The sequence below is a fragment of the Molothrus aeneus genome, chromosome Z, assembly GCF_037042795.1.
Source record: "Molothrus aeneus isolate 106 chromosome Z, BPBGC_Maene_1.0, whole genome shotgun sequence".
Taxonomy (NCBI): Eukaryota; Metazoa; Chordata; class Aves; order Passeriformes; family Icteridae; genus Molothrus; species Molothrus aeneus.
Genome location: NC_089680.1, coordinates 19,296,415 through 19,440,593, shown reverse-complemented (window position 1 = coordinate 19,440,593; position 144,179 = coordinate 19,296,415). Strand labels below are relative to the sequence as shown.

The 144,179-nt window shown below is 38.3% G+C and overlaps 1 protein-coding gene across 2 annotated transcripts; it reads right to left on the bottom strand.

Annotated features, from left to right (window-relative positions):
• Positions 1 to 39,656: 39,656 nt before the first annotated feature.
• Positions 39,657 to 112,610, bottom strand: TLE1 (TLE family member 1, transcriptional corepressor). Of its 2 annotated transcripts, none has more exons than XM_066568824.1 (20): positions 112,476 to 112,610; positions 111,783 to 111,883; positions 110,172 to 110,235; positions 110,033 to 110,077; positions 91,789 to 91,851; positions 90,880 to 90,984; positions 71,802 to 72,006; positions 71,039 to 71,055; positions 63,005 to 63,121; positions 60,343 to 60,396; positions 58,579 to 58,731; positions 57,586 to 57,730; positions 56,699 to 56,889; positions 55,200 to 55,276; positions 47,187 to 47,436; positions 45,588 to 45,835; positions 43,726 to 43,873; positions 43,177 to 43,327; positions 42,679 to 42,755; positions 39,657 to 42,495 (listed from the first exon to the last, which is right to left on the bottom strand). In XM_066568824.1, exons 1-20 carry the CDS (start codon positions 112,497 to 112,499, stop codon positions 42,388 to 42,390), a joined length of 2,343 nt encoding a protein of 780 aa, XP_066424921.1. In that variant the 5' UTR covers positions 112,500 to 112,610; the 3' UTR covers positions 39,657 to 42,387. The 2 variants fall into 2 exon arrangements, with proteins under 2 accessions (XP_066424921.1, XP_066424922.1); XM_066568825.1 differs by having other exon boundaries at positions 90,910 to 90,984.
• Positions 112,611 to 144,179: the final 31,569 nt, after the last annotated feature.

Below are 144,179 nucleotides of genomic sequence, written 5' to 3'. Positions count from 1 at the left end.
GATACTTGTGTACCTCTATCCAAAAAGACACACAACACTGCACTTGCTCTTGCCTACTTTTGCCATAACATATATTCAGGCATCTATCAGAGTTCTTCTTAGTAGACCGATACAAGGCTACCATCTTTAAAAAATACAGTAAAGAAGACTTAAAACAACAAGACATTCATCATAAGACAACAAATCCTCTTACTAAGAGGTTGGAGAATTACAGAGAAATCTACAGAGACAAGATCCTGGAAATGAGCAAAAAGAGTCTTTACAGTAAAAATTAGATTGGAAAATGCTTATATGAGGAGGGAATGTTGTTACAAGAATCTGACTTGAAAGCAGCTTGCCTGTTGATGTAGTCAATAAGTATGATAGGAATGACAGAGAAAACAAACACAATCAGTCTAGATTTAAGTGTTTAATAGTAACTTCTGTACAAAAAACAGGCTCCAGCTTGGCCTCAGTTGGAGACAAGGAAAAGAAAATAAATTTTCCATATCTAGAGGGGTTTGAGCTTAATGGAATTAATTTTTGGCATGGGAAGAAGTAATATCTATCCTAAAAATCAGCCACCTTTTCCACTAAATTTTCTATCTAACACAACTCAAACTCTCAGTGCCTTCCTGAACTATAATTAAATCCATGCACTAATTTCTTCCTGTGAGAAAACCATCTTCTTTCTAATGTTTACATGCAAGCTTAGTGTCTCCTGTTGTTCTAACCCTCCAGATCATTCCTGTGCTATATTCCATCTCCCATGCCCTATGTCTGCTGCCTTGCTGAAAGATTTGCCAAGTTTAGTGCACTGTCAGGAAGTTATAGCCTCTCTCACATCTCCCACACACCAAATTCTTACTTTCTGCTCCTTCTTTCTACTGTTCCATCCACAGCCTTGTCAAAAGCCTATGCATTTTGGTTGGGGTTGTGGTGTTTTAGTTTTGACTGTTTTGGTCTTTTGAGAAAAAACTCCAATGTAATTATCAGTTATGCTGCATTTTGTATGCATGAAAATGAGATCTAGAGTGGTCTGGAACCTAACAGTTTGACTGATGAGGCTGTTCCTGTGAAGTCATGCTGATTTACAAACAGAAATCAGAATGTGAAGTCATGCTGATTTACAAACAGAAATCAAAATCAGACCTTACTCTGCAGACAGGCATTGAAAAAACTAAAGTAGGTGGATTTTTGTCAGTATTGACAGTTTTCCTTAAGCATTTGTTTTTTGTTATTCCATGTCCTTGACTCCTGCCTAGCAACACATTAGAGTACAAGTCCATTCCCTGAATACCAGCATTGTACCATAGCTTATCTTTCCTTTGGACTCAGGTCAGATTAAGAGCCAGGTCCACATGATCCAGTCTTCTAAGGTCAAATATCACATCACACAAACAAAAAAATAATTAGAAAAAATTATTGAGATACAGAAGTTATCCTCTCTGTCAAAAACCTTTTTCTCTTCACTGTTTCTCTTACTGTTGTCTGGACCAAAAAGCTAAGAAACTTACGCAATTTGAGAACAAATTTTACATGTAAGCACTCATATTTCCTTTCTGTGTTTTGGTGGTTTTAAAATTATTTTGCGGTTTTTTTTGGTGGTTTGTTCCTTTTTACAATATCTCTGTTTTGTAGAAAAAGCTTACAGTCCAAGTTTATACTCCAGGACACCAAAAGTACTCATTTTCACCTTCCTTATATACATAAAGCTTTCCTATATATGTAAACTAGCATTTAGACTGGGCGTGTTGACAAGCTTCAAAAATCAAGGGAAAAATATTTGCCCATTTTCAACTTAACTAAGAAGAGCATCTCTTTCCTTGCAAGACCTCATTCTGGTGAACATCAGGGACAGACAATGCAGCGTGAACATCCAGAGACAAGTTTCCTCAACAATTACATTTTCTTCCCTTGTACACAATCCCAGTGTTATTAAATGTTTGCAGACCATTCACTGCAGGAGGCAAGGGCACAGCCAATTCAGACTGAAGCCTGGAACAGGGATAAACACTGAAATTCTGGAACTCACCTAACAGCCCAGGGTCTGGAGCCAGGGCCAGAATACAAGCCAAGGCTGAAGCCAAAGACAGGAACCAAACAAGCTGCCAAGAGGCAGGACCTAGAGCCAGGATATGATCCAAGGGTTGTGAGCCAGAGCCAAGATATAGGTCAAAGGTCAGGAACAGATGCCAGGGACTTGGATCAACAACAGGCTTCAACCATTCAACAGCTGAAGAGAAAATACAGACACCACTTTAATGCCCAGCAACTAACTACATGGGATGGCCACACATGTGACTGTGCTGCTGAAAAGCATCAGTCTCACCCAACAATTTCTACCAGACTCCAGCTAGCACTGAGCTCAGGCCAAAGCCAGTAGTCCAGACTTAAATAAATTGCAAATGATTACATCACAGTTAAGTGATGGGTGCAAACTATTTTCTGAAAGTGGCATCATAGTTTACTTGCCCCCACAGTCCTGAATCAGCTTGATAACATAGTCCATTGCACATATCACATGCATGTAGTGCTGTATCCTTGTGTCTTTGGCAGGGTAAGTGAGAGCATCCACTACTGACAGGAAATGGGATCCCTAGATGACTGGAGACTGGAGCACAGAAAAGTTACAGGTACACAACTACTTTTGAGGATAGTTTTATCAAAAAACTTGCTGCTATAAAAACAGATATTCCAAAAAAGCCAGATGGCAATCTGGTCCCTTTTTCAATAATCAGACTGTCATTCTCGCTCAGACAAAATTTAGGAAAAAAGACAATGTGCAAATACATCCTTGTGTGCAGACATAGACAAATAGCCACAGCATCATAATTAATTCACTTTCTCCTATAAAGTCTGAAAAGTCTTAAATGAGAATTAGAAATTTTAGAAATCAAAGTAGGGGAACAGCGTGAACCACCTTATCACAATCTTTGGCTAACTGGAGGAAAAGAAAAACAGTAATTGCATGCAAGCTGTAGATGTAACAAGAGTGGCTTATCTTACCAGTCAGAAAATAAGCCCAAGTGGTGAAGGAATGAACTAAGACAGATAATCAGAGCCCATTGAACTGATATTTCCAAAGCTTATTCTATTACAATGAGAAGCATTGATAAAATAGTGTTGTCTAATTTGCCCTGATTAAATACCTGACATTTCCCCAGACTTCATCCTCTCTGTATCAGGTTTGAAATTAGTTTTAATGAGATACATATATTCCTTTAAATTAGCCTTCAATTTTTATTTTTCTAGACGCAAAATTTTAGGCTTTGTAGCAAGAAACAAGTTATATACTATCAGCATACAAAATCATCAGGAGCCATGGTCTTCACACACTTCCATGTTTCCATTAAACATCCTGCTGACCCAGGTGAGGTAAGTGACTGCTTATGAAAGCAGATGGTGATGTTTTTCACTCCATTTTCTTTACAAATAGTTTTTAAATACATGAAAAGGTGAAATAAGTTTGTTTTAGAGATTATAGTATTTTCTACAGTAGCTCCTTAGGCAGGAGGGTAAGAGATAGGGTTGTGCAAAATATTATTCTTAAATAGGTAGGATAAGGGAAAAAAAAAGTAGAATTATTCATGTTTTGAAATATGTTAGAAAATAAAATTGATCGGGCATATAAATGAAATAATGGCTGTTTCTCTTGTCTGCTAAAAAAACCCCAAAACATACTTCTCAGACTTGAGAACATTTAAATCTTTAGGCTTTCATGTGGCTGCACTCACTAGAAAATCAGTGCATACTCTAAGACAAGTTTCCTCAGTGAAAGAAGCTGTAAGATTATTGCAGAGAGGTTTCCAGCTAAAATGTGGGGGCTGAGGGGCAGAAGGGAAAGACATATCCCTTCTTTAATTTTTTTTCTTTTTTTGTGAGACTATGCTGATGAGATGATTTAATTCTTCTCACCAAAGAAGCAATACTGCTCAGATACCATTACTGAAGCCCCTTTCTTTCTTGTCCTTGGAGGTCTATATCTTTCTACTTAAATACTGAATAATATCTACTCTCAGTAGTGGGAATACTAAAAATGATCAAGCATTTGTTGCACGGGTGTCAAGCATCTCCTGAACAGCTCTGTTAAAACTTTTTTGCAGACTAAAGAAATATCTACGTGTTGATAGGAACGAGTCCTGTGGAGTGCTAATACACTTTAGAACAGCTAGAAAGGATTTACTTAGGCCACCCATAAAGCAAAAAAGGGTAAAAGTAGCTTTTATCTTGTCATTTAGCCTGAGGTCTAAAAATACTTCGTGACAAGGTTATGACACATGTCCTACAAGCAGAAGCTCACTTCTCTACAGGGGAAGTACCTGGCTGTTATTAAAGCTGGATGGATTGTTAACAACACAGGTGCCCCTGTAATTTCACAGCTGCCTGGAGGATTCATCGGGTATCTCTTCATTTAAACATCAGCAAGTGCCTGGAGGCAAAACAATATGGGATGAAAAGAGCTCTCCCAGTAAAGTAATTTCTTACTTGTAAATCCTACTAATTTATGACCCTGTGTTAATTCCTTGAGCTCTTTGAAGAACTATTACATAAATCTTTTTAACTGCATTATCATCTCTTGCACACAAATCATAATTTATTCTAAGGACTTCAAAGGTCATCAGTTATCCTGACTGCAGCTCCAGACTGACACAGCAATCCATTAAAAACAGAGACTTTTACCAACAAAGTTTTTCACTTTAAATAGCCAGATGACTGAAACTGTTAAGAGGTCACTTTCAGACAAATAGTCATCATATTTTTATCATCTTTAAAAACCCCTGGTAAATTCTGCAGTCTATTAAGACACCAACCATCTTCCCCATGGCCTCTATTATTCAAGATTTATTCAACACCCTCATTATGATATGTAAATGTAGATTTGACCCTGATGAGTTCCATCATCAGTATTATCCCAAACAAACTCTTAGACTGGAGCACACATCAAAGAATAAGCTCCTGCTTTGTAAATATATTCAGAAGAAAGGCACCCTTTTTAATGTATTTCAAGCAACATTTCTTTGGAGTTCAAAAAAATCTTCCTGCTTCATATCTGTTTATACCCCTGGTTTGAATATGCTGTCTATATCAAAAGGGCAAAACGTCTGTAAAAATATTTTGAGTGTTTATCATAAAAAGTCCAAAACACACCTCCAGAGGAACTGGAAAAATGTAACAATAAAAAAACCCCCAACAACAACAACCACCAACCAGAAAAACCCCAAAATGAAAAAAATAAACCACCCAAAAAACCAACAACAAAAAACCACCAAACAAAACCAATAAAACCTAAACAACAAAAAACCGCCCAACAAATTAAAAAGGCTTGAAAGCAAATCAAACAAAGAGGGATTTACCAAATGGAAAAGGCAGCTGTAATGGCTGAACTATTTTTATCAGTATTCTAACAAATAACACCTCCTGTGCTTTAAATATTTAATGTGAAATCCATGGATTTATACAGCTTACAAAATGCCAGAGGCTTATTATCTTTACAGATTGCATGACAGGAATATTCATATAATTTGATTCCACTTTTTAAGACAACAGGAATTCCTCCAGGTGCTAATAGTAGATAACTTGTGTGCTGCTTCAATAATCTACTAATTATAGAATCCCTCAGGTAGAACAATGTCATTAATCTGATTAAATTATTTATATTTCTGGAAAGCAAAATCTTATTAGGTCCTTGGCATTTGACTGTGTATATTATGCAGCTGTGTTTGCAGTTTATGGTGTGGAGGAAAAAGATCTATATTTTACCTAACCATCAATGTAGCTGGAAAAGGACCAGAGTCTTTTATATCCTAACTTACACTGCTGTTCTTAAATTCCAGAGCATACCCTTCACTGCATAGGTTGTCCATTTAGAGCACTATAACACTTCTGATAATGAAGGTTTGTTGTAGGCATTTATTAGGCACCTTGTCTTCTCAAGAGCAAAATAACAACAGACATGGATGGATTCTCATCCACCCACTACATGGTAAGCATGCTAACACTAGTGAAATTATCAGACACTCTAATGTAAGATCAGCATCAACCAACTGTCAGAATTAAAGTGAGGATTTTAGTTTTCTACTAAATATAGCAGGACCAACAAAAGCAACATATGTTTGCAGAAAGCACAATCTGAACTCACTTCAGTAGCTTTGATTTTAAAACAAGAAGGAGCGTAGGGGATTGAGAGCTGGTATTAACTTGTTACTTAGCACATAATAATGACACTGAAACTAGATTAATTTTGAGTTAGGGAAAACAGAAATTTTGATTAGATCTTGCAGCAGATAAGATACTTTCTGCAGCAAGCATCATCACATCACATGGGATAGATAATGTGTTTTTTTATAGAGAAGAAAAAATTTCCACTGTCATCTCTGTACACCATTGTGCAATATATCTGACTTCTATTCTGCCACATGCCTCCATTTGAAACTTAGCTTCCTAGATTTGCATGACAATTAGGCAAGTGTAACCAACATAAATATATTCCCATAGTAAAGCAATAAAAACAACAGTAGCTTTTTATAATTTAAATATTAATATATTTAGAGTTTTTTTAAGGATGTGGTTTGTTGTTGCACCTGTTTTAGCTGCTATATGAGACAACTTACATGTACAATAATTTACTGAATAATATAAAGCTGTCTCAGTAGGTCATTATTCTGCTACCATTTATTTACAGTCAACATAAATTCACATCCATTTACAGCTACAGACAGGCTTAAATGTTAGCCGTATCCCTTCAAGCAAAAGATTGCTGTGCTGCTTTTATGAAAAATCAACTCATGATCATTTGTCTTCTTGCCCTTCTAAACTTCTAGAATATTTAAGTAAAAAATAAACTGTATAGAAGAAGTTGAGAACACCAGTGTCCCATTTGGTGCCTATTAAAATAGATGATCTAACAGTTCCTTCTTGCTTTAAAAATATATGAACTTTTACATTTCAGATTTTGCCAAGAATTCTAGTTTTGATATTGGAAATAACTTATACAGTACATACTGTATGTAGGCAGCCACTCTTAATATTATAAAACATTATTATAAAACATTGCAAATCCTAACATTACCAAATAAAGTAGAGGGTTTTATTCCGTCATATGAATTACCAAGGATTCCTGCCAGTGCATTACTGTCCATCTATCAAATTTTTGAAAAGGGATTAGAAGAAGCATCTTCACATATTCAGCTGACTCTTCTAGCAAAAAATAGTTTCAGTTTGTGAGTCATCTCACTCTCTGGCAATGATTACCCAAAAAAAAGTGAGATAACATATTTCACCTCTGTACCACGCAAATCTGGTCCTATAAAATGTAGGATGTTCATCACAGCAAAAGTGAGAAAGAGTCCTCTTCACCCTTCTATAGCAGCTCCTGCAATGTGTCATAGCAAAAAGTACCTTTGCATAAAACACAGTCTTTCTCTCAGTCCAAATTCACTCCTAGTTGATCTGGCACAGTGTAACTGAGATTAAATAACCATCAACCATTTGTACCATAAGAAAGTTCAGTGCTCTTTTTATCAACAAGTTTCTGACGTGCCTCTTTAGAACAGATTTTCCCAGGGGAAGGCAGTTTGTGTGGCACAGATCTGAATGACAGCATGCTCCTGTTGATTATCACCATGTTGGTAGCCTTCCTTAAAATCTCTTAAGCGACATAAATGCCCGTTTTTCAGACACGTCCACTTGAGTGATTGCCAGAGGAAATATACAAGCCATCCTGAAAATTGCAAAAGTGATGAGTCTTCCATCTGTCTTAAATCACAGGGGTATTGAGCATGTTCCCACAATCAGTTCACTGCTCAGTTGGACAACATTCTCAAGGTCTGATGCTTTCTTATGCTTAAGAAAGTCCTCTGCAAAGAATGAGATACGTAGATACAAGCACATTCTTTTTGTGACCATCCTCACCATTCCTCAGGCCAAGCATGTCTGATTCATGTTTGCTAGACAGACCATGCATCTGTTAAATAGCCAGGTTTATAGAGAAGAGAAAAAGCATGCAATATCTCACCTTCAAGTTTAAAGACCTCACTTTCTCCTCCTCTAACAGCTATTGTGGGATCACAAGGCATTGTCTGGCATACATAATGTTTCTGCAAAATCTACTACTACATGGAGTGATAAAAATCCAAATGGGTGGAAAAACAAGATTATTCAATGCTGAATGAGCAGTAAAGACCTGTTAAAAGCTCCCTGCTGAAGGATTTGAGTCTGCTCTAGCAGATACTCAGATATTTTTCTAGGTCCACTAGCCATCAAATCCCAAAGCAATGACTTTTTTTCCACCTCTAAGACATTATATCACACATCAGAAGACAAATCTAGATTCAGAAGGCACTAAAACCAGCATTGGTTCCTATATCTGTTAGTGGGAAGGAGAAGATTATAAGAAATTACAGAATCACCTGTAGATAAAGCTGCTGCATTATTCACAGTTCTCAGTGCAAAAAAGGTTTCTGGCTTAAGCTATCATGCCTCCTTATCTAATGTGAATGGCTCTCTTTCAGTCTTTTGTAGGAAAGATAATGAACTTCACCAGGAAGATAAGTACAAGAACCCTGTTATTTCAAAAAAATTCTAAGACTCCACTTACAAAATTAAATTTGCTTTTGCCCTACATGAAGGACTGTTTCTGCTTATCCTCAAAAAAAAAGAAAATTAATAATAGAAATTTTAAAATATTTAATTCATACATAATATTCTTTTTCTTTCACTACAATTTAAATAGGTCTTAAGTTCTCATGCATGTGTACTCCATTACTGAATTTTAAACTGCAAAAAGCAGAACAACAGTTCTTCTCATCTGAATGCAAACTGAAGTACTAACAGACCTCCTAGAGCACAAAAAACCTGAAGGAATGCAAGACAGAATAGCACAAGACAGGACTAACACATAATCTATTTTAACCTGAAGAAACTTCTCTGGCTCCAGTACACTACAATGGCTTAAACAGCTGAGAGGTCTCCTGGGATGAGAGATGGGAAAGAGGGACTGGATAGAGCAAGGCATACAATGCCATGTCAAAACTGGATTTCAGATGTTAACCTTTAGTGAGAGATCTTTGATCTTCTGACTGTCCATGATGTTGCTTCAGTGGTGGTGACTACAAAAGTGAGCACTCAAAACATCTGCCAGGCCAGAAATACCTACAGTATTAAACGTCTACTCACAATGGGTATTACAGTTGCATTGTTTGTAGGAGGATAAAGGTTACTATTTTGCTTTTTTTCTATATCGGTATATACTTGACTATGGTTTCATGGTTGCCATTATTTTTTAGCGGATTAAATAATTGTGTGTGTAAATAGAGGATATATAGAGTTGTGAATTTTTTAAAATAACTATTCTTGCAACATCAGCAACATGTACAAAATTCTTTTTCTTCCTATTCATTCAAAATTACAACCTCAGGTACAAAATCACTCACATTTTAGTCACTAAAAAAAAATCTAAAATCTGATTCTCAGAGTTTAAATATGCTCATGCAGGTCTGGTGCCTCCAGCACACCTGATGTCCTTTATAGGATTCAACAACAAATATCAGCAAGTGTGAATGAATGCATTAGATGTCTGACTGTCCTTTTTGCCTCCATCATTCTTAAGGTTTCTTTTCCACCCAGTTAAACAATGATATCAGCATCACTCAGATTCACTCTTGGCTTTGTGCAGGTTTTTTAATCCATAATTAATATTGTTCTTCTGTCTACTTCATTCTCCTGATTAAACTGGTACGAAACTCAGTAAAACAACAAGTATTGGTAGCCCTAACTAAAGAAACCTGTCATCTCAGATACCTATAGCCCATTGCTTAAGAATCCACCAGATTATAAATTCAATTACCGTTTTCAATAAAAATCATTCTATCACAGAACTACAGAATTCATGTAATTCAGAGACAATGCATTACAATATAAATTGTAAGTGTACTTGTTTATGGTGGGTAAGATAGGGACACTTAATTTAGTTCTAAAAACTCATCTCAAATGCATATTTTTATTACCTGATTTAGTCTTCACATGCTAGCTGAATGCAATGTTTATTAGGTTTTGGGAAAAGAGGGGCTAGACAGCTATATCTGCCAAAGGAAAAAGAAAATTCTGTAGCACTAGGAATGCGGACTATGTATATTCTTATTACTTTTTCTGTGTCTAGCTTTCATGGTTGTATGATCAACTATTTATAAATATTGTCTTTTCTCACAATGCCTTCAGCAACATGTATACACCATTTCAATGTTACAATTAATTCTTGGTGCTTCAGATGATTGAGCAATACTCTAAGCCCCAACCCTTCTTGTGTTGCTCAGAAATATCCACCAGTACATGTATACAACATAGAATTATTCAGGTTAGAAAAACCTTTAAGATTGTCATGTTCAACTATTATGCCAGCACTACCAAGTTCACCACTAAACCAGGTTCCTAAGCACCATGTCTATTAGTCTTTTAAATACCTCCAGGGGTGGTGACTCAGCTACCTAGCTGGGCAGCCTGTTCCATTGCTTGACAATCCTTTCTGTGAAGGAATTTTTCCTGGTATCCAATTTAAAACTTCCCTGGGGCAACTTGGGTCCATTATCTCTCATCTAGTTGCTTCCTACTTGAGAGCAGAGACTGCCCCCACCTCACTACACTCTCCTTTCAGGTAGTTTTAGACAGTGATAAGATCTCATGTCAGTCTCCTTTTCTCCAGACTCAACAATCCCAGCTCCCTCAGCCACTCCTCACAGGATTTGTGCTCCAGACCCTTCACCAGCTCAGTTGTTCTGCTCAGAATACACTTAATCACCTCAATGTCTTCCTTGTCATGAGAGGCTCCAAACTGGATTCAAGTGCTGGGTACAGAGTGACAATCACTTCCCTAGTCCTGCTAGCCACATAATTTTTAATACAGACTAGGATGCTGCTGACCTTTTTGGCCACCTGGGCAGACACTGAATCATGTACAAATCTGTCAACAAGCATCCCCAGGTCCTTTCCCCCTAGGCAGTTTTTCGATCACTCTGCCCAAAATCAGTAGGGCTGCCTGGGGCTATTGTGATTCAAGTGCAGGACCCGGACACTTGCCTTGCTGAATCTCATACTGTTGCTCTCAGTCTCAGTCCATATCCCTTTGAAGGGCCTTCCTATACTGCAGCAGATCAACACTCCCACCCAACTTCAATGTCATCTGCAAGCTGACTGAAGGAGCACTCATCCACGTTGTTGATAAAGATGTTAAACAGAACTGGCCCCAACACTGAGGTCTCAGAAACCCCACTGGTAACTGGCCACCCAGAGGATGCAGCACCATTCACCAACCCTCTCTGGGCCAGGGAGTTTTTCACTCAGTGAAGAGTGCACTGGTCTAAGCCATGAGCAGCCAGTTTCTCCAGGACAGTGCTGTGGGAAACTGTGTCGATGACTTAAATGCAGTCCATGTAGACACAACCATATGAACATGGCTCAGTGAGTCCTTTCACTAGCTCCCTTAGTAACCTCAGGTAGATCTATTCTGGCCCCATAAATTTAGGAGTGTGGGTAAGCAGGTTGCTGAGCATTTCCTCCTGGATGTGGGGCCTTCATTTTACTCCCTATCCCTGTCCTCCAGCTTGGGGGTACTCTAACTGGGCAAAGAAAGCATTGCAAGCCTTAGCCTTTTTTCCATCTTTAGTTGTTGGCATGGTATTGGCATGGTCTTCCTACATGGCATCCTGTAAAAGCTGATCACCCTGTGCTACAACCAAACATGAAGGCTACACCTCACCACATGAGTTAATTTCTAGTACTTCAATTGAAGTGAAGAAGCATAAATAAGGATAGTAAACAAAGTTTAGATAAGAAGTGACGTTTAATTCTCTGACATTACTGTCCCCAATGGTGCATTATTACCACTTAAAATAATTAAGTGTAATTAATTCTAATTCTAATTGTGCTCAGAATTTGCATATTAGGGACAGGCCTAAATCTTCTCTAAAACAATGTAACATGCCATATATCTTTACATTGGTATTCATCACATTAACGTACATTATTCTTCAGGAATATCTGCACTGTTTGGGATAACTTCTGAATGAAGATTGTATGGTAAGTCTAGTTCAGAAGTTTCCTGATAAATTTTTTTCTCGATAAACCACCACAAGACCTAAAAGTTTTCTTGCCACTTATTAAAACTGATGGCCATTTCTGAACGCTTCTCAATATCCAGCCAAAGGATTAGTGAATGGAGCTCCCAACCTTAAGACTCCCCTTAATTCTCATTGAATGTTCTGACGAAAAACTTCCTTCCTGGAATGGAAAAATATGACCCTCTTCCCTCCGAATTACTAAAGCTTTGAAATTACAGGGTTTTCAGGCAAAGAGATAGGAAAAGGAATATCAGTTCTTTACTAGTGTGTGTGTACAAGTGTGTGTCTGTATAACCGGGCAAGCAAACAGCGGCACTGCTGGCACAACCAGCGAGAGCAGAAATCCCAGGGAAGTCTCTTCCCGCTCTCGGAGCGCTTTGGTGTGGTTCCGGTGGTGGCCGGCAGGGGGCGCTGCTGGCTCCCGGCGGGCCGGGCAGGTGCGGTGATTCCCCCGCGCCTGCAGGGGGCGCTGTGCGCGGCCCGGCCAAGGCTCCCTCACGCCGTCATGGCAGCTCAGGTGAGGGGAGATGGCTTCTCTTGTGAAACTCATGGGGAGCCGCCAGTCTCAGTGCCATTCTGGGTCATGACCTGGACTGTAGCAGAAACCTAGGAGCAATGGGCTGGAACAGCAGAGGCGAACAGATCCAAGGGCAGCAAATCAAAGTGTAGCAACAACCCCAGCTCAGTGGCAGGAACAACAGCGGCGTAGACCCTGGGAGGCAGGGGTGGAACTAAAGTGTAGCAAAAACCTCAGTGCAGCAGGAGGAAACCGTGGGGGCCAGATGTGGGGGGAAGTCTAGCCAAGGGTAGCAAGGGAAGGACAGGCACCTGCTCCCCATACCACAAATGGCCACTCTCCCATCTGAATGCGGAGAAGAGAAAGGACTGAGCCCAGCCCCTGACCCCCAGACAAGTCTTGGTTAGACCCTGGCACCTCATGATATCACTTCCCAAGAGAAACCCCCCAGGCAGAGAGCTACTCCCCAGCTAAGAGACTGCTGCAACCATACCCCTTCCCCCCTCCTCCCCCAGGACCATCTCAGTAGAATTTGAAGATGCCCAGCCATGTTTTTGTCTCTTAATACTCTCTGTTCATCATCTCCAGGGCAACAAATAGGAAAAATTCCCTGAGAGAAAGAAAAAAAAAGAAAAAGCTTAACCCTCAACACAAAGATATTTACTTTTCCTTTCTGCAGGAAAGTTTAGCATTTCTACTTCTTGTTTCAGAAATTTAGAATTTTCACTTTTGGACCAGATTTATCACCTTATGTCTGAAAGTAGACAAATCATTATCATAAGAAAATGAACACCACAGAAGAGTATTTTCTGTGCACTTCACCTTCCTGTAGTCTCCCGTGGGCCCATTTGGTGTCCTTACCATTAGAATTTTAAGATAGTGTTAGACCACACCCGTCTAAAGGTGCCTGAATGGTGAAGGCAGCTAAGATGTGAGTAGGCACCTGATGCAAAGGACAACTAGGACCTGTTGACCTGTCACCCTGAGTGCAAATGCAGAGGCAGGTTTTGCCCAGGCAAGTTGGCTCAAGCAAGGCCAGCAGCAGCACCAGCTGCAGCTCAGGCAGCCAGCACTGAGTCTGCCAGCAGCGCCATCATGACCAGGGGAGACTTGAAGATTTGCACAGCTCAGATCTCAGAAGAAGGAAATATCTAGCTCATCTGGCTGTACTACTGATTCCCCCTTGGCAAAAAGAGAGCACCCTTCCTCAAGGCTTTCCACAGCTGCTTACAAAAATTCAATTAAATCAGTACACTAACCTTGAGAAGGAGTGTTTTTGGCAGCATGGGGTCCTCATGCATGGGGTCACCATGGCAGAGACACCCAGTTACACACTCTGGTCCCAGTTTATTTTCTGCAAAAGAAAAGCATTATGCTGCTCCACTGTTGCTTGTCCATTGTGCATCCAAGAGGGGACAAGACTGGCAGCTGGCACTAAGCTGATATACATCCAGTGGTGGACATGAGTGGGGAGATGAGAAGATTCAGGGCTAACTAGATTCAGTCATAAGATAATTTTGGTGTTTATGATCATATGTCTGTGATGGGCATTACTCAGAGGTCAAAGATATGCCAAAAGGAGAGAGATCAAGATTATTGCAAAGCCCCAAACAATAAAAATAAATCCGTGTTTGAGGAGGGAGATGCACACATTTCATCCTTGCCTAAGCATGACTCATCAGTACTCCTCACTCCATGCAGCCTGAGGAGCTACCCCAGAACTTCCCTCCCTCTCCCTCATTTATAAACCATGTTGGCAATGGATTTACAGCTATATCACTTTCCCTGCACACAGACAGGCATATTATGCATAGAAATTCAAGGACTACTGTTTAATAACTTTTTGTCAGCAAATAGGGATGCAATTGGATTAGCTTTCACTGCCTGACCTTACAGCCACACTACCCACCACTTAGAAACATTGCTTCACTTTCATCATAACATTGATGCAACAAGGAATTATTATAACCATTTTATAGAGACACAGAGTGATTAAGCTGTTTGCTCACAGTCAGCAGCAGATTCCACAGCCAAAGTCATAAAACTTAAAATCCCACAACTTGAAAAGTACAGAGTCACTCGTCATCTGTCTCCTTGATTACTCTAATGGTACATGAGAGAGTTTCCATGGACGGTCATGTCCCACTGCTTTCTGAACTCAGTGACCATTTCCCAGATTTGCAAATAATGGAATAAGAGAAGGAAGACATTATAGAACAGGTTTATCTTTAAGCTTAAAAACAACATGCAGATTAATTGCACAATAAAACCTCAGGAGATTATGCAAACAAGTACCACATCATATACATTAAAGCAGAAAGGAAAACAGCCTAGTACAAAGAAAAAATACTTCAAAACTACAACTATGGTCAAAGAACTACAAATACATTTATTTAGAAGTTTCTACTGGAAATCTTAATGAGAGATTTTGGTCACACTGGATAGAGCCTCCTAGGGGGAGTCTTCATGCTCCTTTAGCCTTTAAAAGCAGCTGTATTACCATTGCTTCAAATTCCCCCACCTTTCACTCCTGCCCTTCACAGTACATGTAGTTCTATAAGACATTTCCCAGATCAGAAGAACGAGATGGCAACTCACTGTCTAATTTCCCTCTTAAAAGAGCTAATTTAAGTACTAAGACGTCTAGCTTCCAAACAGAATCTTAGCCCTGAAGAAGGTATTTCCTAAAGACAACAGGGTAAAAATTAAGCCAGAAAATTTCTTTTCCAGATATACAGCACCTAACTTGAAGACTTCTGCTGTTATACCACATCAAAGGAAAAACAGTTCCTCCTGTTCAGTTTACAATTAGAAACTATGTGAAACGAGAAGGAGCTACACATGAATTACACAATTTCAAAGTAAGTGTAAGGTAAGAAAAAGAGTTTCAACGCTCTTTTCCTGCCTTATACTGCATACAGATTTTTTAAATCCAAATAATTTTCCTTTTATTTTTAAGGGGCTAAACTTCTGCTTTGTTTCAATGTAACAAGTGCTTTGGAATATTATTAAAAGTTTGCACCATTTTTAATTGTTACATAGCTACCTGATAGAAAAATAGTCTTTTGACCATTTATAAATTCTTCCCACCCCTCTACTCTACTCTGGTGAGATCCCACCTGAAGTGCTACATCAGCTCTGGGGTCCCCAGCAAAGGAATGACATTGGAATGAGTCCAGAGGAGGACACCAAGATGATTGGAGGGATGGAGCATCTCTCCTATGAGGAAAGGTTGAGACAATTGAGATTGTTCATCCTGGAGAAAAGAAGACTTTACTGTGAATTAGTTGTGGCCTTCCAGTGCCAAGGAAGCTGGACAGGGACTTTTTGCAAGAGTATGTAGTGAGCAGATAAGGATAAGGAGGAATGGCTCCACACTGAAAGTAAATAGGTTTAGATCAGATATTAGGAAAAAAAAAATTACTGTAAGGGTGTTGAGGCAGTGGAACAGATTTCCCAAAGAAGCTATGGATGTCTCACCCCTGGAAATATTTGAAGCCAGGCTGGATGGAGCTTTGAACAATGTGGTCTGGTGGAAGGTGTCTGTACCCATAACAGGAGGGGTTGGAACTAGATGATCTTTGAGGTCTCTTCCAAACTAAGGTATTCTATGATAAAAATAAGTGAATTATACTGGTAGATCTGTCATTTTTACATACTTACTATTGCACTTGGTTTGTATAATAAGGAGATATTTTATTTAAACATTGGGTTACAGTGAATAGTGTTGGGTGTACTTTAATGCAGAGAGTTTAGCCTGGCTGATCTCTAGTGATTCATGAAGATAAGCTCATTATAACTTCAATAAAGAAACCATATCTCACACAAAGGAACAAAAAACAAAGGAAGATGTAGTGGAGTGTCAGGGAAAATGCTGTAAGTATGCAGAATAACTGCATTCTATGCTTCAGAGGAAAAAAAAATCGAAGAAAAAATACTTTTCTCTATTAAAAAACCCACCATTTTTAGGATATTTTCAGGGATTAAGAGCTGGAGGGGAAAAAAAGAGAAAAAGATAGATAGAAAGAAAAGGGATAGAGATACATCATCTATTTCAAGGCTAAGTGAAATTTTTAGCTAATAGGATAAAGATTAATTATATCTCTCCCTGCTTCTTTGTAGTTATTCTCTACACAGACAGCTTTTAATTGTTTGTGATCTAGAACCCAGAAACCTTTTTCTGTGTCTAAATATCTACAGAGAACAGCAGTTTCTGGAAATATATTTCACAACAGAATAACCTAATAAGAACAGTGGAAAAGATACCATAATTATTGTCCTTTTAGTGAAGCTTCTTATATTGCTCTTGCTGGGAGATGAAAAGTATCAGTGTATGAGATATATGATGGGAAAGGAATCCCTCTTCCACTGTTCCAAATGAGCCCCACATAGTAAAACATACACATCCCCATTATAAGCTTCATTCTTTTGCCGTATGAAGGAGCTTTCTCTGTACTCTTTCTAGCAGTTATGCACAAACCATGTTTTAACCTCCAAACCCAACATAATTTAGCTGAGATCCTGCCTTGTGGTTTGCAGACTGCTCACACACCTCTTGTCTTTTTTTTTGGCACCATCCTGTCCTTGCTCTGCAGCTGCACGATATTACCACAAGCCCAAGAACCTTTTACTGTCGTACAAGGGCCTTTCACCTTCTTGGAGTCACTAGCACTAGCAAGGTGCTTGTTTGTTCAGTGATTCCTCAGGACGTGGTTGATATCTTGCAGTTTCTTCTAATTTGACATCAGGCTTTTCATTATTTTAACACCTTCCACATGGAAATCCCATAGATAAAAGTCATTTGAAGATAATGTAGTTTCACTTTTTCTGTCTCTCTCATTTTTAAATGAAGATTTCCAAATCCCTGCAATTGTTATTGCTTTCTCTGTATACTGATGGGGCTACCTTTCAGCACTCTTGTGTACAGAACTTCCCACTCAAACCAAAAAAGGACATAATTCTAATAACATGTCATCTGAAGAACAGTTATATCTTCCTCCCCCAGAATGGCTTCCTCCTCACATCAGGATCTTTTGTGCCCATGACACAGACTTGTCAGAAAAATCTCATTAAGAGGGACACTCACAAATGAAGTTGTGCTAATGCATAGGTCTTGGTGCTTGGGTATTACCTTTTTTCTTTTCCCATGGGGCAATCCATCTATTCTTACCCCACAGTTTCCTTCTCTTTGTCTGGAGAATAAGAAGTGTTTGCAGATTTCAAACATATGCATAACATTTTTGCCCTAACCTCTTTTAAAACAAGCATTCATCTTTTAATCTTGAATCATTAATGTAACATTTTAATTTTTCAGGTAAAAGCAGCCTGAGATGCTCAGGTAAAAGCAGACTGAGATGTTGTAACCATAGACCTCAGATGTCCTTAGGAAATTCAAAGTGCTTTACTAAGCTGTTCTCAGTTTCAGGATTGTGGGTGTCTGGAATTAGCACTTGTCACATTTATCTTATGTTAGAGTTGTTACAAATGCATCACCATGACATTTTAACAAGCTGCCACTATAGATTAGCACTGCCTAGCTTTTACATGGCATTTTAGATGTGAATCTCAAGCACAATACAGAAGATGGTAAGCAATGTTTCTGTCATTAAGCAGACAAATAAGAGTGGGAGACAGTGTGGTTAAAAAGCCTCCAAGAGGCTGCTCAGGAAAGCCATTCCTGACAATTTACACGGGGTCAGTAACATCCTGAGCCAGAATGATCTCTCCCTGCCTGCCAGAAAAACTTCAGAAACAACTTGGAGATATGGGTTCAAAGCGTAAGGTTTCCATGCCATGCTATGGATCTTGAACCCTTGATGCTGCAAAAGAGTAAGGACAAGGCACAAAGCAAGACTTGCACGACTTCACTTCCACAGGCTGGCCTTCTCCTAAAATGTATTCTCTGTTGCTTTTTCACCAGGAGTGCTTTATCTGTTCTAGCACGCTCCAGTGCCATATTTTCAGACTCTATTCAAACCAGATTCTACTGCTGAAACCACTTGAAACCTTCCCAATTTATACGTGAAAAGCAGAGAAAGACACTAATCAAAACATGCTTCCATATGAAAATGTCAGCAACCATCTAAAACTGCAATGTATTTCTTTAGCAGATGATTAAAAACAAGCTGGCTCTTAGCCAGCTACTCTACTCTACTGTGCTGTACTGTATCTTCCTTCACTAAAGAACATTAAAGCTTTTTTTACTAATCTCTAACATTAATAAAAAGCAAGTTAAGCAGCAGACAGAAAAAAGAAAAAACACATTGAAGCACCCTTTTGATAGAATAAAACAAAGGTAGTTTATGCCAGTTTAGAAACCAGGTGGCAAAAATAGCAAACTCCTAGTTTTTAAAAGGCAAAAGTTTCTAAAATATTTATTTTAAAACATCCATGAGAGAAGTCTTTGGCTTGAATAAACAAAATTCCAACTACACGGTTCAAGAAAGAGAAATCTGTGAAGCAGAGCTCGATATCCAATACTGAATTTCTTGGTTACTTGCAGAAGGGAGCAGATGCGTAAGATGCATAGAGGACCATGCTTAAGCGCCTCTGAACCTCTTTATGTCTGACATGTTTTAAGACTACTCAGAAGACTCAGTCCTCTCAGAGAGGACTGCAGCACTAACACTGTTTACACCTGTGTGTGCCTCAGCACCACATACTCTGTCTCAGTGACAACTAAACATTTGCCAGTGTTGGCAAAGGGATCGGTGTGACACACCATAAGTTTTCTGCTGTTTATCCTCTCTTTGTGGATCTTTTTCAACACTTTGAAGAGCGGATTCATGCTACTTCAGCTATATTATATGGTTTAAAAGCAACCAGAATGAGAATAAATTGTAATTTGTGTACCTTGAGTGCAGCACTCAAAACAGAATGAAAAGCACTTTGAGACCTACTTTTGAATTGTTGGACTTGCATGGCAACTTCAAGCTTCAAAAGAGGACTTAGGTTTCCCATTTGATATTATCCAAAGTATTATGAAGAAAGGGGCAAGATGGAGATAAACTTTCAAGGGACAAAAGCAAAGTTTTAAAAATATATTTTATAATCATATTACATGGGGCTCTAATTTGAAGATATCATGTCCATATTTTTCTCGTACATAAATCTGCCCAGTTAACCCATGTTTTCTTGGGATGCATTACTTGTATTCAGAGTGGTTGTATTTCCTCCAGAATTCCCACAATGAAACCTGGTCAGGAATGTTAAGCACTAGGAGAAAGAGGAACCTGAGGACAAAGAAGACTGCAGCATCTAACAACAGAAGGAATTATATTTTCAACAACAAAAATAGATTTTCTATGGAAAAGATAACATGATTCTTGAAAAGAAATCAAATTTTCAATTAGCCTTCATTACAAACAGCAACCCCCCTTTTGATTGGTAGAAGGGCTGCAGATATTTTAACTGAATTTCTGTAGTTAGTCATTACAACAACAAATAAATAATCTCATTAGATAGTGATATAGAAATAATACACACTTCTAAAGGAATTACTTCTCAAATGAGCTGATTAATATTTTTCTTGTACTACAATTTTGAATTTGCTGGCCTCACAAATACTTCACACTGAGAGAAAATGATGAATTTTAATGTCCAAGCAATTCTGTCACAACCTTGATATTTAGTGTATATACACACAAGGGCATGGATGAAATGGAGTCATTCACTAAATCACACTTATATTTGTAGACAGTGTATTATATTAACCAGTAGTTGTAAAAATAGTGAAGATACCTATTCATATTTCTAACTGTGCATTGGTAAGTTTATTCATTTGTTCCTGGGTGAAGGGCTTTTTTGTTTTGATTTAATAATGTAATTTATTTTTTTCAAAATGAAGAAACTGGCAATAATGCTATAGTTTTTGGTTAAGAAAGGAACTCTGTATTGTTTAGAGGAAGAGCTGAAAATAAACTAAAGATAAAAACAAGAATGTGATATTTGAAACCTTTAATGGTAGTTAAGGGGGTACTCAAACCATCCCACTAAACTTTATTTTTTTTTTAAGGGAATGGAAAAAACAACAAAAGTATTCACAAGGACAGTGTAGGATTATTTATTTCAGCAAACATGGGCATTCACAGCCATCTTATTCCCTGAGCCATATTTGGAAAACACTGTATTCTAGAAGCAGTTTCTAAAGCCTCCTGCATCTCAGCAACACAGAAGAGGGTAAGGAAATTTCAGTCAGTATTATGACCTATATAAAAGAAACACAGTAAGTAAAATTACTAAAATGATATCCCAGGGATTACTATACTGAATAGATGTTAGATTTTTTTGTCTTAGAGGATGATGGTTAAGAAAAAGTGGATTCAAGCTCACAAGGTAGCATTCATGCTACTCTCTGTTACAAGCTCCATTTTTGTTTCTGTGCCTTAAATCTTGTTCTATAGATATGCTCAATTTCTCATTCCTACTTTCTTCTTTGTAATGTCTAAGCTGCTTTCTTCCTTCTCAATTTTTTTTACCTATCAGGTTCTTCAGATCTTATTAGAAATCATCAGAAAGAAATTATTTTTCTGCTGAACTGAAAGTTGGAAACATTGTTCCATAGAGAAATGACAAATTTACTCTTCAACACAAAATTTAAAAAATTAAATTAAAACATAATTATATGCATTTTGGTTGACACAATTAGCTTTTTTCCTCTGCTTTCTTTAAAAAAAAAATTAGTGCATGCTTTCCATTGAAGTCTAGCTTTCAAAAAATTCAGAAATTTTCTACCAATCCTAAAAATTCTCAATGCACAAGAGACTAAAAAGTTTCAATGCACAAAAGACTAAAAAAAGAGGATAACACAAATCCCACCAAAAAACCTACATGAATCAAAAACTTGCCTTCATGACAACATAACCATCTACAAGAGCAAAGTGGCCAACATCACTCTCCTTCAGTTTCTCCCCACTGCCTGCATAAAGAAACCTAGTCCTCTGCCTAGTGTCTTTCTTCTTCTCTGGCTCTCTTCCCATAGTCTTTCTTGTCCAATGCCAGTTCTAGTTCAACCTGTTTAACCAAAGCTTGGGGCAGGCTGCAGGGAGTCACATCAGGGGTTCACTGCCTCCAGAAACGTAGATAGAATAAGGTAACCCTCTTTCATCTTCAAAATTATTTTCAATACTGTAACTTTAAGATGGAAGTGAGGATGGCTGGCAACAATAGGGTGGGTGACCCTTTATTCATATTTTCTCCCTTTTTAAGCCCTTACCCAACCTTGGGAAAGGATGCATATGGGTAAGGAAGCATTGTGGCATTTGCGACACGCCTATGCTCTCTGTGTAGGCAGTGGCTCAAAACCAACACAATCACCAAAGGTAGAAGACATTGTATTTTGGTTTCCTGGCCTCTGGGAAAGGGTGCTCGGCAGGACTCCGGTAATTTCCACGTCACCTACTCCTTGGTCATTTTCAGGCAAGGAGTAGGGGACATGGAAATGTCCCATTTTCCTGTTTGCAGAAGAGCACTTTCTAGATCTGGGAACTCCCTCCTGTTCCTTCATCTCCCACTGTAGCAGTAGTTACATATTGAGTATATTAAAAACAATTTTCAGATTAGGAAGAGTTAATCAAAGTATTTACACAGTCCACACTCCTGTTGATGTGGCACCCTCCTAACTGGCTTTCACATATTACTAAATACAACCCATCAGGTCATTTCTTCATTTGTTGTACCAATGAAATTTTAACATGCATTCTCATTATCTAAAAAGCTTATGTATTTCTGGTGTTGCTTAGCCTTGGTTTTGTCAAATGCACCTAAAATAACATACACAATCCCTATCACATCCTTGTTCCCTAATTATCACACATTTAATTCACAATAACAGTTCTTGCCTTTTGCCTTATGTTATCTTCAAAGAGCAGTAGAGTTGCAATTAGCAAAATCTTGTGAAAGCAGAGCCATAGCCATTCAGCTTTGGAAAAACAGTGCTAAAGTTGTACTGATGTGATTCAGCTTCCATTCTGGAAGCTGACAGCTGTGTAAGATGCCTTTCAGCACAAGGATTTCCCCTCCTCACTTGTACTGGGTAACCTGGAGATGTAATTTATGATGAATTCACACACAAAATGGTCAGTGGTTCAGTACAAATCAAACATAAGCAGACACATTTCTAAACCCATCCATCATACTGCTTACACAATCTGTTGATCCATTGAACAAATATATGTTGAAAGATTAGGCGGGAGTTGACTGCCATTCAGTAAAATAAATGTGGACTGGACTAATTTTCTGCCTGACTTGACACTTAAGGATTTGTATTGAAGGGGAGGGGGAGGGAATTCCAGCCACCTAGATTTTTGGAATGAGATTACCCTTCCAAGAACCTCACACAGAGGTCCCTACCAGCCCTCTTTCACATACCAAATCATCTGGTTTTTTTTGATTAAAATTGCTAGGCAAGCAATGAAGTGGTACTAAAGGAGCACTAATTCTGGCTATTCAGGTTTTTTTCCTTGGCAGAAGAGAAAAAAAGCAGAAGGATGAAGTTGTATGGTGTACAGCTGTAAGTTAAAAGCGCTAGCTGTGCTGTCATGGTCTTGTGGTCATGGTTCTGTTGTTTCACAATAGAATTGCAGAAAACTGAAGATCATTAACTGAGGAAAAGCACTCATGCTGCCTAGGGCCATCCCCTACCATGCACTAAACCTAGTACTTACTCAGCTTCTTTTTGGTGACAGTTCCTCTAAAAGAAGCAGCTTTCCTAGAGGAGGACTCATTGGGTTTTGTCAGAAAAATCCATCACCAAAAGACATACTGATTTTTGGAAATTGTGTCCAAAAACTGCATTTAAATCATGATTTGTTGAGATTAGAAGTAGTGCCTAGAGGGAAATAAGCTTGTTTTATGATTCAGGTATCCCAGGAAATACTGGCATCCCCAGCAAAAACGGCTACTGAAAGTTTAGGTGGGTGACCTGACAAGAGCTCCAACAGGCATAAACCACCTCAGGTAATTCATCATCACAAAGCATTATCTTTTTGAAAAACAAACAAACAAACAAATGGAAATCCAACAAAAGAAGGAAGTTTCTCATGTGTTTTTATACCACTCTGAAATGCAATTATGAATATTTCCACTAGGTCTTCAAGAGACCCCTGAAGAAATATTGAAAATAAAATAGATATAGCTGTTTTGTCAGGCAGACCAGGCTTTTAGAAACATGGCACAGAAAAATGTTATAAAATTCCAGATTCACTGCAATGACAGCATTTCTACAAGCTTAAATGACTGTATATTTTCAAAAGCTTACCCCAAAACCCCTCCATCTTTCCATTGTGAGCCCTAAGTTTGAATCCCACATGCTTCTGGGAATATGTCTTACTGTAATGATTCCAGTAACTTGTACTAGGTGTCTGTCTTGCGGTCTTAAGTCTCCTTGTAGCATCTCAGAATCTTCTATCTCATGATACCTGAAATGCATTTGTAAAGATTTTGGAACGGGTGACAATTTTCTAAGCATCTTGATTCCACCTCTAACTCTTTCTGCATTCTCGCACAAGACAAAATTTGCCAGGCTGGATATGAATATCATTGCACAACGCCTTGTTGTGCAGTACTGTCTTGGACCAACACTGAATGTGTTGTTCCCTTGAATGTTTTGCTACTTCACAAATAAAAACACCTTGCAAGCATCAGTGCTTGTTTCTCTTGTGTTATAAAAAAGCTACCCCTTCCATTTATTTCTTTTGTTTTCCAGTAAAAAACCTCAAAACCTTACAGTGCTTAACATGGTCTACCACTCCACTTTTCTGCCAGTTTGTTTAGTTTACTCTAAAGCAGACCCTATAGTCTTTAGCACAAGATGCCTTTTTGGTTTGCTTGTTTCAATGAGTGGAACCTAATGAAATGCTGATTTCAACTGGACAATACTTCAATACTGAAAGCAGCATTTCAGCAAAATAAGTAAGCCCCTTGTTCCAGGTACAGCAAACACTGTCCAAACATTACTATGGTTGATTGCATCTCACTGGCTCATGTGCAAGCAGTGGTCTCTGAATATTAAAGTTCAAGTTCACTGCAGGGATGGAAGCATCTTAGAAAACAGAAGAGGCTTCACTTGAAAATTACCTAATACATATGATGAAAACCCCAGGCATACTCATTCATTGGTGCTAGTAGTTTGGTATTTTCTTGGGGTCTTTTATTCAGATGGAATTTTTTCCCTCCACTAGTAACAGGTATTAGAGTGTCTTTAAAGATTTAATTCTACCAGAATCAATTCACATAAAAACATTTTATTTAGTTTCTCAGAATTACTTCAGCTTTAGCCTTCTTTAATTAAACAAGATTAAATAGGATTAAATTTAAATTGAATTATTAAATAAGAGCCTCTGTCCCAAATTTTGGGTATTTCTGGGAAATCTTTGAAATAAGTTAAGAAGAAAATCCAAAATAACAAAAAATTATAGGAAGAAGAGTCTGGAAGCATGGGTAAAGACATCTATCTTATTTAGGACCAATGATTCTTATTCCATAAACTGATCCAGACATAGGTAGGAACAAGGCAGAAGAATTGGCTGAATACATTACAATTACCACTCCACAGTATTCAAACATCTACATTAATTCCAGACAAAACACAATGTATTAGCTATCTCTAGATACCCTAAGTCAATAATTCAGTGTTGTACCCTGGTGTACTTAAAAAAAAAAAAATAGAAAAGGGAAAGAAAAACTAGATGAGAAAAAGTGGGGGGGGGGGGGAAGAGGGGGAAAGAAAAAGATTAGTTGAATAGTTTAAATCCTTCAAAAATAAAATAATTGGGCACTTGAGATTAGTTTGGCAGACCAAGGCTTTTTAACCTAGCTGCTAAAATTATACTAGAAAAGAAAGCTACAATATGGTTCTAATGAATTCACTGGAGACAGTTTGCATTTTAAAGAAAACATAAACTTGACCATCTGGATTAAGTTATGGCAGATTGCTGAGTATTTTTCTTCCTCCAGTCCTACGTATATGACTAGCAACATCATATTTGGCACAGCAGTAATCTGTGATAGGCTCCATGGCTCTTTTGAAAGCCTGCTGGTACCTGCTCCAAAATTATGTAATTGAATAGGAATCATCATGACAAATGACAAATAAGGAAAACCTCATTTGATAGCTTCTTTTCCTTCAGACAGCCACTATTATTGCTCTTCCTTTTCAGCAAGTACTATCTACAGACACCCAAGTCAATGTATGAGGCCATTAGTGTCTAAAATGAGTATTTTGCACACACATGAGCACACACACACAAGATTAGCACCTGCCCATAAGATATATGTTATTTATGAGCTCCTAGGAGAGTGCAAAATGTGCCTAGTTCAGAATAACTTCTTTGAATTTATCACTCTTTCTCCATTCTCCTCAAGAGAGATGGATGTTCCACTTTTTCTCCCTACTCACCTGAAAGGAGGAACACACAAGCTATACTTGTTATATTAGGGTTAGCAAACAACAATGCAGAAACCAACAATTAAAGTACACAGACAGCTCATATGAAATCCTGAACTAGGAGAAAGTGTTCAACAGCTACTGAAGCAGCCCAGTTCTCCATTTAGCACAATATACTTGCCCTTCACAAAGCACAACAAAATTATATACAACTGATACCCAGGTCATGCTCATCTCTAAAAACTTTTAAACTTTCTTCCCTGGAGATGAATTTGCTGGCTGCTAAAACCAAGAATTTTACAACCCTTTTCTTAAACAAAGATTGAAGTTTCAAACACACTTAAATTAAAATTTGCAAGGATAACAAAATGAAATCCTGTTTGAAAGACAGGAAGTTGAGCCTTGGAGTTTTTCTCAAAGAGAAAACTCCCATAGCGTATTAAAATACCTGACCCTGCAAAAGGTAAGCAGTGGCAAGAAGGATGTATTTACTATGTCTTGAGAACACAGAACAGGTCGCCCCTGATTTCTGTTTGCACTGCAGTGTACCTTGAATCTCCTGGAGCAATTTTTTCACCTGTGTCTGCAAGCTACATTATTCACTGTGTTTCATCTTGTAGGGCACATTTTGCATTAGCACCAATATCCTCACACAGTTTTTGTTCTGTGCTTATTACACTGGGAAAACAGTATTTCTGCATCACAGGAACTTTAACTTACACTTGACAACTAGCAAACACAATCTGTACAGCTCAATGCCATTGTAGAGTACATAGTGTCTAAGTGGACAAGAACACAATGGATTTTAGAAAAGCTGAAGCTACAAATAGCTGAATAAGGAACAGAAAAGATCTCTTAGTATCTCCTCTGGTCCATCATACTGTGTCCTGAATACATGTGCATATCTGAGCACCAACAGGAGTGCTGAGTACTCCCAGCCCATCTCCATTAAGCATGCCCAGAGGAAGATCACCATGAAAAGACTGCTGTCCTTTTGAATCCACAGTTTGCATTAGTATCACTAGCCAAGCTCATTCCAGTGTTCCAAGTTAATTTTAATGTTCCTGTGACTGCTCAAGTTATACAAAGATCTTTTGTGACAAATTGAGCACAATAAGAGCTTTCTAGTGCTTTTGCAGTTCACCTGCAAAAGAATAAGTCTTTCTCCATAAAGTCAATGCCGCATGAAAGTGCTGCATTTGAAGTTAAGGTAGAGTCATCTCAGATGCTTCATGGGAGGGAGTGATTTAGAAACAGAAGAGTTTTAACAGTTCTCAAGGATGGAAACCACAATGGCATTTTTAAGATAAAAATTCCTTCTTCATATAACGAAAGGGGAAAAAAACACGACATAATTTTACAGCCCACTCAAGATTGAATCACAACCATGGAGGAGTTAAAAATTACCATTTTTTCCCCTACTCAAGAGAAAGAATGGTCCACAAATCATTTTTCCCATCAAGCTATTTCTGCCGGACAGGATAAGGCACATCTCTTTGATCTGCACAGGAAATGGAAAAGAGGCAGCAGTCCTTACTCCCAATAGCATTTTGAAAAAATCCCAAAAAAACCCCAAGCAAAAAATCCTCCCCAAAAAGCAGAGAAGCCATAATGTGAATATGTAGGCACTGAAACACGTTGTCCAGAAAACATTTGGTATCTCTATTCTCAGAATTAAGCAAAATCCAACTGGACAAGTCTTAAGCATCTCAGCTTTGAAAAGGAGCTGGCAGAAGGTGAGAAGTGTTTAAGACAGACATCAGCATAAGAATTATCTTTCCTCCTTGGTTTTATTCAAGTAATGAATAGATACTAGGGAGCAAGAACAATATATGGAGATAGGGGCCTACACTAAGTAAATGAAGTTGTTTTATGGGACAAAAACAAGAGAATTGGCTGAAAATTAACTACATTTTAGCAAAGACTGGCATTGATGTATAATATAGGAGACCTACAGTGGCTGTGAAACGTGTCATCCTCCCCTTGGTGGAGCAAGTAGGTCTAGGGAGAAAGGCTTTTTTTCGAGTCAGTTGTTTGGTTTGGCTGTGGTGGTTTTGTTGTGGTTTTTTCCCAACAAATTTCCTGCTGGATGCCTGAATTGTTAGTTATGAGACAACCTCCCTCCACCCACAGCAGGAAATAAACCACATATTGATTGCGCAAAATGACATTCATTGCAAAGCGAGCAGAAATGACAAGAAAGCTCCTTCTGCCTGTACAAGCAGATACTACCCACTGTTGCCTCCCAAGTTGCCAACATCCAGCAGACTGAGATTTAAAACCATTTTTAACTAGTTTCATCTAAAGAGGTTAGTCCTAATTTACCCATTCATGCAGAATAGTCCAGCAGCCCAACCCAACACACTCACCACATGTATTCCTCAGAACTGGATATTTTGCTTATGTGCAACTCCAAGGCAAACAAACACCGAGGAGAAAAAAAGAGTAGAAGAGTTACAGATGTTAGAGAGATCCTTCAAATCTCCAATTAGAGACACTGGAAAAAGGAAACACTTCCTTTTAAAAGCTCAAAACTGAAGCAGAAAATAAATCAATGAAAGTAAGATCAAATTAAAGCTGTTCTTCTAGAAGGGAAAAGTTGATTGCTGTGGAATACTCAGAGAATTGCTCAGAGCTGAAGCTGCTCTTATTGTTTAATTTCTGTTTTCTTTCATTTTGCTTTTGTAATATGAATTTCTTCACAATGGTGTAGCAGCAAACTACCTCCCAAGGAGCTGGACAGACAGTCAAATAGCTGGCAATGTTTTCCTTTTGATTTAATGTCTTGCTCAAGGCATATTTTCAGACTTTGGATGAAAGCATGGGAAATTGCTATTATAAGTCTTTGACCTCTAAAAGCAGTGTAGTGGGGAAGACACTGCTATAGTACATATTGTGAAACATTCCAAAGCAACATGGCAGAACAGTATTCTGTCAGTACACATGAGCATAACAACTCACATAAATATAAAACCCACTTTCAAGGATTTCTATGGTAGCAGATCTAGAAAAGCTACAATAATTTTGAACAATACCTGTGGTTTTCTGTATTATTTGCCAGATTTCAAAAAGTTAAAGAGTAAAGAATTTTCAGTAAGATTACCAAAGGATTTTTTTTTTTTTTATTCTTGGAGGTAAATGGCATACAATGTTCAGCACCTAGTGACATGGGCCTGTATTACATCAAAACAGGAGCTTGTAATGTCATACTATAGTTATGTCATGCTAAAAAAGGCAGAGCCTTCATCTGGGCAAATACCTGATCTGTTTCTCACTGTATATATCCAGGTTTTACAGTCTCCAGCTTGACTGATCAAGAGTTAATAATCAACATACTTGTGCTGGGTGTTTTCAGTATTTTTTGGATATTGTGCTCCTGAACAGGAAGGTGAAATTCCTTACAAGTAAGATGCTTTCCTGGTAACAGAGAGGACCTCTGAGGGTACTTACCTACAGCTTGTTTTAATTAGAACAATTGCAAGCAAGCTGTCTCAACCAAGAATGCTGAAATCTCTGCCAAAAGCACACTATACTTTAACCTGGTTGGTAGCCATTACCTGGTTGGATAAGACCATTCCTCAGGAACTTATCAAACACACAGATAAACATTTGCTTGGTTATTTGCTCTTCCACTGCCTTCTTTCCTGAGGGTACTAAGAAAACCAATAGTGTGTTCCAGCTTTCCCGTACTTGGTTAAATGCAAACATAATAATCCACCTGAATATCTTTAATCAAGTAAAAAGTCTTGGCTTACCTTCTTGATGTTGCATCTTCATTGCTGCTCAAGTGTGCTATTTCTAATGTATCTCCATTTCTTCTGTTAATGGAAGTCTTCCCTGCTGGCAGAAAAACAATGTTTTTTTCCAATCCAGTCCACAGTTACCTTCTTTTCCAGTAAAGAAGGCCCAGATAAAGGCCTTTGCCCTGGCTGGAGAAATGCAGCAGAGCCAGGGTGTGCAATTCCTTCCCCTCAGGTACTTCAAATCTACTGCACAGCAGCTTGCTGCAGGGAGGTGAGGGAGATGAGAAGTTCACTATTAAATTAGTGGACATGCCCCAGGTGGAAGTTGCCATGACCAACCAAAGACGGTGTCACCGCACAAACCCCTTCACTCCTGGGTTTTTTCTTCACTTGTCCCTGGATCATCTTGGACAAGCCCAGACCCCCCAAAATACTTGATGATGGGACTGTAAATTATTTATTTAGATATTTTGGGGCTTATCGTCATCCAAGAGATTTATGCACAATCTTTTTATCCCAATTTCCCACTGCTGACAGTCTCCTCCCTTTTTTCTCCCAGCAGCCCTTCTCCCAGCAGTCCTCAACAATTGGTTCCTCTCCAGCGCCTCCCAATTTCTCAGCTTCTTGCCCAGCATTTCAGCCCCAGCCCTATCTCTAACAGCACTGGGGCTGCCTGAGCAAAACTGAGGCCAAAATACAGATACCACTCTGCATACACACTGTTGTTTACATTTCTCTGTGACCAACTTTATGAGGGGTCCACCAGAACATGGCACCTCTGCTCCTCCAAAACTTTGCTAGCTCTATCTTGGAGGCCACTGGTATCTCCCAGCTTATGGTCCAGTTGATTCAAAAGGGGGGCTTTGCTCTTCATCTTCATTCCCTCCACCCTATTTCAACTACCCCCACACCATCCCAGCATGAAAAGCCTTTAGAAGGGCTGTAGTTATGCTATATGCTTTCTTAGTGCCTTTTTATAGCAGAAAATTTAATCTTTGACAGAATATAAAATAAAAATGTTGGGAGAGTTCAAAGAAATAAAAGCTTTTTTGCTAAATGGACCAAGCAATTTTGGATTTTTTTTCACAGTGTCAGATTCTTCAGAGAAAATGGTGGGGACTTGGTTTACTCTCAGCTAGAGTATCAGAAAAGTATGGTGCAGGAGAAAGGATACTATCACAGAGTTCAGGAATATTCAGATACAATTTTTTCATAAAAATTAAACACCCAATAAATGCCATTGATAAAGAACTTGAAAAAAAATCTGAATTGTTTCAATGAATAACCATGAATATGATGTCTTGGTACAATGAAAAGTTGCAAAACAAACAGGTAAAAATTTCTGCTGAGGCTAGAAAAAAATGACACTAGCAAAAAAAAAAAAAATGTTCACCAGCATACAGCAGTAAATTAGGACCATTCCATGGTTCTGCACTTGGAATATTGGAAATTTGAACAGAGATGGTTAAGAAAAAGCTACATTTCCATACTGTGGCAAGTGAGAAGCATTACGTAGGAAGGCATTATTTAAAAAGTAAAATCAGACTAATTAAAGGACTTGGATTTTGTTTTTCAGATGTGTTATTGGTTGTAATAATGCATTCTGAAAAACACGGTCTGACAAAAGTTGGACTGATCAGAACTTAGACTGGCAACAAACTCTCTTTGAACTAAGTTTAGTGTGCTGTCTTTTGCTGGAGCTCATCAACTGTTACAGGATAAAGGGTGCTATTTATGGTTTGCACATCTTTTCCAGTCATTAAGTGTTGGCCAAGAACTGGTTTGTCAGGAGCTGGTTTTTCCCCTCTGCCAGTCCTCTTTTATACCAACCAAGTGTCCAGAGCAGCTTTTGGTGCACTCCAAATTCCTCACAGCCCAGTCTAATTTTGGTTCTTTCCATAGGAAAGTAAGAGCTTGCAGCTTTGAATTTATGGAAAGAAAGCTTCTGCCTTTCATACAGAATGATTAGTTCTCTTTGCTCTGTGTAGAATAGCACGCTTGGCCTCAGAGTATGCATGCAGGTAACAGTGTGCATAGTGCAGCCAGAAGAAATGAAATCCTGAATACTGTATCACCCAATTTATTTTGTCTGCTTGTTACAAGAAAAGGCAAATTCAGTGATTAGCCAGGAAAGATTTTCTGTGTCCTTGAAATGTTCTTTGCTCATCCAATATATGTATTGAACTATACAAAAAACCCAGTTTGTTACTAAATGGCAAGGTTTATTTTGAGAATGCAATTAATATGTAATACCTTGGAAGATGAACAGCTATTGTAAATACAGAATAAAGGCTCAAGCACCACAGCTCTTCTGTTTCTGTATTTGTGTTTTACAAGAAAAGACACACAGCACTAAACTGCATAACTTACTTCCATAAAAGGTGCTATAACTAATTTAGAAAATCAATGCCTCAACGAATTAGCATTTCAGACTGACATATGTGTGCATTCATGATCATAAGAATTCAAAGCAGCAGTCCAGAGAGCCCCATGACATGAAGTTCTCTTGATCCCCTTCAGCTGTGCTTTGAACTATGTGCAATACCTTTTTTACCCTGCTGCCTCTGCCTCAGCTCCATAAGGCAGGCCACTAATTTTCTCTAATCAGCAGTGTGAGTGTTTGTAAGCCCTGCTAGCTCATTTACAACAGTGGACACTAATACAACAGGAAATGAACCCACTGGTTTCACTTAGATCCCTGGGCAGCTGCCAGTTACCAAGAGATCTCGTCTGAGTTTGAAAACAGCAATGCTCTTGATTGCAAAATGATTTTTTCCCTGCTGCTGCTGCCCTCCTCATATTCGCTTCTGATCAATACACCATTCTGATTTACAACCACATCTTCCTCAGGAGGCTTTGAATCAACTAAGTACAATTGCAAGCTCAAAGAAAATACTGACATTTATTTTTATGTTGCAAAAAAACCTAACTGTACATACCCCCTCTCTCAGAATTCACAGAAAAGTTGAGTCTTTTATTGAAAGGCCCTATAAAACTGAGGTAAAGTACAAAATTAGAAAGGTAGCTGTAGTAGAAATGACAGAGGATGAAACTCATTGTATATTACACCATAAAGAACACATGGGAATTGGTTTAAACATAACAGAAGTGAGCTTCCTAGCAGCAAGGAATTTAATGCTAAAATCTGTGATAAGTAATGTGTATTCCATGGCTTTTTACAGTTCACAGTTACAGGACAAATCAGTTCCTTTTCATTGTAACTGCTCCAAAATCAAATGTATATTATGTATATACAAATAGAATTAAATAGCCAAAAAATTGTTCCTAGTCTGACCAAGACTCACCTGAGCAGAGATACCTATTAATATTTTTGCAATTAGCTTCATAAATTACCTTTTAGCTTTGTCACTAAACCTTTGAATTTGATATGTACTAACATAATTTAAATACATAATGGGTTTTTTCCCATCTGTACAATGAAATTTGTGTATAAGGCTGCAAAATGTCCTCTTCCACCTTCCAATGGGAATGAGAGGCAGCAGAACCTGCTGCTCATACTTAAGCTTCCTGGAACAGGCTGACTACAAGCATAGCTAGGATAATAATTCCTTCCCTCCTTCAACCACACATAATACAGTCTTTATTCAGCAAAGTCGTTTCACACCATGCCAAAGGTCAGCTTTTGCTGTATTAATAGCTGTTCTGGGAGGATCAGTGTTGTGCTATCCTACATTTTTTCCCAGGTCTGGAGATGCAATTTCCTACAATCTGCAGGCAATTTCCCACCAATTTTCTTGGGGAGCTAATAGGCTGTGACAGGAGATGGAGCTAGCTAGCAGCAGGCGGCTTCACAAAAGACAAATTGCATCTCTGCCACCTAACTGGGCAATCTAGAAAGACAGAGTTTATAGCTTTGTAGTGTTATTGGGCCCCATGCTAACAGTAAATTGTTCAAGCTGCTATCTGAATTTCATATTCTTTTCCTTCTGAGTTGTTACCACCACATATCACTTTGTAGCACTTTTTCTACAAATGACAGTTAGACACAGATCATGTGTGATTACTATTTTAACTGCCTTTTAACTAGACAGGCCCTGCTAAACAATATCCACATCAGAAACAGAGAAATAAACAGGCTCTCTATCAAATAGTGATATTTTGATTATTTTTATATTTGTTAAGGTTCAAAGCAGACACCTATGGGAAGGGATTAATTTTTAAGCTAAATTCAAAGGAAACAGATGAAGCAAACTATGGCAACATTAAAACTGAGCACACCTACAGTGGTAAGAAAGTCCCACTGATATATATAGTACAAAATGAAAGCAATAAAAAACCCCCAAATATAACTGGCAATTTCTCCCTCTACTCTAGCAGGTTTTGAAACCTAAGAAGTTAACCTGAACATTCAAATCAGTTCAAAACCATCCATACATTTACCGTCCAGATTTAAATTTAAGTAAGACTAGTAAAGCTCTAAGAATGTATTGTCATATCCACTTTGATAGAAATGAAACGGATTTAAAACTGCTCACCTCACCTAAGATTACAAGAAAATTTAATAACTAAAGAAAATGATTCAAAGGCACATTGCACTAGCAACTATTGCAAGTGGTATCTGTTACTGTACTTCCCCTTACTGTTATAGCTAACCCAGGGGATAAATACTGTAAACACATTCTGTTACAGAACCCTGTATATCTGTATGTTTTCTTCAAAATATAGAAGAATACATTTCTGAAGGCATGGACGTTATTAAAAACAATTAACAATAGCAATGAAATTATTATAATTAGCAAAATTTGCAAGGTTAATATTTTTCCCCTTCCCCCCTGCCCAAGAATAAATTAGGTAGAGTAAAAACAATCCGATCTAAATTATTGCTGTCCACTGGGAGACAAAATTAGTACTGAGATGTATAAAATTTTACTATAATTCAACCCTAAGGATTTTTTTTAATTACTTAAGTAATGAAAAAATGTAAAATTACAGTGAACAAAGTGTTGAAATATTCTAACATGCATTTTGAAACTCTCACATTTAAACCACTTGTCATTAATATCCCCATTTCATATTTGTGGTTTTTAATAAGTTACAGCTAGATAAGATACTGAAGAACCAGGAAGAATTATAAATAGAATACCAGGTCAATAACTTGTACTCAACAAAGAAGAGTATCTACATAAACAAATTAAAAAAGCAATGAAAACCATTCAAAATCCAGAAGTATTTCCTTTAACAGATTCACTGATAAAAATACAGGAGTATCAGGACTTGAAAATCTTGAATTTGACAAATGAAAATCAATGATTTATCTATACAAGTCTATAAATTTCTTGAAGTACACATTCAAAAATTCAATTATATCATATATTTGTGAATATTCACTCAACTGCTGTCAGAAATACACATCTCACATATGTAACAATCAGAAAGACAAAGAAAAATTAGAAGCATTATGTATGTATAACTCATTAAAACATCTCTAGAGATCTAATGTGTATCCAGGAGGAAACACAAAGGAGCACAGTAGTAAACTGATTTCTGTATGAAAAAGGAAACTTATTCCAGTAAGTAAACTTAATGTGGCCACAAAAGTTGAATCACTCCAAAGTTTTGTTGCATGCATGGCATGCTAAGCAAAAACCAGGCTGACATTAAGAACATTTACATACTTAACAGCAGTGTTTGGCTGATTCATCAACAAATAGAAAATACTTTGAATTTTCAAAACCATTAGATTGTATATTTATTTGAAATCCAATTTTAAAAAAATCATTTCCAACTGCAGAAAAACCCCAATAGCTGATTATGTTTTAAGAATAAAGGGCATCTTCACTGGTTTGCAAAACTTTTTGCTACAGCAAACCACAAAATAAGAGTTATTAGCTTATCATAATTGCAGACAGGTTTTAAAGTAAGGGGGTAATCCACTGTGGATCGCTGAAGGAAGTGTGACAAAGACTCTGAAATGAGCAGATGGATTTTATTTTAAACAAATTAGGCTCACTACCAGGAAAGTAACAAGGATTTCTCAGTTTCCAACTGCTGTGGGTTAACTTTCATTTATGACCCCTTCATTCTGCTTGTTAACTTTTTTAAACTGCCATTAAAATCAGTGCTCAAAGGAAAAACAGCATTTATTGTTTGCAGTTACAGGCTATCATCTCCATTTTCTATGTTAATGACAGAGTATACAAAAGGGATAATGATAACAGTATGTTTGATTGCTTAGTCTCCAGACTATGTGTTATTTTACCTCAAACTCATTTTTGGCAGAAAACGGGTTTTGAAACAGGGTTTGAGAGATACCTTTATGCTGTGAATATAGCAAAGGCAATCCTTGCCAAGCTGAACACAATAGAAATGTTGAGTTCCTTGCAGCATCTCTTCTATAAATCAACATAACCTTAAAAATATGGGCAAAATCACATGTGAAATTATAGGACAGGAAAAATCTCATAATTTTATGTTTTACCTCAGAAGCCATCACAGAATTTTTTCTATGAAGAGTCAACTATGCCAAACCAGGAATTCATAAACAATGAAAGTATGATTATAGAATAATGCAGCTATCCTATATCTGAGTACTTCCTTTAGTAAGGGAAATCATTACAGCAGACACTGCCCAATATAATTATGCAGCTATCCACTAAAATATTCAATCAGATTTTCCTGTATACTGTATATCATTAACAGGCAACTAAATTCTTACTAATGCATAGTAGAGCATAGAGCCAGAAAGAACATGGACTGTTGTTCAGCTTCCCAGAGGGAACTGTGAGACCCAGATCTAATAAATATGGGGGGGGGGGCAAACCCCAAACCCCACAAAAAACCCTGCTCAGATTTGAAAATGATAACTAACATTTGTCACCACAACAGACATTTTTTGGTATTCAGTTTTCTGAGCAGCACTTTTAGCCTCAAGGAAATAGAAATCCAGCTCTCCCAAGAATTAATGTACCACAGAAGCAGTAAGTTCTTGCATCTTCAACAACATTCTGCCCTCTGAAGACTATTATTCATTCTTCTGATTTCCCTTCATGTTTTCTTGTTATATTCAATTCATACTTTTTAAAGTAATGTCAGAAGAAAAAAAAAAAAATCAATCAACAGAAAATAGTGAAAACCACAAACCAAACCAAAAAACCCCCAAGCCCACCCATGTGCTTATATATGTTCAAAACACACTTTTTACTGATTTAGAAAATGTTTCAGTGAGTGTTTGAGCTCTCCTATATAGCTAAGCAGAAATCCTGGGTAAATTTCTCAGAAATGTCAGTAAGATAGACCCATAGGACAGATTTTTCAAGCACCCAGTTCTCACATGTCTGATTTCCCTAGCAAAATCTACCACACAGCACTAAGCACTTAAGTTGCAGTGGGACATTTGGGAGCATGTTGCTGAAAATGGGATTATCAAGTGCTTGGAAGCGGATCTTGAGCTACAGAAATAAAAGGTAATGGTAAATTTTGAGAACTGGCTGGGAGTTAATTCCCTTTTCCTCTCAGGATGAGATGACTAGCTGTTTATGGATATCAAAAAAATGTCCACTTCCAGTTCAAACACACAACTGAAGGGTCCTTGAATAACTGCAGAAATATTTGAACAACTTTACAGAGAAACAGATGTCAGTGAACTCTCTGACTGAAATCTCATTCTAGGTGAATTGCGTAGATTGCATGTTAGATTACACCTAAAATTATGTGCTTCTATGTTCTCATTTCCCCTTGTCCTGCAGTGTGACTAGGTGTCCAAGGTGACTAATGGCGTCCTCGTTTGTGTCAGCAATAGTGTGGCTAGCAGGACTAGGGCTGGGATTTTCCCTGTCCCTGGAAGGGCTTCACCTCAAATCCCATGTTCTGTTTTAGGCCACTCACGACAATGACATTGAGGTGTGTTCAGAGAAGGGCAAAGAAACTGGTGAAGGCTCTGGAGCACAAGTCTTTTAAGGAGTGGCCTAGGGAGCTGGGATTGTTTAGACTGGAGAAAAGGCTCAGGAGAGGCTTCATCACTCTACAGCTCTCTGAAATGAAGTTGTAGCAAGTTGGGTGTCACTTGGTCTCTTCTCTCAGCCATAGGACAAGAGGACAGCTTCAAGCTGAGCCAGGGGAGGTTCAGGTTGGACTTCAGGAAGAATTTTCTCATGGATGAAGTTGTCAAGCATTGGAGCAGGCTGCCCAGGGAGGTGGTAGAGTCATCCATCCCACAGGTATTCAAGAAATGACTGGATGCAGCACACAATGCTATGGTTTAGTTTACACATAATGTTCAGTCAGAGGTTGGACTAGATCATCTTGGAGGGCTTTTTTAACTGAAGTGGTTCTGTCCATGAATTTCTGTGCCATAACTCACCTGCATTCTGGTGTTTGTCAGGTTTAACTCTGAGTTACTTCACCTTCCCCATTATGTAATGATGTCTGTCTGGCCAGATAGAATGAATTGGCTGGACTCTTACATGAACCTACATTCTCAAATTCTTTCTGTGTGCTTGTGGTAAGAGAAAACCAAAATCCTTCAAAGAGACAGCAGAGTTGGAGTCAGTCCAGATTATCCAGTGAAGTGATTTAAGGAGTAAACACTTTATCAGTAGTGTGAAATCAGAAGTCTGTACTCCTCCTTAGCCAAAAAACTTCAAAATCCACCTTTCTTAATTAATAGAATGGTGGAATTTCCCCATCAACTCAAAATTGCACCAATATAATAGAAAATATGAAAGACTATTTTAACTAGACTACATAATCCCATGGGATCCTAAGTGGGCCAGCCATTCCACAAAATTACAAACAAACAAAAAACTTTATCAGGAATTAAACACCAAACAAAAAATCAGTTTGTCAATCTGAGTTAAAGCTACTTGAGTAACTTAGAAGCTTCTGAAATTCTACTTGTATCACCAATGCAAAAATGTGACCCAAAAATTATGGTCAATCATTCATACATAGATTCTACATTGATGTTTACATTAAAAAAATTACACTTGTTTTAACAGTCTGTGAAAATGATGCTCATTTAGTGGTCTCTCTTTCCTTTAAAAGAACAAAGGCCTTTGAAATGCCAAATGAGTTAGAAGGAACTAATGTAGATGAAAATTCTCTCTCAAGACACCAGTAGCATGTAGGCTAACATGGGGAACTACCATTGCTTGGATTTATAATCAAAAAGAAAATCTGACACACTGACAAATACATTGTGTGGAATGATATCATGACTTTCTGCGCAATTGATTTATGAAGGGTTATACCAAGTGTACATATACAAAATATACATATTAAAGCTGACAAAGGATTTTGTTCAGTTGAATTGGTATTACCACAAATCCCCTCTTCATCAGTTATTGTTTGCACTGACATCCAAAATGTCTTTTGTAAGGACTCCCTGCTTCTATCCAGAACTGGCATTTGCCAGAGTGCCATTGAGACATCTCTGAATACTGAAGGCCACCCAGCACACAAAGACTGTCCCAAAAGGGACAGTTCCTTCCCAAAGGAATCTTTTAGGACTGTATTTAGGTTGACCCCCCACAAAAAAAAGGAATTACCTATACAATAGTTACTGGTGCACTTCTCTTCCCCACATGGTTTCCCCAGTGCCTTTTCTGTTACTGCTGATCTTGGTTAGACTGTTTCTTCATTCAAGGAGCAATTATTTCCACCCACTACTTTATACAGGGCTACAAGAACTTACAGAAGTTTTAAGCTTCACAAGTTTTACATCTTTTAGGTGATTGCGTAGACAGATATGCTAGAAGTTCAGCAAATATATCTTTTCATTAAAAATTACATCTGCAAGTAGAATATGCTTTACTCTCTGACAAATGAAAAGGCTCACAATTTTATAAACATTAAGTGAAATCTGAAACAACAAATGGAGAGAACTATTCATCCACAAGTATGGATGATGCATCCAGAAGCTTTCAGATGTATCCACTAATTTTCAGACCCAAGGCTTATGATGGGGGAAAAAAAGGAATTAATTTCTTAATTACAATCAAGAAATACATGTTACAAATATGATTAAATTCATGTACATAAATTTCTGATTCCATAACTGCTCTGACACACTGTACATTCTAGAAGCCAAGAAAACAAGGTATTTTATGATTCTCCTGACACTATGATTTTGAACCTCCTGATTGACAAGTGTGATGTTGCCAGCAAGCGCTATGCCACAACATATAGCAGACCAATTACACTTGTGGGGTCTTTTTTAATTGATATAGATGCATAAGAATACTTGCATTCTTGGCTCCTCTGATGTTGACTTCAGAGAACAGCAAAAGGATACCTATAAAGTAAAAGCTAAGGTGACAGCAGTCTGGCAAAAATCCAAAAGATCCTAATTAAAGCAATTTGCCAGTGCTGCTAAAGTTAATGATCACTGCCAGAACCAGATGTTCAGAGAAATTTCAATATGAAAAGTGTAAAAATCAAGTAATCTTGTAAATACTCTTGTTTTAAAACTTTTCCTTTTAATATGGCATAGCACTTCCCAGTATTTCAGCGTAGCAAATACAGTTAATTCTCTGAAAAGCCTGATGATTCTGCTTTTTGCCCCACCATGTCTGAAAGCAACATGACCAGCATCTAAACTTGTCTATCATTTTCATACAGATACAAATTAACAACTAAGCAATCAACAAAGAAATATATGGATACATATCAATACAATGCTAATTTTAAATTTCTAGGAGACAGGATTATCCTGAATGGGTAATATTTTACATTCTGGATGGAATGTTAATATGTTAAGGCTATTACAGTTTTAGATGCTATAATTTGGTTTCAATAGAATGGTCATGTAGATCAAAAGGAAAACCTGTGTCTCTTCAGACTAGAAACTTAGATAAAATTTGCCCCCAGATGAAAAATTCTTTTTCCAATCAACGCATCTGTCAGTCAAGCTTGTTTCTTCCTAGCTACATGTCTTTGAAAGAGCAGGGACATAGGCCATCGTCAAATGCTAGCAAAATGAGAAAGCAGCTCTTCTTCTGTCTGCTGGTTTGTGTAATCTAAATTAATTGTTTAAAGACATCCTTCTGTTCACTGTACTCTCCATTAGCAACAGAAATTATAAACAAATTACAGAATGTAGGAAATATATGGCTCCCACCAGTGCAACAGCAAAGTTTGTTGTCTAGCACGCAGTGGTAGAACACATTAGACTGAAAAAATAATAGTTAAATAAAGTGAACACATTCCCTCCTCATCCATTGCTCTTGAGTACACCAAGAAAACTTGAAGATGCATAGCTTTGGTAACTGGCTGCTTATCATGGCTCTTCACAGATGTCACACAGTGATGCAACAATGGAAAGGACTCACAGATTGCTCAGCATGAATACATAGAGCCTACAGGCCTGCATAACATGGGACACTCAGGAAAATTAATTCTAATTAATTTGTAGAGTGAATTAGTTAAAAATCAAAATATTCCTTTGTCAATATTCACACAAGAAATTAAGAAGCGATTTTAACTTAGTTCAGATTAATTCACTTCACTTGCAACCCTGCAAGTATTTAACATCTTTAAGCAATCCCCTGTAAACTCACACTTTTGGTAATTTAGTTAAATTTACCTGAGTATCTAAGTATAGACAAAACTTTAAAAAGGAAATGGTCATTAACTACCACTTCTCTGTAACACATGAAGGATGCAACTTCTCTAATCACAGACATCCTCATATAACAAATAGAGGCTCTGATGTACTTAGTTGAAATGTAGTCTCACATGAATTCTGTTCAGCTGGGGGGGGGGGAAAAAAGGACAGGGAAGTCACTCCTCTTCAAGAGAAATGACCAAATGTATTATGATCAGGCACATATTACATGTATCTGCCAAAGAACATATATATGGGACATCAGAATAAACTTAAACTGCACAGCTTTATGAAATGTTCAATTTTTATATTTACACTATAATTAGTACAAAACTGCCTTTAAGTTTTCTTTAGAACAAGACAATATCTACTGGACTTGATATCCTAGTATGTCAAATCAACTACTTTGAAGTATGATAAAGGAGTCTAAGAACAGTTATAAAGAATAAGACACCATTTTCAAACTATACATAGTGTTTGCTCTTGCTTCTAAAAAGGTACTTATATCCCCAAAAGGTTTTTAATTTTAAATAAGCAGGGCAAGCAGGGAGGGGGCAAGGGGGAAGACTGGTTGTTGGTACTAAAGCCTTTACTGTAGTAAACTAAATATATTTACAATTTATACAAATGTTTGACCTTCAACAAAAATACAAAAACATATCACAAGATGCAAAACCAGGAAACAAGTTCATCTGAGACACTGCTGCTCTACCCAGGACAGAATGCAACTTGAACTGCAAGGAACAGAAAGGTATTTATCCCCCATATTCAGGCAATGAGAAAAAATTGCATGAGGTCACAAAAAGAAAAAAATAAAAGGCTCCAACGTTCTTCAGTAGACTTGGCTTTTAAAAATTATGTCAAAAACCTAGGCTACATTTGTCCATCTTGCCTCTGTGTTCCATCTGGTCCACGTAGTCAATACTTAGTTGCTGGACGTTGCCTTCTATTTTGAAAAATCGGAGTAGTTTCATGGCAAGTTCTGGAACCTCAACACTTTTGTTCCTTTCAAAAATTCAAAACCTTTCTACTTCTACAAACAATTTTGGCCCAGTTCAACCTCTAAAAGAATATCCCCATCATATTTTTCAGTAGATAACTTCATAGACTGTAGCTTTTTTGTCTCCAGAGCCAGTGACTATATACTTATCATCCACAGAGATGTCACAGCTAAGCACTGATGAAGATTCTTTGGACTAGAAGAAAAATAGAAATATATCACATCATTAAAAAAAAGTCTGTGTACCCTTATTCCATCATCTCATTTTAGGTAGATCACATATGTGAAGATAATTGAATCCATTCCTAGAACTCTGCATGTTTTTTTGTTTGTTTTTTTTTTTTTTTTTTTTTTTTATTAAAAGCAACATCATCCTCACCTGGAAGATACTGGCTCCATATGGAGTTCTCCATGCATTAAGAAGGTTATCTTTCCCAGTACTCACAAACCATTTACCTAAAATATAAACCAGAAGGATTACAGAAACATGAAAGAGCCATGGACAAATTTTAGGTTTTCAATTCACATCAATGAAATCTGTTAACTAATTGCCCTTATAAAAGCTCTTACTACAAATCAACGCAGTACTTTCAGTTACAATCAGTGTGGATGCTCAGCACGTTTGCAGTGTGTTACATACTAGGAAATCCCTAAACTTCACAACAGAAATAGCTTTTTACACATGAATCAATCCTCACAGCAGCCTCTAGACAAACAGATGGCTGTTTGTAGATAAGTGCATTTGAATTCATAGAGCAGAGCTATTTATGCATTACTTAAGAAACTGAGATGTAATAGCTAATGACTATGAAATAACTAATCAGCAAAACATGAATTAAGTGCTCTGACCTCCAGTTCTATGTTCAGGGCAACTTACCACAGTAAGCAAACTTGAGTGACAATACACAGCTCTCATGAAGGTGCAGTTGATACTTGTCTGGTTTATTTACATGTAGCACTTCGACATTGCTGCTCTCCATTCCCACAGCTAGCCATTCACCAGTAGGACAATAACCAAGGGAAAATATCTGAAAATTATATCATATTTACACCTTTTAATTATTTTCCTAGGGATAATTTTTTCTGCAGTTAAAATTATGTGGGAAAGGGGGGTGGGGAAGAGAGAGTGAGAGAGATAAGGTTAAATTTACATAGTTCAATATCAAAACTGCAGTTCAGAATTCAAGTAACTAAATAACCCGTTTTTACATATTAACTTAGAAAAATAGGAAAAGAGTAGTGTCAGTCTATCATTTTCTTCTGTAATCTAAGCACATAAAAAAGCTTCAAAATATTGTGTTGAGTGCAGCCAAAAAGGAAGCGAGGGAGCAATCTGCTAGTTCTACTGGGCTCAGTCTTACCTTTGATCCTATGGGTTTCCTTCCCACCCCACATATTGCCACAAGCTGTAGGAAAATCCAGTTACCTGTGATGTGAAGTCGTGCTGTTGTAGCTGTCTCCCTTCTCGCAAGTCCCAGGATCTGACAGTGTTATCCAAACCCCCTGTCCAGAGCTTGGTACCATCATTAGAAATGTCAATACAGCTGGCTCCATCTGTGTGGCCCTGGAATTGCCTGATAAAACAAACCAGATTGAATAATGATTTCCTGCCAGAGCTCAAGGTAAACACTGTTGTGGTGTTAGTTTTGGACTCTGTACATATGTTATCTGTTCTGTGTCTGATGATGAGCAAGAAACAGCCTCTCACTGAGCATTAAATACCAGTATTAAAAAAAACATTTTCCATGTGCTAGAGAAATGATCTGCATCATAACTAGCTGAATAAAGTAAAATATTTCCTATCAGGTTTTGAAAAAAGAAAACACAACAACAAAACCCCCAAAAAGCCCATACCCACTTGTAAGAATATTAAAGTCCAGTAACTACAGTTAAAAACCATTTAGGATAACTCAGATAAAATTGAAGCAGTCAGACAATTAAACCTCCAATTTCAGAAAACAGCTTCTGTATTTTTCTTTGGCTGCAAGTCAAGAAGATAAATAACAAGTAGATATACTAATAGAAAGGGATCCAGATACAGATTCAGATAGTTAAACACAAGCATTGCTGAGTCACAAAGTTGCATTCTCTGTGGCAGGAGATTAAAAAAATCTAAATGGAGCAGTTTTATAACCTTCTCATTAGCAAATCTCAGCTTTCAGCAACCAGAAGGTCATCTCAACTTTTTCTTAATCCTTTGGCAAAAGCATTCTGAAGCTCCTGCATTTTTCATCAGCAATTAGCTTTAGCAAAGTCCTGTGCCTCAGTGTGAAAGGTGGAGGGCGGGTGGGGAAAAGACAACTAGCTTGTGAAGGAAGGGTATGAATCACCAAGAGCTGCCACAGAAAGGTCACACGGCATGTTTTGTTTAGTAGCTCTGGTCTCAAAATTCCATGTGCTATCAACCAGCAAGATCAGCGTGCAAGTGGTGGGAACACATACAGCAAACATTTAAAAAGCAAGACATTCACAGATGTGTATAGATGTTGCACAGTGCAACGTTACAGGCACTAAGCATGCACATGATAAAGTGAAAACTTTATGTAACTAAAATTGTATTCATTGACCTAAAGTTCAACAGAAAGTAAAATTTACATGCACATTAACATGACTCTCTGTATGTAATTTTCAGCTAATTATGGATATACAGGAAGTTTAACTGAAACACAGCGGACTAAGCATATTCTTTAGTTTTTGTGTTCAGAGCTTTCAAGGTATCATGGCCTTTGCAAATTAGACTCACTCTTCTCAAAATATTGTAAGCCATCACTACTTTGATAAGCCTAAACTAAATTTATCTTATAATAAGCCCCTCTGCTTTCCTAAAGAACTGAGAGGATCCACCCTTTCAACCACTTTCGTAAGATTAATTTTACTACTTATCCTTGCTAAATAGGAATTGAAAATACTCTTTTTCTACTTAACATGGCTTAAGACAAAGGAAAAGAGCAAACCTCAAACCTTCCCTAGAAGGCATGTTCAGTCCATACCAGTAACAAACCAGCAAGAACGCTGCTTGTAGAAACCTGCAGACCAATCCCAAATAATAGAGACCTGCAGGAGCTTTTACATTGACTACAGCAGGTTATGGACAAACCCTAAAAGATATCTTCCGAGACTAGGCTGAAACTACCAAAACTAGTTTCTGCCTGACTTGGGTGTAAACCACTCCCCTGAATAAGAGACACTATTTACTTTGCTGTTATAAACTCTATTCAGGGAGATAAATACTTATGTAGCTGTCCAAAGAGTAACTTCTATTAAAATTTTCTGTAAACAACAACTCACCTGACCAATGTCTGGTTATGCAGATCCCACACTGCAATGTTCCCATCACTGCAGCAGGAAAAGCACACCTTGGAGTCAGGGCTGATAGCCAGAGCATAGCAGGCAGGTGCTGAGGATGTCAGCTCTGCTTTTATACGAGGAGTTGGAGCTGCCAGGTCCCATATGGATAATGTGCTGGCTTCCCCGCCAACGATGAGGGTGCATCCATCGGGCAGCAATTTACAGGAGCGGATGTAGTTATCTCTGTTCTGTACAACACAAATCACCTCAGTTATGTGCCTGCCAGTAATGACCACTAATATAATTCTGACTGCATCAAAGTTTCAAGCAGTGTGGTACTTTTTCCATTACCAAAGCACTGAAGAGGAGCCAGCAGATCTTAAAAGGTTGGAAACACCTACTTCTCATCACTAATTAGAAACTGCAGCTGCAGAAATTAAAACTGCAGACTCCTGTTGCCACAGTCTACTCTCTTTCAAACGTGACAAATGGCAAGTTTTCTATCTCATTACGCAAAAATAGAGCCAAAGTAAGCTTGCTTTTCTGCAAATGTACTCCATCAGTGAAGGTACCAACAATAGAAATATTAAAGCAAATGACCTTTCATCTGGCATTTAACAGCCCTATATGAAAATGTCGTTTAGTCTCATGCGCTTCAGGTTTTTGAATTTTTCTTTCAAATACTATTTTTCATTCACAGTATTAAAGTTGAAAGATTAAGGATTCCTGTATTGGTCCTGTATTTATGTTGGTCCTTTGTTGTTCAACATTATTCTTATTGTACATATCATGATGTTATTGTTAATTTGAGAGGTACTGTGGGGGACTTAGTGACAGAAGACCTTTCTACCTTTCCTTATTACAGCCTTGCTTGACTGGCAACAGTTTTTTTACAAAATTGATGATAAAGATCTGTAACTCAAGACAGAAAAAAACACTGCAAGAATTAGTTAACAGAATTCCTACTATGATATATTGTTTTAATTTGCAGCAAAGGAGCAGGAAGTAGGGAAGTGAAAATGTTGACTTAATCAGTCATTACTGCTTCCCGACTTAAATGAAGGCTCTTCATCCAGACAGATATACATGCCACAGAACAGAATACCTATTCAACTTCACTATTACTACTCAGCAATTACAAAATGATAGCAGTAAAGAAAGGATAAAAGGTAAAAAACCCCACCACATTTAATTAGATCTACACTGAAGCTAGAATTTTCATTCACAATACATATTGCTGTGCTTGACAACATTGTCTTCTCAGTTAACACTGCACAGACCTCTATGCTGCTTCTAGTGAGAAGCATCTCTTATTGATCCATTACTTTTTTTGAGTTACCTTTTCAGCTACCTATACTATTGCACCCAGTCCTTTTTGTACCCTGCACATGTGAAAATAACCATGCTATATATATATAACTAGTGGATCATGAACAAAAATCATAGCAAAACTTTAAGTGACCTTTGGTACTGTGTCACATTATTCCAGTATGTAGCTGCTGTCATCTTACAGAAATGAGGTTTTCGCTCCTTGCGTGCGCTTTTTTTTTGAGTCTCTGAGGAGAAGCTACCCTTGTGCATAAATTCCTGTTCACCTACCAGGCAGTCCAGCTGAGAGACAGGGCTCTTGTTGCCAGGCTGACTGATGTCCCAAACCTTGACACACCCCTTCCCACCCGTGTACACGTGTCTCGTGGGGTTGCTGATGGTAACTGCACACACAACTTCCCCGTGGTTCAGGGTGTTGATCTGACGGGCATGGCGAGGGATTCCTGGACCAATGAGGGCATCAGGAGGGAAAGGAACTGGCTGCATCTGACCATCTGCAGTAACGTGAAAGGAGTAGGCTCTTTTGGGGAAGGGAAAGAGAGAAGACAAAACAATTTTAAAAATCAGCCATTACAGAACTACAATGCAAGAAAAACACAGTATTTTTAATTTTAGTTCTTTGCCAATCATCTCGCAAAAATCAGAGCTACAGTGCCAAGTAATGCAGGCAGGTGAAACCTCAGATGGAGACAAAGATTCACAATAGAAATTTTCAGCTTGACTCAGCTGAAATATTTGTGTAATGGGAAAGCAGGGTAAATTCCACCCTTAACTCTACAGACCAAGGTCATGGTTGCTATCCCTCAGCCACTTGGATAATCTAAAGACCTTTCAGCCCCTGGTTTCTAGCTAGCAGTTGCAAGTCTCATCACCACAAATACTACAGCAGCAGGCAGCAGTACCAGGCAGTACTCATCCTTCCATGAGGCTTGCACCTGTTGCCTTGTGGTACCACAAGACCAAGTTTTGCTTGATTCCTGCACCTCATTTGTAACATCACCACTGCCTGTGCTCATATACCCCTCTTTCCAGCTGGTAAGTAGTGCTTTAGAAAATAGAAACACTGAAAATAGAAACACAGAGTGGTTGCACACAGATTTCATCAGAAAGCTGGTATCATCTTCTCATAATTATGTTTTCTTGAATACGTACATTGAAAAACCTGAAAGGCTCAGTTTTCCAGATACTTTTGGCACTTCAGAAATACCTTTTATTTGTAGTCATTGCATGATTTCCAGTTTGTGAGGGTTGAGGACGTGACATTCTAGCACTGAATAAAAACACTCCTCAGGGAAAGTACATGAAATTATTTTTTCATGGTCACTGAAACGTAAGTCAGCTCTGCTCAAGGGCAAGGACACAAATCCCAAGTAATAAAGGTTTCAGGTGCGGGGGGGGTTTCTTTGTTTGCTTATTTTAACTACTAATGAAAATGCTACTGTAAAAGTCTGGCTTTTGCTGTACTAGTTAGTTCCTTTTCTGTTACTTTGGTTGTAAGTGCATCTATAATGCATGCTTTTGATGCTGTTGTTACATCAACAACATCCTTCAAGAGGCCGAAGTGGATAAAAAACACTGAGAGATGAGTACTTTTTTTTTTGTTTTTCCACTAATAAGATGCCATCTCCCTACTGAAACATTTATTTTTCTAATATATTCTTTTGTTTAGAACTTCCTTTTATTTTCCAAATCTTCTTTCTTCCTCGGAAATCTTCAATCACTGTAATTCAACTATTAATACTCCATCCATCTTCCAAGAACCCAACAATAGATATTTCTATTAAATATTCTCTCTTGAATAATAAGCTAGTATTTTCAAGGTATTTTATTACATGTTCCCAAGTATCACATAGTTTGAAATGAAGGATCAAGGAAGAGGCCTGGTTCTGGAACAGACATCACAAAGCAACTGAATCTGCTCTGCTCCTGGGCATAAGATATTCCTTTGAAAAACCATGAGGAGAGATGAAGGAACTCCATAGCTCTTTCATACAGAAACTAAGACTGGAAACAGTCAATCTATGCAATATCCCAGTCCTTTCTTAAGTGAAGGGCAAAAAATGGTTAACAGTAACAGCTCTTTAACAGAGGAGAAATGAATAGTACATATGTATGCAATTCCTGTATTCATTCATGTTTCATGGTTGGGCATATAAGCAGAAAGCTTACTAAGAGAGTACACAGAAATAGAGAATGGGCAAGTGCAAAAGATGACATCTTTTTTTGGCACAGAAATGACAGGAATGGGAAATGTAAGGTAAGACAGGAAGTGCAATGTTCACTCCCTTACATGTACACAAAGCGTACAGTATATCGAATGCATTTTGTCCCATAGGAACCTTTTTGTCTTTTTCTATGAAGAATTACAGTAATTATAAAGGCTTAACTGGAGACCCATTCCTTTCTGCAAAGAAGAAGAGAGACAAGATTGCAGGTAGGTCCTACAATAGGTCCTACAAATCCCTCCTTTGAATCCCAAAGTAGGTATTCACTAAACAGATCAGACACGGGACAGGAGAGAAAGCAGAACAGGAGTGGCAACAAGGCTGCTTGAGGCTGAACTGTGCAGGTTCATCTACAGAATCCAACAAAAGAGTCACAGCATTAAAACACTGAAAAGCTTTACCCTATCCTGGGCTCCAGATCAAAGTCAGTTGCAGAGTATTTGTTAGCAGTAAGAGTACACAGAACCATATAACTTTGAAGTTTCAGCCCACCCTTGCTTTTATCATGGACTGAAGCAAAACAATTAAGCACGTATTAGGCAATTTTTTCCAGCATGTCCAAGATTAATAATCTACTTGTCCATGACTTTTTTTTTTTTTTAATTTGAAGGTTACAGCTTAAATGTTCTGTTCAATTCAAAATACCTAAATAGTGTTTTGAAATGCTTAGGTGCACACACAGAGCTCCTCAGTTCTTGCTGAGATGGTGTGTGAGGAAGACAATAGAAACATTTTTCAAGTACTTCCTGTTTACTGTAGAACTGTAGTGATTCTTATGCTTTGAAACATCAGAGGCCTACCTACTGTATTTTTTAATCATGTAGAATTTTACCACTATGTCTATTTTTAAAGAGGGGCTATACTAATCATAGAAGCAGTCCCTCTTTTTTAGCATTTGCTTAGTTTGATGGCCTAACAACCAGACCATTCCTTACAAGCCAAGACAGCTTTTTCTACTGTGCAACTTATCTGCAATCCACTGTAGAAAGAAATGGCTACACTTTGCCAAATCCCTCTGCCAAGACAAGCACAAAAAACAGTAAATGTTCCTGTTTTCTTTGAAATACGTCGCATGTAATGCTGACATCACCACTGCCAGCATACTTATGGTATGGTAGTCTAGTGACTCATCTCTGCTAGGTATTATGGTATAACTTTTGTTACACAATACCTTTTAACCTTGAAAAGGCTTGCATGGTTTGCCAGACTGACACTCCAGACACTCCTGGACAAGGAAAAGTGTCTGTCTCCAGAAGAACACAGGACTGGAGACAGCAGGAGTGCAAATGATTATTTGCAGCTCAAACACTGCAGTCTTTGGCTTCCTCTTCATCATGAAAGAGATCCTGCTACTTCTGGGGAGGACTGTACTTACAGGTCCACACCTACCGAAGAGTCAATTTTTAGTGTGCGAGACATATTCACAGGCCTCAATTCCCAAAAATTACAAGAATTTTCATTATCTAACCTCATAGGAGTCAGCAACTAGCAAAATCTGGCAAATTCTTGAGTTCCCTAAATCTCAGGACTTAACGGGCATGACTCAACCACCCAATTTCTTTTAGAACTGACCATGTAAGCCAGAAACTGCTGTTTAGTCTCAAGACTAGCACAGTTTTCTGTCTCACTCAGAGCATTCTGTCTGTATGAAAGATGGCTATCCTATCATTTATTCCATGATTATCCCTCTTTGGTCAAAGGAGAGTCCTTCCTTGTGCTGGGCTAACAACAAACAAAGAAAATTATCTTCTAAAAATGCAATTAAAATATGCAATATAAAAATAAACTAAGTACATATCAACTAATACATATTAACAGAATATTACGACAAGAACAATTATAGGACAAACATCTGTGCCTTTTGCTTCGAAGAGTTCTGAGAAATAGTATACTTATATTATTTCTGAATAATGGAAATAGTCTTCTGAATTACTGCATCCAGGGACTTCTCTCACGTGTGGCAAAGCAGTACTGAGAACCCTCAGAATTCCTATGCACAGCAACATGGTTAAGTGATACTAATACAAACCAGTTTCTCAGTTTAACTTTCAAATTTCCAAATAAGTATACAGCAAGTAAGTATCATCTGACATACTGAGGAGAGTTCAGGATAATTAATTCACTACCCAAGAATATAGGAAATTAACTAAACCACCTGCCGGCTACTCTAAGTATTCAGATTGATGTACAAATGCACACAATTCCTGCCTACTAAAGTAAGGTCTTAAAAAAAAAGCCTCAAAAACTTCCACTTCATCCGTTCAATTCAAGCAGACTTCTTTTACTAGCAGAACAGTACCCCCCACAGCAAAACACAAAAGCAAAAAGTTCCTTCCATTCACAACTGCATTTTGCTTTCAGCTTTTCTTTGTACTCCAGCTCATTTTTAATTGTAGTTATTACAAAAAAACATGAATATCTGAGTGTGTTGTTTCATCATATAGAACAAAATGCCAAGAAACAAGGATAGACATGTTTGTACAGAAATGACTGAATTTTCATCTTCAAACGTCACCAAATGATTCTATTTAGAGATAAATGGCAGGGATGCACACAGCCCTTAATCTCCTATAATACAGTAAAATTAGCCGTCCTTTACAATATCCGTCATGGTACATTCACGGTAAAAGTATGAAGATCTGAAGAACAGAACAGAACTGAAATCATGCAATTCCAAAAGAGTATAGTATACCTCTCCACAAACACAGTGAAAAGTCAACTTATAAGTAGAAGGAGGAAGATTTAACATTTACCATGTAAAGTTTTCCTTTGCTACTAAAATTAGAAACATATATTTTCAGCTGCTTTCACTGCCCGGGAAAACATGCTGAGAAATACATTTGTTCTCAATACTAACATTAATTCAGAATTTTATACACCAAGAAAGCAGTACTGTGGACATAAATCTGACCACGAATCTTGAAACTCTGTATTTAGTCCAAAATCCAGCTATTAGAAGGCATGGTTCACATAGACCAGAAATCCATAAGAATGTTATTTCAGCAGCTATAGAATACTAAAAGCCTAGTATTTGTTAGAAAGACTATGCAAAGCAAAAAAAAAAAAAAAAAAAAAAAAAAAAAAAAAAAAAAAAAAAAATTAGAACAACACACCAAAAACTTACAGTCCAGGGCAAATTTAAAAGCATCAAAACAAAAGCATTCAGGACTTGGACACCACACGTTCATGTCCAAGTGGGTTTTTAACAGGCTACACATTTTTCTAACAAGAAGGTCATTAACAGACCTCAGAATATACAAGACTTAAAAAAACCTGGGTGCTATCAGAAGTGTCTGTCCTTTAGAAAGAAGGGAACACAATTTTCTCTTGGGTGAAAAAACAGTATAATCATCACCATTGATAAAAAATGTGCAGCCTAAAGCATACACATGAGTGGGGATTCAATAGTTCAATTCAAAAATTCTCTGTAGCACTTGCAACAAGACTCACTATAACTTCATATCTAATTAAAAAAATCCAATGTGTCAGCATATTGGCAATCAAGAAAAAGGCTGACTTTGAAAATAAACAAAGCATACTCCACCAGTTTGCATGATTATATCTGCTCTCTACAGAAACTACAGGAGAAAAACCTGAAGTAGGTGAGATACTTGCAAATGCTGCAGGTAGCAGACAGCATCTAGGCAATCAAGACTAGAACATGAGATTGTTTTATAACTGTCAATGGAAAGACAATTCCACAAGTTTATAGAAATTTTAGACTTGCTTCACTAAGATAAGCAAAGAAGTAATTTTAGAAGAAATGTACAAGTAACATGACCACAAAAACCCCCAAACATTGCAGAACACATTAAATGAAGTTGTGACTAGGGAGTATGTATCGAAGTAGGCAATATATGAAGCAGTGTGAATAAAGTGGTAAAAACATTAAAAAAACCCAAGCAACCCCCACAGTTTCCCCCCACTCCTGATTAATTCAGCTAAATTACCAGCATACAAAGTAGAGCAGTATACATAGTGTTTTGAAATGGAAGTGCAATGTTCACTCCCTTACATGTACACAAAGCACACAGTATATCAAATGTATTTTGTCCCATGGGAACCTTTTTGTCTTTTTCTATGAAGAATTACAGTAATGATAAAGGCTTAACTAGAAACATTGCAGAACATATTAAATGAAGTGGTGACTAGGGAGTATGTATCAAAGTAGGCAATATATGAAGCAGTGTGAATAAAGTGGTAAAAACATTAATGTTTTTAACATGCTGTCCTTGAACAGTGTAACAAGTAGAACTCAGCCACAGAAAACTTCTGTGAACAAAATTTCTGAACAAAAATAGGTTTCACTAGATTACAATATAAAATATTGCAAGGCAATGAAATATGTTATTGAAAGCTTATGAACACACTTGTTTAGAAGTAAAAACATAGAGCCACTCAATTATGTGATTTTCAAAAGCATTTAAGTATGCCAAATTGTATGACAGTCAGCAAGACTATGTCTGAGTTTTAAATACAAAGCCTGATCCTTACTGCATTAAATTTAAATACACCACATTTGATACACAACACCAACTCATTGAGCCCTCACTTCACTAATCTTGTCAACACACCACCAACTCTAAGTACAACCAAGATTTAACAGGTTTCTCACACTGTCAACAGATAGCTAAGCCTGTTCCCAGAAGCATGGTGGATAACCACAAAAACACATTCAGGATGGCTTTCCAAACTAAGTCTGCTGCTTCCCTATTGTTATAGGAAAAAATCAGAAGAAAACATACTTTTGTTTTGGCCTGTTATCTGGTATTCTGTCAAGGATGTTTGCAAGACTGACATTAGAAGGTATCGCTAGTCCAAAATCAAAGCAAACAGAAATGCGTAAGTATATAATTTTTACCACAGCCTGTCTGACAACTTAGCATCCTAAAAGTAATAGTTTCTAAATGTTTCCTGAAACTGCAAAAGGAAAAATTAAATATAGATTGGTAAATAGACATTATGAAACATGAACATCCTGCACAGAAAGTCCAATGTGTTAAATAAGTTTCAAAATTTTGTAAGTAGCTAGGTAGAGAAAAACTACTCTAATTGCAAGCTCCTGTTGAATGAGAAGTCAGGACTGACTGCCAAGTGTGAACAAAGAACAGGTTCTAAAAGAGTGCTGAAAAAACTGTTAGGAGTTCTCTCTGCCTCATTCTCTCCAGAAAAACAGCTGAGTCAAATTTGCTCTTTTAGTACCTACATAGACTACTTGTTCAGAAATATGTAAACATTAATTGTGTATTTTCAGAGGTCATACATGCTCATGAGTCTACTGCACTGGTTAAGTTCAGGGCCAATGGTCTAGCAAAGCCAAATTACTGAAACATTTCATGTATGCTGCTGAACTTATTTTATTGAGACACTAATAAGTCACAGCATCACAGAACCATTTAATTTAATAACTGCTTCACCAATAACCAAAACTTTTAAATAAAAATACTTATTGTGGAACCTCTTCTACATCTATGCACCACCTGCTCCACAACTGCTTCATCATCCTTTTGCTCTCCAGCTGCACTCACACAAAAGTTCTAAATAGCTTGCTCCATTATGCAAAGTGTGTGTAATCTGTTGCTAAAGTAACTGCTCCAGATACCTCCTGTCATCAGTTGCAGACTCCCATGCCTGATAAAACAAGTGCCAGACAAGGAGTCTGCAAGTTTGCAATACACATTTATCCTGATGTAGTGCAAATTTTAGTTTCAACATATTTTTATCTAACACATTTTACCACTATTTACCGTTTAGTTTGTCATCCCCTTAACTTCCCCCAGAAAGAATGAAATTAAAAAAACCTTAACATATACCTTCAACAACTTGGAAATAAGTATATACATACCTGTTTTGGGTATAAATAAGTATATACATACCTGTTTTGGGGTATGACAACTACCATTTGAGAACTTTTATGCTGCAGGTTTTACCTAGAGAAGTCTAAAACATCCTCTTAAAAACAACCAGACACCATCCCCTTTGAAAACCCTGTTCACTGACAAATATAACATTCCCTCTAAATATTGCAGAAGTTACCAAAATGTTAAAAGTTACTTACGGTTTTCCCCCAGGAATCCCTGCTAGATTTGGAGGGATTCCAGGTACTCTCATGTGAGGAGGAGGATCAAACCCAACCTGACAACAAAAAGTGAATTAATCTTACACTTGGAATTTCTCATCCATTTCTCAGCAAGCCTCTTTTCTCCACTCCCAAGATACTATGCATTTAACCAAAAGGTGGCTTTTACCCACAGTATCAGATAACTGCATGACCCTCAACTGGGGGGCAAAACCCTGACCTTTTCCCTGAGCATTCTTTTGATAGAAGCACTCATACGAAAGCAGAAAATAATTTATCATGCATTCACACACTGAGCGTTACCCAGCAGTCCGGGTTAGCAGGGAGAGTCCTGTGCCTGGAATCAGAGTCCATGTCAGCAACAAGCTATGCCAGTGCTTTTCACTCCTGAGAGAGCCAGCACGTACTCAGGCTGGCACAGTGTGGTGCTGGAAAGTAGCTCTGGGCCCCAGCTACAATCTCAATGCCTCCACAGCATTCTGTGTGGGCACAGCAGCTGAGAGATCTCTCAGACACATTGTGGGGTGCAAACAAGATGATCCACAGCTTAAAAAAAACAACATTCTCTTTATATACTGCAATTTCACTGAATTTTTATATCTTGACTATGTTTATCAAATAATTCAAGCAGAAAAAGTTGACCAAAAAGACTTAGTTTTTCTTCTGAACATTATACTCAAATAAACATTGTTATTGCTTTAAAATGAGGGTGTAAACTATTTAGAATTTGTACATTTTCACACAAAAGCCCTGTTTACCAGTTTGAAAAAAATGGTCATAGAAACAGTAATGAGAAGTTGACAAGCGTAAATCCAACTTTGCAAATTTATAAGTAGTTAAGTTTAGGCAACTTTCTGCATAGACAAAGCTCATGTTTACAGAGTCAGGACCCTAGGTTATTCTGTGTGACAGCCACTATAACTAGCTACCAGGTTCCATTTACTTACTACACCCACAACTGCAACTATTCTAAACACACCTGATCTCAGAGCTCCAAAATAGGTACTGACCAATTTCTCAGGTTGATTTCCACAAAAAACCCCAAAAAACAGGTACAGAGACCCAGATAAAAAAAACTTTTACATGCTTCAAGATTAATGTGTTATGTCTATATGGAATACAAATGTGGTTCAGCAACCAAAAAGCAGATGTTCCCAGCTACAGTGAAATACTTTGTGTGTACCAAAACTCCTTTTCCATTTACAGCAGCACAAAATAATTTTTTGGTCTTTATTCATCAGTTAAAGCCCTGATGAAGGTGAAGGACAAAGAAAACATACATTAATACACTGAAATTCTTTGTTTTCAAGGTGCAAATTTGTTTCTTCAGCCACACAGCAAAGTGAAGCATGCAGTGAAGCTGTCAAGCCTCTGGCACTGTTATGAGTTGGGAATTCTGCAGTGCTAAATGAAGCATGCATCTTTTCTTAGTGAACCACAACTCACAGGACTGAGATTGCATGCAACGTATGGCCTACCATAGGAGATCTTCCATAGGCAACCACGGCAGCTGCAGCAGCAGCAGCACTCATCTGGGGTGACATATTGTGCAGACTGGCATAGGCTGCCCCTGGACTGGTTAACTCTCCATTCATGCCAGCGTGAGGTACCATTCCAAATGGAGCAGGGTATGGTCCTGGTACTGCCAATGGTGTCCGCAAACCTGCAGCTACAGAATCATGAAATTAAGTGGGTTTATTTATGTATTCCTGCATACCGGAAAGAAGCCCCTTTTTTTCTCCCCTAAAATACTTTACCTTCCTCCCTCACATGCTGTCAAGAAACATTGCCATAATTTGTCAGTACCACCAGCTCTTTTCAGTGTAAATAAGATCTACTGAAGTCTGAACTTGCTGATTACTTCCAGCAATCTCTTCTAGCATTACCTATTTCCATTTCTGTAATATTCCCCTGTTTACATTAATCTCTTCTTTGCCAAATTAAGCAGTAAAGCTGACAGACATGGTTTACACAGCTCATGTCTGAAGCAACTGTGTGTACCAGCCTGAATAACAAAAGTAAACTTCCCCCGGCATTTGTCAAGCTGTGCACTGCAGCAAATATTAGTAGATTCAGACAAAGACTGTAGAAGAGATTGCATGCAGAATAAGTACCAGAAACTTCTGAGAAGTCTTTTTATATTACATTCAGTCTCTGGATTATTTGCAAAAAAAGATAAAGACAAAAGTAAACAAAGAAGACTAAGAGACAGAAAGATATTCAAACTCCTGATAATCCAAACATCTGCTTCTCATCAAGCCCTCTCTTGATATCAAGAACAAAGCAATATATTTAGTTAGCAGTCACATGTGTAAAAAAAAGATTAATTCTGGAACCATAAAAAACCATGAGGTAATGCATTTACCAGCTTGGTTAACCAGAGGGTCCATTGTTGGAGGTTTGCCAAGGCCTGGACGGAGTCCTGGAGTTGCACTAGTGCCTGGGGCTGGCACATCACCTCGAGGAGTTGGTGTGCTGGATTTCAGAACAGGCGTGCTGGCTTTTTCATGCTGGTATCATTAAACAAATTAAATGAGTATTATTTTTAATCCAAGCCATATTATACAATTTATCACAACAGCAGCTGGGATGCTGGGCACCTACTACCTAGTCCCTCAGCCAATTTTCATAAATCCACACAATGCTGACAACATTAACTCGTGAGAGAGAAAAGTTGACCTTTTTGATTGCTGCCAAAATTAAAATAAGAAACGTAGAAAGTTATTTTCCCTCTTCTACTGAGATATAAAAAGGAATGCCTGAGCTAATTTTTTTCTTCAGGAAAATACAGTATGCATTACCAAACCACTTTAGTTTGAAATCATTAATATCTCAATTATTATTTGACACAGAAAATCTAACTGCAAAAACCAAAATACCACCATAGTTGAGAGTATAAAAAAAAAAAAAACAAACATGACACAGAAAATCAGATCAAATTATTAGGGATACTACAAGAAAAAGTCTCCAAGGAATAACAGCCTATTTAGAAGAGTTTAACAAAAAAGTCTGAAGAATTCTTAGTGATTTTTACATGCCATGGTGGTTTTACGTGCCATGTAAAACCATAAGTTATTGCTTTCAAAAAAACCACCAAATCAATTCTTAAGCAACTCTTGCTTCTTGTAATAAATTTGCAACTCATTTGACAGAAATGTAGGAAATAGAAGAAATCAAAACAAGGCAGAAAACACTGCTGAGGAAGAAAGCTCAATAATACTTTAAAGATCGGGAAAAACAGAAGGCAATTGCAGCCTTAAATGTTTAATGAGGGGTAATTTGTGCCACAAGTAGTTGCAGAAAAGTGGAGAGTCAGATTTTACAAGAAAGACTAGCTGTACCACTGACTGCTACCTACCAGACCCATTTCCTTGGATTTGAGGGAAGTGGAACTTCCTGAAGAAGCTGTAGATGCTGGGCTGCTGGAGGCATCCTTCTTCAGTAGGCGGGCTTTATCGATACCGTTTTCACGTGGTGAATGAGTGGGACTTGCCCTTGGGGAAGAAGGATCCTAGAAACAATGGGAAGGGAAGAACAGCACAGTACTGTGTCATAAACTGGTACACAAACACCACTAAGGAGTCTATGGGAGAAAAAAACCAAAAAAACTCCACCAAACTAGAAGAATTTAAACAGTAAGTGCAAATGACAAGACATTTTGTTATCTTTGTAGAAAAAAAACTGAAATCCCTTCATCAACCTAGAGAAGTACATGAAGTCATATTATAAGCAATCTGTTTTTATTGTATGCTACATGTAATCATAAATTGTTTTCAAGCACAGAGCTTGCAAAGCGTACCTATGAACAAACTAAAGCAAGTGCAGCAAATGTGGTAAGAGTAAGGAAGACCAACATAAACTGCAGTAACTTGACACAGGTTTTATCATGTAGTTCTCCATGCTCTGCTAGTTGCAATAAACATTTCAAAAATCTCTTAGAGGTGATAAAGACCTTGCTTATCTCTACCTTCAGAAGAAGAGGCAGACTCATGCCTTCACAGATTTTCACAGAGTATTTTGAGTTGGAAGAGACCCACAAGGATCATTGAGTCCAGCTCTTAAGTGGAATGGCTCATACAAGGATCTTTATATGCCATAATAGCTGCCACATTTTTGCTAAACACCATCTGTAATTGCCTTGCCACTTACATCAACAGAAAATCTGAAATCACCTCTCAGGTGATTATTTTTCTCTGTTCCAGAGGCACTCTCTGCATTTACTTAAACTTGAAATAGCCAGCCCCATGAGTTACAATGCTATCAGAGCTCTGCAGGTTCTCCACGCTCCTCTGGCTCATAAGAATAGCACCAGGGAGAAATCACACCTCACAAAAGGGCAATAAGTCTACTGACTGATTATTAAGCAGTTTCATTGTAAGCCAACCTTCTGAAAGGATTACTAAAATCACTAGTTGGACACCCCTTTTTCTACTTGGCTGACATTGTTTGGGCACCTTGGGCTACTGAGGGCACTTCTCTCCCTACCAGTTTCTCTCCGTTTCATAGACCTGAAGAACCTCACTACCATATTCAGGCTTCCTAAATCTGTGTGTTATATGAAATAAAAGATGAAGAAAAGGGAGCACCCAGCCCTTTACCTTGATGCCATTACCAAATCTCAGCCCTGGATTAAAAAAAAGCGTCTATAATCTTGTAAAAACGTCTACAATCTTGTAAAATAACTTCATTCTAGAAAAATGGCATTTCTGGAAAATGTCTTTAACATAGGAGATTAAAATACAAGCAATTTTTAAGGTAATCTTTTAAATAACAACCCTACTATGAAATACAACATTAGATAATGTCTTCCTTTTTCATTCAAAGACAGGAGTTTGAAAACCTCAGCCTTCCACATGCAGCTCACCACAACCCTCTACACTACAGGGCAGCTGTGAAGTGTCAGATTGTTAACTGCAGAGAGAATAGACCTGGACAAAGCAGCAGAAGAAAAAACTGAGAAGGCAACCAGATAAATCTCAGAGGAAGACATAGTACTAATAAAAAGGAGAAGTTGTGAATATTTCAACATATCCACAGAGGATTATTTTTCTTTTAACAACTAAATGTACTTTTCCTTTCAGCTTTGGGCAAACATCAAAACTACAAAAATGAAAAAAGTTACCTCATTGGATACATCTACAACCAAGTTATCGTCACTCTTGTCCCCATCACTGTCCTATTAAAAATAAATAAATATAGTGTTCATTTCAATTAGTACAATAAGAGTCCAGACAGAAACATTATGTATCTACTCAGACATTTTTTGTTTTTCCTAAACAAAAAACAAACAGCCTTTCATTAAGTTATTAGCAGTAGGGACAATAATTAAAAAAGAAACACAACACCTTATTTCTGCTATAATAGTAAAACCCAAGTAAGGTAGAACTAGTTGAAGAATGGGGATCTCATCATCAGTCAGCAAGATGGTCCAAAACTCCTCCTTTAATACCACCATAAAGAGTGTTATTACTTCTCCTAAAAGAGAAAGGTACTCTGTTCATACTCTAAACTTGTGTTAATTTAGAGAAAGTACTGTTTGTGCATGCCTGGAAAAACACAAAAAAAAACCAGATCTCAGGAAAATAGAGCTTTTTGCCATGTTTGATGAATCATCTTCCTTAAAGTGATAGTACCATTTTCCCCCTTTTTTCAGAAAGGCAAGTTTTGAAATCAAACGTTCTGGGAAGAAAAAACTTCAGAAATTCAAAGGAATTTCAACATTTCTGCCCAAGAAAAGCAAAATACTTGGATGTTCCTAAAAAGATATGTTCTACTGCAGCTTGTCAAACTGCATTTTGACTGTTTCACTTAGACTGATGTTCACCTGAGCTGGTCTACTAATGATTGCTGTTACTGTAGTGCTTCCTGGTCCCTCTCTCCAACAGAGGCCAGGATGCCCCAGTAGACACATTCAGATACCGAGATCTAGTGATTTCCACAGCACCCTAGAGTGTTTCAGTCAGAAGGCAAGTCTTGACTCAAAATCAAACAAAGAAATGAAGCGAATGTCAAAACTTCAAATTTTTGTGGGAAGAAGTTTGACATTTCCAATAAAAGTACTTGTAGTTAAAAAGCTTCTACCCAAACAAACCAGACATACAAGATTGCTCAACTGTCCTCCATCTCTTGCTTTCAAAGTGTCTGAGCTTTCACACATAAAACTAAATACTTTCTCTCACTTCAGGCCACAATGCTTTAAAAAAACAAAACCAAGCCACCCAAAACCAACCAACCAACCAAAAGAAACACCCACAAAAACTGAACTGAAAAATGCTTCCTAATCAACAAGTAGTTTCAACACTTCCCTTCTGTTAACAGCTGAATCTTGCTCCAAGAAATAACATATGAGGGATATTAGGGATCCAAAAGCTACAGGTCCTATAACTCATTTATGTCCCTTTTGACAAAAGCAGTATTTCCTTGTCACTACAAGAGATTAATCTAAAATGAGCTCAAAATCAGCAGATCTGTATTTGCTTAATTGGTGGACCTTCAAAAAACACGTATCTTCAAGATTAGAATAAATCTGGAACTTTCCAATATCCTTGGATATTTTTTAACTTGATGCTGCCTTTAGCTGTAAAAATCCATTTCAAACGAACAGAGGGCAGAAACATTTAAAATGTGGATTAAAAACTGCTTCTACTGTGCAATAGCACCCTTCACATATCTTTATGGTAGAAACACAAGAAAAACAAGTAAGTTAAGCTTTTCCTTCCTTTTTATATCAAGCATAGCTTAAGAATGCTTAGTCTCCAAATATTAAAAATGAAAAATGCCAATAGAGTATCAAACCCTTAAAGTTGAGGGAGTAAGATGGGGAAGTTTGCCAAACCCTTCTGTAATCAAAACATTGTTATTAGAAAGGAAATACAACTTGTAAAGCCATTAGCAGCACTAAAATATCTAATAGCTGCTCAAAGACATTATCCAAGTGGAGAGAAATTAAAATTGCCCTACCAAATACTGAGAAAATAAAATGGCACCTAATTTTCTCTTGGATTTCAGTAACCAAGAACTAATTAGTGATCTGAATCACATAAACCAGACAATTTGCCACATTATTGCTGTATCAAAGTGCAGTATGTTCTAATAGATTTGAATTTTGCATTTCAGTACTCTCTCACACCAGTCCTAGTTTCTTAGGCCTGTTTAAGTACCATTCTGTGTTTTGGCTGAGAATTTAGACTTCAAGTCAAAAGCCTATGTGAACCTTCTGATGTTCACTCACATTGTTGCACTGAAGTGTCTCTTTAAAACCAAGCAACAAGCAAGCTAGTTAAAAATGCAGAACACAAAACTCTGAACTTTCAACATTTCCATTTGCTTTCTGCTGAAATTGCCTTATCAGCCAGAAGTAAAATTCAGTAAGTTGGTACAACTTGACAGCACATGCAATTTGTAATGGTAATTATAACTCAGCATGGTAATAACTACTTATCATTAAAATTTACCAACTCCTCTCAATAACAAAATTCTCCATTTCTTACAAACCTGAAGTTTCTAGTGGAGTCCAGAAAGAATGTCACTCAAACTCTGAAAAATGCCCCAGAGCATAGTGAATCCCAAACAGCTACTCCTATTGAGGACTATTACTTCACAATATCCTAAACTACTGAGTCACTACTCTTCCCAAGATTTGAATCTGTGCCTCTCTGGCACATATATTCATGTACTATTTCATCTATAGGAAAGTTGCCTTGGTCTTCACAGCTCTTTTTCTCCTCATACAAGCACAGTATGTGCAAGTAAATTAATCATTTCCTTGACACAGATTTGCTTACATAGTGGCTGGAATCCTTATCATCCACCTTTCTCTTTTTGATGTCATTGGCATATTCAGGGCCATTCCTGCGTTTATCTGTGCTTCGTAGACTGTCAGGGACCAACAGAGAATTACTCTGTAAAGACAAAAAACAAGGTCAATCAACAATTCCTTTTAGGATTCCTCCTTATATTCCTAAAAATTCAAATTGATGTGATAGAAGTTTTAGAAACATAGTACCCACTTAAGTCTTTTAATTCAATTTAATTCAAAACAGAGTCCTCCAGGCAAACATATACAGCTCCACACATTCTAAGAAGCTTGGCTTGTCATTGTTCAACTTATCAAAAGTTTAGTTCACTTGTCAGTCACCATCTATTTAACTAATTAATTCAACTGAATTTATTGTTTAGGAGAAGAAGAAGGCTTGCGGTTTATTCATGAGCAAGTAACAACAATTTTATTATATTTTTAATGTTCAGATTACATCTAATAAAAGAGATTTACTACACAAGATCAGTCACTTTTAGAACATCATAAATAGATGAGGCTTTGATACCTACAGCTGCAGGTATGGACAGATAAACAGCAGCTTGCCTTTAATGCCTGAAATAACAACTATGCGCTGAATACGGTTATGCAGTAATCAATTGTTAGCTGGAGTTAACTCCAGTTTGATTCCTTCAACAAATGGATTGCAAACAAAGATCAAATATTTTTACTTCCAGCATAACATTCACTACTAGTGTGAAATTAAGGCTAAAGTGTTGCTTAATCAGACTTGATCTGAAAAACTGAGGCCAACACAGGCACACAAAAGACAAAAGCAAAGACTAATCTTTTCCTCAAACTACATAGACTGCTTTCATTCATGCTAAGTTATGCTAAGTACAAACTGTTGACCCAAAGAGCATTTTAGACATTTTTTAGTCACATGACAATTTGATATGCCTGTGATTCCCGATTCCCATCTCCATCTCAGTTCCAGCTAAAGCATTAAAATGTGTTACAATGAGTTCTTTTAAGTGCAGGATTAGCATATGCAAGAGGGCAATTTGTTCACTGATGTGTTAATGCTGTGAACAATACTGAATGGGTTGAGAAAAAAATCTCCTTTCACAAAGACCTGGTAAGCCTAGATCCTAAAAGCCAAGTACACGCTTAGATAAATAAATATAGGCTCACATAAATATATAAGTAAACAGGCGTTTACATCCATACACGTATCTCTCTCAAGAGAGAAGTCTAATACCAACATGAACTTCGGTGTAAGCCCTCAAAGGACATATTTAGATCTACCCAAGAGACAGAGATATTTACTTTAATATATCATCAACTTATACAAATAGCCAGTGAACTGTGCACTGAATAGCTTCCCCTCTAAAACTTGAAGACATCAAGATAGTTTTGCTCAGACACAAATGTTTAGCCCCAAGAAGAAGGACAAGGAAACAGGGTACATAAGGCAATCTGAATCCTCTTTTTCCTAATTCAGAAGCTGCACTTTAAAGCCAACTCTAAGCTCTTTTATTCATGACTATTCAAGCTAAACAAATGCCAAAGGGCTTACATAAAGCATATAGGAGGGTCTATTGAAATTCAGTATAAAGAAGCTCAAAATAATGTCTTTACCGAAATGTTTTGTGGCTAAAAGGTGGTCTTGTTGGATCATTGAACTAATTGCCTTGACAAATACATTCGGAATTTAACCCCTTATCTCCTCCCAGATGCACACAAACTCAGGGATTCACTAGTCTGAAAACCATTAAAACTAATTTTCAACATTTTAATGTTAAATCCATCATGCTTGTGGCAGTAGAAACATCTCAAGAAGCAGCAGAAACACCTTAAGAAGTAAAAACACCTTAAGAAGTTAAAATTTGACCAGAGGTATTTTCCTCTTAAGGAAGAAAGTCTTTTGGTTAAGAGATACTTTCCTTAATAAAAATAACAAAAATACCTATTTTTCTACTGAAGAATTTAGATTAAAACAATTAAAGCAAATGCAGTAAAGAGAAAAAAGTCAGCTCCTCACTTTAATTTTAAAAAAAATGTGTGAATAGCAGAAAGGTGGCAAAGAGGCAACACTTGGAAAAAATTTAGCAAACCTGCCATTTGGAGTTACAGCTTGCAAAATGTGATAACCCATACAGATAACTACTATAGCTGATTTTTTTTTCTTTTTTAATTTAGACTACCTAGACAATGCTGACAGTATTTTATACTGTTTGTCTTGTAGAAATTCAAAATTGTGAAATATAACATAGGAAATCCCAGTTCCCACTGGGTCCTAAACACCAAACAAAGATTATTAGATTTGTTTTTTCTCCAAAAGACTGGTTTCTCACACTAACATACAATTATATCACAAGCTTATTCTGCAAAACATATCCCCTATGATCATAGTTACACCACTTTTCTATAACTTACCACATTAATTTAAACCACAGTTCTCTGTGATCAGAGCATCCATGATAGGAAGCTGTTGTAGAGCAGCTCATTTCCCAACAGCTACATCAGAAATTGCAAATAAGATTGTGCCCTTTTTATGGCAAAATTTATGAGTAAACTCAAAAATTAAAAATTCCTGCTTTTTTTCCCATAGAAGTTCAAGAAAGTTCTAACAACTTTGACTAAAACCAGGTAAAGAAAAAACAGCTTGCTACTGTAAACTACCACTATAATTCAAACTACCAAATAGATAAGATTTCATTCAACAATGTGAAAATATGAATATTTTACAATAGTGTAAATAGTAAATCCAGAACACTGAAGAACAAATTAAAAAAATGAAAATACAGGAACTGGTAAAGAGATGATCATATATGCCTTGGGCTATTAATATCTCTTACCTTTGTAATGATAAGGTTCAGAGAACAGTGAGAACATACTAAAAGCCACCTTTCCTCATTTTAGCTCTGGTAGAGTTTATACTTGCTGTACGTCCACTGTCAAACAGGGCCAGCAGAAGGCAGCAGCAACAGCCTCACAACATTAGAGTTTCCTTATTTTCTCTTTTGAAGAGTGATCTGTTTAGTTCTCCTAACTAGTTGTCTACTAACTTAGTTGTCTACTAACAACTGAATTATTTTCAAAAGTGGGACAAGAATTTTTAATTTGGTTGTAATTTTTTAAAACAACTCTACAGAAATTTTCAGCTGGGATAGCTCTTCAATAATGATTCAGCTTATGCAAAAAGGACAATAATGTGTATATATATATACATATATATATATATATATATATATATATATATATACACACATGCAGTTTATATCCTAAAGAGAAACTGCATAGCATCAAATTTTATTTTGTCTTAATTTCAACAGATTAGATACATGACTGAGGATACTCCTTTCATACTTAAGAGTTCAGTTCATTAAGGATTACCAATGCAACATTTACAAATCATGAAGCTCAGATCAGAGGAAGTGGTCAAAATCAGTTTCATGTGTTTTCCTATCAGAATTACCAGATTGTATAAATGCTGTACAACAGGCAACTTGTGATCTGGAAGCAACTCTGCTGCCAGCAAAAGTTAAATACTGAAACCACCAGAAGGCAAATGCGAAACAAAAACCTAGTCCTGATGCACAGTAAGAATGTAGGTTCCCTACAAGGAATATAATGCACAGTATTCAAAGGCACCTCTTTGACTGCCACACTGCTCCCCACAGGAACCACTTCCCAACCTCAACTATGTGTGCCAGAGGTACAGGCAGAGAGTACCTCATTTATCCCATTACGCCACTTATAATACAGCACAGACAATTCATACAGAATAGCACATACAGAACTGACAAATGACTTCATGCTGATCATTACATCAATTAAATAACAGTATTTACATTACATCTGTGCACATGGTTCAACTGCACCTGATCCCAATTAAGATGTTCTCTAGTGCTGGGCTCCTAAGTCCTCTCGCTTCCCTTTTCCCCAAAGATGTGTGATGGCTTGCTCTGTGCCTGGCGATTCCCTGACTCGCTGTACATCCATCAGCCATCACAGCCATTTACCACAGCTAACAACTTGGCTTGCCTGCTGTGCTCACTAGAGCCTCTGTGTTTATTTTATTTAACCATGCATGGGACCTCTGCCCTGCCACTGCACCACACACAAGTGCTATCTACAGATATGCACAAATGGACAGGAACAGGTACAATTCCTTGCTGAGCAGGCAAAACAGGATCAAGTCTAACAACTACACCCAAAACACCAATTGCTCCTTGTTAGGACTTACTGACAGGAATAGAGTAGATGCTGGAAGATGGACTTTAATATCCCCCAGACAGGCAAAAGAAGATTGCACTCAAAACTATTCTGTTCCAGAATTATTAACTTCAATTTGTTCAATATGCTTACTGCAAACATGCATGTCAAAAACCCAAAAGCTGCCTTATGAAGTCAGTAAGTTTTTTGTCAAATTACTCCTGATGGAAAGCTACTTGACCTCTCCTTTTTTTCAAATACCATTTTAATTTATATTGAGTTCACAATCAGAAGACATTAACAAGGAATAAGTTGATTTCAGTATTTTCAAGCTATTGTTTGTCAAAATCAAGGTATCCATAAAAACTTTTACCAGACCATCTCAACCCCATTGCCCTTTGTCATCTACCTTATGCTCCCTTCTATCAGCTACAAACTAAACTGCAACATAGCAACCCAGAGCTCTTATATATGAGCAATCTCTGGAGCCATTCTTTCTTCAAAAAGGCCAAGAAACATACTTGTGGTATGCTGATCAGTATGATAGACTTCCATATAACAACTTTTATGAATTTCTTTCCCCCATTAAAAGAATTAAAACACTAAACAAAACCAGCTTGCACATAATATCTTCAATAAAGGAGCACTCAGTTCTTCATGCCCGACTTCTCAAAGACTGGGAGATGAAGAATAGGATACAGAGCTCAGGGCACAGAATATTTTTCAACTGTAGGAAAAGAGCATTTGCTTTACAAAACAATAGCAATATTTACGCTTAACAATGAAGGCAAAAAAAAATGTCTGGGAAAATTTATGAATATGTCCTAGGCCTTAGAAAATAAGCTCAGTATTTTTCATGAGGACAAAAGATAAATACCAACTAATGTAAATCCTAAGCACACAATGAAGTAAGATTTCACTGTCTGAAAATTACTACTGTTACAACAGAGTGCATCAAAACATTTGCATTTCTGTGCTGTCCAAACAGGATACTAGAATAGCGGGAAGACAAGTGATAAATGAAAACATGCAACGAGTTTGAAAACTGCTGCAAGCACGTTTCCTAAAGAAAAAATGTGGATATCGAAGTTCTTTTATATTGATATCTCCCAAAGCCTTCAGATTCAGCTGCAAAACTTGCTTCCTTTGTCTGGCTTCACTACCTGTAGCCAGAATTTGCCACATTAGAAGGGATGCCTGCATTTGCACAATAACACGACCCAGTTTGGGACAGTTAAGAGATAAATCAGCCAAAACCCACCAGCCATTACCCACCAAGGCACACAATTTAAACCTGACAACACAGTTTTAGCATTCATGTAGGAAGTATACTATTATTACTAACTTACAAGTTACTCATTACACAAATGAGTGCAATTTACCAAAAAACTTTTCTTCATTTTACTTTCTGGAACTTGAGCTAATATATAAAATAAAAATGTCTTGCTAATTTAGATATAACAGAAGTAGTTAAAATGGTCAAAATAAAAAATAATGAAACCATGTCTGTATATTAATTTATAAATACAAGAATTTCACTCATTTTGGTGTATTTTTACGCATACAATACATAAAAGCTCGTTACTGCTTATCTAAGGAGACTTTAAAATAATAAATCCACATCTAATTTAAAAATTAATATGCTCCAATCTGTCACAGTACACATTAACCCAAAGTTATGTCACAAACCCTCAATTTAAAACCCCATAGACAGGACCTAAATTTTAACTTTTTGAACTGACATTTCAAGCTTTTAGCTTTTACTGATAGCACAGTAATACCAAACATCATGGTGGATTTAGGTAACTTACAAACTGCCTGGGGTTTGGTGTCTTGGATGATGAAAACATGCCTGTCAGGATTTTTAGCAGCACCATTACTTTTAAAATGCTGTTCTGAAAATCAAATTGATTTTATCTTGATGATCGAGATGTTATAAAGTGATTTCAACCACACATAACAACCAAACAAACCTGTTGCTATGCCTTGTGTGCTTGGGACCCATATTCTATTATCCTTAAAACTATATTGTACATTAAAAGAAAATTCTATTAAAAATATAAGATAATTAGAGAAGTTTGAAGAGCCCATAATTCCCAGCTGATCATTTTAGTCATAGAGTTGAACTTAACTATCTCTTGAGTTATTCTTTCTTTGAAGGTGTCCTTTACTGTTAAGATTTTGATGTAACAATGTATTTAAGCAATTTTAAATCTCAAGTTCACCTGTATCCAGCTACTAAAGTTTAAGTTAGCTATGCAGTATTATCCTCTACTGAGGCCAAAAAGAAACCAGAATGACCATAGTATATTATCCAAAACTCAGTGTATCCACATGGCAAAATTCCTTTATGATATAAAGACTCAGATTATTTAAAAGTTAATTACTGATAAAACCAGCATAAAAACACTCTGCTTCAGGTAATAAGCAAGCAATCAATCATCAGTTAGACATATGCATACAGAAGCAACTGCAGCAACAATTTTACATAGTTTAAGTAAAATTTACATCTATAATAAACTAAGCAAGTGATCCTGCAACTCTCCCACAACCCAAAAGTGAGGTTTAATTTTTGACAGTTTTCCTTCCCTAGGCAAAAACTATTCTCAGCTACAAGATTAAGTCAGAGTCCAAATTTCACAATGCTAAGAACTTGATTTTAAATTCAAACCCTCGATCAAGATTACTTAAAATTAAAATTAATTAAACCAAACTACATGACGGACAGGGCAGGAAGCTGGAACCAGGGCAAGGACATGAAACATAACAATAAAATCAAAGCATAGAGCCACCACTAGCTGGGGATTTCTGCAGTCAACTAACAGCACTCAAAGAAGTATGTCCCACATTGAGCAAAAAGCCCTGAATAAGTCAGAGACTTAATAAAAACCCAGCTTAAAATTATTTCTGCAGATACACTGTCATTAATAACATTAAGAAAGCTGAAATGAATGGTTCTTGCTTAGTAATCTAAAACTAAAAGACTGCTGCAAAAATATATGCAGATAGTTTTCAGTAAATAATTGTCAAGCAAGCCTTTTATATATATTAAATAAGCAGCAATAAAAGTCAGAAGTTTAGTACTGTACAACTATTTGTCAAATAATTTTTCCTTGTTCTTGTCTTTTGTAATTGAGAAAAGGAACAAAATAGAGCCCAAATTCACCTCTGACGTGAACAAACAGAATGAGCTCTGTCACTTGAATTAAGTTGCACATGACCATCTCTAACAGATTAATACAGCAATAGCACTTAAAACAGCATGAAAAGCAGCAAGTAGTTCTTTAGAGGGATTTTCAGAGAAGGCCAAATCTATTACAGCTTCTGTCTATAGGGAAAAAAGTATCACTGTAGGAGTTATACCTGAAGCATAAATTAAACATCAGTGACATTAGTATGGCTTCAACAGATGCAGTTAAAAAAACCTCCTAGGGCCAAACACCATCATGACACATTTAAAATTCTCACAATTAAATTTCTCACCTGTTCTCCAACTCTAATTCCTGAAAATCCTAGAGACTAAAAATCTTAACTCTGGACTAAAAATGCTGTATTTGCAATGTCCTTTTTGATTTGCAGCTTTGTGCCCCCTTTCTGCCTTCAACAAGCAAACTAAAGTTCAAGTTTACCTAAAAGCATTCTGCTCAGAAACAAGACTCCTTCATACAGTCCATCAAACAGATGATCTGGTGTTCCGCAAAACCAAGACATATCTTAACAGAAAACACATACACCTTGTATCATAAAAATAACTAAAAGGAAGACAAAACAGACAAACAGCACATGATCCGATTATCACATTATTAGAAATGGAAACATTAGCAGGAATGTTGGTACTTACTGTGCCTGGCTCTCTGTCTGCTCCCGCAGTAACCAAGAAATGGACAGACATGCCCGTTCAGACACAGAGGCAAGAACAGAAATAAAAAAGGGGGGAAAAAAATTAGAACACAAGCCACAAACAGTTTTAAAATGGCTTTTATTTATATAAGTCATTGCACATTCCTAATACAGTGATTTCCTGAAAATTACAGTATTTTGTAAACATGATTTACAGTTTAACCATACACAAAGCCTAGTTTTATTTAATGACAGAATAAATTATTTTCTTTTCAAAAATTAGTCAAGTGCAATTTTGCCCAATATTTAACTGAGTACTAGAATTTAAGCTTATGAAACTAAAGTAACAGATGCAAGTATCTAAATCTTTTGTTTGAACACATTCACTTCAAAATTTAACTTCTTGTTCCCCCTACCTTCCCACCCACCCATTTAACAACATTACTTTGTTTGAAAAAAATCACCATTATGCAGTTTAACAATTTTCCACAATATGGTGCAGGCCACTGCTATTACAACTAAGCATTTACCAGGATGTCAAAAGGCCCTGCAAAGTATAGAGCAGGTGACACCTAGTGATCCCCTTTAAAATACTGAAAAATTCCAAGTTGAATTTTTCTTCAGTGGTTTATATGCAGACATTTTAAAGTTTGCCAACAGTTTTTTTTTTCGTTCTATATAACTTGAATTCTTTAGAGATGCATATAATTTGCAGCAATGCGCAAATTTGACAATGTCCTAATCAGGCCTGCCATGCCTCTCACCTCTGTGGTGGTCTGCATCGTGATGCTTCTTGTCATCTTTTATTGCCAAGTGAGACTGCCCACCCAAAGCACTGGAGAGGGCAAGAAGGCCAGCACTGCTTCCAAGTGGAGGGATTCCTGGAGGCTGAAGTCCTGATGGATGCGGTGTTAGAGGCACTGGAGGTCCATGGCCATGGGAGAGATGCTGAGCCTGCAACTGCTGCTGCTGTTCCCAGTGGTATCATCATCCCCAGAAGAACAACGTACAGCAGACAGTTTGGGAAGGATAAGGCAGAAGTTTGGTTAATTATTGAGAATCTATAGTGAATTTTGACATTTATCTGTTTCGTCTTAATCTAGCCCCTCCCCTTTAACCCACTGCACTATATACACTGCATTGTATCATGCTGTCTGAGGACAACTCTGCTCACATCCCAGAAAAACTTATTTTGCAGCCTGACGCATAAGTTCAGCAATTATAGGTTGTTTTGGGCAGCTGCTGCCCACCACAGCCTCTCTGACAACAAAGAACAGCAGCAGAAGAATCAAACACCTTTCCCTTTCTAGAGAAAGCCCTATCAGTGCTCTGAAAAAAAAAATGTTCCAGCAGCAAGATTGGTTTAAACTCACATCCCTCTCTTTCCCCAGTTTGGAAACAGCAAGTATCTTTCTATCCTAAATATTAAAGAATGTAAAAGATACGATGAATTCCATATTTAGTAAAGTTTAATTTGTATTTTATTCTAGCCAAGGTTTTTAAGGGAAAGAAGGGAAATTATTCATGACTTAACGCTCTGTTTAGGAGCCAGCTTTGAGCTGAAAATCCAGGTACTTTAGATAGCATGGAATTCTCAACAAGAAACATGATATTAATGAATACATCCACCTCTTTTAAAAGGAGCTTGCAAGATCAAAATCATAATGAGTGGACACACAACCCTGTAACCAATCTGCTAAAATAATCCGTAAGTAATTTTAGAAACAGAGTTTTTACATTAGAATGTCTTCCCCATAGTTTAAATATTAAGATATTTTCTAGTTAAAGTTTCCATGGTTTTATTAATGTTTACCAAGTTCAGCTATCCATTTAATTTGCCTAAAATGCTTAGCACAGAGTTTTTTTTAGAAAATGAAGCTTCAAAAACACCTTTAGCTTAGTCATAGCTCCCATAATCTGCTCCAGATTAACAGGTATTCTGCCTCTCTCTCCTGCTTCCTTGTGTCTGGACATATGAATAGAAGATAGAACAATCCTCTCCACCTTGGCCACTCTCCACTGTCCGTCTGCTCAAGGCAGATACCAGGAAAAAGCTAGAGTGCCATCCAATTCATGGGATCAAAAAGGAGACAAATAAAAATATGTCTGAACAGGATGAACTCAAATTTGACCAGGTGAATGCTGTGGTCCTGTAATAGCATGTAAAATTTTTACAGTACTGGTGGTAGCTACTGAAATCATTCCAGGACTGCAGCTTACAATATTTCATGCCAAAAAAAACCTCAACTCAAAATAATGCAGAAATATTTAATCTGTTTCTTTACGTGTGAAGTCCTTTCAAGACAACCAGTCAACAATACCTGTGTAACATCTACTGGCACAAGGATGAATTTATTTATCACTATTTATATATATTACTACTGAACTCCTACACTTTTACTTCTCATAACCCCATCCTAAGACATGCCTTGAGCTGTTTATAAAATTATGCAGACACAGGGTCTGACATTCAAGAACTCTGCACTGCACTTGCTAATTTTTCACTTTTCTGCTGTCCCAACTGTCATGCATTTACTTATTTTAAATTACAAGACAATCTTCAATTGTCTTGTAATCTCTAAATTACAATCTTTAAATTTACCACAATCCATTTAGTCAATTCTGTAAAGCCACATATTTATCAAATCTTTCTCACACACATATCAGGAATTTATTTTTGAATGCTGCATAAAAAGCCATGCTAGTATACACTTCAAAACATACATCTGATCATCACCCTTCTCAGTTTGTTTAAAAACAAGGTAAAAGAGAACTTATTATTCTTCTTCTTCTAATTTAATGTGTTTACAAAAGGCAACATTTTGAAGGAAGCATTAGGAATCATTTTGATTTTAAAGTAGTTAACACAGTAGACCACTTTCTACAATATCAAACAGTTTTTGCTAGAGAAGCTTCACTGAAGAACTATCAGTAAGGAGCACTGTAAGGTCTGACAGGTCTGTAGAGGTTTGGTTTGGAGGTTTTGCCTGTTTTGTGAATCCAGCCTCTAAAGAGCAATATGACATCCCTCTCCACACTGACTTTAACAAGACTTCAGTAGTTTCTAGCATATTTCCTCAAAACAGGTGATAACGTGATATTTTGGCTCTCTCAGAGATGGTAACTTAGTCACCTCCTTCCTCACTGACCACTTCAGCCAGGTCAGTCATCTGCACTCTAGCTCTGAGGCAACTTCAATGAGCAGTACTGTGCAGCATTGTTGGCATCAGTCTAACTTGTCCCCAGCTGCACTATCACCCCACATTACCTAGTTTATGTGCAACTGCCTAAGAATAAAAATTGATTTATTCCTTCCAAACTCGTTTCATGGCAAAAAGGCTCCTCCCTTCTCCAGCAATAAGCCCAAACTAGCTTCTTTTGCAGAGTGACTACGGGAAGGTTGAAACTGGGAACAGGAGTTAAATTGTTTCCATTCTTGCCCCTACGATTTGGAAAGTGTAGGAGGATAACCCTTATTCATCTCTATCCCACTTGGGTTTAATTAGCAAACAAGTTAACACACTTGATTTCAACAAGCACAAGTTAACATTTTAAGAAATGTCAGGGGCATGTTACCTACCATTTCTCTGGCTCTGGTTTGTAGCCTACATACCACACATTATGAAAGTCTGAGAAATGAGGAACAGATAAATGCTCTATAAAAGGTTCTTAAGCTGAGAGTGGAAGGGTTGCGTCCTGTGCTCTCTGGTGGTGTTGCACACAGATAGGGGGGAGCAACGGGCAAGGTGTGGTGTGAGAGCTGCAAGTGCATTGCAGAGCTGCCCTGCACATTTTTGTAGCTTTGCAAATGTTTCGTTACAGGCATGGTACACAAAGATCTGTAAATATGGCACTATATGCAACTGACTTAAAACTGAAATCCTGATCATGGTCTTTTAAGCCACCACAGTTATGATCTGATTTCATGTTTATTATCTGATGTTCATCGCTGTTCAGGCCTTTAATATACTGATTTATTGCTTATGTGTTATTTATTCATAACAGGTTTGAAGTTCTCCCTAAGAGTTGAAGGATCATTCATAAAGATGATCCTTTCCAGAAATTCATATTATTTTTATTTAAAAACCTTAATTTTTAAAAGTATATTGTATTATCTTTGTAGAAGGGATAAGAGGAATATGTGCTGCACACAAAGGAAGAAAATAAAGAATAGGGAGAGGGATAACAGCAATGTTCACCAGATGCATTTAGTAACTAAACATTTGCCATAGTAGATCCTACAAATAATTATGTTATGCATATAATCACTTTCCCATCACTTCAAAGACACTAATGCCTGCTCTGTAACCTTTTAAAGCTTAGCAGCAGTAAGATATAAAACGGAGTAGGCTGGCAGCAGTATCATGGTCTACTAGGCATGTTCATTAGCAGTTAATTAAAAACTAGACATCTGCCATAAGAAATGTGCTCAAAAAAGGATGAGTAACAGGTCTGTCTTAGTACCAATTATTATCATTACTTGCAGAGCAAAGGCTGTGTCCACTTTCAGAGGAAAGTGGGAAGGTAGAGAAGAGTGCAATGATGCATACTTAAGTGACTGCACTTAAGATAATTAGACACAGCAGTGATTTTAAAAATATCTGTAGTTCACCCACCATTTTGTTACAAACCCAGAAGTTCTTCATATTTGCAAAGGGAGAAAAGGAATTACAAACTCATATTACTGTACTGTTTAGATGTAGGTTCTCTTGCCTCAGTTTTTTATTTCCCAATGTCTCCATAACTAAATGGTAAAGACCCAAAACTCGGCATATAAAACCAGCATTTTTGTCTCTGAGCAAGCACCTCCTAACAATTTTAAAGGTAGTACAGCTTTTTATCTCCCACATTTTAGGCAAAGTCCAGCTATGAAGAGATCTTTAATCAAGACTTAAAATGTGGAATTAGATTTTCAATATCCGACAAAGACTTCCAAAGACAGAGTTAGTATGTCTTTTTGAAACAGAGCTCCTATAATTAAACAGTGATAGGTCTCCCTTAGGCTCCTTGCTTGTAAAGAGAACAAGCTCTTACAATCCCACTCCTCACTTTAAAGCAGCTCTGGTGAGGTCTCAAACACCTGATTTTACTTTGACACCTTTTTCACTTAAATATATGGTTTTTAATCCTTATCATTAAGCACTTAGAGCATTCTTCTGTTCTTAAACAGATGTATAATGTACTCTTCTGTATCTCTTGAAAAGCATTGAATTAAAAATTCAGATGTTACTGAAAATGAATGGTGGAAAAAAGGCTATGTTTTGTCCCAGACTACAAGAGCTGTCTTCTCTTGTGCTTTTTCTAAATAAACACTTGAAAAATAAACACAGAAAAATTTTTCCAAAATCTTATCAGCACTAGCATCAGTAATACTATCAACAGTTGCCTCCAATTTCCATAGAGGTGTTCTGAAAAAATATCTGGAAAACACAAGACATTTAGAGACCTAAAATGTAAAGGATGCTATTTCATGTCAGCTTTTGTAAAATGGAAGAAATGTGATTTTGTTCAACTCAAGCAGACAAAAAGACATGAGAGAAAAACACATATTACTGGGTTCAGTTTCATTATCATATTCACTTCTTTTCCAAAGGAACATCTTCCAGTCTTTCATTTGCTTCCTTCAAATTCTTAGGGAAATGAGTGCCTGCATCAAATATCTGCAGCCACTAAACACAAGAGGGACACTGTCTGAGCACGTACAGGTAGTTGATCAAGGAATAACCTTTTCCCTCACTGTTTAGAAATATTCTTAAAACCAATATTTCAAATAAGGAAGTAACTCAAGACTATGCTCCTTTCATATCCCATCCCTCATCCTAAAAAAGCCAAAAGCTCTGTATGTACAATCCACTGTATGAGCAGTCAAATTTGGCAGGAGGAAACTCAACAGAGTTTCCAACTCTAAGCTGTTAAATAATACTTACATTTAAATTTCTGTAAGGACTTTCTAAAGAGTATTTCAGCTATAGGGAAGAACATGTTTCAGGACAACAAACAAGCACTTGGAAGAATATATACACATTCTTCTACAGAAGTGGACATGGGAAGAGTAAAAGATACCATCTACTTAAGGCTTCTGGCATGTCTTTGATATGGCCCCTCACAAAATTCTTGCCACTCAAAGAAATTGTGCATTGAGGGATGGATTATTACATGGATGAGGAACTGGATGGATGACTGCATCTGAAGAGTCAACGAAACTTAACCCAAAGAGTCAATGGCTTCACACCTCTGTGGAAAACAGTAATGAGCTGAGTCCCTCAGGAGCCCAAAATGTGACCAACACTACTCAATACCTTCATCAATAACACAGGAAATGGGACTGAAAAAACTGTGCCTTCTGCAAGTTTGCAGATGACACCAAGCCACGCAGTGCAATTGATTCACTTAAGGGAAGGGGCGACATCAGGAAGGACTTTGACAGGCCCAAGAAGTGGGACCATCTTATGAGGTTCTCAAGAGGTTCCACAAGGCCAAATACAATGTCTGGCACTGACCTGTGACAATTCCTAGACTGGGGGGATGAAGGGCTTGGGAATGGCCCTGCTGAAAAGGATTGGTGGGGGCTAGAAGATAAATCATTGGATTACTGTGTCTACAGCCCAGAAAGCAAACTGTATCCTGGGCTGCATCAAAAGAATTTGGCCAGCAGGTCAAAGGAAGTGGTTCTGTTCCTCTTCTTCCCTCTACATCATGAGATGCTTACTGGAGTACCATGCCCTGCTCTGGGGTCTATAGTGCAAGAAAGACATTAATGGGCTACAGCAGGTTCAAAGAAGGCCCACAAAAATGATGAGAGGGCTGGAACACCTTTCCTAAGAAAAAAATACAAAGTTGGGCTTGTTCAGCCTGACTGCTCCAGGAACACCTTACTGAGATCTTTAGATACAAAGTGTGTCTGTAAGAAAACGGAAAGAGACTTTTTTCCAGAGCCTGTAGCTACAGAACAAGAGGCTGTGGTTTTACACTGAAAGGTGGTAAGTTTACATTGGACACAATCACAAAACTTTTATGTTGTGGGTGGTGAGCCACTGGATACCCCATCCCTGGAAGTGCTCATAGTCAAGTTTAGATGGGATTTTGAGCAACCTGTCTTGTGAAAGGTGTTCCTGTCCCAATGGCAGAGGGGTTTGGTTTGATCCTTGAACGTTTCTTCCAATCCAAACCTTTCTATCATAAGTAAACAGATTTATTTATGAAACACCAAATATGCATCACTTACTGCTCCATTTCCCAATTTTGCTTTGGCAGCAGCTGTCATGTTTCCTTCTTGATGCTTCTACATGTTTATTTTTCCGTGATAATATCACAAACAAAGTATGTTAATAGTCCCCACAAGACACTTCCTTCTGACCTATTTCAGCCCTAATCTTCAGTACCACTGCAGCAATTTACAAAACTAAGGTCTGAGTTTGCTTTCTTTTGCTGACTGTACACAACTGTGAAGAGTGGCTGATACACCAGACAGCTGAGATCACATTCACAGACAACTCAACAGGCTGGAAAAATGGACTCACAGGAATCTCACAGTATTCAACAAGGGCAAGTGCAATATCCTACACCAGGAGGAACAATACCATAAATTCACTTATGTTGGGATCCACACAGCTAGAAAGCAGCTTTGCAGAAAAAGTCCTTCCATACCAAATTGTGCATGAGTCAGCAGCAATGTTCCCCTGTGGAAAAGCAGGTGAATCTTGGGCTGCATCAGACAAAGTATTGCAGCAGGTCTAGAGACGGGATCCTTCTTTACTTTTCACTGTGGAAACTACAGCTGGATTACCATGTCCTGTTCTGGGTTTCTCCTTACATGAGATATGAACAAAACAGAGAGCATCCAACAATCTAAGTAGTCCCGGGTCTCTCAGCCCCTCCTCATATGACATACCCCAGTCCCTTACCTTTATAGCCCATCACCAATGATGACCTGATGAAAGGCAAGAGGCAAGACTAACACATGGGAGTTCTTCTTGAACATTAGAACACACTCATTTTTGACTGAGCCCTTGCACAGGCTACCCAGGGAGCTTTGGAGTTTCCATCTTTCAACATATTCAAAAGCTGTATGGACACGGTCCTGAATAACTGGTCCTTGGTGGTCCTGTTTGAGCAGGGGCAAGTAGGTCAGATGACTTCCAGTGGTCTCTTCCAACCTTACCAATTTTATGATTTGCAGACTGCAGAATCACAGAACACCTGAGGCTTCAAGGGACCACAGGGGGACATCTGGTCCAGCCTCCCTACTCAAGCTAGGTCATCCCAGAACATGTGGCAAAGGATTGTGTCCATGTAGTCCATGTAGCTCTCCAGTGAGAGAGACTCCAAAACCTCTCTGGACAATCTGTTCCAGCACTAGGTCACCCACAAAGTAAAAAAGTTCTTCCTCATATTCAAATTGAACTTCCATGGCATCAGTTTGTGACAGTGGCCTCTTGTCCTATTGCTCAGCACCACCGAGCAGAGCCTGGTTCCATCCACAGACACTCTCCCTTCAGATACGAATAGACTATGATAAGGACATCACGGTCATCTCAATCATCTCTTCCCAAGGCTGAACAGGCCCAAGTTTGTAAGCCTTTCTTCATAAGTGAGATGGTTCAGTTCCTTAATCAACTTTGTAGCCCCCTGCTAGTGACAGGCCTGCCACTAGACCATGTGCCAATTCTCACTGCTTACTGTTGTCTCCCTGTTTAAACAAGTTTTATAAAAGTGAGTCAGATACTACTATAATTTCTTAATTTTCCAACTACTTCCTTTGAAATATTTGTTTATTTTGGTCAATCTGGTTTCCTTGCTTCCTTGTATTCTAAATCCTTTATTCTCACAGGAAGAAAGCCACACTCTACAACAGTAAACAAACTCTAAAGTGCCCACCATTGCATGTCTAGCTCATGAACCAAGAATGTGAGTTAGTAGAAGTTGTTTGAAAACTATCCTTATGTGTACAAGCCACAGTGCCTAATGTGGGAAGAGAATGTCCCTTCAGAAACAAAGAATAGTGTCTTCAGCAAGTCTCTTCCATCTATAAACCACATGAAATGTCATTGTGCTACAGAAATTTAAGTCCATAAAAGGACAACATTGGCAAAAGCTAGTCAAAGCCGTATATTTCACACATATAGAATTTGTGTGTCAGTGGCATGATTATTTAAAAGCCCAACTATCTCATGGGTAAAATCCTGTCCATTTTTCATGCTTTATTACAGGAAATGTACAGGTTAGTGTCTTGGGGTCTTCACACTGATTTTCCACTCCCACAGAAAAGCCAAATGACACCCACAATTTAGTGGGAAGAGAATTTATGTCAGAAAGCAAATATCCAAGTCAGAAAGAAGATGTAAGTTAACTCAAGTCTTAAATTTCTGAACAGAAAGCTCTTCAAAATTTTTCCTATTTCCTGTTTTCACTTGTTCAGACAATGCAAACCACACTACACTAATAAGTATCAATTCCACAACAACATTTTTAAGCAGTAAAGGGTTGCATAAATTGCCTCTCATAAAACTGAAAACTGATGTTATACAGGGATAAAGGCAGCATGCACATACATTCCCCAAACAGCCGTTTTCCCACAAATAATTTCAGTTCTAAGGTAAGAAATAAGACAGATAAGCTGTATTTCAGTGCTCCACTGTAAGTACAGTAAGCTCTTGTGTCACTTTAACTATTAAAATAAAAAAATAAGATGCAGAAGGTCCAGCAAAACGCTCAAAGTAGTTCATGAACCAACTTCAAAACAACATGAAGCCTGACTGGAAGCATGTACCCCAAGGTTCAAAATGACTCCACTATTGTTTAACTTGCTTATCAGTGACTCAGACAAAGGGACAGATGCCTCCTCAGCAAATGTGTCACTGATGACACAGAGCTGGAGCAGTGGCCATACCCCAGAGTAGAGTCTTTCAGAAGGGCCTCGAAAGGGTGGAGACACAGGCAGAGAGGAATCTTCTGAAACTCAACAAGGGCAAATACAGGGTTCTGCACCGGGGAGGAATCACCCCAAGCACCAGCACAGTGTTGGGAAGCAGCTCTGTGGAGAAGAACCTGGGGGTCTGCTGTCCATGAGCAGCAGTGTGTCCTGGTAGCCAAGAAGGCCAATGGTGTCCTGGGGCGCTTTGGGAAGAGCAGTGCCAGCAGGACAAGGGAAGTAATCCAGCCCCTCTATTCAGCCCTAGTGAAGCCTTCACCTGGCAAAGTTATTAAGGTGATTAGGGAAATGGAACACTTCTCATATGAGGAAAGGCTGAGAGAGGCCTCAAGAAGAGGTGACAGATGGGTACTTATCAGTGTCTGGCAGTATCTCACGGGAGGGTGTCAGTGGATGGATCCAGGCTCTGCTCAGAGGTGCTGAGCAATAGGACAAAAGGCAATGGGCACAAACTGATGCACATGAAGCTCCACTTGAACACAAGGAAGAACTTCTTTACTGTGCAGGTGACTGAGCACTGGCACAGATTGCCAAGAAAGGTTTTGGAGTCTCCCTCAAGGGAGAGATTCAAGAACCATCTGGACACAGTACTGTGCCATGTGCTCTAGGATGACCTGGCTTGAGTAGGGAGGTTGGACCAGATGTCCCCCTCTGGTCCCTTCCAACCTTACCCATTCTTGGATTCTGATTCTGTATATATGTATTCTTTGGCTTGCATTCTGAAATATTTTCTACTTTTATGAGAAATTTTGAATTTTTTCAACATAAAGAGAATAAAATTCTTTCAACACCAGAAAGGCTTGGGCTGCTCTTAATTACATGCTCTTAATTACCTGCTCTTACATGGCCAGTACCAGTATATACACAGTACTTTTGCTGAATCACAGGATCCCACTCTTAAATTTTAATTATGTAGTTAGTTTTACACCTACAGAACTAGGAAACAGGTCCTCAGCGCTTCCCAATGTAATTCAAAAAGCATTTTGAAATTAATATTCAAGGGTAATTTATTTATCATTGATTCTTTTCCACATTACCACTATATATCGCAAGGGAGAAATGACTCTTATCTTTCCCTTTGTTGCTCAAATCTGAGCCGCAGCTCTTATCTCTGGGCCTTCCTGTCTTACTATAAACAGCTAGGTTTCACTGCCTTTTCCTCCTGGCATCTTCAAGGGCAAGCCCAGGCACCAGAATTAGAAAGATAAGAGATAATACACTTCAGATCACTTTTGTAAATAGTAAATGAGAAGGTGTGGGTGGCCTCACCCAAATGATTCTCCACCACACCCATTGAATAGGCCCATCGGCTATTCTTCCACTAAAGTGACCAGCAATGAACTATTTAACAGATTTTTAGTGATAATTCTTAAATGGCAGGATTTCCCATTATCATAGAGGGAATAATCATGTAGCACTGCCAGCAGGACTGGCGTTTTCACCTGAGTAGGTCTGCACTAGCAGCCTCACTAGGCTGGGGAGCCTCTGTGGATCATCCCACTGCATACAGGGAGAGCCCTGCAGCAAGGATGCAGGGCATTGCCAGCAGATGGAATTCTTCCAGTCCAGTGACATCTTCTCCCCAAGGTGCATTAACACTCCCCTACCATAGCTGCACCCACACAAAGGCTTTTGCCGATAGAAAAGGGTTTTCTTCCTTCCCCTGGGCTTTTAGGCAATGCAAGTCAACCTAAAACTGTAGGTTGTACCACGGGCAGTGCAGACCCACTGAAGCATGAGTAGAGCAATACAACAAGCATCCCACAAACTAAAGAAGCCCTTTTTTTATGCATGTACAAACACACCATACTTTATATGACATATACACAATATTTTACATCTTAATGTATCACTACATACATCTTTTATTATATATTACATGTACTGTTCTGTGTATGTTACATACATATATTGAGTGTTTATACTTCTATTTAAAAATGTAGCTCTTCAGTGCGTTTGAACATATAAAAAAATGTGTATTGCAGGGCGCATTTAAGATTAATACCTGTCTCAAATACTTCATAGCAAAAGAAACCTCAAAAAACCAAACAGAACTGAATCAGAAGACCATGTTTTTAAGGCTCCTTGTATTAATTATGTTATTTACCTTGTTTTTAACTTAGTTAAAATCTTGTTGTTGGGTTTTTTTTTCATTTCTTAGGCTAAATTCTGAAGAAATAAGGGATAAACAGCAAAGCCAAAGGCAACCAGGAGAGAAGGACTGCCACAATGGAAGAGCCAGACAAGCCTTTGTAAAAAACAGATGCCACAGGACAGGAAGGGTAGAGTCAGAGTCACCACAGAAAAAAATGATCCTTGCTTGGGAAAACATGTCTCCACCAAAGGACTTCCCAGACTCTAAGAGAAAGTAATAAATTCAGAACCGCAGTCTAAAAGTGGCAGAAATGACCTTAAAATCTCCTGGTCCAGACAAGACAAAGGCTGGTTTTCTGAAAACATTCATGTTCCTGTATCACTGTCAGTGTAAGTCAGTTCAAGAACAAAGCTCTTCTTTAATTTTAGACAAGTACATGTTGCCTTCTCTGAAGGCTCAGATGCAAGCCTGAAGTCTCTAGAATGAAGCTGTCAGCACCACTGCTTCTGCTCTGCAGAAACTGCCAGCACATTTCACTTCTGCGGCAATCATAAATTCCTGCTATTACTCACCTTCTAACCTCAAATCTAGTATTTGCCTTTTTAGCTACTGTTAGCATACCACCACCATCCAACAACACTTCAAAAGCATGCTCCTACTGCACAGTTGCCAAAAACAACTAGTTCAAGCATGCACCAATTTGGAAATTACTTACAGATATTGCTCTAGAGGGTTTTATTACTGACGTATGATTATCTTAAAAAGTATTTATTTTCCTTTCAGGCACTTTTAGTCTCCAGAAATTTAACTCTTCCTGAACACGACAGAAATTATTAAGTAGCAAGACTTTTTGTAAATTAAAATCCACAAGGTAAACAGAGGATTTGAAATTATACTTACTATCCTTTTGTCCCAGCTACTACTAACTACAAAAACAGAGACAATAACAAATTAAAAATATGACAGTTATGAGAAAAGTAGCACACCAATCTTTATTTAGTGTTCCAAGCTAAGACCAGAAACTTGTATGTTTTCTCTTCATTCCACAACAACTTTGACACACAAAACAATTACTTCTCAACAGGCATTTAAGCACTTCTGCTAATTCTTGCTTTTACTTACTAACTATTGCTGCTTGTAAGTACTCAGTCTGAAAAGCCAGTTAGCCAGCACCTTTATAAATAGTATGAGGTACTGTTTCAGGCAGTTGAGTATTAATTTCATGCAATTAACTGTTATACAAGATAATGACCTTGGTAGTTCAGCAAGTACTCTGAAAATTCCAAAACAATGCAGTTACTAGATAGCCAAAATTCTGGAATTGAAACAAACTCTTATGCATATTGAAGAGTTACTGTGGAAAAATCATATCTTTGTCATGCCTTTACTATCTCCTAAAGTTATCCTAACTGCCTATGCTAGCCTCTCTGTAATCAAGAATAAGGAAAGCAAGCTTCTTGTCTAGTCCTCCCACAGCCCCTATCTCAAGTCTGTCTTGCTCTTCTTCCATGAAAAACACAGCAAGCAGGTTGCTATTTTCTTGTACAATTCCAATGTCTAACATTTACAGTACTTGTGTCCCCCTGTTCTTCCTCCACCTGCATCTTTGTCTGCACCTTCCTGCTCTCAAGTGACTCCACTGTTGACACTGACACCTACTCAGAGGTGTATTTTGCCTGTGCAGTCAACATCACTCCCATCCACGCAGTGGCAATTAGTTCACCTCAGTTTATCAGTGTTTTCTTCTCAAAATCTGTATGTTTCATTCTTAGCACCACTTTTACTGCAAAGCAGGTCAACCTGCAGCTCTACATTGTTCAACAAACTAAGTCTCAACAACTTTCTCTACTCCTACTCATGCTGGGATGGGACAGCTCCATGAACAGAACCATCCTTTGTCCTTACTCAACTAACTTCTTTACATTTCATTTCTCCTCATGCACAGTCCAAGCTGAATTTTTCTTTTGTCTGCACCAACCAGAGTTCAGCTCTCCCACCCAACTCCTTCCTCCTCCCAACATATCACATTTCCAACTACTTTCCAAACAAGTACTAAAGGTTACATCATATTTTATCTCAGCCTACTGACTCTTTATCTACTCCAATTCCCCCACATATCTCACTAAGTATGAAAGCAAAGCAGACATTTTTCAGAGAAAAATAACATACATCTCTTAATTTTGTCTCCTTTTACTTAAAAACTTCATTTTTATGAATATTATCCACTTTAACACTATTTTCGAAGCACGTAAGCTATTCTGCTTATACACTTGAATCAAGAGAGGTGAGTTAAATCACTTTCTAGAGGAAGTAATACTTTCCTCTAGGATTATATAACTTACCCTCTGTGCCAATTACATTTATGAATACATACGCATAGTGCTCCAACAACATTCTGCAAATTCTTTCAACTGCACTATTCCAGCACTTGTATACAACTTCAGTCCCTTATATTTCGCCAAAACCATTCTTTCTAAACCAGCCTAAACAGAATCATTTGGAGCCAAGTACACAAAATGAATCAATCAACTCTTCAATATCAAATCCTTCTATCTAACCCTTCCTGAAACCATATGTTCCAATTAGACTTTCTTTTTTTCACTATTATCACACACATTTTACCACCAAAATTACTTCACCTCTGCTGAGAAACAGACCAGTTTTGAGATCTACAGCATTCAAAGTGTACACAACACCCACTCAATAAGAAGGAATCTAGCAAGTGGTACCAACGCACATTTGGTACCCCCTATGTTATCTCATAAGAATCTGCCTTCTCTCGGCATTCACATTTGCATCTGCATATCTTCAGGTTTTAGCACTAGTTAACAATATTTTTGTTCAACTGTCACACTTTCACTCTTTTTCTGAAAGCTCTTAGGCTTCACAAATTTGCAACTGTATATTTGGTCTCACCTTTGACTTGCAGTTTAGATACTAGATCTTACGAGAGCCACCTGAAGTTCTTTTGTTTTTGTTTCTGGGCAAGAACCAAGGTGAAGCTTTTTCCATCCAACCCACATGAAGCCTTACAAGACAAGGGAGGTCTGGCCTGCAACTCAATTCCATTTGACTTTTGGATGAAATTTTGCTTTCTCCAGAATGACTGAGAATACCTTCTTCTGCAGAAAATTGTCCTGTTTAGATACTACCTTCCTCTATATTGCTGCTCCAAGATTCTTCATTTCCCGTCTGTCCACAGAGAGTGGGTGTGTGGGGGTGAGGTGCCAAGAGGAAACCAAGTTTGATTAATACTATTCTTTCATATTTTACACACCTTCTACCAGATTTTTTCTTTTGAGTAGGCAAAGCTACCAATACATATCAATACCACTTCCATATTTTTCCTCCAAGCTTAGTGGCACCAACAGTAAAAATCTGACCATTGTTTGGGGACTGGTATTTTGAGAACACTCAGTATCATGCTAGCAGGTACCTTCCTCCTGTGCTTTCTACTTTAAACTGGTAAAATAAGTTGGGTAGTTACTAAAAGTACCATGAATCCTAGGATTAAATTAAGGTTTCTATGTGTTCTCAAGTATGAAGAATAACCCAGGATGTTGCTACACAATAGAGCTCCTATTGCCAGAGTTCAGTAATTTAGACTTGCGGTTATGGAGTTTAAAGTTAAAAGTGAGGAGAGTGTCTTGTGCTCACTAGATCTCATTTTATTTAATTTAAAAGAACTAGGCAATTTCCCCTCCCTCAGCACATAATGCAGATCATGCCTGAGAAGGATCTACAGCTGCTTAGCTCTTCCCTTGCACTAAATTCTGCATTCATTTCTGCTCTAGTCTGTATTTCTATTTTATAATGAAACATACAGCCTAGTTATTTATAGGCTTTCTAAGGATTAACTACACACTCATAAGAATAAACCCTCAAGAGGTTAACCTCATCCTCTTAAGCTTCACACACTACAATCCCAGAGATAGCTGGCAACCACAGCCAAGAGAGAAAAAATAATCCCACATCTTGCTAATCCTTTAGCCAATCACCTCATGCAACAGTGGAGAGGCCTCTCGGAGGCCAACAACTCAATCTGTCTCAGGAGAACTGTCAGTCCAAATGATACATATTTCACTAAATCATCAGCAACACACCTCAACAGGAAAAATAAGACATACCTGGCTTCTCAGTGGTATGCTGAAATCATGCATCAAAAACACTGCGCTGAAGAAAGTGAACTGTTTGCTGCTTGTATTTCTCATTCAGATATTTGCATATGTGACTCATAAAACTAGTTTATTGATTGGAAAGTAAATCTAATCTTCCATTGTTCACACCTAGACATACCAATTTAACTGTCACTTATACTCCCTTACATGAACCTGTTTTTTTCTAGACATATCTCACAAAAACAACCCCATAAAAAAGCAAGCAGTCAGTGAAACAAAACACAAAAAACCCCAAACTACCCACAAAAAAGCCAAAACAAGCCTTCAAGTTACACCATAATAGTCTACCTAATTCTTTCATACCATGATCTACAGTCTTCCTTAACTGCAGAAGTGGACACTGCTGGCAGCTGCAGCAAGGCCAAGGAGTTAATGGGGGCACTTATCCTTTTAGTTAGGGTTTCTGCTTTGTTCATTATTTATCTAGCAAAATTGCTACTTCATTCTACTCTAATGTAATAAATATTAAATGGTTCTATCTTTAAAAAAAATTGAAAGGACATTGTTTAGCCACACTGCTAACCCACGGCTGACAGTAAAAGCCTTCAAGAACATGTAGGATAAGTGTAAGGCCAGAAGTATGACTGTTAATAACCAAACATCATCCAGGATTTTTTCCTGAAGTAAGAATTTTTAATCAACACAGAGGATTAGCACTGCTTGCAAGCTCACTGAGTCCAACTATATTACTTTCTTTAAAAAATGTGTCAATTTATTCATTCTGTTTTGTACGTGCTTAATATACACCTATTCCAAAGCCTTGCTTTTGATTTTGTAGTCAAATTCTCTGAAAAATCCTGGTCCTGTGAGACTATAAGTCTCTATCCTCATAGTCTGTCCTCTAATAGGCTTCCATCTTTTCAACTGGAAATAAAAAGTATAAAATAAATATAGTTCAAAATAATTTTGTATTTCAAAACATTTTTCCCAGTAATTTAAAAGCCTTTGTTCCCTTCCAGAATTCATACATTGCACAGGAGTAACATGAACTTCTCTATCTGAAGGAAGTCAACTGGGAAACCCTTGAATCATCTGGTGTCAGGAAACAATGGCCCTTAAGGACATAAAGGAAGAGGGGAAAAAAGGCAAATCCTAGCAGAAATGCAGAATTTTATTTAGTAAAGAGAAACCAGGCAAGTTAGTACCAGCTGGCAAAATAAACTTCCCTCCTATCCTCAAGAATTATCATATGCATGTATTTTAGGTAGTGTGACACCAGAAGCCCCTCGATTGCATCTTCTACTGTTACAGATTGGTCCAGCCTATTTGCACCCTGAAAAGAAGTTTGATGATCTTTCATGCCCATAATAGGTGTCTAAAGCGTTAAATTACTATATCTTTTCTTATCTTGAAAGACACTGCACTTCAGCAGCATGGCCCTTCCATTGTTCTTTACACTAAGTTGGGCCCCTGAACAATACTGACAGCTGCTATCAAACTGTGCCGTGCTCACCCTCGGTGCAGCTGCCGCTTGTAGGAACAGACAGGCTTCTGATGTGTCCTCCCCTCTGGGGAAAGGCCTTGACACCCTGAGTGCTCAGTGAGGGGGAGCAAAGGTCCACTGAATTGTCAGCCTGATTTTATGCTACTCAGATTTTCCAGGACATACACCGTCCCTTTCAAACAAAACCAAGCATATGTCAGAGCATGAAACTTATTGTGCAGCACAAGATAACTATTGATTAATAAGACTGTAAAAGATCACTGGGACATACATCTAATTTTGGCATTATGTAAATGCATGCACCTACATGGTCAAACGAGTTTTGTGCCCAGCATGGTAATTTCCTCACTCACAGTTTTGGATTTGTATGGCATCATTCAGGAGTCTTTCAAAAGACACAGGAACAGTATTTTTTCAGGTGAATCTTAGATGATTATAAAACCAAAATGTAAGAGCCTACTATTCCTGCTCCTAAAGAGCTTCCCTTCCTGCTCCCCAAAAACCCTAAAATTCTTAATTGCACGTGGTGCTTGTAGATCCTATGGCTTTTAAGACTTTTGTGCAGACTGCACAAAAAAGCAAAAAACTGGTTTTTAAAAAAAGCAGTTGACATGCTTGAGATAGCAAAATTTGGTTTGTCTAAGTAGCACTATTTTAAGGCAAAAAAGAATCTTTAAAAGTATGTTTTAATATGTTTCCTTTTACTGCATAAACTCTTCTTTAAAACTAGCTCATAACGAAGGGTTTTCCATTCTGTTTTCATCCTTAAGAAGCGATTTGTTTTAAAAATTTAAGAAAGTACAGTTCTCTAATCTTTGCTAATCGAATACTACAAATGGACATGTGGCGTATTTCAAAGACGAAATCAGGTATTCGTAAACTAATTCATTACACAAGCAAAGCATAGAGGAGATTCTGACAAATACAGATGTAATTGTATGGGTTTCTAAGATGTGATTAGAAATCAACTAAGTAACAGTCAAAATTTGATACGAAGGAAAAACAGCACAGATTTGAAGGGGGGGTATGTTTATGCAAAGCTAATCTGTCAAGTGTAATAAAGCAGCTTGAATAAAATTTAAGCTGAAAATCCACTGAAGCTCCCCATTTCAGGGAGGAAAAGCTATTAAAAGGAAATGAAGGTCACCCTCCCAGTTTATTTCACCTAATTGACTGCCAATAGCTTACCACAGGCAAACTGACTGCAGATCTGCAATTGAGAAACTGATGAAAGGAGCATTTTCAAGCTGAGGCTCATTCTTTTAATCCTCCCTCTCTCCTATTTTTTTTTTCCATCTCCAGTTGGGATGTAATTTTAAGCACAGATGGATTAACTGGTTCCATTGTCTGTAGACGTCATTGGACTATGGCACTGTTAATCCGTACAGCAGCATGTCTAATTATCATTACAAAGTGTCTGAGGGAACTATAAAGACCAGCAGGGCATCTTCTCACAAGCAATTAACATAAATTGATAAATGAGTAATTTGAATCCGCTCAAGGCGCTCACATATGAATAAAATCAGAAAGGACAGGTTCTTGTTTCGGCTACTTCTTTCACTTAGTCGGAAGGGCAGAAAACATGAGAAATATTCCAGACTTAGTGGCAGGGGAAATGAACTCATACAGTGGAAGGAATGTATGGTTCAAAAAGTTCATTAATACAAAGCAAATGACTTGTGATTGACAACCAGTCACAAGCAAGTAGTATTAACTTTTTTAGCATATTTAAAAGCACATTCTTGGTGAAAGGCTATTAGAACACTGTGTCAGACAATTAATACTACTTCAAAAGGAAGTGAAGTTTCTATTCAGTAGCTTGCTAATTTAAAATTCATGAAAGATTCACAAGAAAGGGAAAGAAAGAAGAATGAATAGTTGTACGAGCTCCAAGAACTGAAGTGTCACAAAAAGCATGAGGAAAAAGTATCTAGCTCAACTGACATACAATCCCCATAAATAAACAAGCAACTCTCCTAAAACTCTTATTTCTTGCAGGAAAAGTTTTGGCCAGCACCGCTGGCCAAAATTATGTTCTGACAAAGTAAATTACTACCGTTATCTCTGCTAAAATCTGTGTAAAGCAAAAACACTTCAGCAACACTGGGCATCAAAACAATGTCAGAAATCAAAACATTACGTTTGTTTTAAAAAAATAGCAAAGCAGTAAGATATGAAAGCAAGTTATACACACTGTAGGAGGTAGACCTGGAAGGCCACGTACCCCGATGATGGCATTCAATTCAGCCATGGTCACTTGTTTGGCACGTTCTACAGCTTGGGCCACTTGTTGCTGATGCTGTTGAAAGAAGAAGAGGTATAAGGAGGAATTTGTGTTAAGGTATTACCACACCATATCAAACCAGGATCACAAATACTTGAATAACCAGTTTGTCTGCAGAAGCCCACAATACCCATTGCAAGACATCTCATGCAGGTAAAAGGTAACAATGCCCTATTTTTGACCTGCTCAAAAGGAAAGAAGAGATCTGAAGGTAGCCAGCTTATCTCTTCCCCTAAGTCCCTTCATTATTTGCTGTCTGGCAGATGAATAATCATTTTTAATTGAGCCAACAGGACAATGTCAACTTTACATTAGTTTCAATTTTAACATTTATAGACTCTGTGCCTACATAGCAAAACCAAGTGAAGTTTCAAACAAGGAAAAGCTGCCCTAGCTAAAATCATAGTCATTCAGACTAAATGTAGGTATAAAAATTTAAATAGTGTTTTGCATAGTAGCTAAACACTCACCTTTGATATAAATTATGTAGAGAACATAAGCATGCTTATTTCACTAGATCTACACTTGACAGCTGAATATCTAATAAACAATCACCATGATTAGAAACAAAAGCATTTTCTTGTATTGCTACTATTTTACAGACTCCCACTCTCCTCAGGCAATGAATGAGGCTGAGCCATTGTCACTAGTTTGAACTCAGATTTGTTAGATCAAATTAGCAGGGGGTTTGCACACTTCAGCTATAACAGATGTTCCTTACACTTGTGTATTGTGATAAAATTAACGTCTTAAAACTAGCTAATTTGCAAACAGAAAAACAACATAATCGCACTTTAACAGCTGAACAGTTTTACTTACTTCCTGAGACAAAAATGGGATGACTTGTGCACAAATTGTATTCAATCTCTTCGCAATTTCTGTCTACAGAGTAAAAGTATTTTGATTAAAAATTGCATTTTAGGGGTTTGACATATTAACTTGTATAAAGGATTATATTAAGTTTAGACAGTGAAGAAAATAACAAAATATTACCCATTTTTCATACTACTGCAAATATAAATACTTAACATACAAGCCCAGACATAGAAAGAGATTTTGTTAGCTACTCTAGGACATCTGCCATGTCTAAAGCACCTAATCTGTACACACATTTAGGCACGAATCAGGTCCTTGTATATAGTTCATTAATAAGCAGAGCATTTTTGAAATCCATTAACTCCGAGATAAAGCCTTTTAAAAGGTAGATTTATTATTACTCAAATTATCAAGCAGTATAATATGCAGGCAGCAGGAGTAGAAGAAAAATGCTTCTTTCCTGATCAATTTTATCTGCCTATTAGAAGGTAAAACGACAGAAATGCACCATTGGGAATACAAAAGAAATACTAAAACAGAAGTGAAATAAGAATGGAGACAAAAAGTACAGACTTCTAAAATCCATATTGAAAGAGAATTAAAATAATGCAAACAAAGAAAAAAGAAATAGATCAGAAAATGTGATCTTGTGAGCAGCGAATTTGTGAAACCATGAACAGCAGGAGAACAAGGTTAGGAACCAGTATAGAACAGAACAATCCTTCAGGGAAATCAACAGAGATTACAGCAGGACAAAGAGTTTGAGTCCCACTTTCAACAACCTCATATATCTTGTACTTCTGTATGTCCCATTTTGTCATGTCAACCTAAACCCTGGATTCCTGGTGGGGTAAAGGGATCTTTTTCTCTCATTACTCAGTGTTATCTGTGTTTACAGCCTTTCAGACCCATACATCTGCCCATAATTCAGAACCACTATTATAATTAACTCTCAAGCTACTTATACAATTTCCTCAGTCTTCCTTAGAAACAGCAATTTCAGTCACTGTAGCACAGTTGCACAAAACCAAAATCAGCACCTAGACAAGAACACAGCTTATGTGTAAGAGACAATGAAAAGCTCCTGTCCATCCCTGTCATATAATCAACCCATAAAGACATTTCTTGGTTAGTTGGGTTTTTTTCAATGTTTCAAGACAGAAGAAACAATCAGTCACTACTATGAATCATTAGGCCTTCTATGAAATCACATGTATTAAAGCTGAACAAAGATAAACTCAGTTAAGTCAGACTAAAACTGTTAACTCTCTGCCAAGCCTTTTCCTGAACCTTTCCATAATTCTGAGGTTTTTAAGAAGATGCTGTGATATGTTGTTATTTATAAATCAGTCACATCCTAATTGGGATACAAAATCAAACCTCTAGCTTTATGTCTCAGGAGACAGGTGATTTGGGATCTAAGCATAATTAGCAACTTCATCACCTCCTTCCAAACCTCTGACAGACACAGGGAAAATACATGATGGCATCTAGACCTGTAAAATACCTCATCTCTCTTGACATGAAGCACTCCACCTGACCAAAACCTGATATTTGACACACCCAAAACTATATAGTTTTGCAGAAGCTTCCAAAGAAGTTCTGGGATGGCTTCTTCCTAGGATCAAAAGGTTTCCCTTAACTAAGGGCCATGAAGTGACAGTTGCTTTACAGGAAATCTTTGCCCCCTGCAAGAAGGTGAACATATCTCAATTATTCTCAACTGAAACAGCTATCATTTCACAGAGTACCACAGTGGTCTTCTCCATTCTGTCTGGGCCATAACCATAAAACATCTATAATTCCATATTCAGCCTTTAGTACTCGGACTACATACATAATAGCAAAGTCAACCCTTGGAAGTTACCAGCTTATCTATTACTGGTTATCAGTCTTAACTGTTAACAAATCTGTTGGCATTTCTATGTTAAAGAAAAAAAAACCAAACACATGTACTAATGGGCATTTTTCCACGTACCTAGTATATCTCTCCAGAAAGCAGGGTACATCAGCTGTGGAAAGGTAGTCTGTTGCATAGCAATCTGTTTGGCTGATGTTTAGCTAAGATGTTTAGGATCCAAGGATTTAATTGCCCTAGACCAAGGGGATTAATTTTGTTTTTCAGGCAGGAACAAGTATGAATCATAGCAGGTGACAAGAGGGGATAGAGAAGGAATAAAGTAAGAAACTCACTTGGTGCCTACTGCAAAGTTATTTGGCCTGTATGGGCCACACAAATGGCCTATATATTTACCCTATTCTAAGGTAAATGTCCTTATTGTTGGTATAAGGAAAAAAAATGCAATCCTATTTTTAGTAGAGTCTGTAAAACATGCAAGTTGTCCACATTATTGGATTTTTCTGCTCCGAATCCCAAACATCTGAGCTACACTGTAATAACATATTATACATAACATCAAACAGTAAGACTAAAATGCAGTATCATGTGCATCAGGTTATAATTGCCTCCCAATGAAAGTCAGTTAGATATTTAATTTATTTTCTAAAAATGAAGGCATAATCAACTTTCCCACTTTCCACACCAATCTTCTGTTAAAGTATTATCACACCTGATTTAGCATCAGAACAGGAAAAAAAAAAAAGTGTATTCTTCTTAGTTTGTCTTTACCAAACCTGGGCATCATTGATGACCATATGTGAACAGCAACCTTAATTCAACAACAGTGCTAGATAAACTTAAATGTACATGCCTAAAATAAACTATTTTGAGATTCCTTGCTGTTGTTACAAGTGCCAGTTAAGAGACATCTACACTGAAAATTGAAATGACTGTTCTGTTAATCATAAAAAGTCTGCTTGCCTTTAAAAGGCAGTTTGTCTAAGAGAGTTTTCACACATGTTTTAAGTACTTAAAACTATTTATCTACTATGCAATTTCATGCAGCTCCTGTTTGCTGCCCTCTAATATTAAGTAAAAGTCATCCACAAACACATTAAAAAAAATTTTTGTTGTCTAGCAATTTGTCAAAGTTAAGTTTTAATCCACAATTTATGTAATTTTGCTGATCAAGAGTTGCAAGAGGTTGTCTTCAGAATTGAGAAATAATGAACATTTGTAACTTTAAATGTAAATGCAACAGTTCAATAGACAATGCACGTTTGCTTTTTAAGATGAAATACTTTGAGTATGCATGCACGCGTGCCTGTACGTGTGTACACATTCATTCTGGAAAGCAAAACCCCTTTCTGAAAGAGTCAAGGACAGTTTCCTTAACCAAGACTAGACATCAGTAACTGGTGTCATTAGAGTAAGCCCCCAGACTGGCGCTCAGAATTTGAAAGTCTTAAAATAAAGGTACTTATCTCCTGTTTCTAGAGGCCTTCGAATATAACGTAACTATTACCTAACTGCTCATCTTGAGACATATAAAGAGGTCCTAAGGATGAATAAACAAAGGAAACTTTGCAGAAAGCTGCTCAAACATAGACAAACATGACTAATTGCTCATGTTCAGTGGCTCCTTGGTAAAGCAGGCTACAGAAGTCTGCATCTCTCATGAAAGTCCTCTGAGCTCTACGGCAGCTCTTAGCAAAGCATCTGAAGTGCCCTTAATTGTTTGTGTTCTTAATGCAGAGCCTCTTGAATACATTCATTTTTAATAGAGAACTTGAGTGTGAGGCCCATCAAAGAATAAGAAAACTACATCATTCACTGGTTCTTGCTGCTGTAATGATTGTCTTTTGATTTATTTGCAAATGACTAGCTTGTCAGACCCCTGACTGAAGTGCTACCCTCCTTTCTGAAGTATCATTAAAAATTAACATGAAGGAATTCAGCTGCATTTTGTAAAATTAACTTTAGTTGATGGATTTTTTTCTCTTCACTTGTATAATTTTTTTGCCTCTGTTCCATTTAGTTAAGGACTTGCGTGTTTTGACCTAACCATTGCCAAACTCAAGTGTTTGTACTTAAGTTTGTCTTGCACACTTGTTAAGTGAATTCTTAACATAATGACAAAGAACAAAGCAGCCAGACTAGTTACTAAATACAACAATCATTTAAATAAGGCTTTTTACTATGGACTTAAGCTTGTTTGTAGAATTGAATTTTGTTTTCCTTCTGTATTGTTAGAAAAAAGTATTGACCTGTTTTCCTTTACAGTGGTCTGCTCCAGATAATTTTGCACTTTGATAGCCTGTACTTTCCAAAGCTCCACATAAGGTATCATACCCAAATCACCACAATTTCTTGAAAAGGACAGATTTTTGCAATGAAATTAAAAGGAAGTATAATACAAGCATTCAAGTTCTATTTCACGGCATAACAAACACCCATGTGTATTTTAGCTCTAGGTAAGAAGCCCTAGCTTATGGGAACCAGCAGTTTAACTTCTGAGTGAAGAACACAGACTTTCTCTGAGGAGAATTAGTTAATCCCCTTTCAGCTTCAGAGGTTTCAAGGGGAATAATTGTGGGTTTGCTCCAACCAGTGTCTACCAATGCATATCCCAGTACTAACTTCAGCTATAGGATCCGTGGTGATTTAAGACAAAAATTAAATCTTACAATACTTCAGTTTTAGCAATCACTTGCCCTGCAACAGCTGCTCCATTATTATGGCTTAGGCTCATCAAAGCTGCCCAGATTCTATTTTACAAAGCAAAGCTTAGCTAAAAATGTCCATTTTATGTCAGAAGATTGTTATTAATTCCTGCACTGAACTTCCAGTATCACAAAGTTAGAGCAGTGCTTTTAGATCTGATCTATCACCAGTTCTGAAGTATTCTTATTTTTTACATTTTTATTTATGACATTATTTTGATCCAATTTTGCAAGTAAAATTTGTAATAAATTCAGAAAAATACAGTTTAGGAACAACAATTAAAAATAAAGCAAAAACCATCAATGTTCTGATAATACCAAAGAAGCATGTCCTAATTCATTCCCTTCAAGCAAAAGAATCAGAGAATTGGCTTTTAATGCACACAAAGGAATAAACTGTTAAAACACATTCACAAAAGCTTTAGAAGGTAATTCTTAAGCATTCTGCCTCTGCTTACACTTTAAGGAATTAGAAAGCCAAGTACAACACTGAACTCCTCCTGGAAGGACAAAATGGACTTCCTGCCATTTACAGCATGTAACACAGTAATCCACTGGGGAGGAAAGGTCAACGTTGCACTTTTGGTCATTACTGAATCATTTGAGATTATCTGTGGTGGGGATGAGAAGAAAATCGAAGCCTATGAGAATGCTGGAAATGACTTGACCTCAGCCCAGTTTTCTTCTCCATCTGTCTATAAGGCATGTGAATAAAACTCCTCTTTCTGGGACATGCTTGACCATTTTTTTTTAATTCCTGCTGCAAGGCAGAACTCATTCAAATACCCAAAGACCCGTGAAATGCAGTAAGAAACTGTATATTTTAGTCTTGTGTTGAAGCTTAATATCTATTTAGTGTTTTAATTTTTCCAACAGAATCATTGAAACAAGCAGTGCACTTAAATAACAAAGCCTTTATTCTTTTTGTGATCAAAATCTTCAAAGACAAGAGAAAGCAGACACATTCAGAGAGCAATTACAGAAAAAAAATGTATTTCACTGTGCTTAGCTTTCTGTATTTCACTGTACTTAGCTTTCTGCATGCTTTGTTAGTACTTGCTATAGCAAGACTACAGCACCTCCAAAAATTAGTTGCTAAGAATTCAGGGGATGAGGGGATGTTGGAATTATAATTAGATCTCAAAACCTAAACACTCAAAAGTTTCAAATGATTAAGGCTAGCATTCTGTGAACTTTGCTGTTCATGTTATTGAATCCAGGTTGAGCACAGAGATATGCATATATTATGAATGCCCTTTTATTTAAAATTAATACACTACATTCCATTTTGGCGATGGCTGCAAAAGAAAAAAAATAAAAATAAAGGCAACATGCCATTTAAAAGTTTAGGCCCCACAGTATATCAATGTCAAACAACAGCGTGTCAAGCTAAGATTCAATTCAGGTAAGTGCCACTGCCAAATTTTCTTGTTCCCAGACGTGCTTTAAGATTATTTTATTGCTTAAAATTTAATTTGTTCCAACTTGCGTTTCCATGACAACGTTGGCTAACCCTGCAAATCATTTGGGTAATTGGATATCTTATCTTTCTATTGCTCTCAAATCCAATGATTCTGGAAGAACTGCAGCAGCCAATCAAATTTACAGGCCTCCTGAGTAATAGACTTGCACAAGTAGCCACATCCATCTCCCCTTTTACTGCTGTATTAACCAACCTGTGACAAATTGCGGAAGTCGGCCTTCCAACTGTATTTAAAATTATAAACACTGTCATCACTAATACTCTCACCAATAGGAGGGAGTGAGAAGGTTTACTCTCAACAGATACTTGATATTCAATCTGACAAGAAGCAATGGGTAGCATTCATTTCAGCAACAAAAATAATCTCTGTATTTTGGGCGTAAACTTCAGTTTAGCATGACATGTAATTAATAAATACAGTTTCCATCTGCCCTATATTAGTACTACTCATTTTAATTGTGAGATCAGTCACCCACAAAATGATATTAAAATCCCAGAAGACTGGGATGAAAAATCTTTAGCCATAAAAAAACCAAAAGACCACTTTTGTAGTAGTCTTTGCAAGTAGGAACGGGGAAAAGAAGTAGCAGAAATATTAACAGAATAAAAATTCAAAATTATAAAGATACTGAATGCTACATAGTTTCCAAAATGAAATTAGAGAGCTTTAATTCAGTACCTAAACTACTTTTATCTGAATCCTCTTAGATGTTCATTTAAATTACAGAAAGGTCACAATAATTTAAACATAAGCTACATATGATGCATAAGACAACAGCTACACTTGCCAAATATCTACTACAGATTTGGATCCCATTCAAGTGTAAAGTGACTGGATATATTTCAGATGTCTAATTTCAATGCTTTATAAAAATAGAGAGAGGCTGAGTGTAACTCAATGAACCACTGTACACAACTGCCCATCCCATTTACAGCTGTAAGTCCTGTTGAAACAGAGCCAACGGGCAACAAAGAGTCTGTTGTCAGGATGTCGAAGTGCTCCTTTCACATATCTTCACTATGTCAAGACTCTTCTTAAACTTGGCTAAAGAGGGCAGTTACCACATTTCTCCTTTAATCTAACTTCAACCCATCTTGCTTAAGCACTCACAACTACAAAGAGTGTGTTTATCTAAATTTTAGTTCCATTGTTTAGTTTCCAAGCCTAAGCTAACCTTAAATACACACAGAAGTATTTAAATCTCTTAAGTGAGCACACAGCTTTGTTTTACTTTCAAGCTGTTTTCCAGGACACAGAGTTCCCACTTTTATTTAGATTACAAGAGATGCTGAGAGAATCAATGGCTGACTCCAATCCAGAAGAGGTCTTGGCCACCTTTGCCTCCTGGGACACAATTTCTTTGAACCATACTCCAGACATCTAGAGACCTGCCAAACATCTCAACTAATCAGGCAGAAAACATTGCTATAATACAAACTGGGAAAGGACCAGCTTGATAGACCACTTTATCAGGTAGCTAAATAAACTCACAGGAGACATCCATCCAGTAGGAGAATAGCCCAAAGTATCAGGAGAACCAAGAGGTTTTTGGGAGAAACATAAGCTATCAATGAGTTCCCCTCTTCTCATCTAACGAGTTGTTATGGTGCTCTATAAGCAGCATGGTCTCCAAAATTATCCAGCAGACTTTGCAGTATTACTTTTAAGGTCACTAAGAACTTGATTTACTCTGGACAACTGAGCAACACTGCACTACACAGTAACAAGGAGGAGACAAAGAGCACAGAAAGATAAAAGAACATAAAAAGTATAACCCTAACTGCTACCCTCTTACCAGGTAAGAGCACCAGCAGCTCTTAATTTAGTTTAGGATGCTATTTTAAAACTACTTCCTATTTCTGCAAATATCTTTTCAGTACTTGTTACACTGAGCCACTTGATTGGGATGGCAGTAGAAAGTCAAAGCTCTTACACAGCTGGAGAAGTACCTGGAATCAGTTTCTAAAAAATCAGAGTATAAAGTTCCTCAAACCAAGCACATACATTTACAGTATGCAAGTCAATAACAAAGCTGTAGTCAGGATTCTGTCCTTATCAATATTCAAGTAAGACTGTAACAGCAGTAAGACAAGAATTTATTTACTAGAACAATAAGTATGCCATCCAACAAAAGAGAAATATTAAGACAAGGGTCTGAATTATTGGTGGGGGGGAATCTAATAGTTATGCAACAATCAGACTTTAGAAATAACTACCAAAGTAAGCATATCAACTAAGTCACATGTACTACTCTAAATGTTTCACCATTTTAAAATACTTAGTATAGTCACAGTTCAGTTTCAAAAATCTATCAAGTCAGAAAAACAATTTAAACACTTATTCATATCAATACTTGAGGTGCCATCAGGTGACTCACTAATGAATAACAAGTTAAAAGGATTGACAACTCCTTTGATAGTAACTAGTGGAACTACCCACCACGTAGGATTTGCAAGAAAGATGAACATAATGGATATTTTCACTGCATAGGGAAAAAGGTTCACAAATCTTTCAGCAAACCTTTGGGCACATGACACTAAATTCCTTACCCATTTTATTATTTTTATTTATATTCTGTTACTTACAGAATAGAAACAATAGTAAAAAGACTATCTAAATTGCATTCTAATAGACAAGAGTGCCATAAAAAAACACAGGTCCGAAATATTTTTCAGCAAAAAACATCAGAATTATGCAAAGTCCAAAAAGGTAAAGTAATTACAGATAAGAGAGAAGATGATGTTAACATCTTTGCTAAGAATATGACAGCCACAGCACTATTAGGAACACTAGCAGCATACCAAAAATTTCATGGGAACAAGGACAAAACTGCTTGATTACTAAACCAGGTATGGATAAAATAATTTGGGGTTTTTTGAAACTAAGAAGTCCTGCATTCATGATAAGTCCAGTATTTTTTAGTGTTTCCCACTAACAAGCATAAAGATCTCTTCATTTACCCTAATCCTCAATTTGCAAAGAGTTTCAAGCTGAGAAAGACAGAATATGCTAGAGAATAGCTTCAGAACTCACTTTACAGTGAATGGAAAAACGGACTGAAAAGTAAAAAGGACAGGGATAAAGGCCCATAGCATGCCTAGACAGGAACATAAAAGAAAAGGAAATAATGGGCCTTAGGAATGAAACTCTCGGTCACAGAGGATCAGAAGTTGAACATAAGTCAATAGCAGGCTGTTGCAGAAAAGGCTGCCACCTCAGTAAGCCGTATTCTGAGTAAGCCTTCTGTGCCACTCAGCAAGGCATTTCCTCCCCTGGAGTACTGTACTTCAGCTGGGCAACACCATTCAGAGAATGAACACTCGACTTTAGAGGTATGCAGCACGGTTCTGGAAGGCAGGCGAATGATTTGCTCTCCTTATCCAGGGTGAAGAAAATGCATAGTAAAGAGCTGAAGTTACAACAGAAAAGACGAAACTGTAACTCAAGAAGCACTTCAACAGCAAGGACATAAAAGCAAGCTGTTACCTGAAGAGCTTGAGGGTTGCCACTACTGTTGAAGTCTTTGCTAACAGATGGAACAAGCATCCTATCAGTAATGACATTGGTATAGCTGATCCTGCTAGGAGGACACAGGGAGGCACTAGGTCCCTGCTAATGACGTGATTCTAGAGTTCATATTTCAGTTTGAATAAACAACCTAAAAGCTTTCTATGGGTATTGTTGAAAATTTTGCTTTTGTTTAACTGACAATTTATAGTCACCATTTGAGGCCACAGACAGCTAGACTAGTTTACTGTCTGAAAAGTAATGGCTGGAAATCTTATAACCAGCCATTTTACAACAATAGAAATTTTACAACAATATTTTACAACAATAGAAATTCAGAATGACCTTACATCCTTGCACCTTAAAGAAAGATGAATGTTTTACCTTTTTTTTAGCGAAATGAAAAACTTTTTTGTAAGTAGGAACTGTTGGAGCAAAATAATGATCTTTTTGTAAGTATTTTTTCCCAAGAAAGTGTAGGGTTTTCATCCTTTCTCCCCAGCTTAATTCAAATTTCTGTACTTGACATAATCATGTCTTGAAGCAGAGAGCATGGCATCTCAAGGGGTTTAGAACACTTAAAAAAAAATTCATAAATAGGCAGATTTCCACAGATCATAAAACCCACCCAGTTTCAGACATCCTTTCTTTTTCTTGAGCTAACAAAAGCAGATTCTCATAGACTTAATGTCTTATCAAGATGCAGGTCAGCAAGCATACCCATTCCTGTTCCCATTCTCCAAAATGAAAGCTATCCTTTGTTTTTGCTTGCTAATCCATAGAAGACTTTAAAATGGCACAAGTAGAGATGGCAGCATTTTGTTCTCTAAATCAATTTTATCCTCAGCCATCAACTAGATGTTTCAGCACACAGAAAGATCAGTCCTTCCCTTCTAATTCAAAAATCTATACTACCATTGCCCTTGCAAACTGCTAAACAAGCAGTATCGGCAATGCACTTGTGTTCTGTAATATATTTACTGCAAATCCCAACGGCTTGCCTCCTAATGCAGTTTTCTATTGTGTCTGTTCTTGTGCCAATACAGTGACTGGTCACCTTACAAGTAAGTTGCTTGGACCAACTGTTTACACAAACATCAAAAAGCTTCAAGACAAAGAAAAAAAAAAAGACCAAACAGAAACAAGAGAACATCCATGTTGCTGAGGGAGGGGGACAAAAAAATCCAAAAACCTAAACAAACTAAGAAGTCTTAAATCAAAACACAATTTAACCTCAGTCTTCTGTTTTATTATCATATAGCCAAAAAGGCTAGTTAGCTGTTCAGATCATGTATGAAGTACAAAATACTTTCAGACAGACAGCCCTGACACAAAGTTTACCTAACACCCCTCACAGAACTTAAATCTGTAATTTAATCATCAGTGCTACTTTGTTCACAAAGAACAAATGTTCTGAAGAACATAAAGAAAAGGTGGGAGCAACTTCACCAATCTCCACTTAGTGACTAGACACTTCTAATACACTCTTCAATTTCTCATTAGACAGAGTATTATCATTATAAAAAAATTCAAGGACACTCACCAAACACAATAATTTCCTGAACTGATTTCCTCATACTAGAAAGTGTATTTTATAAGTAGGCTTGCTAACAACTGAAATAAGACTCAAGACTCAAAACAAAAGAAACACAAACAGCCCACCTGGATGCTGTCAAGATTCATATAAACCTATGGAAACAATATTAAAATCTCTAACTTGAAAATATAATCAAAATACTTTCAAGGGAAATTGGAATCAAAAAAGGCTTACAGCATTATTTCACAAAGTTGTAGCACTTAAAATTTTTGTTTTGTTGGAGGTTTTCGTTTGTTTGTGCAGCACTAGGGCTTCTTTCTTAAAAGAGACAACCTCAGGAAATAACCGATTTTTAAGTCTAACCTGATTTAACTAGAGTTCGGTTAAGATTAAACTCAATTTCAGCAAGCTCTAATCCACTTTTCAATCACCTCCAGCACTATGCCAGAAACAGTTCTCTAGTGGAGTTTCACAGGGGCCTTTGCTGCAATCTGTTTTACTAACATGATCGGCAGCACAGCGTGGAAAAGACAGCAAGTGGCGAGTAAGAAAACTTGCTCCATAAAAAGAATTGCTCCATAAAAGAATTAGAAAAAAAGTAAACACAAAGGCTTCAAGGAAATAGAAACGCATTATTTTTTCCATAAGAAAGTAAAAGCAATGGGTAAAGAATTGCAAAGAGACCTTACAAGAGTAAATGGGCAATGAAACAATTGTACATAAACAAGTTTTACATACACTAGGAGTAGACATCCCTAGCCATGTAAAATGATGGTCCCTGAGCTTACAATTATCATTCATGAGCAAGAACTCAAATGTGAAATGAGTCTCCAGCAATTAAGCATTTCATGGCAGTGAAAAGGAAAAACTTGGAAATTTAACTGAAAAAGAAATAAAAATTAAAATAAAACCCAAACAAAAACCATCCAGAAAACAGAAAAAGGTGATAATACAAATCTCTCATTCATCAGCGTCCTGAGAGCTGCATATAGTTCTAGTTCCCCTTTTCAAAAGTCTAAGTTAAAAATTCAAAAAGGTTGAGTGAAAAGAAAGTGATCAAAGAAAGCTTCACAACTGTTTAAGCTGAGACTGCCCAACCTTAAAAGGAGTCAACACAGATGGGCTGCAAGAGAGATACAACACTTTGGCTCCATTGAAAACACAGCTAGGCATCAACAGCTTCTGTCCTGAAAAGCAGTGACCATCTAATAAAGTGGAAACCAGGCTCAAAGCAAACAAAGGTGGGGGGTTGTCCTAAATCTGGAACAACTTTCTCCCCACAACAGCTCAGCAATAGTATAAACACACTAGAAAGCGGTTTTGCAGAGAAGGGCACTGGAGAACAAGTTGAATATGTATCAGTCCCACACTCATGTGCTGATGGAGGCTACACCTCATGTGAAGACACAGGAGAATGACTGTAACCAGCTGACTGATTGAAACAATTCTCCTTTCTGTTCCCCTTGTTTGGCAAGAAGGAAGATGCTGGTAAACTGGAGCAAGTCTCTAAGTGCCACCAGTAAGATGATCAGGCAATAAGAACACACATCATACTAGGAAGAAAACATATTTGGTCAGCTTCAGGAAGAAGGGGATTAATGGGTAGACAAGACCTCATTGCTGAAAAAGAGGTGATTATGGAGAGGACTATGTCAGCTCCTTCTCAGAGGTGCACAATAGAAGAACAAAAGGCACACAATGGTTAGCAGTGCGGAAAGGTAAACTCCCCGTTGGTGGAGGACAAAATTCTTCACAATAAGGGCAGGTCAAACACTAGAAAGTGTTGCCCTGACATGTCATGCAATATTACCTCCAAAAAAACTGTTTAGGTAGAAATTTGATACTTACAAGAACACAGGTTGCAAATTCAGCTTGACTATGGGATCAACTTGCAAGAACTTCAAAAGTCGTAGCTTCCAAGTAATCATAAGGACTAATCTGTTAAACTAGTTGTTTTGACAATTAAATGCGGACAAAACTATGAATTCTCCCTGCCTTTGTTTTCCCCCTTTCTGGGAGGAACTATGTAAGCAACTATTGTTCAAATACCTACACTTAAGAATCCAACTAAGTGTGATGCTGAAAGTAACAATAGTAGTGTTTGACATAATTGCCATAGATGTCCCTAAATCTTACCCCAAGTTGAAAATTTCATTAGTTCCATTCAAAGCTGTTATCATGTTTAAAGTAGGTACTGTGCAGTCTTCTGGTAAGTGCCAGTTGATCCAAAATTGGTTTTAAAGGCTTTTACTGTATGCCAGTGGTGATCTATCAAGTCTAAAGGATCCTAATTTTCCATTTTGCATAGGAGATGCTGCAATTTTAGCATTTTGCTGCAAACACTCAGGTAGAGAGGGACAAAAGGCAATTCAGATGCTCAGCTTGATTTTGTATAACAACCAGCAGAAGGAGGAAAACCATTAAGCTTTCCCCACATAATCTGTTGTGACAAAAGGATATCGCACGTTCAGAAAGCATTTCCCCTCCTACTCTTCCCCCAACCCCGAAAGTTACCAGCACCTTTTTTCCTTCCCTCCAACTGAACAGACACACAAACTACAGCAACAGACATTGCAATGCAAGCTCCAGCAATGCAAGGGAAATGTAACGATATAGCTGGTAGGAATAGTGTTCCTCACTCTGGCTCCATGAAGAACCTGTAGTCTGGTAGACTAAGTCTAAAATGAGAGATGATCAGGCCCTATTTAACACATGTACAGTGTTTACACTCTGACATGCTTTCGAATTAAGTTCTATATGGAGCTGACATAATAGATGGTATCTGACAATATGGTTATGTGAAAGCCACATGCAGATGTACTTCACAGTGCCCCGAATCTGTCAGATAACTCCTTCACAATAATGTTGGCCTCAAGCTTGAAACATGGTTCAAAAGTCACGAAAGTTGAGGTAATTACTTGAGTCTTTTCTCCTCTTTAAAACTGGCAACTCTATTTGTGGTTGAAATAGCTAGGCTGCTGACACAACTGTACTCATTTAGAAACCAAATATTTGTAGAATAAGTACAATTTTTTCAGAGAAAAATACTGTCACAATCAAGCCTACCATTTTCTCTTTTAAATAAAAACAGTTTTTGCAAGTCTTTTGTGGCTGTGCCAACTGTAAAATGTTCTTGAAACATTCATTGCACACCACCAAAACCTTAAGGAGTTTTTCATTCCAATAATTAAAATGTAGGAAAAAAAGAGGAAAATTAATTTATCTTTAAATCCCTTTCAACAGCAAAGCCATCCTACTCAAGAGCTGCAGAGAGCTAACTAAGCTCCTTAATTCCCTCCTGTTTAACCCTCTCCTGAAGACTGATGTTCTAATGAGATATCATTAGAAGACTTTGTCCTTTGCCATGAAGCATTAGAAATGATTCCACAGAACAGTCCAGGATAAAACAGACATGTAACTCCTGTACAACTGGTTAACACAATGCAGCTTTGGAGTTTGTGTACTTTTCTACAACAGGCAAGCTACTGAATGACAGGTCTGCCTCCAGGCAGGTCACAGAAATCAAAAAGACCCACCCAAAGAGAAGGAAACCTCGCTGTAACTGTTGGGATATCAGAAACCCAGACGCTGCAGTAGTTTATAAGTCTAGCACTTGGTTCAGCACTGCTGAATTTTTTTTTTTCCTGTGGCTGCCTGCCAATGAACAAAAGATAATCTTGCACCTAACCAATCCAGACATTAAATGCACAGGAAACCTTATCTTCTGACTTATGACAGAAGATGACAAGCAGAGCTGGCGAAAATAAAGACACAGTGCCCTAGGAGCCAAGGGCAGCAACTCTAAGTACAGCAGGATTTTTAACACCCAACCAACTATTCATCTTGGCACTAGCAGTTGATTCATCTGCTTTGCCAGCCACAGATGTCACATTGGGGAAAATCTCACTTGGACAGCATAACACAGAAAAGAAACTGAAGACCACACAATGTTCTTATTCATTCTATCGTGACACATATGAACACAACATCTAAATCAAACCACATCCTAAACAAATCCTCAGGTGGTTGTTTCTGTTTCAGATATGCAAAACTTATCAGTAGTAGGTCAGTAACTATTCACCTTAAAATAATTTCTACAAGCACAGTGTAGGTGTGTACATAAAACATGCTCTTAATAAAAAAAAAATCTCTGGAATTCTTAAATTAAATTTTAAAAACCTATGTAGAAAAAGAAAGAAACAAACAAAACCAAATCTAAACCAGATACAAATGTGGCAAAAAGATTATTTCCTGACCACTTTTCAGCCACCAGGTTGAAACACAGCAGCACCTTGATTTAAGCACACATCACGCAGTTAAGCACTGCAAAGGGCCAAAGCTAGATTTGAGAGGGAAGCCCTTCCGTGGCCATTTCTGGATTTAAATACAACATATTCAAGTGAAAAGCTCTGCTGTTTGTGTATGCAAAGTTCACATCAGTTAAGTCCATTTATAACAACATTCAAGTCTTGATTAACTTTATTTTAGTTAAATTATAACAGATTATTAAATTAAACAAAAATAGAACTGCTGACACATATCCATCAGTACAAGAACTCAAACTCATTTACATGCAGGCTAACTGCAAGTCCTTCATTTTATCTAAGTGACTGTACCTTAACAGTGATGTACACACCACACTCCATAAATAAGCTCAGCTGCAGTGTAATTTTGTTTTTCAAACAGCAGCCCAAGCAGTCTGAAGAGCTTCACACAGAGCAAGTACAGCATCCAAACAGGAGGAAGACCTTAAAAATGTTAAAGCTTGTTCACTGGAAAGTTTCCCCATCACTGCATTTTCCAGTAACAAAGATGTTGTCAGAAATGACAATTTTTCGTGTCCCCTGATGATGCCTTGCTAGCATTTGGTTATAAGCCATAAAGCAGGAATAATTTCAGCCTGTCAGGAGTCTAGCTAATGCCCAGTTTCCCCCTAGAGAGAATTCCTGTCAAACGTAATGAGAGCTCCAAAGGCCCTTTCTACAACATAATGAGCACTTAGGCCATGCTGGTGATCAGCCAGCAAAAAGCATCAATTTGAGCCTGGCTACACCCTTGGGGGTAGACGTCACCATTTAATAAGAATTATGATTACTATCTGTCAAAAGCCTCCTCAGAACTTATCGTTAGCAGTGGAAATTCAGAGAAGAATGTCATTGTTAGTTTTTTGGTGGGTTTTTTTTTTTTTTTGTTTGTTTTTGGTTTTTTGTTTGGTTTTTTTGGTTGGGTTTTTTTTGTTTTGTTTTTTTGGGTTTTTTTTCTTCCTGTAATCTAAGGCCACCTACATACTGAACTGCAACACCATTTGGCATCCTCACTGCAGGAATCTAAATCAATAGCCTTTAACATGAAGGTGCTACTTTTACCAGAAATTAGAATTACTTAACATGTAAAAGCATAGTATCTGAGACTCACGTCCAGAGAAATGTATTTATACCTTCAAAAGCCTATTATTTTCTTAACAGCATGCACAGAGTAAGTGTGCACTGCTCTCCCCAGCTACAACTAACATAGATATAATGCTCTGTCATAAATCTTAAAAGCTTCCGAAGTATCACCGCCTACTGGGTACATAATTCTAATTGCCGTACATATAGGACATTAAACCTTTATACATATGTTAAGGTCAAAGTGGGAACCTTAGTTCTCACCCACTTTAATCCTGTGGGTTTAATTGATTTTACCTAAAGTTAATTCCTAGTACACTAACTGAAATCACACATTCTCTTCAAAGAGCTCCTGAAAATGACATCCATTTTGCAGCAAATGATCTTCCTATACAGATACTGGCTTCCTCATAGGTTACAGTATGCCAAGAAATTGTTGAAGAGAAAAAATGCAAAAAAAAAATCTCAAAATCACAAAGCTGTGAAAAGTCACCTCACAGAAAAACCGACATTCTTCTAAAACACAAGATAAAAGAAAATTTGTTAGGCTACAGTACAGAACCAATTCAAATACTAAGCTTGCTGTTCCATCTGGTTATTTGATTCATTATTAAAAAAAAAAAAAGGTTGTCATAATACGACTTCTTTAATGGCATTTTGAATTGAAACAAGCAAACACCCTCCATAACCCTAAAGAATACCTACCCAGATTTGCAGATAGAAAGCTATCATGGAATTACAATGCCACCCTACCAAATATGGCATTTTCAGGGGAAAACAAAACAAACAACAAAAAAAATTCAAAGAGTTCAGAGTTACAAAAGCTAAACTCAACTCCGTAATTCACTTGCTTAATGAATGTCTTTGAATATACTGAAGATCTGAAGCCTGAACTAATCAATTTCTTCGCTGCGCCCTAGCCGGTCAGCCATGCTCTTTAATTTAATGAAACAAGAGTTTTAGATGAAATAGCACATACACATCAAGAAAGAATTGTATTGTTGCACTTTGAAATGTGTCCAACTGTGCAACTTCATCTAATGATAATTTTTTTAAGAGGCCATCGATTTCTGAAAGACTTATTGTACTAGCATCTTGATGAAAAAGTGAATGTCAGCATATCTACAGAATACTTACACCCTGCCATTAATGCTTTATTTGGCAGACAATGACTACTCAATTGAGGGTCCTCTGGGCTGTGCAATCATTTAGCTTTTCTTCTCTTATGAGGTCCTTAGTGTCTTGTTCCAGTTCAATACTCTTTTTATTCACCATTATAGTGGCCATAAGTGTGAATTTTATGGGAACTTGCAAACTCAGTCATAACTAGAGCTTTCCAAGTCACTAATCTCTTCATACCTTTACAAGGCAGGGATTTGAGTAACTATGACTACATATGCTACACAGACACAGGATCAGTTCTACATGTCAGCACCTCTACCAGTAACAAAACAAACAAACAAAAAAAAAAAAAAAACCAACCCAAAAAACCCTCAAATTTATAAAGTACTGAACTGCATTTTTACAACCACAGATACAAGCCTTTCCTATTTATGCCAAAGTCTTTCAGAACCAATACCAAAAAAGGTATTGCTGCTCAACCTAATCTACACCTCATCTGACAGGAGGTAGGCAAAGGTCTACTAATCAGGCTACAAATCAGGCTATTGATTCAGATGATACCATCATCTGAGCACAAACAGCACAGCTACACTTAAATGCACCAGACAGACTCCAGATTTTGCAGCTTAGAAAACAAAATGTCTTACCTGTTTGTGCATTTCAATGTTTAATCCATACGACATTTCATAGTACTGCAAATAAATGAACATACATTATTTTCTTATACTGACTTACATTGTATTAGGAGATATTTTCTGAAACAGAGATAAAAACAAATATACTTACCATCACATAATGCCTCTGCATTTCCGTCTTTTCGCTTGCCAGTTTCTCACATTCCAATTTAAGGCTACAAAATAGATCACGCTTTAATGTAACACGTCGTTTTTTTGGCATCTACCCTCCCTATTTGTATTTTGACAGAAGCTGCTAATTAAAAAAAAACTCAAACTGATTTTCAACATAGAAAGACTTAATCATATTTGAAATAAAAAGGCCAAAGAAGAAATTTAAAGAACATTTCATGGGTGCTGTATGAGGCCTGAACTGTCTACAGAACCTAAACATATCCACTCTTCATACTTTGACAAAGAGTTGCTATTAAGTGCTGCAACTTACAAGTTAGAATAGGGTCTGAATTTCCCGTAAGTACTTCTCAGGAGTAAAAAGATAAAAATAGAGGCATTTTTTTCTATACAGCATTTAGTAAATGACTGTCAAGTAACACCACTCACATTTACAATTATAACTTCAGTATAATTCTTACCTTAAATACATTCTAGCAAATGTTACCTTGCCCAGTTCTTGAAAACTGGTAAGTCTGACTATCATTTACTAGCAAGTTTCTTTTCATAAACAAAAGTTAAGTTGCATTTGCATGTCTCATCACAAACTGTGATATGATTCTGACTACTTTCACTGAGCCTCAACGTTTCCTTTTCTATCAAACCGATTTTTTTTTAATGATACTTGCGAGCATCCTGTGGAACAGTTAGTGTGCAAGCAGCACGTTTCACTCACAACTACAAAGCCAGATGTTTAGAGTTTACATTGTATTTCTTAAGCAATAAATGGCTTAAGCAAGTTAAGACTACAGTATCATAGGTAAAGGAAGAGGAAGCATAACTAAAACGAAGCAATTTCTGACTGGAAAACCTGTAAAGCTTTTACTTCTCTCCAAACGTTCCAGGTGCACATAAGTACAAAATCAGCGAAGATTAATGATCCTTGACACCAGATGACCAGGATCAAAAAGAACCTGTCCCCTAAATCTCTGAAAGGACCTCAGCAGCAAGCACACACCCACAAAGAATTTCGGAAGGGCAGAGCAGCAACGAGGAGTGCATGCCGCAACTTCCACGGGTTATGGTAAACTTTGTGTTACTACACTGAGTACTTGTGTGTTTTAAGCGTCCTCCCTGGCTCTTAACCACAGGACGCTGGCATTTTATTAATTTTTGCATTAACACCACACACAAATGAACAAACATGAGAAGTAACCGCCTTAACGCGCTGTGCCACAGAACTGGCGCAGGTCTTCCCGGGATATACTGAAGTGACCCCTCCACATACGGGTTCCCATGACACACTACATTTTTTCAACGCGCAGAGGTGCCGAACGCTCCAGTTTCGACAGTTCAGCTTCCGCAGCTGCCCGGGGAGCACGGGCCCGTCCAGGGCAGGGCTGTCTCCCCGTTGGCGCCCCGTGCACCCGGAAGCCCGCGGGCCGGGGCTGCCCGCGCTCCCTCCCGGCCCGCCGGGGTCCCTCGGCGGGGCTCTGCCGCGACGCCGCACGCCACCGCCTGGACGCGCCCGTTCGCTGCAGCCCCCCGCGCCCGGCCGGGGCTACTCCGGGTCCCGCAGTCCCTGGTCCCGGGGCGGCCCGCCGGCGCTCACCTGTGGTACTGCGCCTGGAGGAACTGGAACTCTTCTTTGATGCGGTCCAGCGACTCCGGGATGGTGAATTTGAAAGGCTGGCCCGCAGCCTGGTGCGGGGTCTGGCGCCGTGGCGGCACGGGAGAAAGATGCACTTCAGACACTGCGCGGCCGCCCCGCGGGCAAGAGGAGGCGGCGCTGTCCATCGCGGCCGGGCCAGAGGGATGGAGAGAGCGCCCGGCCCGGCCCGCCCCCACCCCCGGCGCTGCGCACTTGTTACCCACCTTCCCGTCCCTCATCTGCGGTGGGGCCGAGGTTAACCGCGCTCCGGCTCCGACCCACCCGCTTCTGCCGCCGCCGTCTACACGAAAGCGGGAAGTGCCGGCTCCTCCCCACCGACCCCCGCCGCGGAGCCACAGCCAGCCCCATTCCGGGCGCTGTGTTCGGCAGATGCTGCCTGGCCCGGCGGCGACTCCCCGCCGTCCTGCCCAAGGCGAGTAAGTTGCCCACGCAACAAAAGTATTGGGGGCCGCTCCGGCAGGCAGGATGAGCCTGCCGACCCCGGAGAGAATTAACTTGTGAGGGCGCCTTCCTCTCCCTCCCCCCCTCACCCCCCAGCTCCAGCCGAGCAAGCGAGCTGGAGGTGCGCTCCGGACCGCCCGGCCCTCGCCCCGCGCCCCGGACCCGCGGAGCGGCCGTCCAAGCCGTACTTACGGGGTGCCGGCTCTGGGGGAACATGGCTCCGGCCGCGGCGGGTCTCCCTCGAAGCGCGGCTCTCTCGGCGAGACTCCCCGCCCTGCCCCGGCTTCACACCCGGTGCGCCAAGGGGACAGGAGCGGCGACACCCGCCGACCGCCTTCCCTCCGCCGCCGCGGGCAGCAGCGGGGCGAGGCGCGACTCAGTGCCCCCGCCGCGGGGACATTCCCCAGCCGCGGCGTCCTTTGTTGCTGTTGTTCCAAGGAGGGCTGAAGGTGGCCGGGAAAGGCGTACGGGCCGCGCCTGGGACGGTCACCAGCGCCGGGCGCTCTTTCGGCCGCGCTTCGACCGGCGGGCGGCGCCCGCAACGCCCGGGCGCGGCGGGACGCGACTCGACGGGGCGCAGGGGCAGGCTACAGCCGCCCCTCAGAGGCGGCGAATAATCCCCTTCACGGGCTCGCAAGTGGTCGATGCGATTGTAAAGCCGGAAATCCCAGGCGGAGGCGACTCCTCTCTCCTCTTCTGCCCCTTGTCAAAAGGGGAAAATCCAGCTGGAGGGAGCGGATCGCAGTGTCCGCGGCGGGACCGTCGCAAGCCGAGGGGGGCGAAAGAAAGTCTCCAGGCAGGGACGCGTTGCTCGCAGGCGTCGGCGCAGGGGACAAACCACCGGCAAGACACAGAGCGATGAACAAGAGAGGAAGGCAGGAGGAGGAGGAAGGAGGCGGGCGGGGGGGCTCTTGCACAGCCGTCGCCGATCGGAGCAGCTCCAATAGCACATGCACGAAACGCTGGAGGGCAGAGGAAAGGGTACCACACACGCAGCACAGACTCTTCCGTTAGTTGCAGAGAAGTCCCTAGGACAAAAGGAAAGCAACCCCCTCAAGATGCTCGCTGGCCTTAGCGTCCAGGCAACCAGCCCCGTTGGGGAAGATTAAAAAAAAATAAAATAGAGATGAAAGCGTCCGTTTGAGGTTTAAATCAGACGGGAAGCTCCTTCGTGCAACAGCACCACTACAGCCTCTTACAGGCGGGCGCGGATCTGGGAGCTGCGCGTCTCACCAGAGCCCTCCAAGCGCGATACATCGCGGCGACATCAGCAGCATCATCCTCATCCTCGCTCTCCTCCGCGGTGGCCCGCCGCTCCTCGTCGACCCGGGATATAAAGTTCCCCCTAGCTGAAAAATCCGAACCCGACCGTACGGGAACACCACCGGCTTCCTTTGCCCCGTCCCCTCCGTGCCGGCCAAGGGCAAGGGGAAGCCGAGGCGGCGGCCTGGCGGGCGGCGCTCGGCGGGACCTGAGCGCGGCTGCGGCCGAGCTGGACACGCCGCGCTCGCCCGCGCCGCTTACATTAGCACGCGGTTTCACACTCCGCCGGCTAACCAGCCGCGCGGCCCCGCCCACGCCGCCGCGAGGGGGGGCGGCCGCCCAATCACCGGCCCCGCCGCCAACGTGGGCCCGTGACGCGCCGCGGCCCCGCGGCCCAATGGCACGCGCCGGAGTCGCGCCGCCTCTCGGCTTTGGCTGGGAAGCGTTTGTGTGGCGGAGCGGCGCGAGCGCTCGGAGCCGGCCAATGGGAGCGCGCGGTGCGCGCGGCGCCGCGGGGGGGCGGGGAAGGTCGGCGGGAAGGAGAGCGGGCGGCCGAGCTGTCCATCAAAGTAACGTGGGGTCCGCGCGGGCGGGCGGGCGGAGCTGCGGCGGCGGGCGCGCGGCGCCTGCGCGCGGCGCCTCTGCCTCCGCCGGAGCCGCCGGGCGGCCCCGGTCGGCACAGGCAGCGCCCGCACACCGCACCGGGCACACCGCACACCGCACCGGGCACACCGCACACCGCACCGGGCACACCGCACCGGGCACACCCCACACCGCACCGGGCACACCGCACACCGCACCGGGCACACCGCACCAGGCACACCGCACCGGGCACACCGCACAGGGCACACCGCACCAGGCACACCGCACCGGGCACACCGCACACCGCACCGGGCACACCGCACACCGCACACTGTACCGGGCACACCGCACAGGGCACACCGCGCACTGCACCGCACCGGGCACACCGCACCGCGCACACCGCACAGAGCACACTGCACCGCACACCGCACCGGACACACCGCACCGGGCACACCGCACACTGTACCGGGCACACCGCACAGGGCACACCGCACCGCGCACACCGCACAGAGCACACTGCACCGCACACCGCACCGGGCACACTGCACCGCACCGGGCACACCGCACACCGCACCGGGCATACCGCACACCGCACAGGGCACACGCACAGGGCACACCGCACACTGTACCGGGCACACCGCACAGGGCACACCGCGCACTGCACCGGGCACACCGCGCACTGCACCGCGCACTGCACCGCACACCGCACCGGGCACACCGCACAGGGCACACCGCACAGGGCACACCGCACACCGCACCGGGCACACCGTACCGCACACTGCACCGGGCACACCGCACAGGGCACACGCACCACACAGCACACTACACACTGCACCGCACACCGCACCGTGCACAGCGCACCGCACAGGGCACACCGCACAGGGCACACCGCACAGGGCACACCGTACACTGCACAGGGCACACCGCACCGGGCACACCGTACCGCACACTGCACCGGGCACACGCACCACACAGCACACTACACACTGCACCGCACACCGCACCGTGCACAGCGCACCGCACAGGGCACACCGCCCGCCCCGCGCACTGTCCGCAGCGCTCCCCGGCCCCGCACGGCACGGCGACGCGCGCTCAAAGTGCGGCGGGCGGGTCGGGCGCACGGTCCCGCCTCGTTCGCCAGACGACGGCGGCGGGGCCATGGCACCTGCTAACAGTGCGCCACGGAAACGCCGAGGTTCGGAAAGATAAGCCCTCCCACGTGCTTGTGCGGCTCAGGGCACGCCAATCGCTGAGCTGGTTGGAATGACCCTCTGATAAGACGGAAGTTGTCCTTTGGAGAAAACTGGCTTCTTTTTAAGAGGGGCTTGATAGAGGAAAACTGTCAATAACTTTAGTTTATAGGCCCACTTGAGATAGATGAGGGTCAAACAAATTCCACAGGCTGTGTGTGCTTGCTGAGGAGATGACAAATGGTGACATAGCTTGCAGTGGGAAGTACACTTCAAAACATATCCTCTATTAACAAGCACCTTATTCATAGCAGAATTCCACAATGAAGTGTGAAATACCTTTTGACTTAAAACAGTCCCTTAATACACACTTTTGCTGTTGGTAAATACTTGTGTGCTACCTAAAAAGAGGTCTTAGAATGTTGAACCGCATCATTTAAACATGGTAAGGGTAATGTTACAGTTTGCATTTTCTTATAATTCCTCACTACTCTTTACTAGATACAGATTACTTCCTTAGAATTGTATTGCATTTCATCTTGTATCCTAAAGAAAGAGCAGTCTTTGTTTTATATTTGATAGGAAATTTAATGTTTTGCAATATCAAAGCTTTACTCATTCAGAGTGATAATTTTCCATTATTATTCCCAAAATATTCTGTATTTTTTACTTTAAAACATCCAACACAAAAGGGAGTGAAACTCTCTCTGTCTTCTGCAGTGAAAAGTTTGGACTTCATTCCAGGACTGCAGAGTTTTGTCAATGAGCAATGATACATCTGTGTCTCTGTGCACATCTGCATATGTGTATATGTCTGTGTGTAATGGGGTCTGTACCTATAGGTGTACATATACACCTATAGGTACACATAGGTGTATAGAAACACATGTGTATTTCTGTTTATGTATATGGTGCATATGTGTGTGCATCCTGGTGAACATATAAATAAATGTGGCCTTTTACCGGTTTCTAAGAGATGAGACAAAATACCCTTGGTAGTGAGCTTTGGTAGATTGTGGTTCCCAGGACAGGAATGTAAACTTGTCTGGTGTTCCACCTGCATAAGCAAACCTTAAAATCTTGCATTCTGTTCCCAGCTCTTCCCTTGTTGCCTTGGACTAGCCAACTTGTGCTCTGTTCATGGCAATGGAAAGCTTAATTACTTAATGCTTATTAAAGTACTTAGATCTTCAGATGAAAGGTGCCATAAAAATGCAAACCATGATTATATACTTTGTGTGTGTACCTAGTAGCTATGGAGTCTATATAATGTAACACTTACCTAACTTTTGTTGTACTTTGCCTAACCTGCTGGCACAAGTTGTTCATGAGATATTGACAGATATGACATTAAAACAACACTGTGTTTTGGAACATAAACAAAAGGGGTTTGGTTTTTTCTTAATTGCTCACCTACATGAAACTTGAAATGTCTCGTTACCTGTATTTGTCAACACTAAAATGTCCAAGGCATGTTTTAACAGAGAGAGAAAAGCTCTGTTTTCCTGGTTCTTATTAGTAAGTGCTTTTAACCTACTTTGATTCTGGAATCAGACACTTAAGGGCATTTTGGATCTTACTCATTGTATTTGAGATAGAAGAGCTGTACAAGCAGAAGTAGAATCAAACGCACTGGGTTTTTTTTCAAATGAGAGCTACTGACATTACATAGCAGGAATAATAACCAACATGATCTGATGTTTAACTAATTATAATGCATCATCACTAGCTCATTAATGCATAAAAATATTATTTTTGTTGGATGGGTATAAATCTGGATGAATACCAGGAAACTGAACATTCTCATTCCATAGCAATATTCACTATTTACACCATAGAAAGACAGCAAAATATGGCTAGGCATGTTGTATTCAAGTAGGTAGCATTTTATACCAGATCATTCTGCCACAATGCTTTATATACTCTACACAATTCTCCAACTGGATTAAAAATACTTGTTTTAAATGTCTGTCTCATGTTTCAAAAATAAAAATATCTCCTTCAGTATTAACCCCCCCAACCAATCTGTCCAGTCACCCATTTTATTCTGTTGCTTGAAATCAGTTGTTTTTTACTGTAAAAATTTTAGTGTTATCTTCCTACCTCATAAAGCAAAGGGCTTAATCCTAAACTGACTACTGAAAATTCACACTGGAAGCAGTTGGAGCTTTGGGTGAAAAAAAAGCACACTTGGATCCAAAATGTAGGTTAAATGTACTGAAAAGGTTTCAGAGGTAGCATCCATTCTTTAGTGAAACCATAATGTTCTGTTTAATGCACTGTTTATTATTTTTTTCTTCACTGTTCACAGTACTTTTTATGAGCAATATTTTTTAACTTTGTGCAAACTGGCACATAAAACAAAGATGTTGATGATGTTAATCACTAGGTGCTAGCTGCAGGTGGGCAGTAAACAATTTAGTGTGATTTGTCCCACTCTTCTACTCTCTATGTCGTGAGAGCAAGCCAATAGAGGAAGCAATTCTAGAATTCAGTGGAGTTTATGCTTTCGAAGTTTTAGATAGATCACTGGATTTTCAACTGAAAGAGAAACATGCATGTGTTAATGAGCATGGGGATTGTTCTATTTGGTTTGTATGTTTTAGGGTTTGGTTTGGTTTTTTGGGGGTTTGGTTTGTTTGTTTTTTAATGTGGTGCAGGTGAAATAGAAAAAAACCCTGAATCATACAGTACATGTGGTATAGTAGTGACTGTCTATACAGTTGAAAGAATAGTAATTATTATAAGGACATGAAAAACAGTATCACTTTTTAAATATTCATTTATTTGTGAAGTGCAAATGATGTGAACAGGGTAAAGCAATTACATTTCTAATTATTTGCTGTCTTTTGGCTAATAGCCATTGCATACCCTCTTGGTAATTTGATTTCTTTTTAATTAGTAGCTTTCCTTGTAGGCAAGAATGTTCAAAAAGTTGCACTAGGTCATTTTACCATTATGACTGTATTCACTTCCCCCATTCCTTCACCCTTAAAAAATCCCTGAGCTGAATTAAAAAAAAAAACAAGTCAGTAGCAGATCATGCAGCAGTAAAACCTCAAATAGAATCAGATCCAAAGAATCCCTTTTGGCTTCACACAATATGGTAAAATTAGAGATTGCAGGAAACCAAAAAAATTAAACTGGGAACATTTGAAAAGAAATGACCAGGCTTTATGAAAATGACACATTGACTGGCCAGTGTGTTTTTTTTATCGACAGTTTCTTTGTTGAGGCATAGATCAAAGAAACCTGCATATGTTTTCATTTTGTTCTAAGTCTAACTAGAAAATTGCATCCAGATGTTTAATAGGCATTCTGTTGGTTTTCTGCATTGATTAGATATGTTGGTACTGTTTGCTTACAAGTGTAGCCGGATCATTAGCTAATGCAAAGAAATGTTTGTAGCGAGTTGCTAATTAGGTCTTTTGGAAACTCTCCATACTAAGGAACAATTTGTACAGTGGCCAGAAAAACTTGCGGTACTTGAGAAGTCGCTTTCCCTTCTGTGTCTGGGAAAAAACAGTCAGTCGCTTTCCCTAATCTTCTTTTGCCTACAGGGATTGCAGCTTGATCCCAGCGGGTTGAAGTGCAAATAAATTAGGAAGAGACCACACACACACACACACACACACACGCGCGCGCGCACATGCACACACACACACACACACACATGCACACACATGCACTCACCCCCCCACACACTCCCCCCTCCACCCCCAATCTGCTCCTTTAGTCAAAAGTCAGTTGTACAATCTTACAAAAAGCTAGCCAAAATGGAGTGTTTAAAACTAAAATGTGTTAAATTCTCAACATTCATGTTATCAAATACACAGCATTTTTGAGCATACTTAAGAGACAGATGGGGAAGCCCTTTATGATAAATGAGTGCACTTGAATTCATTACTGTGGTACTTATAATTAAAGTAGCTCCTTCTCAACTTCACTACTTCTGCAGGGTACTTCAAGACAAAGCTTGGGGAAAGTGTATACATGGATGACAGAATAGTGAAAGAGGAGCAGAAGAACTTTAATCATCTGTGTTTTGTTAAGTATGAAAAGAGGTCAGATGTATTACCTGTTTACAATATTGACAGAGAAATTGTTGTAGACTTCATGACTCTGGCCTGATAACCTTCTAGGTGCAATGTCACCTTTCAAAGGCTGCTTGACAGTGTCAATGACCTTTCTAATAAAGACCACTTGCCAGTGTACCACACTTCAGTCCATAGCAGAATGAGGCCTTCATTGCAGGAGGTGACAACTAAAGGAGCAAGTTGTGTCTATTTTGTACAGTAAATGAGAGTGCATGATCATACCAGCTCCCTGATCCTGTCATCACACACACGGACAACGTTTTACTCCTGGAAGTAGTCCCTTTGAACTCCATGACAATACTTGCTTGAATAAAGATGTCTTTGTGTCAGACTTTACCAGATCAGGGCCATGCATACAGAATAGTAGGTTGGGTGTGACATACATATGCAAAACACATGTGTTTTTACCAATGCCGCCATGCAAGTGTGGAAGTTTTATCACCCTTTTCAGGAGCTACCTAAAAGGGAAGGTTGCCACAGAAGTACAGTTAATCAGTGCACTTCAGTGGACTAGTTGTGGTATACTATTTTTCCTTGCCTGGCAAAATATGAAAACTTTTTCATCCTGTTTTGGTTCCATATACATAGTCTCTTGACAGGATTAATAGGAGGTTTTTCCCCCTAAGCTGTCAATAACATTAGTAAAAGTCTACAGATCACCAAAGACTCTTAGACTTAAAACCACAGGGGAAATAGCGTTGAGGCAAATGGTCTTGTGGAAATGATGCTTTCAAAACATTTGTGGAAATGGCTGATGGAACTTTCATTGTACAAAGAAAGGGATTGTCTGAGAGGGGGAGATGGCTCCAAGTGCACTGGCATTTCAGGATTAGGAACAGCAACTAGCTTGCCACTGCTAAGGTATATGAAGGTACTATCCTCCTACCTAGTACTACCCTAGTATCTGTTCTCTACCTAGAAAAACAACAGCCTTTAGGAATCTTTAAAGAACAGATGTAGTACAGAAATATTGTGTGGAATCATGGGTCTCTGTCAGCCAATAGGAAGCAGCTTCAGCTGAAAGTTGGCTAGAGTTTGGCAGCTGTTTCCTATTATACCTCTGCCTCTCAGTCCTTCAGAAGAGGTTCTTGCCTACTGAGGTTATAAATGCTGTATGAGCTGCCCTTATACCAAGCTTCTAGTCCAGACCTCAGACTTCAGTCTGGTAGAGTCTAGATGAGAGCAGATTGTCCTGTTCTGCTGTCTCTTCATAATGCAGATGCTGTAATTGGCTGGCGTGCTACAGTTGCAACATCTGTGGAAATGCTCTTCCAGTACTGGTGGCAAAAAAACATTAAGTCTGTTTCCAACATCTCCCACCCCTCAAAAGCTCTGGGCTCCCATATTCTTGTTGAAATGGAATTAACAAAAGTATTTTTTAGGACTCAATGAAAAGTGGAGAAATTATGTGAAAGAAGTATCCTTGCTGCACAAGTGTTGTGATGGTAGTGATAGGGAGGAGAACTGTGGAGAGGAATTAAATCAGGAGGCAACATATCAGTACCAGGGTGATGCAGTTCTTAACAAATATGGAAATTTCCTTAGTAAAACGCCATTGAACTTCAGGCAAAATTGTAAACAGTAACAGTTGCTCACAGTAGAAAAGGGAATAATTAACTGAGTCATCCAGCACTATCCACCTCTCTGTTTTTCTACTTACACTGTCCTTCCACTACCTTCAGTGCAGGAGTCTCAGTTTATATCCTGAGGGGCTAACATGTAATGACAACTGTGATTATTAATAGAGTATATCCATTTTCCAAAATGCAAAATGATAAATTCCACCATTTGACATACACATAGAATTGTCACTAATATGTATCATCTACTCAGTTATCAAGTGAATGTCTACATGAAGTATCCAATCAAAAAGGCATGTCTTGCAACTATCCATCTGTTCTGATACTCTGGTATGCTCATAATCATTGGCATCACCCAATAAGGTGTTCGTATGAAGGTAAGGAAAAATAGACACATCCCATTCAATTCCACTTACATATTACTGCCTCTAAAATATTGATACACCTTCTGTTGAAGAAAACCACATCATGATTACACAGACAATAGAATAATCATGGTTAGCAGTGCAAATATATGAATATTTATCAGTAAGAAAGCATGATGAAGAGTTAATACTGCTTGTTGAGGAGAGAGCAGCCAAAGTCACTGACAGGATAGCTTTTGAAAACAAGAGAGCAATGAGTACAGTATAGGTGAGGCGTTGAACATTGCTTGGGTGTGGAGGGAATGGTGGGGGCAAGGAGGGGTTGTGTTTCATTGTTTTGGGTCTCTATTGGCCTTTTTGTTTGTTTGTTTGTTTGTTTGTTTGGATGGGTTTGTGTGTGTGTGTCTTTTGAAAAAGAAGGATTTTCCATCTATCTGCCTGAGTTCAAAAGCAATGAAAAGTATGCATATATTCATAATTTACTATTATAAATTCAATAGTTGGTAGTAAGACATTTTCTACCCAGCCTCTCACATTTTCTGCTGTAGTTTTACTGTCTGTTAATGTGCTTATGCATGCTCAGGTGCTCAGCTGTCCAAGTTAAGAAGCATCCATGACGAAGAAAATCTCAATGCAACATGACCATAGAGCATAACTCAGGAGAATGTCTATGCCCTAAAACTGGCAGGAGATTCTACTTTGGGAACAGACTGAGTCTCATAAGTGAAACCATTATATCTTCATTAGTTTTGCAATAAAATAGTTTGAAAATCTCACCCATGTAAACCCCGAAAAGCAGAGTAAGCCACACAAGGGATACAGGAATAGAGGCGCACATGAAGCATTTAGCATTATTATACACTGAAGTAAGTATTTTTATATTGCCCATATTTTGGTTTTGAATAAGGTGTTTCACTTGATACATTATTAGTCCTCTGAAGGTGGGACAATACAGGAGAACTTTTATCAATTCTTTTTACATCTGCAAGTGAAATCTCTCCTCTCCTCTCCTCTCCTCTCCTCTCCTCTCCTCTCCTCTCCTCTCCTCTCCTCTCCTCTCCTCTCCTCTCCTCTCCTCTCCTCTCCTCTCCTCTCCTCTCCTCTCCTCTCCTCTCCTCTCCTCTCCTCTCCTCTCCTCTCCTCTCCTCTCCTCTCCTCTCCTCTCCTCTCCTCTCCTCTCCTCTCCTCTCCTCTCCTCTCCTCTCCTCTCCTCTCCTCTCCTCTCCTCTCATTTCACTGGGAGGAAAAAGAAAGCAAATAAATGTAGGGAGGAAAAAACATCACAGATTGCTGAACTTTGGTCAGTCTTAGTCTGAGATGTAATGGGAAATGAAGAGACTGTGTTCTAAAGGATTTTTCTTTAAGTGGTTCACATAGGACTCCTGCTGAACTGGTCAGATGGTGCAGACAAGGTCCCACATGTCTTTAAATAAGTTTTGAGTATTGGTTGTTTCTCTTTGAACTAGTCAGCCAAACCGCAAGACAACTTCTGAATTCTCAGTTGAGTGAAATTCCCCACAAGCAAATTGCTCAACAAAGTCTGGTGTATTTTGCCCCTGTGTTTGAAAATAATAGGGGCTAGAGAGAAGTATGTTTACTTCTGTCCCAATTTACTTCTATCCCAGGGTGTCGGACATTTCACAGAAGGTCCTAGGAGTGCAACAGGTCATTTATGGAATATTGCACTGGGATGGTTGTCTTCTAATGATTTCCCTTGAATGTGGGCAGCCAGCAATAAACCTCATCACCTTAAACCTAACCCTAACCCTAGCCCTAACCTATGCCTCACACATTATCCTACCTTGTTTAATAGCATAAGTCAAGCTGATGTGTGTCCCCATCCCCTGAGTCATAAAGCATGAAAGACGTTCAATGAATGAGGTACAGGCCTAACTGTAGGGCTCTATGCATTTAACAGGTCCCATTCATTTCAGACGAGGTAGGATTTCATCCTAGGTGTCTGACATGTTTAGTAAAATACATTGAATGCCCTAAGATATACTGAGAATTTTCCTTTGTCTCAGAGAAAAAAGCGACTGTCCAGAATTACCTATGTTGATGTAATTGTCCAGCACAGCTTTCTTTTCAAGGAACCTGGGCAATTGCAGAAATATTGCTGGGTGCAGAATTTTACCATGGGGAGTACTTGTCTCTCTTTGTCCACTCTTTCTCATCTCAAGGTCTTTCATAATTTTGCTGCTCTGCATTAAGATCTTCTTCTTTTGTCTATGAAGAACATCTGGGATTAGTTTACTTACTTGCACAAAGAAGTACTAGAATATGGTTTATCTGGAATACAGTACTAAAAATATTTATAAGCAGCTCTTGAGTTCACAAAGAACTAATTCTCAAGGTATCCTTCTGTCACTTGCTTTTGCTTGGATGGGGTTTTTTGGGTTTTTTTGGGGGGTTTTGGTTTGTTGTTTTTGGAGGAATTTTGGGGGGGTGGTATGGGGTTTTTTGTTTGGTTTGGTTTGGTTTGGTTTGGTTTTTCAATCATTTATTTGGATTTTTTATTTAACAGAGCTTTCTAATAGGAATGTAACAGAACTTTAAAAATAGAAATCTTCAAATCAATGAGTTGATTATATTGATAATGCCCTGAACTTTTTTATATCATTGCAAGATATCTACAGTAAATCTCCAGTAAAAATGAAGAAAACATTTATTGGCCTAGTAAGTATTTGAAAAACATGAGAGAGTAGAAAATAGAGTTTAATTGAGATGCTGCTTTAGATATTTGCTTTGTTGAATTTTTTTCCATTGAAAACATTTGAGAAACCATTTCATGATGTCTTGGGCCTAGTTAGATATTTTCTCACTGAGTGAGAGATTATTACAGGAAACTGGGCTACTAGCATCTGGCCCAATCCAAGAAGATTTTTCCTTTATAGAATGCAGAATGTACTACCTTGAGCCTCTGATTGAACTCCATCTTCCATCTAGTATGTGACAATTAGTTTCCCACATAGGAATAAGATATATCACTTGAATGAAAAAGTGAATATTGATGCTTTCCCAAATTTTCTGGAAAAGTATATTTTATAAATATCCTGAACATATGAAATAATAGAAAAATGTTTAAATACTATTCCCAGCTTTATCTTGCATTAGCTGAGCAAGAAGCTCAACTCACAGGTACTGTTTAGGGCACTAAGTGTCGTATATATAAAATTATGGCTAAGACATAAAATATTATATGATACAGGGTATAATTTTGTTTCTTGATTGTTTTTAAAAAGCAATTTACTGTTCTTCAGTAAATAAGAAAGTTGTTTATGTTTATATGTATATATATATATACATGTAATTACATCCATGTAGACATAGACATGAACATGAGATAAGAAATACTGATCTGTTTAATTCCCAGGGAGGGCATTCAGTGAACCTGAAGGGTTGGGAAGAAAACCTCATCCAGATCCAGAGGTGTTAAACTTTCAGTTTATGCCATGAAGTCAAACCAAAGCAACCTCTTTTTTTTTTTTTTCCCCCTTTCTTTTCCCATTCCAAATGATTATTCAAAATGCATGTTAACATTCTGGTTAAAAACATTCCTTTTACGAACATCAGATGCTAGGAAATGTTGTTGTCTTCTGTTTTCAGCATTTTAGATCTTCTGTTCCTTAGTATAAACGGCAAACTGAATTGGCACCTGAAAAATAGTGTTAAAATGCATTGAATGTATTGGCATGACATCGATAAATGCAAACAGCCTGCTGGAAGGCATATCACCTTCATTTAGATCATCTGTTTGAAAACGTGTGTATCTGGGAAAACAGACATATTAATGTAGCTTTTACTACAAAATAAATACATGGACAATAATTTAAATTAAATCATATATATCTGTGGATACCTTGAGAGGAAAAAAGCTCCTGGAGACAGTTCTGTAATTAAGAGTCCAAAAGACCTTAACATAAGGAAATGGTGGAATATTCTTGCAGATTGAGTTCCTGTTTCTTTTTTTTTTTCCAAAGTTTTATACAAAAATAAGGCAACATATATTGCTTCTTTTTATTAAACAATTTGATTTTATTAAATGCAAAATCAGTGGTAAAAGTGACACCATATTAACCAATTCAAAGTTGTGCTTTAGACATTTTGTGGATTTTTTTCTTACAAGTCACTCTGTCCATTTCTGGGGCTATATGATTCAGTCAGATGGGTTTTGACACCCATGTTTTTAAATATGAGACTCTGTTGTTCCACCTTTTCTCTTCCTTTGTTTACACAAGTCTGTACACTCACTTGTATTCTCACAAACAAATACATCAAAAATCAAAAGATGCTTAATGAGTATGGAGATGCAAAGCCACTGGGATTTGTGATTAATTTATGCAGAATAAAAGAAATGACAAAAATATTTTGGTAATATTTTGGTGAAAAGGATGTTCTAGTCGATATATATACTTGGTCCTTTAGCTTATTAGATGAGAGGTTGACATGATGTTTTACTTTTATAGGTAGGAAGAAACAAGCTGTGAACTTACCTTCATACTTGAGTCTGGTTAAAGGAGAGTATAAGAATAGATTGTACCTTTGTCTAGGTACAAAGGACAAACTGTGAGACCGTGTAGAAATCTTACATGGGGCTCACACTGGGTCTGGTCACCAAGAAAAAAGCTGTATTCAGTACCAGACAAAGATTTTTGTACCATGAAGATTTTGTATATACCAGACTAAGATTTTTGAAGAGTGTTGGTGCTCATATAGAATTGTGATATGTCTGTATTTTATATTTTAATTAAATAAAAATAAAGCTCTCCATTACTGTTTTTAGAATATATTATATTCTTTTCCACACACCATTCTCTCTTTTCCCATTTGAATTATCCCTGCTGCCTACTTACTGGTTAGGGGGGAAAAGATGTGTCATTCAAGGATGCAGAAAATCCTGTAAGGACACATTCAGAAATTACATCTTGCTCTTCAGCTGATATACAGCAAAATGAAAGAGTCAGTGGTTTACTAGGGGAATCCAAAAACTTCCGCTGTGATGTAGTCCTAAGGTTTTATGAAAGAACATTGTAGCCAATAAATTCAGACATTCCTACACCACTATAGTGATGTTGGTTTGGTCCCACAAAATAATCGCTGGTTGGCTTCTTTTTTTAACATACCAAGTAACACCCTCAGGTTTCAGGGTAAAAACAACCACAAATATGAAACCCTGTTTCATCCAGTCTTGTAATTCCAGATTGGAAAAAATAAAAGTCTGGCTTGATGTCTATCCCATTTACTTTAAAGGGAAGTCAGAATGTTTCCGTAAAGCAAAGAATAAATTAGTCAAATAACATTTTTTGTTATATTAAAAATATTCAAATTCAAAATTTTGTTTTAATCAGTCTAGATCAAAGTGTCTGTTGTTTTGTTGCCACTTAAAACTAATCTTTTACATAAATCAGCTGAATATTCATGTGTTAGAAGTATTTTAAGAAAAAGGGTTTAGTCAAGTGGAGTTGTGGAGTTGTTATTTTGTTGCAAGTAGATTGGGCTCAGACGTTTCTGTGCTATTTGTAAACCCAACCTTTTATCCATGGGTATCTGAAGGACATGGTGGGGGGTTCTATCACTGAGGATATGGCTGGTTATGTGTCCAGTGGTTCTTTCCAGTTTAGTAACAACTTAAAGATCCAGCTACAGCTTCCTGCTAAAAGACCTCTCCTTTTAGTTCAAAAATAAGCTTGTAGGTTGTAGATTAAGTATCAGGATTCCATAGGTTTGAAGGTTATCAGAGGGAAGCAGTTACAATAAGAAGGTTGGGGTTTATCCCTTTTGCTTTTTTTTTTTTTTTCCCTAAAAGGAACCTCATAGAATTTTATTCTAGGGCTGTATCTCTTTTAACTAGAATGCAATAAAAATTTTGGCTAAAAAATCCCGAGTACTTTTAAATAATTGCTTTGGAGCAGTTTGCTAATTGCCTAGGTTTTAGCTTCAATTACCTGATTGTTGTGTGATCTTTGTAGGGACATATTTATATTTTTTTTCATGTCATCAAAGATGTGCTTTTAAGGGGCAGAAACAAATATTCATTTGACCAAACTATTCTCCACAATTTAAGATTCTTCTCCAAAATATGTGGGTCTATACCCACATATTGGTTGTGGAAAAGATTTAAGATGAGACTGGAAGCATGCCAAAATACAGTAAAGATACATAAACCTGCTCTTCAATTAGTGGTCACAGCTAGGTCACTTCCAGTGTCCATGCTATCTCATTTAGAGCTTGTTATCAACCATGTGCTGGGTATTTTGGTGGAAACTGGTCCTTGAAGCACTTCTGCAAGGAAAAAATATTCTGTAATTTCTTGTAGTTTTGCAGTACACTGACTTCATTTCTGGAGTAAGGGTGAAGTAGTCCAACCCATTGCAATGGGGAACTTGCTGTAATAACCACAAAACAACCTTGAAGAACTGAAGAAATATAATTGGGTGCTAATGATATATTAATATAACTTTCAAAGACCACACTCAGACCTCCACTGGAAAAAAGCAACTGTCAAAACATTGAATTTTTCGTGTAGTCAAATTTTTTATTTGGCATTTACAAGTGCTGAAATACAGGAATAGCAACCATACTTTATTGATCAATGCAAACTGCTGAAATGGCACTAACACGAGATAAAGTGCCAACATGAGAGAGGACCAACACCAGCCATTGGGAACACTGTCTTCGCTTTCCACAAAATATAGGGATAGGAAACAGGTACACCAAGAGGAGAAGCTTACTTTTTCAGAAGACAGTGGTGTTGACATTCCTTGTAAAGATGCACTGCAAGTAGTTCCCTTCTCTTTGTGTCAGGGGGGGATGCTATTATCAGATACTTTCACCTGGTAACTGCATAACAGTGCTTTTGACATGGAACAGTTGTGTGCAGGGTCCTCTGTACTGCCCCAATTTCATCTTCATGAAAAAATTGGGGTGTGTAGTCAGATGTAACCACAAAGATACTTTTTGTTTTGGTTTTTTTTTTTTTTTTGTCAAATGTTAAGGTTTTAGTTAAAAATTCATGACAGAAAAGAGGTGCAACTGAAAAAACTGTAAGAGGCATCTAGAGTACCCAAAGACTTAGCAACTAAGCCAATATGGGAAGAAAGAACTCCAAGCAACATAAATCACAGCTTAGTGTTCTTAAACATCTAAATCTAATAGAGCTGCAGTAACTCTACAGGGAAGGAGCTACATCCACAGACAGACGGATTTCGTGCTGGCCACCACATGCTACATTGATAATATGTGGTCATAAGGCATGTCTTCTTTCTGGTAGAATTTCTCCTAACCTTTGGCCAAAAACAACTTTAAAACAACCTTTTGCTGGAAGTCAGACATTTCTATACAGATTGTGTGGTTTGGTTTATGTAATAATAAAAAGCTCTGTTTCATCTATACTTAAGTGATAAAAACTATGGAAAGTATGAAAAAATCAATCAACTTACATTTTAAATCAAATGTATGTTCAGCTTTCTCATAAGCAGAAAGTCAGACATTTCTACATTTTTATATGTATGTTTGAAATAATAAAACTCATTAAATGTACTTCTCTTCATGCTGTAGTTCAGGTCCTACATTATTTACAAAAGTAATTTCTGTGATTTTTTTTCATATTAGCCATTTTATAAATCTTAACTCGGTTTTCTTAGACCTGTGATGTATCTTAGTGAGAATTTATAAGCCTTTCTTAAATAAGAAAAAAACCAAGTGAGTTGCTGTTATGTGGTAGAAGTCAGACTAAATTTTCTTTCATTTTGACAATATCTACCATGGACACTCTTTTGAACCTCTACCAGGTGTCCTTCTTCATCTAGCTTCTAATGTCTGAAATGTAGTATACTGAGGAAAAGCAAAGACCTACTCTGCTCCCAAGAAAGTCTGATTCTTTTTGGTGAGCAAAAAAAAAAACCCTTCTGTCAATCACATATGATATTTCCTTAGGACTCAGACTTTTTGTAGTAATCTTGACTGGAATTAGTAGATTGGTCAACAAATGGTCACAGCTTTCAGTGTTCAACAATCTTGATTGTGTTTCCTGCTATATTATTGCTGCTACCTTAATTTACTTCCTGGTCTTTCAGAAGTCAACTACTTTCACTGTCTTTATTAAAAAAAAGAAAAAAAACACAAACAAAAAACCGAACAAAACCTCAACCAACCAATCAAACCAAAACCAAACATAAAACCCCACCAGAACACAACACAGAAGCTTGTCAAAGAAGGGCAAGTTCATCCAAATTGGAAAGAGACATTGAAGTTCTGCGTCTTTGTAATGTCATTGCTTCTTTATAACCTGCCCCCATGATACCTACCAGCAGATATGCACATTATGCATATGTGCATATCTGAAGTTGAAAGCACTTACAAATGAAAAATTGTTTTAAAAATATCTCTTTTCCTAAAGGACAATGTTTTTTTATATTAAAGTGGTCTGGTTAACTTCTCTGAAATTTTTATATTCCCTTGAGTTATCATTGCATGTGAGAACCATTGATGCACATTGATATCAGGAACTACCTGGGAATGACTTAGTAGCACAGAAAAGTTGCAATGTCTGCTATGCAGTAGCCCAAGAAGGACATTAACTTTTGAAAGATCTACAGCATTTCATGGGCTAAATCTTCTGGAAATAAATACTGTGATTGGAAACACAGGCTACGTCTATGTCTTCCATACATTCTTGAAGATTTTTATGCCATTGTTCAAGGTTTCCAGTTGAAAAGATTCACATACTGTAAACTTGGAAAAAAAAGGTCTCTCTCTCTTTTTTATTTTCTTCTATTATGAGAGGAAGGAAGTATTAAAAAGCAACAAAAGAACAAGTAAGGTATTTCTGAGAAAGCACACCATGCTTCTTTTGTAGCACACCATATTCCTGCCTAGTAAATGAGGGAAAGGCTGTGGCTGTGGTCTACCTGGACTTCAGTAAACCCTTCAGTTCTGTGACCCACAGTATTCTCCTGGAGAACAGGCAGCCTATGTCTTGGATGAGTGCACCCTTTGCTGGATAAAAACCAACTGGATGGCCCACACTGGACCCAGAGTGTTGTGAATGGAGTTACATCCAGCTGACAGCCAGTCACTAGTGGGGCTCCCCAGGGCTCAGTGTTGAAGCCAGTTCTGTTTAATATCTTTCTTGATGATCTGAGCAAGGGGATCAAGGGCACCCTCAGTCAGTGTGCAGATGACACCAAATGGGAGGGTCAGAAGGCTCTGCAGAGGATCTGCACAGGCTAGATCAATGGGCCAGGGCCATCCAACAAAGCCAAGTGCCCAGTTCTTCACTTTGTTCACAAGCATGCCTCCCAATTCCAGTCCCCTGGGGGACAGATCTCTGAAAATTTCAAAGCAGCAGCTGTCAAGAAAGAAGGCCATAAAAATATGGCCTTATAAAAATTAAAAGCATTCCCAAAATCCACAGATAGTTGGCAGCAGAATAGGCAAGGTGAGCCATGTGCCTGTAGGCCTTGCCTATTAGGTGGAAACATCTCTTAGGGAGACTTAGAAGGGTTTATGCAGAGAGGGCAGGTAAGTTCTAAAAAGAAACTGGAGACTGTGTAGGCAGGTCTCAAAAAGTAGAAATACAACAGGAAAATGTCAGGTCCTTCATCTAAATAAAAAATAATCCATACATTTCTCAGAGTGCTGGAGAATATTTAGGAGCAGTATATACTCAGGCACAGAGCTGGCAGAAAAACAGCCTTGGTTTCTCATGCTAGATCTGTCAGAGTGCAACTATTGACCAAAGTGATGAAGTGGCCTTCAGTTTGCAGATGACTCCAAGTCAGGCAGAGCGTGTTGATCTGCTGGAGAAAGGAAAGCTCTAGGCCAGAATAGATGTATGGACTGAGGCCAAAGATATGAGGTTCCTAGCTAGCATCCAGCAGAGTGTGACCATCAGGACTAGGTAAGGGTTCATCCCCCTGTATGTGGCACTGGTGAGGCACACCTTGAGTCCTGTGCTCAGTCCTGGTTCCGTCATGATAAGAGACATTGATTGAGGGGATGGAGCATGTCTATGAAAGGGCAATGGAGCTGGTGAAGGGTCTGGAGAACAAGTCTTGTGACTAGGAAAAATTGCTTATTTGGAGGTTATGTACCTGAAAATTCTGGCCCAAACTGTTTGTTAGTGCAAGGAAAATAATTATATCTCAATTAAAGAGAAATGTCCACAAATAGGCAAACAGGCAAATGATTGCTACTGGAAAACCTGGAACATGGACTGCATTCCTTTTTAACCAGTAGCATACCTATAAGAATATGGTTTATTATCTAGATTGTTAGCTTTTATCCTTTGTTTGTGGACCGTGTGATTTGATGTTTAAATGGAGTATTTTCTTTCAGATTTTCAGATGGTGATAACTAGGGTATAATTTATCTTATTAATCCTTTCAGGTTGCCTTGTTTACATGACTAGTATTCCTGCATCATGCATGTCTGATGTCAACCCATGGCTCTGTTGTCTCTTTTTCTTCTCAACGAAGCTTAAAATCAACAAAGACCTTTTCTATATTTTCAATCTTGCATTTCACCTTACATGCCATTCAGATTTTAGAGACTGTGTGAAACTCCTTTGGAAACAAAGTAGTAATTCATGTTTACCACTGAGAGAAACAATTACCTGTCTCTCATTTCCAGTAATCCGCTTCTATGAGTAAACACTGTTTTTAAAAAACTCTGCCTTCGTACAAAAAGAACTAACTTCCTTACTCCTCGAAGCTTTTTAATAGCAATAATATCTCAGTTTCTGTTTGTTATTGAGCCATCCCAGAGGACAAAGGGAGGAGAGGAGAGGAGAGGAGAGGAGAGGAGAGGAGAGGAGAGGAGAGGAGAGGAGAGGAGAGGAGAGGAGAGGAGAGGAGAGGAGAGGAGAGGAGAGGAGAGGAGAGGAGAGGAGAGGAGAGGAGAGGAGAGGAGCAGGAATAAGAAACTTTGATAGTGCTCAGGGAAATGAGAAAAGATTATACATGAGTATAGAAAAGGACTGCCTGGATCACTGAGTCAGTACCCTGCTTCCGTATGTACCACACAGTGAAAAAACATTTCATGAATAATAAGATTAAATTGTCTGTCTTGAGAATTCCATATTTATTAGTTAAATAAACTGCCCATGTGCACCTTTAAGTTCTGAGTATCACTTTTACAGCTTGGGATTTCATTATCTTATATTACAATAGAGTTTTGATTGATACTCAAACTAAGTTCAATTTACTTAAAGAAAAAGAAAGTCTTTGAGACTGGGAGATCATTCAATTTGTAACAAAAAAATTAATAGATAAAAGTTTCATAACGAACCTTGTATTTACCTAAGATATTTTTCCTAATCAAATTTTTTAAAATACTTCTCTTTTAAATATTACCCCTCAGTTTTTAGTTCCATTTGGAAATAATTACTAAATAATTAACTACTATGCAATCTATTTCGATTGCATAGAACCCATTTTTCATGAGTTTGAAATTGCTTATATTAATTTATATTTTCATATTTAATTAATGAGGTTGTGAAAATTTTGCAACAAATTTTGCAACATTCTTCACCATTGGCTTCTTTTGTTTTCTAAAAATAGAAATTGTTTAATGCTGTAAAAATAATACATTCTTACATGGATGATTGCCATTTTATACTGCAAAATCTATGCTCCCATGATTGTCCTTCTATGTGCTTTTCACAGAAAGTCATTAATGTCTCCTTTTTGTACTGAACTGAGGTGAGGTTTGGGATCCCTTTGTAGTAAACGCAACACCATAAAATAAAACTAAGACTCACAGAGACTCACAATCTGAAATTAGATTTTACATTCATCCTTCCTGGAATATTTTCTCTCTTTTGACAAATAAGTAAAATCTGACCAGTGTTAAAGATGCAATGTAGAGGAAGAAAAGGGAGCAGTAGGCTTGCCCTAAGTTCTTTCCATGAACTGCACAAACCAAATGCATGCCAAAATTCCACATCCTGCTGTCATGGACAATTCAGCAATGCACATAATGAAGAAATGCTGGGTAAGCTCTACTTGAATTGACAACATTATTGACATCCAGATCAACCATTATTGTGAAATCCACTGGCAAAACATAAAGTGCATAGTTACAATGCAATTACAAGGTTATTTTTATTAGACTTTATGGAGGAGTACAATTAATTTAAAATGGGAAAGAAGTAGGAGAGGAAGAGACATTCTGAGTTATTCTTATGTCTATTATGACTTTGTCTTTTGATGGTTTCATATTAGTTGGTCAGCTACTGCATGAAGCCTAAAGCTCTGCTGTTCTAAATGTCATTGCTTTTTAATACCAATTTTTACTGCAGCAGATACTGCATGGGAAATTAAAGGTCTATGCAGTCAAACATCTGATGAATAGTATACTCTCTGATGAATAATCTAATACATTGCTCTTTCTATAATTACTTTCTATCTGCACACATATGCTTTTGCATTGTTTGGCCTACAAGAACTAATTCAAGAATGCTAAGGAGATTTTCCTCCTATGTAATTTTGATTTGTCATACTGCATAGAAGGAAAGTAGTTTCCTAATTTTTTTCCTGTTTAAAACAACTTTTGAAAGTCACTTTATGTCAGGGAAAATGCGAGGGTACTCTCACATACAGAGCAAACCTCTTTGTTTCCTTCCGATAGTAAACACCCAGTCTGAATAGTGTCATTATAAGGGCATTCTGGCAATGAGCAGGACACTGAACATCATAATTTTCATTTCTGTTTGTATGTCAGCCTATCAGGGTCATGTCAGCAACAGTGCTTTTCTAACTGTATGACTTGTTCAGAAGAGGAGTGGCAAATGGAAATACTGCTCTGAATCAGGAAGCTGACACCTGGGAATGAATTTCTGGTGGATACTAGAAAATATATAGATTTTTAAATTATTTTCTGCAGGCAAGGAGTCTTTTGAATAGAGGGACAAAATTTAAATGTCATTGCACACACCTCTTCAATTTTGTCACCGCCAACTTTCTCATGGAAAAATGTCATTGATCCTCCCAGAGAAAATGACAACAATGAAAGTTATTTTTAAACACAGTAATGGTATTAGATATGAGACTGTTTCTTTTCTGAGTAGAATACTGTTACACTGTACCAGGACTGCCAGATGGTTATTTTTCACTATGACAAGGCCAATCTTGGCTCTGCGCAATGTAATGCTTGGTGCTAAAATGAAGGCCACAGTTACAGAGATTTTGAAGAATGTAGGAAGGAAGATGATTTAAAGGGCCTTTTGATTTTAAAAATTGTTCCAATATTTTTTGGCTACATTTTCCACCATTTCAAGTGAAATTGAATCCTTACTCATACTGCAGTGTGATGCCTTGTTGAATTGTTTAGGGATGTGGCCAGGCCCTGAGCTGAGGCCACAGTTCACATGGGGTTTTGGGACTTCTGACAACCCTTGGGCTTATACCATAAGCTTGGTGAATTTGCAGTTTAGTGTTATGCATTCCAGCTACTGGTACAACACAAGTGAGGGGTGACGCCTATGGACGGCCCTAGAGAGAAAACAAAGCTGCCTGAGCTTGGTTATAGGGAAATTTCAGGATAGTTTCATGTCTTAATTTGTATCTAAGTCCACTGCTTTGCTTTTGGATTGAGAGGCTATATCACTTGCAAGGAGCACGTACATACACAGCTAAGGACATTAGCCTTTTCTTTAGACAGCTGGGAAAGCCAGAGTCTCTTAAGTGCATTAGAGGAATAGAGGAGAGAGGGAAAGAGTAGAATTTCATTCCCTGTTTTTCCAGCATAGCACAGTTTCAGTTGAGCACCAGCCATCAGAATTTCAAATTTATTCTCATGTGAGGATACTTTATTTTTCCCTTCTTTGCTTCAGCATATGCAAAAGGTCTGTATGACACTATGTTTGCAGGTTATAGGGCAGGAAGGAGCACCTTTTTTTCCTTGTCGGTCATTAAGTTAGGAGTCTTCACTCAGTGTGTATATTAGGCAATTATAAATAATTAAGACAGTCATGTACTTCAGAAGTAATGAGGGACACCATCAGGCTTTCAGTGAGAAGCTTGACTTGGAGCTTCTTTACTTTTTTGGACAAACAGAATTCCCATTCTAATGTTGCTATAATGCTGCTTTCAAGTATAATTCTTACACATATTTCATTCTATCTTGTCACTCTTGGGGTAGATTTAAAGAGATGCTACCTACATTTCAAACTCTATAAGTATTTCTGCATCTTCTGATGAAATACTATTTCATAACCACAGCAGCATTTCTCTGAAGATGCATCTTACCCTTACACAAATAAGAATATATTTCACAAGACTTTTCTTACTCACATAGGCTCTGGACAACAAAAAAACGGTTGTATCAGAGCTGGTGAGCTCTACCTGTCCACCATATTATTAGCAAACTTTTGAGAATGCATTTTGTTATAAGCCTACTCATAAAACTTTGATGAGGAATCCTGTGTAATGTCTCCATTTTCTGGGTAGAAACTGGTGCCTCAGATCTTCCAGGATTTCACTAACACTAAATGTGGAGGTCCAATAACAAAGGTAATGATGGAAATACTCTCCTCCAAAAAAAACATTGTTCAGCTTTCTTACTGTGCTTGTTTATATTTTTCATGACTGCAGTATGAACCAAGCAGTTGTTAAAACAAGGAAGTATATCCTGTAATCAAATTTCTGTGGGGTTGTACTAGGGCTGCATTTACCCTTAGTATGCAAACTTCATGTAAATCATTCAGGTACTGAAGGACTGTGGATGGTTTTAAATCAGCTTTGTCCTATGAGCTGCATTTAAGCAATAGCTTTTCAATCAGTCAAAAATAGTTCCTCATTTTTCCCCTTGAAAGCATATTTCCAGCACTATAAAACTTAATTTTGTGAGCTTTTACACACTCTAAGTATTTTATAATGTTTTCTTAGAACAAGAAGCTGAAATGCCACCTGGTTTCACCAGTCTTTGTTAAATATCAATGACTAAGAGGTTTTGTGACATTTCTTTATAAATTATATACTGATAAAACACTTCCAACAAAAGTGATCATGAAGGACTTCTGATCCCATGACTGTCTTTTTCCACACTTCAACTTTAGATTGGCTGAGTATTTGTTGTATTACAACAGCCCTGAACTATGCAGTCCCTTACAACTGATACATCTTATTTGTCTCTGTAGTGGTTTACAAATGTTGTTCCTACATCTCTTTCCCCCTTAATCTTTCTTCCCTTCGCTCTCTCTCCCACCCCTTTTCCCCTTCTCTCTGTGGCATGCTGAAGAGGAGAACTGGTGACACAAAAGGTAAAGATCGTGGCTTGAGATAATACTAATTTACTGGAAACAGCAATGAGATAAGAAAGGGAGCAGTAACAGGAACACAATCAATAATGAAATCTACAGGACAGGGGAATGATTTGCAAATGATTGCTTGAAGGTGGGGTCCTCCTGTGCTCCCTTTGCCCCATTTACTTTACCAGAGGAACCCTTCTCCCTGGAAGAGATTCCCTTTTCCCCATCCCTGGCAATAATATGAGGTGGTATAGAATAACCTCCTGGTCCTGACTCCTCCAGGGGAAAAGGAGCTATGAAAGCTGCCTACCAACAAGAGATTCTTTATCTGAGGGGTGAGGAAGGGAATGGTGAGGAGTCCTCTCAGTAATATCAGAGATGGAATTGATGCTGAGAACACTAATCCAGAATGAAAATTTTGTCCTGGAAATTTCCATTTGCAAGGCAACCTCTCGGGTTTCTCTCAGAAACCTGTAAACCTTTACAGATTTCTCTCAGAAACGTGTAAATTCAGTTTGCATGCCACTTTATGCCAAAGTGGTGCCAAGACTGGTGTGGCTCTTTTTTCTATTGTTGGTTTGCAAGTACAGTCCTGAAAACAAGAATTCAAAGAAGTAATAAAAGGAAAGAGCTTTGTTTCCAGCAAAATTCTAGATAATTCCATGAAAGAATAAAGATTTTTAATCAGAGGTTGTTAAACTGCCAACGAGCTCCTAGCTAAAATCCAGACAGAAATACTGTCAGCATTGACCCTGGATCAGAAGATTAACTTTAATGGCAAACTATTGTTCTGAATTTGTGCTTTTACTGCCAATCCTATTAAAAAGCATGATATTGCAAAGTCCATGTTTGCTTAGACCAGCCTCTTTTATTATGTTGGATTTGTCTATTTTTCTCTTAGATAATTTTTTGCGGCAAATCTTTTTAATTATTTTTAATGTGTGTGCTTGTATAGAGTCCATGAGTACACATTTCTAATTGTATCCTGCCTTACAAGTTACTTAAAGTTAATGCTAAATTTCTGTGTCTTTTGAAATGGAGATCCTGTTTCTTTGGTTATCACTGTAAAGTCTAGGGCATACATAACTGTGCTAGGATACAAAGGAGGAATTTTAGTAAGTTTTAAAAATGATGTTATTTTTCAATTATACTATTATGCTTCCAGTACCTCTATTGTTTCGCATGCAAGATTTTGCTGAAGTAATCTAATATTATGACAGTTTCATCCCACCTCCCATCTCTTTAGGTCACAACACACTTGAGGAAGTACCAGGCCCATTTTCAAAGAAATAAGAGCCGTGTGGACATCTGAAAAACATTTTTAGTGTTCCAAGTCTGAACTGAACAAGTTCCTTTAAATGCTTCATTATAGTTATTCTGACAATCATTCACCAAAATACCATATGTTGCCAATAAATAAGCCTTTACTAGATAGTCATAGTCCCCTACAACAGACATAAGCACTTGTTAATTAAACCTAATTAAGCCAATAGCATACATAGTAGAAACACATGCTGGCTAATTTGCTAGCCAAAGTCAGCTTGGGCAAGTCTTCAGCTTTTGGCAGATAGCTGACATCTCAAAGCCATGTGCATTAAGGAGAAAAAAAGTCAAGCTATTTGGGAAGAAAGATGTGAAGAAGGTTTGTGTACACAGACAAAACCCTTATGTCTGTACAGATGTAAGCCTAATTTTTTCTGTGGCCTGAGAGCCAGCAACACGTCCAATTGAGAGAATTCAGTCATAGAAAGTGTCTCAGAGAAAAGAGAAATCATTCTTCACCACTTTTTTGATTGCTATGGGGAAGAAACACCAATGGGTATATGACCAGAAGAATTGTGCCATTGCAAAACTCACAGACAGCCATGTTGCACCTCCCAGTTAGATATCAAAGGCTGGTTCACTAAAGTACCTACTCACCAAATACTGTGACCCATTCAGAGGATACAGAGAGCTTTTATAAAACCATATGCTCTTAGTTCACAGGTGAGCTTTCAAGATCACTAGCAGGTCTCTCTAGAAATTTTTCATAATTACATAAATATTGTAGGATCTGTATCAGCAGTCAACACATTAGCAGGCTACTTTGACATGAGAAACAACATGCATGGGAAACATGCATAAAACTGTGCCACAGTTGTCATTTTGCTTTAGAGTTAACATTACTGACAAAAATATGACTCCACTTTATACTTATTTTAGTTCCTCCACCCCATTCAACATTTCAGCTGTTTGGTTAATGTCTTATTCACCCAGGTATTTCAGCTAGTTTGCAGAAACTCTGGCTGAGCTCTGTCACCTGGGTCTGTCAGACACCTTCAGTTACAACTGCCTGCGCACAGTAGTGGAAAGGCTGTCTTAAGCAACAGGACACATTTGTGCTAGGAGTGTTAGTGGCTTTTTCTGCTTATTGGTAAAGCTGCCTTATGGTTCCCACAAAACAGTGTTTCTTCCTAAGCACCCAGTACATAAAAGAGCGCAGTGGATTTACAGTTTCATGGGGTTATGTTCCTAATTTTAAATAATTCTGACTTTGACAAGTGAATTTACTGGTCCCATGCCATACCTGCTACCTTTTGGAAGCTGTGAGCAGCAATATACCATGGGCAAGCTGAGAATATAACTTTGAATGCAAGAGATAGCCATGAAACAGAGACAAAATTAGAAACATTGACATGAAAAACATGATTCTGTTTTGCCACCACCAATCATTGCAGTTTCTTATCCAGAGGCAAATTTTATGGTATAAATTATTAATAAGACTGAAGAATAGCTAAATGATTATGCATCTTCTGATATTATAGTTGTCTTAATCTTTCTGTGTGAATTCACTCACTTTTCCAATGTCTAGTATGATATTTTAAGCCTAATTCAATAAAATGAAGGCTTTTTTTTAATTCAAAGCAAAATTTAATTCAGATGTCTCATATGTGGCCAAATATTTGTATGAAATATCCTGGGTTTATGAATATTATATTAGGAACATTTATTAGTTGGAAATGTCAATTAGCCTATATTTACATATGCAATATTAAGCCACAAAATTGCATAAGTTTCCAATTACTGTAAAAGAACAAAAATTATTTACAATGTTTAAAGTAACAGCAGGGAAGTTATTGCACTGGAATAATGGGACAAAAGAACTTCTGCAATAGCTATGGATTCCTTAGAGAGCTGATTTACACATGATTCCCTTCACTCAGAAATCAAAAAAACATTGCAGTCATTTAAAGTTTAGAATATGGTGCCAAGAGATGCTGAAGTTATGATGAATTTGATCACAATACCATCTCATACAGAGTGATGGCAGTTTGCAGAAAAATGTGCAAGCAATCCTTCTGCTGAAAGTAATTTGAATTATTTCCCTTCACATACAAAAGGGACATTACAACAGATCCAGGAGTTTCTGCTGCAGTTCTACCGTCTAGAAGTTTCTGAGGCACTAATTGCATGAATATACTGGAGAAAAAATTAATTACTAATATTTCTTGTACCTCTCCTGATTTTTGCAAAGCAGCAAATGAAATAACTTTTCCAAAGCACATTTTTCCCCTCTGGTGCAATTTCAATAGACATAAGGACAAGCTTAAGATGACAGAATATGTATTTAGGGTTATAGGAAAAACATTAGTACTCGTTTTCTGATTTTTTTTTTTCTCAGAAGGGTAACTGCACAATAAATCCTTAGCTTGGTGTTCTGCAGATTATAGCTAATCAGCATTTGACATGGATGATCTAAAATAGACTCTTGTTTATAGAATTAGTAGCTAGTTACAGAAGATTGTAATTTGTAGTGTTTTGGAACCAGGTGTTCAAGAACGTTGTGCTCCTCAGTTTTTCTAATGAATCTTCCCTGAAAGGTTCTCTCATTTACTTCATCACTTAACTGTACATCATATGCTTACAAAACTATTTTAAAACAAACCTTTTTTGAAATTATTTTTAAAATAGGCTGCATTAGCTTGTGTAAAGGCACTGTGTATCTTGTGCAAGCTATGTGTAGGACTAAGTTCATGGATACAGAAACTCTGCTTGGAAAAGACCAGGTTTTGTTTTGGGGGGTTTCAGGTACAAGATATGCTTAAAACTATAAGAATTTTACTAACCTCTGAAGAATTTAAATAATATGTGCTCACACAAAATAATTTCTTGCAAGCAGGTGCAGGTTGAATCTAGTGGCCTTTATTGCGCCATTAATGTAATGTTCATTGCAAATCTCTGATGGATAAAATTGCATTGGCATTAAAATAGAGGCTTCTTCCTCCTCACTGTGTCATTTTCATTTTGAATCTGAAGATTTTTCATAGAAACTTGACCACAGATTTCATCAAAAATGTCCTTGTTTCAGGTCAACATGACCATTCAATAGAAACCATTGTAAAGACAACACACATAGCATATGGTCGGATAACCAGAGGAATAGAGCCTAATTTGAATATTTTGGCAGAGCAGATCCTCATCTTTTTTTTTTTTCCTTCAGATTTTCAGTTCATAAATGTTTATATAATTTCTGGGTTTTATTCCAAGATGAAGGCAAAAATAAGTTAAAACCTTAAAATTCTTGTGGGAATTATCTTCCCAGCATCACACAGAAATTTTACTGTTCTTCATAAGCATTTTCATTTTTCTTGAAAAATAAGATAAATATTCTAAGATTGGTTATTACAATTTTTCGGGTTTTCATACTCAAGAATGCTATACCAGCCTTTTTCATAATAATCTACCTGAAGATGGTAAACGGAACACTGCTGTCTGATTAAATTTAGCTTGAGTAAAAGAGCTTGATCTCCCTGCTTGTCAGCAGTTTCATCCTTAAAATAGGGTAGTTGTCTTTATTTAATAGATGCTTGTAAAAATCTGGTTTGGTCACTAACTCTTTGAAGATTTTTTAGAATTGCTAATAGATCTTTGCACCATGCATGTGAAAACTATTCACCTAGTAAAGTCCAGTCTTTCAAATTCCTGCCTATGAGAGCTTATTTAGTTCTGTAAGAATGCTCCTTTGAGAAGAAATTTAAAAGGCCTGGTTATAGAATCATGCACAATAATTTTTAAAGTACAGTTAGTCTTTAATTATTTCTTTCCCAAGATGAAAATATAATCACCCACAAAGTCTGTGCTTTCTAAATGATTAAGTCAGTATAGAAAAAGGCAGATTTTGTGTGTTAGGGTTGTGAAGGAAGGCGGGGCTAGAGGCATGAATTATCCAATAAAACTAATTTTGCTTAAGAAAACCATTTTATCATCAATTTGTTTTTGTATCTGTGATGATGCATAAAATTATACAAGGATAATCAAGAACTTGATTTGACATGACAACCTTGATTACTGGGGCTAGAATAGCAAACAGCTTTCTGAAGATCATCTTAAATGTAGACTTTCTGTTACCAGTCACTTTCAACAAATCTGTAACCATTTTGAAGTCTTCCTTAGGTAGGAAGGTCAACATTCTGACTGCCAGGAACAGGAATTTTACTAGGAGGTGAATAGTGAGATCAGTTTCCTGTCAATGAGGAATATGTTACTGTCTGATTGTCCTCCTGAAGCTGACCAAGGAAAGACAGATACAGTGTTTAACGTAATACCATCCTTTAATCATTACAGTTTGGGTACTGGAAGCAATCCTTGCACCAAACTGCTAAAAGGCTTATCTATTGCAAAGCAGTATTTTTAAGAAGTTTTTTCCTAGCATCACTGCACTGAAGAAAATCAGAATCCTTTTGAGTGTGACATATTGTATGACACATAGTAACAATTGCTGATAAAAGTAATGCAACTGGATTATAGAGAGAAATTATCTGAATGCATTCACAGAATGCCACGTAACTGCTTCAGTCTGTATGGGTCTGGCTGGGATGGAGTCAATTTTTGTGTTGGCAAGCATTATGGTGCTGTATTTTGGATCTAGGACAGAAACACTGTTGAAAATACACCATTCTTTTGTTTATTACAAAGTAGTCCTTGCACAGTGTAAAGGCTTTCTCTTTTTTTTTCTTTCTCTAACTCCACAACGAGTAGGCTGAGGTCAAGCAAGATATTAGAAATGGTCACAGTCAGACCAGCTGACCCAAACTGGCCAAAGGGGTATTCCATACCATATATTGTCTTGCTCAGCAATAAAGCTGGCGTAGCAGAAGAAAGTGTTGTTTGGGGGTCTTATGTTTTCTGGAATACTTGGTACTCAGACAGTGGCTGTGCATCAGTATGCTTGTGGGAGCTGGTGATTGATTACCTTTGCATCACTTGTTTTTTGTCTTTCCTTGATTTATTAAACTGTTTTTTCTTCTTCAACCCATGAGTTTTCTTGATTTTGGTCTTTGTACTGTGTCTCTTGGCCTGCTGGGCAGGGAGCAGTGAGCAAGTGTGAGTGCTTGGCTACTTGCCCGGGTCAGCCCAACACGGTTATACCTGCAAAATAGTTTTCTTGCACTCTCAGTGACATGTGTTTTTATTGGAGAAATAGCAAATGCTTGTCTTTTGAAAATGTGTACTTCTGTTATAAGTCATGGCACATGAAGATTACCTGATTCCTTTCTCAAGTGTGAGCCTGGTGCCTTCTCCTTAAACATCACGTACACAAATATATGTATTTGGTTAAAAAATTATTTAGTCAAGCTGCTTATAATTCCTATATCCTTGCCTCCAAGTTTAATCAGAAAAGAAGGAGATTCTGGGCCTACAAGAGTAAACCTTAATTCCATGAGTACCTTGAGTGATGCAAAAAACCCTGATTTTTACCCGCTAAAATCTACAAAGCTGGATAAAAAATTACATGGCCTTTCTGGTTTTTGATCTTGAATTTTGACTTTTTTTTTTTTACTAAGAAATTGACACCATAACACTTGCCCATATCTCTGAAAACTCATATATATTTTCCCTGGAATCAGGAAGTGTTTTAAGCATGAAGAACATTTATTTGATTTAGAGATTTTATTGACCATAACTAGTTTGCTGTGTTTTGTTTGGCACAACAGCCTTGGTGTGGTGGCTTTGTGGTTGAATTTTGCAGGCTTTGTGCAACCAGATCCGCAGTTAATGATTTAGTCTGGCAATATTTCAAAAACAGACAAAATGTATCTACTTTTATTTTAAAGTCTTCTTTTCCAATTTGTGGCTTTCATTTGGGAAGCATTTTTTAATAACACAGTACGAATATTTATATTCATTTTTTACATATGAATAGCAGCAGCCTGCTAGGAATGAAGGCTTTTTTGCAGTATTTGACGTCAAGAATATGTTTACATGTTGTAATAATTTTTGAACTTTGAGAGTACTCTAACCTGGGACAATGCAGAGTAGCAACAATTTTTACTCGGTGTAAGAAGACTCAGAATTTGAGAATGTGTAAGCACAGTGGCATACATAAACAGCTATTTGTACATTTTCTTTTACATCAAGTGATGCAAGCAAGCACCAAGGGCAGTTCACCCTAGATGGTTTTTGGTGCAAATGTTGGAGTCTTATATGGGAACCTCCAAGGGACAATGGAGTGAAGTTGCAACTTTTAACAGATAAGTCATCTGAATTATTGCCAAAATAAAAAGCCTTATAGTGAAAGGGATGACAACC

What these genes read in the sequence shown, in the direction of transcription:
- TLE1 (XM_066568824.1), bottom strand. Translation starts at nt 112,499, where the DNA reads ATGTTCCCCCAGAGCCGGCACCCC. An exon ending in ATAAGGATTCCAGCCACTAT is followed by an intron (nt 60,397 to 63,004) that starts GTAAGCAAATCT and finishes TATTTTTAATAG; the next exon opens with GACAGTGATGGGGACAAGAG. An exon ending in ACTCAAGTTTGCTTACTGTG is followed by an intron (nt 42,756 to 43,176) that starts GTAAGTTGCCCT and finishes TTTATATTTTAG; the next exon opens with GTAAATGGTTTGTGAGTACT.